The following is a 116,467-nucleotide window of genomic DNA, read 5'->3' as shown; positions in this document are numbered from 1 at the left end:
GTGTTTTATTTCATAGCAAATAAGCAAATTTTCCATTCATACAGCAATGTGTAAATATATGCTGTACCCTGCTTGGCTAACCAAACACACAGACTGATGCACGAACTTTCATGACATGTTCTGAGTGGGAAAAGTCACCCACCTTGTCTCTTCGAATATTCTTTTTTTATGTGAGATGATTGGGAAAAACATCATTGCTTTGCAGCACACACACAGAAAAGGTGGTAACTCGTGTCTGAAACACCAAGTCATACTTGTACCGTTACCTGATCTACTTGCATTTTAAGAAAAGAAACTACAGCAAGCTTAAAAAAAAGTTTAACACTTACAAATACATTAAAAGGATTTCAGGAAGTGGTTATGCCTTAGCCCATAAAAATACTAATACTAATATTTGGCATTTATATATAGTTTTTTATCTTCAAAGGACTGTAGAAATATTAATCAAAGTGCTATGGTCCTGATTTTCAGAAGCGCTCAGCCACTGATTTCACCTGGGATTGTGAGGTACTCAGCACCTCTGAAAGCCTGGCCCAGATTAATCTCACTTTTTTCAAAGCAGACAATTATGCTGCACTTTGCTTAGATTATTCAAAGGATTAGTGGAACGAAAGCTTTCAAGGTGATGATTTGAAGAAGAAAGAAGATCTGCAGGAAATCAGCCCTCTAAACTGATTTAAGAAACGTCAAAGAATTAAGTTAATCTCAGACTTGTCCAGTGTCGTCAGTGGTATGTACTGAAATAATAATGAACAGGAGACTGGTGTATTGGGTTCCCATAAAAAATTGTTTAGATTTATCACAGGCTGTCACCTCCCAAGAGGAGAGGGCAAGGGAGAGATTAGGTCAGCGAGAGGGAGAAAGTGAGAGCACAGAGAGAGCAGCAGCAGAGCTCTTAGTGATCTAAGCTGCTCTTTGGTATCTGATCTTAGACTGGAAAGGCAACTCTTGCCAGCAGCAGCTTTTACAGCATCCTGGGGAGAAAGGGAATCAAGAAGAAGACAGAACTGTAGGAATAAGACACAATACACAGGTGAGTTCTAAGCACCCAGTGCAGAATGAAGAATGAATTGTGATTGCTTGCATATGGTAGGAACAATTGATCTGGGTTACTCCTAGTTGTCTTGACATTGAATGAAAGATAACTGGTGGTAGCTTCTGCTAACCTCCTCTTCGCACTACGGGAGAAAACTCATGGACTCCTAAATACCCTTTTGTACAGCCACCAAGTTCACAGGGGTTTCTAGGGTGCAAGTCGGGTGCAATGTGGCTGGGAGCGATTTGCTGTCTGGTGATTTATTTGTTTCTAACCTATTCAGTTATTTCTGAGGTGGGTGCTGGGGTAACTTTCTGGCTTTGGATGAGGGCTGCTTTATTCCTCTGTTAGGATGCTGATTAAAGATGGACTTTGCTGGGGAAATACAAATTGTAGGAGTGGGACTTGAAATTCCAGGGACTGGATTCTTCTTGCACTTTTCTGCTCATAGCAAATACTAGCTCTGTTTGGGCCAGGCCAAGTTCAGACCAGGCAGCCCTAGAAAGATGTAGAAAATAAAATTCAATCCAAAATGCAGGGAAAGAGAAAGCAAATGAGACTTCACTGTGGATTAACTGGATTCCAGGTGATTTTCTGCAGCATTTGTTTCAGCCATGGACTCTTAACATGGTGGGGTAGGAAGGTTACAATGCAGCCTTTCAGGCAAGGACTTTATTGCATATTTTGTTGTTGGGAAAGATCCTTAGCTGGAGCTGTTTTTAATGTGCTAAACTTGTGGGGGTGGGTCAGGGAGGTGTGGTGGTAGTTGTAAAGGTTTCCGTTAATGCATTGAAAAATATGGGGAAAAGCCCAGTCCTTGACATCAGGAATTCCTTATTGTACCTGGATTTTATGCCACATTATTTTAATATAAACAGCAGTGTTTTATTAACCTCCTGGGTTCCTGGCAGTAGTGCATGAAGCGTGGTTGGGAATGCCTATTGCCCTGATGCCAATTTTAGCTAGAGTGAGAAGACCTCTGACAAAGAGCAAGGACCATATAGGGCCATACAGGACCAGTGGTGCTGGATGCATTTTCCAAGTCTATTAAGGTGCAAGGCGGGTTAAAATGTCATTTTCTTTACCATGCCTGGGAGAAAGGGGAGGGCGGCCCTGACAGTGAGTCAGGTTTCATTAATTACGTCGCTGATGAGACCAAGTTAAGGAAGGAAATGGTAAGCGGCAGCCAGGAGTGGTCAGGAGCTGGGCGTTAGCAATCACAGGGGTGGGGCAGGAGTGCCAGATTGATAAGCAGCCAGTGCTCCATCAAAATCATGGATTGAGTTGATAAACATCCCCAGTGAATCATGGATGAAAACAAATCAGTGTTGAACGAGGGAATAACAGGGATTCTGTACATCGTGGAAAGGGCAGGGGCTAATTTACAGCAGAACTGGGTGCTGCTACTCCTTGCAGTCACTAGGCCTGATTCTAACCTTCTCATGCTGAGCAGCACCTTCATCAGTTGATGGCAGTCGGCCTAATCATGGCACTGTGATGAGGTCAGAATCTGGCCCATTGCTGGTGAAAGTGCCAGACTGAGAGTCAAACTTTGGTGTCTTCAATTAGGCCCCTAAATTCATATTCAGACTCCTGAATTTCAGACCTACTATCCAGAGGGGCTGAGCATCCTCCATTGAAATCAACAGGAGCTGCAGGTAGTTGGCACTTCTGCAAATCAGTCTCTTATTTAGGTGTCTAAATATTACGGATGAAGGGGCCTAATCGGGGCGGCTCCAGGCACCAGCGCAGCAAGCACTTGCCTGGGGCGGCAAGCCGCGGGGGGCAGCCTGCCGATTGCTGTGAGGGCGGCAGTCAGGCAGTCTTCAGCGGTGTTTCTGCGGGAGGTCTGCTGGTCCCGCAGTTTCGGCGGTAATTCGGTGGCAGGGATGCCGAAGGCATGGGACCAGCAGATCACCCGCAGAACCGCTGCTGAGTCCGTGTGACCAGTGGACCTCCCATAAAAACGCCACGGAAGGCTGCCTGACTGCCATGCTTGGGGTGGCAAAAAACAGAGAGCCACTCCGGGCCTAATTTTAGGCACCCAGCTTTGAAAATATTGGCCTGAAGTCCTCTGTCCACAATCTGAGTACAGTATAGTATGAAGAGCCTACGGGGTAAGCATCCCTCAAACCTCACACCCTATATGATGTTCTCAAAAGCATCTCTTGTAGGTGAAAGTAAAGTTCAGTCTGTATGGCCAATTCAGTCCTTAGCCTCTCCAAGGAGCCTACTAACAAGGTCACTAATTTACACAAAGCACACTTATCCAGCCAGAATGGGACTAAGATTGAGACACTAGTTAATGACCACAAGGGAAAATGACTTTGTCATTACCCAACCATTGCTGGATTTGAGCTGGGGACACAGAAGAAATCTATCCTAGTCTCAGGGCCCATAGTGCTCTTTAGCCTAGAGTGATATAGTTCTAATATATTTCTCGGTCTCAAAGATATATTAGAAATGGAAAAGGTACAGAGAAGGACAACAAAAATGATTTATGGTATGGAACAGCTTCCCTACGAGGAGAGATTAAAAACACTGGGATTATTCAGTCTGGAAGAGAGACAACTAAAGGGGTTAGTTAGATAGAGGTATACAAAATTATGACTGGTGTGGAGAAAGTGAATAGAGAAGTGTTATTTACCCCTTCACATAACACCTGAAGCAGGGGTCACTCAATTAAATTAATAGGCATCCAATTTAAAAAAAACAAAAGGAAGTACTTCACACAATACTGGCCATACTGGGTCAGACCAAAGGTCCATCTAGCCCAGTATCCTGTCTTCTGTCAGTGGCCAATGCCAGTTGCTTCAGAGGGAATGAACAGAACAGGGAATCATCAAATGATCCATTCCCTGTCACCCATTCTCAGCTTCAGGCAAACAGAGGCTAGAGACACCACCCCTGCCCATCCTGGCTAATAGCCATTGATGGACCTACCCTCCATTAAAGTATCTAGTTCTTTTTTGAACCTTGTTATAGTCTTGGCCTTCACAACATCCTCTGGCAAGGAGTTCCACAGATTGACTGTGCGTTGTATGAAGAAATACTTGCTTTTGTTTGTTTTAAACCTGCTACCTATAAATTTCATTTGGTGACCCCCTACTCACTGTAGTGGAACCCACACTCAGCCTGTAGAAATTGTTACCAGGGAATGTTGTGAAGGCCAAAACTATAACTGTGTTAAAAAAGAATGAGATAATTTCATGGAGGAAAGGTCCATCAATAGCTATAAGCCAAGATAAGCATGGATGCAATCCCATGCTCTGGATGTCACTAAGTCTCTGATAGCCAGATGCTGGGACTGGATGACAGGGGAGGGATCACTTGATAATTGCCCTGTTCTGTTCATTCCCTCTGATGCACCTGGCATTGCCCACTGTCAGAAGACAGGATACTGGGCTACATGGACCATTGGTCTGACCCAGTATGGCCGTTCTTATGATGGAGGGTTCCGTGTAAATAGGAGCATCTAGCAAACATCCACTCCATATAGCCCTTAAACATACATTTCTTTCTTTCATTTTCCATCTGTATTTATGGGGTTCTAATCACTATAGTGTCTGGGTAGATTTTGAGGGTGGGATATTGAAAGTGATCTAGGGGTTTTGGACACCAAGTTCCCATTAATTGTTTGTCCAAATGTCTTAGGTGGCTTTGTAGATCCCACTCTGAATGTTTTTTCAGTCCTCCCTGGCGTAACATTGTCTTCTAGCACAGTAATCCAGAGATGAATATGGCCCTGTCTGTCAGCGGAGAACCACAGCCCGAATGTGTGGTCATATTCAGCCAAGGCTGGGGGCATGAGAGCAGGTTGCCTCGTGTTCAATGGACAGGGCTGTGAGCCTTGCAGAAGTGTCAGTTCCTAAGTTTCTATGTATCACTTCTCGCAACCGTCTCTGGGCAGCCCAGGTCTGCTGTCACAATGTTCTGGAAGGAGTGCGGGCCGGCCCTCATCAGCCAGAGCTGGTGAATTCAAGATAAGCTCTTGAAAGAAAAAGGAGTTACAGGCTAAATAGAGGACCCAGAAGAATCTCACCTCCAGTTAAAATGTTCCATTCAATTTAATCATGAGATGATGCAGGGGATGAGATGCTCTCTTGGGGCAGTTGTTTCCCCTTGTCCTTTCACTCACTTCTCGCTGTGGTGGGGGCACTTGCTCTTATGGAGAATGCATCCTCTCCTCATTTAAACTCCTGACCGCTGCTGAATGCACCAGGCACCACCCTGACATTTTGTGGCATTTCAGTGGCATGCCAGCACCTCAGCCACAAGGGTTAACAAGACTTTAGGGGGTGGAGGTGGAAAACAAGCTGTGAAATGGAAGAAGGTCAGTCTCTTGGAGGATTTTGCTGCATCACAGATGGTTTTAAATTATCAGCCCATCTGCAGAAGGTGTTGTCTCCATTCCTTCCCCCAAAAGAACTCTGGTAAAACCAAGACTGGAAATTGACACCTCTTATGACCAACTGTCTGACTAAACGAAAGAGCCCCCTGGTAGTTCAAGCAGACTCCCTGCCATAACTCGTAATGGGAGTTTGGAATAAATAGCAGCAGGAGGACCCTTTTCAACTGGAATCATACCATTTATGGGGGAAGCATCAACCGGCAAATCAAAAACCTGTTAGGTCTGGGTGCTAGGAACTTCTTAGCTCCACTGGCTCTGCCTATGCTAAATAAAAGTGATTACCCCTACTGGGTAAGGCAGCTGAATTCCAGCAATGGGTAAAAGCCCATTAGAGAGGAAGTATGGGTTGGAGTTAAGGAAAGCTAGCTAAATTCCACAGCTTACATGTACAATCATGGTGTGTGGAAGGGGCTTGTGTGGCATCAGATGTTGTTATTCATGCTAAGGGAAAGGCAGCAGATGAACATAGAAAAGTAGCTAGGCTGCCAATGTCCACTGATACTGAAAGCCAAGAGACGATGACTGGGCAATAAAAAGGTATAGAAAGGGGCCATGGAAGTGGCTGCTGTAACACAGCCTTAATTCCCAAGGGATAAACAGGATACATTTTCCAGCAGCATATACAGGGCCTGATCCTCTTCTCACATACCCTAGTGTAACTCCTCTGTCCTGGGTGGAGTTACTCCTGATTTATACCATTATACATGCAGAGTCTGGTCCATAGAGTCTGAAAACTGGCAGCCTTTTGCCCCGCCAACTGGGAAAATAATGTCCTCATTTTCTTCTTTGTCCCTATTGTTTTCCTATATTGTAAGCCAGGGAAACAGAAATACTGTCAGCAGACACAGCTAATGCTCATGGCCAAATAGAGGGAACGAGGGAAGAATGATGCTAGGATTTCAAGGTCACATTTTCCACTTTAATTTGTCTTTTCAAAATAATTTCGAGAAAGTGCTGATCTCTGGCCCTGGAGGGGGAATGCCTCCATTTACCCCAGAAGAGGTACTGCTGAGGCCCTGGCAGGGCAAACTTCTCTGCCAGGGTGCCTCACTCCTGCCTTGGAGAAAACCCATCTGGGGACTGAAGAAAAGGTTGCTGTTCATGGCCCTTTCAGTCTTTGGTCTCTACAGTGAGTGTCAGCCGACGTGGTGGATTTTTATCATGTGCTCCCTTCCCCACCCACTTGAAACTCAACTGAGATTGACCAAGCTCTTCTAACATAGGTCACCAAAGGGGACCCAGCCACCTAGAGGTAAATGGCTCCTTACCTTACCAACTACCTGAGTGAGCTTCTCCCCCTGAGGACTTTATTTTAAAGGAAGCAGCACAAAAGGAAAAGAAAATTAACATTGCTACCATCCAGAGTTGAATGAATGATGGACCCCCGGCTGGGCTGGCTTGACTCTTTGGTTCTTTGTGCATTGTGCTGCCATGAGGTGGCTTGAGTCCTGTACTGCCCAGCTCCACTTGGGCTGGGAGCCTTGCAGAGGTTCTGTTGCTCCTGAGTGATGCCTTCCTAGCCAGCAGTTGGAGCAGAATTGGCCTTCTCAATGCAAGCTCTTTGGCTGGAGAAAGGGTTGCTAACCAGGCACGAAAGTGGAGTGGGGAGTAAAAGATTGGGAGAGAAAATGGACTGGCCTCCACCCTTTAAAGTAAATCTCAGTCTTGCATTACAATTTAAGCCATAACTGGTGCTTTAGGCCTCATGCCTCATCCCACTGAAATCAATGGGCTTTTTGGCATTGACTCCAGCGGGAGCCAGATCAGACCCTAACTCAGTTTGCTGGAAGTTAAAAGCCCAGAGCGAAGAATGTATTTTTGGTTGTAGAGGTGAGGGTGCCCCATAAAGGATAGTGACTCTTCCTGAATTCCCTTTACCTCTTGCCATCAGTTTATTATTACAGCTTCAGCATAACACAGAGTGGTGAAGGATGCTTTTGTGAAGGTCAAAGCCCAACCTGGATCTCAAATTTTGTTGTTTCACAATAAAATGCAAGCGTTCCCATTATTTTTACTAGCCAAATTAAGCTATTCTTCCCAATGAAGTTATGAGAGGCACTTGGGGATCATAGAAACATAGGGCTGGAAGGGACTTTCAGAGGTCATAGTCCATTCCCTTGCACTGAGGTAGGACCAAGTAAAGCCAGATCATCCCTGGTGACAGGTGTTTGTCTAACTTATTCTTAAAAACTTCCAATGATGAGGATTTCACAACCTCCCTTGATAATCTGTTCCAGTGCTCAAGTATCCTAGAGTTAGGGCTTGTCTACATCAGAAAGTTGCAGCGCTGGTGAGGGAGTTACAGCGCTGCAACTTTGAGAGTGTCCACATCTGCAGGGCATCACCAGCGCTGCAACTCCCTGTTTGCAGCGCTGGCCGTACTCCCGTTTTGTCTCGGGTGTAGAGGATCCAGCGCTGGTGATCCAGCGCTGGTAATGCAATGTAGACACTCACCAGCGCTTTTCTTGACCTCCGTGGAAGGAGGAAGCCTCTGGTAATCAAGCTGGTTTCCTTTCCCGGTTTGCTCTCTCGGTCCCAGAGCCAGCCAGCAAACCGCAGGGAAGGAGACCTGCTTGCTCGGGGTTCCGGGACCGAGAGAGCAAACCGGGAACGCCGCGGTTTGCTCTCTCGGTCCCGGAGCCAGCCAGCAAACTGCGGGGAAGGAGACCTGCTTGCTCGGGGTTCCGGGACCGAGAGAGCAAACCGGGAACGCCGCGGTTTGCTCTCTCGGTCCCGGAGCCAGCCAGCAAACCGCGGGGAAGGAGACCTGCTTGCTCGGGGTTCCGGGACCGAGAGAGCAAACCGGGAACGCCGCGGTTTGCTCTCTCGGTCCCGGAGCCAGCCAGCAAACCGCGGGGAAGGAGACCTGCTTGCTCGGGGTTCCGGGACCGAGAGAGCAAACCGCGGCGAAGCTGGTTTCCTTTCCCGGTTTGCTCTCTCGGTCCCGGAACCCCGAGCAAGCAGGTCTCCTTCCCCGCGGTTTGCTGGCTGGCTCCGGGACCGAGAGAGCAAACCGCGGCATTCCCGGTTTGCTCTCTCGGTCCCGGAACCCCCCTTGAAGCCGCCCAACAGCGCTGCAGTGTGGCCACATCTAACACCACTTGCAGCGCTGGTTGCTGTAAGTGTGGCCACTCTGCAGCGCTGGCCCTATACAGCTGTACTAATACAGCTGTAACAACCAGCGCTGCAAAATTTTAGATGTAGACATGGCCTTAGAAAGTTTTTCCTGATATCTAACTTGAATCTCCCTTGCTGCAAACCAAGCCAATTATTTCTTGCCCTCCACTCGGTGGATATGGAAAGCAATTGAACACTGTCCTCTTTATATCCATTTTTTAAATATTTGAAGACTATTATAAGTTTCCCTGCCAACCTTCTCTCCTTTAGACTAAGGGCTTGTCTACATCACAAAGTTGCAGCGCTGGTGAGGGGGTTACAGAGCTGCAACTTAGGAGGTGTACACATCTGCAGGGCATCACCAGCGCTGCAACTCCCTGTTTGCAGCGCTGGCCGTACTCCCGTTTTGTCTCGGGTGTAGAGGATCCAGCGCTGGTGATCCAGCACTGGTAATCAAGTGTAGACACTTACCAGCGCTTTTCTTGACCTCCGTGGAATAAGCAGGTATCCCAGCATACCTGAGGAAGCCTCTGGTAATCAAGCAGGTCTCCTTCCCCGGTTTGCTCTCGCGTTCCCCGAACCCCCGTGCAAGCAGGTCTCCTTCCCTGCGGTTTGCAGGGGGGTTCGGGGAACGCGAGAGCAAACCGCGGCGAAGCTAGTCTCCTTCCCCAGTTTGCTCTCGCGTTCCCCGAACCCCCGTGCAAGCAGGTCTCCTTCCCTGCGGTTTGCAGGGCGGTTCGGGGAACGCGAGAACAAACCGCGGCGAAGCTGGTCTCCTTCCCCAGTTTGCTCTCGCGTTCCCCGAACCCCCGTGCAAGCAGGTCTCCTTCCCTGCGGTTTGCAGGGGGGTTCGGGGAACGTGAAAGCAAACCGCGGCGAAGCTGGTCTCCTTCCCCGGTTTGCTCTCGCGTTCCCCGAACCCCCCTTGAAGCCGCCCAACAGCGCTGCAGTGTGGCCACATCTAACACCACTTGCAGCGCTGGTTGCTGTAAGTGTGGCCACTCTGCAGCGCTGGCCCTATACAGCTGTACTAATACAGCTGTAACAACCAGGGCTGCAAAATTGTAGATGTAGACATACCCTCAGTGTGCCCAGTTCTTTCAACCTGAGAACACCCAGGCAGCATCTGGGGGAAGGAATCAAGGGAGCATGAAGGCAGAAGATGCAATGGTGGAATGTTGTTATATGTGTAAATTGGCTTGAATAAATAATCAGGTTTAGTCCTGTTAACTGCTTGGTTACTTCAGTCATAACGTACTGATAGTTTATAAGCAATAATGAAAAAAGCAAGGGTGGTGGAGGTGGAATTTGATGCCTGGAGGCGATTCTTTGAGGAATAAGCAGTGGAGGTATGCTAATGAACTAGGCTTTCTCCTCTGGAGTGCCAGGGTCTAGCAACTAAGGATGGGGCAAACTGATGCAGGCAAAATAAGGAAAAGATTTTAAATAGCTTCTGGATATTAGGTCTTTCCACACACCTCATGAGTTACAAACGTCCCCAAGCAATGAAACTATCTTCTATTTTACAGGAGAATCCACTAAGCTGTAGTGATGACCTTCAGAATGACAATGGAAAGCTGTAGAGCAGGTGAGAAAGAACAACAAACCAAGAAACTGTGAACTCAACCTGTGATCTTCCTCAGAAATGAGCCAGTCTTGCCTTCTTGTAGTTTGCGTTTCATATGTGTTGTGTCCTCTGTCAGGGAACTGTATCTTGCCATTGCAATGGGATGGACTCACTAGTCTAGTAGGTTTTGTACATCTCTGCCACAATCCTTTCCTAGATTCAAAACTTCAGCTGATCAGCATGTGGAATTCTGAATAATCACCCCACGATTGGCAGTGTTCAAAAGCTTGAATAACCAGGGCCGCCCAGAGGATTCAGGGGGCCTGAGGTCTTCGGTGGCGGGGCCCCCCTGCTTTGATGGTAATTTGGTGGCAGGGGATCCTTCCGCTCTGGGACCTGCCGCCAAAGTGCCCCGAAGACCCATCGTGGGGGATCCCCGCTGCCGCTGAAGACCCCGGAGCGGAAGAAGTTCTGGGGGCCCAGGCCCCACAAGAGTTTTCTGGGGCCCACGGAGCGAGTAAAGGACCCCGCTCCAGGGGCCCCAAAAACTCTCGTTGGGGCCCCTGTGGGGCCTGGGGCAAATTGCCCCACTTGCCCCCCCACCCCCATCTGGGCAGCCCTGTGAATAGTTCCAAAGGATCAGTAGGCATAATTGCTTTGTCTATGACACACATGCCTGGACAAAAACCTTGTATCTAAACCAGCCGCCTGGCTGCTAATTTACAATGGGTCAAATTAAAATCTCTGATCTGAACACCCAGAACTTAAGGAATGTCCAGATCCACATCTGACTGTTGCTGTTCAGACCTCTATTTCTTATTGTGAATTTGTATTACAGTAGTGCTTATGCTCAGAGATCCCAACTACGAGCTATGCCCCGTTGTACGGGGCATCATATATACACATATTAAGAGATGCTCCCTGCCCTGAAGAGTTCACAGTGTAACTTGAATTCATGTTAATTTTTTTTTTCTCCAGTGAAACCTCGTAAGAAATCTGCCATCCCAGGGGTGACCATCAAGCAGTTTGTTGAAGTTATTCCGAAAGGATGTAGCACACCTGACTTTGAGCGAAAACCCATCACCCTAACATTACAGGAAGGTGAGATGCTCTTAAGAAACAGTTAATCTCACAGAGCCAGATTCTTGATCTCAGGCCTTGCCTGCATGAGAAAACTATTGATTTAATTGTCAGTTTTGAAATAGTTAATTCAATAAAATTTTCTTGTGTGGCTAAAGCCTCAGTCACGTTGGTATAAGTCTGGAGTAACCCCCCTGATGGCAGTGGAGTTGTTATTGCTTCACACCGTGAAAATGAGATCAGAATCTGGCTCATATGGTATAAACGGAGCCATTTGAACTCTACAGCAGGTTGATCTACTTCCATGTGATCAGAGTAAAATGTTTTACAATAGAAACTTCAGCTGGTTTATTTTCATTTTCTGCTGAAGCACTTAAAAAGCTCAGTATTGAGATTAAACCCCCATTAAAATGAGGGGTGGCAGGAGGGCTTGACACCTCCATTTGTCCTCGGCTGGCCCCACTACATCAAGGAGTGGTGTGATTAAGGTTGCAGGAGGGCCGGATTTCTAGCGAGGCACAGTAGACATGTGCCTAGGATCGTTGGTGTTCTGGGGGTTCCTAAAAGTTAAAAGTGGGTTAAAAGTTAAAAAGTTAATACATACAGCTCTCCTGCTGCAACTGGGCTCCTGGCCACCCTGCATGTGGGGCTGGAGTAGGGTGAGCATCCGAGTCAGCCCACCTGGGGACTCTGTGAGCCACTGCTGGGTGGGGCAGCTGCTGAAGATTTTATAGGGACAGTCCCAATATTTTTGGGGCTTTTTCTTATATAAGCTCCTATTACCCCCCACCTCCTGGCCCGATTTTTCACACTTGCTATCTGGTCACCCTACCCTGAACCCCCCATTTCTGGCCCCACACCAGAGCCCGCACCCCCAGCTTGAGACCTCACCCCCATCCTGCACCCCTGCCCCAGCCCAGTTTGAATGAGGGTGGGAGAGAGTGAGCAATGGAGGGAGGGGGGATGGAGCAAGAGGGGGCTGAGGCCTGGGGGAAGGGGCGGGGCCTCGGGGCAGGGGCGGGGCAGGGTGTTCGGTTTTGTGCTATTAGAAAGTTAGCAACCCTACCTGCATGGTGGAGGGTCTCGTGCCTTCACAGGGAGGCTGTGTTTATATTTCTCTGTGTTTAATTTTTTATGGAAAACATGAATGTCAGCTTAGGCAGGGGGAGCGTTGAACATGCTTTGCCTAGGAGCACATCAGGTGTAAATCCATCCCTGGGTTGCAGTGTGTGGTATTTACAGGAAGGCCAATTCATCATCACCAAAGGTCTGATCGAAAGCCCACTGACATCTGTGGAAAGACTCTCATTGATTTCCCTAGAGCAATGTTTCCGATTGTATGTATGGACTCTGCAGAATGTGGCAAAGCCTGTGTAAAGTCCCTAACTCTGCAAGATGGATAGATTTCCAGCACCTGCAGCTTTCAGTTTTCTCCTCTCTCTCCATACAATCATGTCACTTGTCCATAGACTGTTGTGCATTTTATAGAGGGATGCAATGCCCTCCATTGGTGCCCCAGATTTTTACCAGGGCCACCTTGCAATAAATATGGTCCTTTATTATTATGTTTAGTGTATTTGCATAATGCCAGAGGCCCCAGTCATGGACTACAGGACCTTGTTGTGCTAGGCACTGTATGGACACAGAACAAAAAGATGGTCCCTGCTTAGGGCTAGTCAAAATTTTTCAACTGAAACTTTTTTCCAACTGAAAATTGGAGTTTGGACAAAATCAAAACTTCCATGGAGAAGGGGCTGCTTTCTATGAAACAATTGGAAATTGGAAATTGGAAATTGGAAAACAATTTCTAGTTTCTGGCTGTTTGGGGATGAAAACTGGAAAAAAATTGTTTTTTCAATACAAAATCTAACTTTTCTCTGGAAACAAAGACATTTTCTGACCATCTCTATTGTCCTCACATCTACTACGCTAAAGGGACCCTCAGAAACTAACATTCAGTGGTCACAAATTTACTGTCTGTGCTTGGGATAATTTACTGCATGTGTTTTGGGAAGATTGCAAAAGTAACCAATGTGTCTTTCAAGGTGAAAAGAAAAGGAGGAAGCTGGGTGGAGTCAGCAGAAGGCAAATGGACAAGATGCTGAGACGATGCAGGGAATATGGCATAACTCTTGTGCGCTGAGGATAGGGCCTGATTGCTCAGAAAGGATTAATGAACATTTCTGTTAAGAGAATATACATTCCAAATACTGAATAGAGTTTTTATGCTGGATTAGGGAGGGATCTCTCTCTTCTTTAAAATTGTCCTTTCCGTTTATAGCCACTGATGATTGGAATCACTGGTGCTATTTGTTGATGATGGTGCATCTGCCAGACTGGCGGCCAGACATGGCTAAATAGCAGAGCTCTCATCAGTAGTTCTGTGTGTGTATGTGTACAAGGTTTTGAACTGAGATCCTTAAAATTCATGTGCAACATCCTTAATAGATTATGTACCTCCCCTCCAAAAAACTCAAACAAACTTTTTAAACAGAACATTAAGGTTTTTTTAACATTAACATGTGGGAAAAAATCAAGTTGGGCCTGAAGTGGAACTCCAAATCCACTCCTCATCCCCACAAATGTTGGTGTGGTTGACTCCAGATCTGGATCTGAATTTTTAGGATTAAAATCAGTCCTATGAAAAATGCATTTTCTGCCTAGAAATAAAAATTCAGGGATGAAATGGTATCAGTCGGTGGATGAGTCTGAAAGATACCTTTCAAGTCAGCTTTTTGAAAAGCAGGCAGCTCAACTGTTGCTTGGTCCTATTTTATCCAAGCTCCTGCCTCCTCCCCTAAGTAACTAATGTTTTGCCTCTTTTGAAAGGTAAAAATGCCATGTTCAGGGCTGTGGTTAAGGGTGAACCCCCGCCCAAGGTGATATGGAAGCGGAAGAAAGAAGAAATGAACAATCCTGACAAATACCAAATGTCCTTCAATGGCATTACAAATGAGTTCATCCTGCAGGTAAGGGTCAGTTATGGCATATTGGGCCCAGCATAGCAGAAAGAGATAGGAAGAGAGAAACTCAGGCTGGGATAGCAGGGGGGCTGTGGATATCAACAGAGCTGTGTGGGGAACCCAGGACAAGAATAGCAGAAAGTAGTGCAGCTCAGGATTGAAGGGATCAGCAGATCTCTGTACAAGGAACTCAGGACTGGACTAGGAGAGGGTGTTAGAGGTCAAGACTAGGGTGTATTGGAGGAGTTATGTAGAGTCAAGTTGCAGGAACTTCACCCTGGGCTTTGTAAACTGAATTGTCCCAGAGGAGCACAGTTGTCTAGATGGATCATGGATGGAAGTGAGTATGGGTGGCATTGAATCTGCAATAACACACAGCACTAAAGAAAACAAAGCTTTTAGGAATCTCCTGAGAACAGAAAGAGGACCAAGGATGATACTTTGCAGCTACTTCATAAGGAGATTAGCATCTGGGAAGAGGAGAGATTCCTCATTCACCACTGCTGCCAGCTCATACTATCTTCTTCTCTTTAAGATAAACAAACTCACTGCAGAAGATACTGATTTGTACCATTGCTCTGCTGTGAATGAGTATGGGGAAGCTGCATGCACTGCTGGCCTCAAGGTCATTCAAGGTAGGACTGGCTGGGTCCTGTGTGAAAACGTTCTGATTTGACTTTCACAGAGAACTGATGATTGCTGAGACCATTGTCCAGGTTTCCTTTCTCTAGGAAAGGGAGTATTGTACACGCAAGAGATTGGACTTCTTCAGTCGCTCCTCTTACTTTGGTGATGGATAGAAGTCACCTGTTATAACAGACAGACAAAGGTTGGTCGTGTGGTTTTTGTATTGGCCTGCGACTCAAAAGCTCCAAGTTCAGTGTCTGGTTCTACTGCAGTCTTCCTGTGTGATCCTGGGCAAGACTTTTAGTCTTCTTGTGCCTAGGCTCCCCATCTGTAAAATGGTGTGGTAATATTTCCTTTATCAATTTAGATTATAAGATCTTTGGGGCAGGGACAGCCTCTTCCCATGTGTATGTACAGCGAGCTCAAAGGGGTTCTGATCTTGGTTGGAGCTTCTAGGTACTGCTATAATACAAATTTAAAGAAACTGGCACATGAAATTGCAAGCCCATTAGCAAGAATGTTTAATGAATCTGTAAACTCATGGGTTGTATCATATGACTAAAGAATTGCTAACATAGTTCTGTAGAGGGGTTTGTCCAGGGCTCGTCCCCCTCCGGGGTGGCTGGGAACCAGGCCGCCTTGGCCTTAAGTCCGGTGAATCGGGGAATTAGCCTGGCAGGGCAGCTAACAGTCAGGAGCTCAGGCCTTCAAGCAGAGGCTGAGCAAACAAATAGGTTCAGGACACCCAGGTCCTAGCTTCAAAGGACCAGGGAAAGGGGGAGACTGCCACCCGCACTTTGGGTGGCAGGGGGGATGCAGGCCCACCCACTCCACTGCATCCCAGCCCGGGGCCCTAGCAGTGGCCGAAGACCTGCTGCAGTGTCAGTGGGGATCCTGACCGCAACACACTGACATTGGCTCTGGGTGTGATGCAGTCAGACTAGGGTCAGCTGCCCCGGGCTACTTCCTACCTCCCCCTCTAGAGATACTTGCATTCTGATGGTGTCCTCCACAGAATCAAGCACAATGGGCTCCTTGGGGTACTCGGCAAGCGGTAGGCTTGGTAGCTCCTCCACATAGCTTGCCACCAGCAGGCTTAACAGCTTCTGTGGGATCTGGTCGGCATCAGGCCTTGGCTGATCTGGCCAGTCCTCAGGTCGATTGCAGACTGTAGGAGTCTCACCACAGGGAGCTAGGCCACAGGCGTCTGGCTTCTCTGGCGCCCGGGGCCCTAGTGAGCTCTGGGGTTGAGCTTTTGTACTTCCTGTTCTGCACCTTGACTTCTGGGGGCCAGGTGCAAGCTCCACTGGCTCTGCCCACTTTGGCGTGCGGAGGGGCTCGTCCCCTTCTGGGGCAGCTGGGAACCAGGCCTCCTCGCTACAAGTTCCTATTTTTAAGAAAGGGAAAAAAAGTGATCCGGGTAACTACAGGCCTGTCAGTTTGACATCTGTAGTATGTAAGGTCTTGGAAAAAATTTTGAAGGAGAAAGTAGTTAAGGACATTGAGATCAATGGTAATTGGGGCAAAATGCAACATGGTTTTACAAAAGGTAGATCGTGCCAAACCAACCTGATCTCCTTCTTTGAGAAGATAACAGATTTCTTAGACAAAGGAAACGCAGTAGATCTAATTTACCTCAATTTCAGTAAGGCGTTTGATACAGTTCCACATGGGGAATTATTAGCTAAATTGGAAAAGATGGGGATCAATATAAAAATTGCAAGGTGGATAAGGAACTGGTTAAAGGGGAGACTACAATGGGTCATACTGAAAGTTGAACTGTCAAGCTGGAGGGAGGTTACTAGTGGAGTTCCTCAGGGATCGGATTTGGGACCAATCTTATTTAATCTTTTTATTATTGACATTGACACAAAAAGTGAAATGTGCTAATAAAGTTTGAGGATGACGCAAAGCTGGGAGGTATTGCTAACACAGAGAAGGACTGAGATATCATACTGGAAGATCTGGATGACCTTGTAAACTGGAGTAATAGTAATAGGATGAAATTTAATAGTGAAAAGTGCAAGGTCATGCATTTAGGGATTAATAACAAGAATTGTTGTTCTAAGCTGGTGACGTATCAGTTGGAAGTAACAGAGGAGGAGAAGGACCTCAGAGTATTGGTTGATCACAGGATGACTATGAGCCGCCAATGTGATATGGCTGTGAAAAAAGCTAGTGCGGTCTTGGGATGCATCAGGCGGCATATTTCCAGTAGAGATAAGGAGGTGTTAGTACCATTAGTACCACAAGGCACTGGTGAGACCTCATCTGGAATACTGTGTGCAGTTCTGGTCTCCCATGTTTAAGAAGAATGAATTCAAATTGGAAAGTTACAGAGAAGGGCTACTAGGATGATCTGAGGAATGGAAATCCTGTCTTATGACAGCAGACTCAAAGAGCTTGGTTTATTTAGCTTAACCAAAAGAAACCTGAGGAGAGATATGCTTGCTCTCTATAAATATATCAGAGGGATAAATACCAGGGAGGGAGAGGAATTATTTAAGTTCAGTACCCATGTGGACGCAAGAACAAATGGATATAAACTGGCAATCAGGAAGTTTAGACTTGAAACTAGATGAAAGTTTCTAACCATTAGAGGAGTAAAGTTCTGGAATAGCCTTCCAAGGGGAGTAGTGGGGGCAAAAGACACATCTGGCTTCAAGAGTAAGCTTGATAAATTAATGGAGGGGTTGATATGATGGGATAGCCTAATTTTGGCAATTAATTGATCTTTGGCTATTAGCGGTAAATATGCTCAATGGCCTGTGATGGGATGTTAGATGGGGTGGGATATGAGTTACTACAGAGAATTCTTTCCTGGGTGTCTGTCTGGTGAGTCTTGCTCAGATGCTCCGGGTTTAGCTGATCACCATATTTGGGGCTGGGAAGGAATTTTCCTCCAGGGCAGATTGCCAGAGGCCCTGGGTGGGGGGTTGCTTTCCTCTGCAGCATGGGGCACCCGTCACTTGCTGGAGGATTCTCTGCACCTTGAAGTCTTTAAACCACAAGTTGAGGACTTGAATAGCTCAGACATAGGTCAGGGGTTTGTTACAGAAGTGGGTGGGTGAGATTCTGTGGCCTGCGTTGTACAGGAGGTCAGACTAGAAGATCATAATGGTCCCCTCTGACCTTAAAGTCTGTGAGTCTAAATATTTACTAATAACTGGGAATTATTGGGAATCCATGATACCTGGACACACAAATCCAGGCTGGGATTTTTCCCTGTGACTTTCACAGATTAGAGATTCTGGGATGGAAGACACTTGTATAAGTATTAAGGCTTGTTAGTATTATTATTATGGTGACTGTGTTACCTAATGATTTTTTTTCCTTTTCTTTCTTTGCTCTATCTCCTCTCCCAACTCATCAGTTAGTTTCAAGAAAACAACAAAACCATTCCCCACTGAGTCTCAGGAGGGTAAGTGTGGAGAACAGGAGAGCTCTCTGTATTATGTTCTATGAATATCATAGGCACTTCAGTTAACCTGCTTGATATTATCCAGCCTGGCTACAAGAAGCGGAATCAAAGGAGACTGTTAGGGGAAACAAACAAGAAATAGAACAATGGAAAAGAAAAGGTACCATCAGAGAGAAACAGTGGGGAAGCTAATAATAAGAGAATGTCCACCTGTCTGGCTCCAACTCAGCTAGCAAGGTTTATTTTTCTCAGACCCACATCTGGGATCAAAGGAGATATTAAACTATTAAAGTCCCTGGTCTAGAAAGGAAGGGGGATGAGCAGGCAGTAGAGGCTAGAGATGGACCTTCGACAGAGAGAGACAGAGAATGCTTCAGGAGCTGTCTGTCTTTCTCAGGAAAAGGGGTGTCTGAGCTGAGTGGAACTTAGCCAAAACTTACAAGAAAAGAATAAAGTTTAGGTAAGATCCAGGTGTATCGGCCTTTTGTTGTTTTATCCCTTTTCTCTGCTTGTTATGTACCTTTGGGTGAATAAATAATGCTTTGTTTCTGAAGAAGCCGTTTGTGAGTCACTCACAAGCCCCTGGAGAAAAATGGTTTACAGGTGCCAAGCCTAGTTGGACCTGTTGTGTTAATGTGGTTGGGAAATAAGGGGGCTGCCACCCAGAGATCCAGTCCCAGTGGGAAAGGTGAGAGGAAGACAGGCCTGTCACCTAAAGGGTGCACTAGAGGGACTAAAAGGGATCTAAAACACAGCTCGCCATTTAGCCGCAAAAGTGCGTTTTCAGCTAAATTTTCAGAAGTGGCCTAAGATGTCTCAATTTGGACACCTATTAGTGGAGGCATCATGGTGGCCTTTGTTTTTCTAAAGCTCTTTTTGGTTCTGTGTTATGTCCTGTTGAGTGATTCCATTTTCACATCCTGCCATTTCTTTTTCTTACAGACCTGAAGAAAGAGTTGCAGGACTACAGGAAAATGTTAAGGAAGCGGTGAGTGGCCCTGGGGCAGGACCAGTGTCATAAAAGAGGCTTGTTTAGCCTTTGTGGCAGGGGTGACGATCCACCCTTCACATACCATCCAGGCAACACTACCTGCTTCTGCTTGCTTGGAGTCACCACATGGAAGGTGCTCTGCGACTGGCTCTGGGGCTGAGGTGCCAGCACTCTCCAGTAGGAGGCATCTACAAGGTTGTGCTGCTGATACTGTCTTGTATCAAGAAGTTTGCTTTAAGGGATCTGTGTCTCTTCTGCTCCTGCATTTTAGCTTGCACTGAACTTATTGGGGAAATGGCAGAAAAAGGGTACAAAGACATGTGGCATGTATCTCAACAGTAACACTTCTGGCCAATTAAGAAGCAGCATCAATGTGTCTCAGAAAGAGTCCCATCCTGTCTAGTCTTCATCTGCTGGTGGATATGACCTCCAGAAAGGGTGGGGATGAAGAATGAAAGAAGGGTAAATTAAGTTGCGGAGGGCAACAAAAATTATTAGGGGGCTGGAGCACATGACTTATGAGGAGAGGCTGAGGGAACTGGGATTGTTTAGTCAGGTCCGGCTCCAGGCCCCAGCATGCCAAGCACGTGCTTGGGGCGGCATGGCACGGGGGGCGGTCTGCCGGTTGCCGGGAAGGCGGCAGGTGGCTCCTGTGGACCTCCCGCAGGAATGCCTGCGGAGGGTCCGCTGGGCCCGCGGCTCCGGTGGAGCATCCACAGGCACGCCTGTGGGAGGTCCACCAGAGCTGCGGGACTGGCGAGAGGCAGAGCACCCCCCGTGGCGTGCCGCCGTGCTTGGGGCGGCGAAATGGCTAGAGCCGACCCTGTGTTTAGTCTACAGAAGAGAAGAATGATGGGGAATTTGATAGCTGCTTTCAACTACCTGAAAGGGGGTTCCAAAGAGGATGGATCTAGACTGTTCTCAGTGGTACCTGATGACAGAACAAGGAGTAATGATCTCAAGTTGCAGAGCGGGGAGGTTTAGGTTGGATATTAAGTAAAACTTTTTCACTAGAAGGGTGGTGAAGCACTGGAATGGGTTACCTAGGGAGGTGGTGGAATCTCCTTCCTTAGAGGTTTTTAAGGTCAGGCTTGACAAAGCCCTGGCTGGGATGATTTAGTTGGGGATTGGTCCTGCTTTGAGCAGGAGGTGGGACTAGATGACCTCCTGAGGTCCCTTCCATCCCTGATATTCTATGATTCTATAAGAGGAAAGAGGTGCTCCCTGTTGCCTATCTAAACTCCCAGCTTCTCCTCCTGTGACTGTTCCTTAGAACTCCACTACCTGCACAGAAGAAGGAAGTTGACATGGAACAGATCTGGCAGTTGCTGCTGAATGCTGATAGGAAGGATTATGAGAAAATCTGTTTAAAGCATGGGATTGTTGACTTCCGTGGGATGCTGAGGAAGCTTCAGCAGATGAAGAAGGACAGAGAGGACAAGCAACAACAGGTAAGACAAATCTTGAAAACCATTGGATTTCAATGAGACTTAAGCTCCTATGGGCCTAAATTACTTTAGAAAATGGGATTTAAGCTACTAAGTCACTTAGATGCTTTTGAACATTTTACCCAAGGGCAGCAAAACATTAGTGGCAATACAACAAAGAAGGCTCAATTCCAGCCTGACCTGTGTGTAACTCCTGTAATTTCAGTGGTCTTCACTTCGCAAGGTATTGGTGGAATTGGTACCAGGGAGCCCATTTTTTAAAACCTGGGTGCTGAATTTTGTATTTGGGTGCCTGTGATGGATACTTGTGCTCCTAAGTGCTGATTTACACACTCAAATGTAGAATTAGGTCAACCAATACCGACAACCATATTTGAAAATTGGACCAATGGTGTTTGCTTTGTGTATGAGTGACGGTACTATCCAGCTTGCCTAAAGCAGCAAAAAGTGGAGGGCTAGTGCTGTTCCTTTTGCTACACCATTCCACATCATTTTGACAATCTAATGGAAGATCTACTAAAGCCAGCCCTATCATATACCATGTGCTTGTGTCTGTCCTTCACAGTATATCTACAGTGTCACAAACCTCAAACACATCAAGGTCAATAAGGAGGGGAATGCTACATTCCATCTAGAGATGGACCTGAAAAATCCTGAAAGCAGAATTTACCTGTACAAGGTAAGGTGGGAGATGGAGTGGCTAGATCAAGCCATATTGAGATTTCAGTAGTCACTTAGATCTGACTCATAACATGCCCGTTTCACTGTGCAGCACCTGTGTGTGTAAGAATTGCTTTATAATGTGTCTCTCAATAGCAACCCCTTTGGTTGATTAAGGAGCATAATTGAAGTGGGAGTCCCATCCAGTCGTCCTCTGCTGGTGGATGTGGCATGAGACCTGAAGCACAGCAGATGAAGGGGTTACAATAAAGATTCAAGTCCATCAGGGTCCTCCATGGAAATTCAAGAACCCCACAGTCAATAAATTGATGCCTGCAGTCTCAAATCAGCAAATTCAAACTAGTCTCATTCATTTTGATGGGCATTGTGTCCCTGTCGTCTTTCAAAGAGGACTCTCAAGGAAATCAAAAATTAGACCTACTTACAGAAGTTCACAGACATGGTCATTAGATCACTGGTGCTGCAGGTGATTTATGAACAACAGGATGATCACATGGTGCTGAGTCCTCTTCCTCATTTCCTGCTGCTACATTGCATTCAGAAACAGCTAAAAATACATTAAATGTTTTCCTAATATGCCTTTTCTATGTATGCAGTTTTTATAGCTGTTTTAGAGACATTTATGCAGTGCCAAATGAACTCTCCGTGCAATGTGTATCAAAAAGAGAAAACAGGATCTTTGGCTGTATGAACAAGGAGTGATGAGCAGTAGTAGTAAGGTGGGTTTACCTCTGTGTACTGCGCACATTTTTAACAGCGAGCATGATTAACAATTGGAACAAACTGCCAAAGGAAGTGGTGGATTCTCCATTTCTTGAAGTCTTCAGATCAAGACTGCATGTCTTTCTGGAAGATATGCTTTAGCCAAACACAAGTTACTGGACTCGACACAGCGATAACTGTGGGAAATTCTCCAGCCTGTGTTATAGAGGAAGTCAGACTAGATGATCCAATGGTCCCTTCTGCCCTTAAACTATGTGAAGCTATGAAACAAACGGGTGGGGAAGTGGTCCAGGCAGCCACAAGTGGTAGCAGAGATTGTGAGTAAAATCACAAATTGGAGGGCAGTTTGATCACAAGCTATTCCATCCACATTAGGAGAGAGTCTAAGCACCCTGAGCATTTACATCTTCAAAGCTACAATAAGAAACTAATTAATTAAACCTCAAAATGCCATGTGAATCAGGCAAATAAATATTTTTTCCTCATATAAGAGAATTCTGTACAGGGTTCATTGTGAAGTCAGTTTTCATAAGCAATGAGCAGCAACTGCCCATTATCAGCAATAATAGGCTATAGGGCAGGGTTCGGCAACCTTTGGCATGCAGTTTACCAGGGTAAGCACTCTGACAGGCTGGGCTGGTTTGTTTACTTGCCGCGTCCACAGGTTCGGCTGATCGTGGCTCCCACTGGCTGCGGTTCGCCGTCCCAGGCCAATGGGGGCGGCAGGAAGCAGTGCGGGCTGAGGGAGGTGCTGGCCGCCGCTTCCCACCGCCCCCATTGGCTTGGGACGGTGAACTGCGGCCAGTGGGAGCAGCGATCAGCTGAACCTGAGGACGCGGCAGGTAAACAAACTGGCCCAGCCCGCCAGGGTGCTTACGCTGCTGAGCCGCGTGCCAAAGGTTGCTGACTCCTGCTATAGGGCCAACAAACATGTGGAGAAAGGTGATCCAGTGGATATAGTGTACTAGGACTTTCCAAAAAAAACTTTGACAAGGTACCTCACCAAATGCTCTTAAGCAAACCAAGCAGTCCTGGGATAAGACGGGGGGTCCTCTCATAGATCAGTAACTGGTTAAAAGTTGGTGGGGAAGGAAGGGTAGGAATAAATGGTCAGTTTTCAGAATGGAGAGAGGTAAATAGCTGTATTCCCTAGGGATATGTACTAGGAGCAAGTGCTGTTCAACATATTCATAAATGATCTGGAAAAGGGATAAACAGTGAGATGGCAAAATTTGCAGATGATACAAAATTACTCAAAATCGTTAAATCCAAAGCTGACGGTAAAGAGTTACAAAGGAATCTCACTAAACTGGGTGACAAGGCAACAAAATGGCAGATGAAATTCAGTGTTGATAAATGCAAACTTAAAGTAATACGTATTGTAAAACATAATCCCAACTATACATACAAAATGATGAGGGTCTAAATTAGCAATTACCTGTCAAGAAAAAAATCTTGGAGTCATTTCGGATAATTCTCTGAAAATATCCATTCAATGTGCAGAGTCAATTAAAAAAATCTAACAGAATGGTAGAAACTGTTAGGAAAGGGATAGATAATAAGACAGTAAATACTATAAATCCTCTATATAAATCCATGGCACACCCACACCTTGAGTACTGTGTGAAGTTCTGCTTACCCCATCTCAAAAAAGATTGATTAGAAATGGAAAAGATACAGAGAAGAACAGAAAAATGATTAAGGATATGGAACAGCTTCCATAAGAGAAGAGATTAAAAAGATGGGTACTATTCAGTTTGGAAAAGAGACAACTAAGGTGGGATATGATAAAGGTCTATAAAATCATGAATGATGTTGAGACAGTGACTAGGGAAGTGTTATTTACCCCTTCACATAACACAAGAACCAGGGGGTCACCCAATGAAATGAATAGGCAGCCAGTTTAAAATAAACAAAAGGAAGTACTTCTTCACACAATGCACAGTCAACTGGTGGAACTCATTGCCAAGGGATGTGTGAAGGTCAAAACTATAACTGGATTCCATACAAAATTAGATAAGTTCCTGGAAGATAGGTCCATCAGTGGCTATTAGCCAAGATGGTCAGGGATGCAACACCATGTTCTGGATGTTCATAAACCTCTGACTGCGAGATGCTGGAAGTGGACAACGAGATGGATCACTTGATGATTGCTCTCTCCTATTCATTGCCTTTGAAACATTAGCCACTGTTGGAAGACAGGATACTGTGCTAGATGAACCATTGCTCTGACCCAATATGGCCATTCTTATGTTATTAGCCATCCCCGATATAACTCATTGACATCAATGGAGTTGTACCATGGATGAATTTGGTGTAATGTGTTTGAAGGGATTTGGACCTCTGAGGCTTCCATATGCTAGAAATCAAGTTTTCACACTTTACCTGAATTCCTAAATGAAATATGTTGTCTTGAGTTGGTGCTTTAAACCCATTTAATGTCTTTCTATTTAAACAAGTGCATTGCTCTAACTCAGCAAATTGCCTCTTTTCTCCCTTTAGGATGGCCAGCTGATCAATTATGGATTCAACGATGACAAAGTAAAGCATTGTCTGAGGCAGGCAGGGAAAAAGTACAACTTCACCATCAACCACCTGCAGCTGGAAGATGCCGGCGTGTACCAGATCAAAGTGGAGGATGTGGATGTCTTCTCAACTGAGTTAGAAGCTGACTGTAGGGACCTGAGCTTTATAAACATGCACTTTGGCAGGATGTGTAAAGAACCCATTTCAGATGGGAAATCTAATCTAGGAGTAAATTCCAAACTCATCAGTGGAAATCAATAGCCACTGAAGTCTATGTGGGCAAAGGCGCTTACTCTCTAATAATACGCTTGTGATAAAAAGCGAAAGGGTAGGAAAGGTGCTCATGTGGATTGGGCACTGGATTAGGTTTTAGGATGAATGAGTTCAATTCTCGGTTCAGCACAGACTTCTTGAATGACTTCAGGCTTGACACTTAATGTATCCTGTGCCTCAGTTCCCCTTCTGTAAAATGAGGATAATAATCCCTGTCCTCAAAGGGGTGTTGTAAGGCTAAAAGTCCACGAATGATTGTGAACTGCTCAGACACCACTGTGATGAGGTATAGGTACCTAGTTAGATAAAAAAAGCAAATATATTCCTGTACCACTCAGAAGTAGACTAAGGTGCACATCTCAGGGTAGTTGTTCTTTCTGCCTGAGCAAAAGCTCACTGACTTCAAATTCTTTTTCTTTCCTTCTTTCTTCTTTCATCCATCCATGCATCCATCCATCCATGTTTAGTCTTAGTGAGTCAAGCAATCCCTTCACCCACACTTTCCTGACAATGGGTCTCAATTCTAACTTGGAGAGACCACCCATTGGGGGTCCCAACTGAATCCTTATAAGGGAATGGGCACTATCCTACCCTGATAATTGGATGTAGAAGTGGACTGTTCCTTTTTGGTTCTTGTAAGGGAAATGAGCCATCCCATCCAAGACTTGCAGAGGGACTGGAGGTGGCAGCTGTCCCACTGTAACTTTCCATAGTGGCCTCCAATAGGCGGGAAACAACATTATTTTGCTTCAAGATATGTTTTGTATATCTCCTGTATAAAATATAATAGAAGGGAGGGTCATTTTGGGGGGCATGTAACACACTCTTCCCACAGCCTCCCAGAGTATAGGAGACTTCCCTAGGCTCCAGCACAGCTTTTCTCCCTGAAAGACCTGAGCTGTCTGTCATGGAAAATATGTTACATGACTGATAGCCCTTGATTTGCCATTGCAGTCATTCCTGTGGGATTCCGACACTTGCTGAGTGAAGTGCACTGCCATGAGCAAGGAAATGCCATCTTTGAATGCAGCCTATACAGCCCCTGCTATGATGCCGTGTGGCTATATAGAAAACAACCCATTGAGGAGAATGACAAGTACAAAATCTCCATCTCTCCTGATGGCCTGACCCACCAGCTGGTTATTAAAAACACACAGCTCACTGACAAAGGGACTTACACCCTCGATATCAGAATCTGCTCCTCTAGTGCGTGGCTTGAGGTGGAACGTGAGTAACACTCTACTCTTCCCTTAGCTTCGATTTTGCTTTCTTATGGTGGACCTAACTTTGTCACCAGGTGGCCTCCCGTTAGACACGGATTGCTGTTAGGAGTTGATTGTTAGGCTGGGGGCTCTGGAGTGCTATCTGGGAGAGTGGGAAGCAGATCAGAAAGTAACTTCAGCCTTCCTCTTCAGTAGGACTATGGCGATCAGGGAATAACTCCCCTTCTTATGAACACTGACAAAACCTGCAAGCTCTCATTTTCCCTATTGCCATAAGACTCATTTGTTACAATCTAGTGGATTCTCCATCACTTGGAGACTTTAAATCAAGACTGGATCTCTCTTAAAAATACACCCCAACTCCACTGCAAGATAGGAATTTGATGAAGAAATTACAGGGTGAAAATCTCTGGCCTGGGTTACACAATAGATCAGACAAGATGATGACAATTATCCTTTCTGACCTGAAAATCTACTATTCCTATCCAAGTGCTGCTATTTCTAAAGTAGGGTCCTCCTAATTAGGATATCCAAATCAGCTATCTGTTGTCTTCATTAAGTTACTGACCTTCAACCCAACTGGGACCAGATGAGGAAACTTGAACCCCCAGATCTTTGACTTGTAAATCGTATTTACAATTGGTAGTGTACATCCTTATTTAACTCACCTAAGGAACAACTAAAATTTAGGTAAATATGAACCTAGAAATAGGACTGGAGTCTTTACTCCTTAGGTGGGCAACTTAGAGGGGCAGGGCCCCAAACCTGCAGTTCAGCTAGTAGGCCCTGTGCTTTGGAGTATGGTGGGGATTGTTAGCCACTGAGTACATCATCTTTTTGGTGAATGCAGGAGAGGGCTAGGTACAAGAGAGACGTTGCCTTTGAGTCCATGGTATCCCCTCAACCTCTCATGACAGGAACTGTGAGGTTGACTGATCCTTCCTAATCTGGTAGGCTCAGTTACCTAGTTAGAGCCAGGCCTTTTCAAGGTTTAAAGCTACTTCAGGATACCCGGATAGTGTTTTCAGCTATTTTACTTAGACCTTCCTCAGAGCAGCTCATCTTTTGAGTGATGATGGACAAACCCTTCTAGCAGAGGGCCAGGGGTTAGTCTGCAGGGAAGGCTTCCTGTTAAACTTGCCAGAGATACACGTTCAGCCAGAAGTGGCCTTTCACTCTAGCCCCATGGAGCTACTGAGACAGGGCTTCCCTAAAATGTCTTTAGGATCAGTCAGGTTTGCTGTCAACCCCTATGTGGCCTAAGATGGCTGCTAGCTATTGCTGGTATCCTCTGAGTGTCTCTTGGTCAACACTGATCTCTGTGAGTCTGTGCTGGTCCACTATCCTTGGCTGCTGGCTCCATGCAAACTCCTCTAAGAGGTCTCTGATTGTCTTCATTTACTGGTTGTCCCACTGGTGTGTTTAGACCCCTCTGTGTAAGTCCCCCGAGGAGGTCTCTGCTGCTCAGCAGAGGGAAGTTGGGAGGGCTGGGTGTGGAATGTAGGGAGAAGCATTAAATGTTCGTCTCCAACTGCCATAATGGACTTTCTTGTTTACTTCCAGCAGGCTCCTTTTCCTCTCAGCAACAGCTATCTCTGTACTTCTGAAAACCACAGCATCCCCCAGCGGATGAAAAGCTAGATGGGGCTTTGGGTCTGCCCATCCTCAGGCTAAACACCGCTTCACTCCAAAAATAAAATGTTGAGAGACTATTGCTGTCAGGGCCTTCTACTCTTCCCGTGGTGCAAACTAATCTGAATCTGATGAGAATCAGGGCACATATGAAAATGGGAGGGAATTGTGATTGTGAGGGTATGGCATTGTTTGAAGGGGAGGTTATATAAGTTTTATCAGGGGTGCCTAGTGCATATAAGTTAGGCACCCTTTTTATGCATTTAACTAAATGAGTAAATAAAAGCTAAGTGGGTAAAATAATTGAAACAAAACTCTGTAAACTACCATTTCATTTTGAAATTTACAAAATGGAGCTGCAAAAGTTGCACTGTCTCTCATGTCAGCTTTAAGTCCCTTTCTGGAGTAAGAACAAACCCACTTCTACTTAAAATGTTGGTTTTTGACTGAGAAACATAAAATTCTGACTGAAATTCCATTGGAAACATGCAAGAGTTTTATATATTCTGGGTGTGAAAATGTCCTTTATGCAAAAAATTAAATTTTTGTATTGTGAAATGTCCTGGAATGAAATCATAAAAATCGTGGTGCAAAATTGAATGCTCTCATTTTCATCCCTTTCATACATTTCTCACTATAATGGCATATTTCATTTGGTGGCTGCAGCGTCATGTGAGATTTTTATTCACTGTTTTCCTGTTGCTTTTGTCTTTTCTTTCCTGTGAACGGCTTCTTCTCCAATCAACAAACAATGCATCTACAATGCAGCTGCCAGAGGGAAGAGCAGACAAACTGAAGAAGCCAGAACAGATAAAAATGGATGGCAGACTGATAAGTCCATGTTGCCAGATGAAGAAGGTGCCAAGGAACTTCTACAAGGAGAAGGCCTTGGGAATCAAAATCACCTTAAAAGCACTGGAACAGGCAAAGATGGACAGTATGGAAGTAACCAAGATGGTAGTGGAGAACTTTATGGCTCCTCAGTGGATATTGATTGGCGACATGGCTCTTTGGGACAATATAGGCTAACTGGAAGGGTGCGGAAGGATGGAAGGAAGGGGAAAAGCCAGTTTTCTGAAGCAGGGACAGATGGAGTTTCAGTGGCAAATGGGAATAAATTTGGTTTGGCTAGTAATGAAGGTGGACGTGTGGGAAAGATTCATGGCCAGGACTTGAAGTTAGGTGGAGCTGGTATGGGTGGTGCAATAGAAGAATGGGATCTGTGTTCTTTTTATGGTGAGGTTTCTATGCTGAGTGGAGCTGGTTCTGATGGTCGATTAGAGGGAGCAGGAGAGTTGGTTTCTTTCGGTGATAGAGATTCCATGCTTGGTGGTGCTGGGTTAGGAAGCTCAGAAGAGTTGGGATCTCTCCATTGCATGAAAGGTGGTGCTGACACTGGTGGTGCTGGATTAGGAGGAGCAGGGAATATAGGATTCCTCTCTGGCAAGGATGGTACGCTAGGGGGAGCTGGTGGTTCTGACACTGGCCTTGGTGGTACAGGGGTTGCAGGCTCCCTCTATGGCAAGGATGTTATGCTATGTGGAGCCAGTGTTGGTATTGGACTAGATGGTGCTGGAAACATGGTTGCTCTTGGTGACAGAGATGCTATACTAGGTGCATCTGATGTTGGTGGTGCTGGCTTAGGTGGTACAAGGGGCATGGGTTCTCTCTATGGTAAGGATGGCATGCTAGGGGGAGCTGGTGGTTCTGGTGCTGGACTAGGTAGTGCAAGGGTCATGGATTCTCTCTATGGTAAGGATGGCATGCTAGGGGGAGCTGGTGGTTCTGGTGCTGGACTAGGTGGTGCAATGGGCATGGGTTCTCTCTATGGTAAGGATGGCATGCTAGGGGGAGCTGGTGGTTCTGGTGCTGGACTAGGTAGTGCAAGGGTCATGGATTCTCTCTATGGTAAGGATGGCATGCTAGGGGGAGCTGGTGGTTCTGGTGCTGGACTAGGTGGTGCAGGGGGCATGAGTTCTCTCTATGGTAAGGATGGCATGCTAGGGGGAGCTGGTGCTGGTCTCGCTGGTCTAGGTGGTGCAGAAGGTGCAGGCTTCCTCTATGGCAAGGATGTTATGCTAGGTGGAGCTGGTGTTGGTATTGGACTAGATGGTGCTGGAGGCATGAGTGCACCTGGTGGCAGATCTGCTATCCTAGGTGCATTTGATGTTGGTGGTGCTGGCTCAGATGTTGCAGGGAGCATGGGCTCCCTCTGTGGTAAGGATGGTATGAAAGGTGGAACCAGTGCTGGATCAACAGGTGCAGGAGGCATAAGATCTTTGTATGATAAGGATGATATGCTTGCTGGGGCTGGTGCTCGTGATGCTGGTCTAGGTGATGCATGTGGCGTGAAGTCTCTCTATGGTAAGGATGGTATGAGAGGTGCAGTTGGGGCTGTGGCTGGTGGAGATGAGGCTGAGATTGGTGGTGCTAGTGCTGGTTTTGGTGGTACAGGAGGATTTAGGTCCTCCTATGGTAAGGATGATATGCTAGGTGGAGATGGGGCTGGTACTGGTGTTGGTGGTGATGATTTAGGTAGTCCAGGGGCAATGGGGTCTCTCTATGGTATTGATGGTATGGTAGGTGGAGCAGGTGCTGCTGGGGCTGGTAGTGGTTTTGGTAGTGCAGGGGGCATGGTGTCTCTCTATGGTGAGAATAGAATGATAGGTGGAGCTGGCTCCAGGGCTGCTGGTTCTGGTGCTGGTGTAAGTAGCCCTGGGAGGATGGGAACTCTTTCTGGAAAGGATGCTATACCTGATGGAGCTGATGCTGGATTAGGAGGAGCAGGGGGTCTGACAGGTTCTGTCTATGGCAAGAATGATATGCACAGTGCTGGACTAGGTGATTCAAGGGGTGAGGGCTATCTCTGTGGTAAAGATGGTATGCTAGATGGAGCTGGTACTGGTTTAGATAATGTAGGCAAGATGGGCTCTCTCTATGGTAAGGATCCTATTTTAGGTGGACATGGTGTTGGTCATGCAGGTGCTGGATTAGCAGGGACAGGAAACATGGGTTCTCTCTCTGGCACGGATGCTATGCTAGATAGAGCTGGTGCTGGATGTGGACTAGATGGTGCTAGGGTCAGATATGCTATGCTAGAGGGAGCTGGCACTGGGAGTGCTGGGACTGGTGCTGGCTTGGGTTGTGCAGGTTCTTGCTATGGCAAAGATGGTATGTTAGGTGGAGCTGGTGCTGGTGTTGCAGGTGGAATGGGTGTTCTTGACGGCAAGGACTCTATGCTAAGTGTAGCAGCAGGTGCAGGAGGCACAGGGTCTGTCTATGGTAAGGATGGTAAGGTAAGTGGAGCAGGACCTGGTGCTAGTCTAAGTGGTCTAAATGGTGCAGAAGGCATGGAGTCTTTCTATGATAAGGATGGTATGTTTGGTGGCACCAGTCCTGGTACTGGAGTAGGTGGGGCAGGTGTGTTGGATTCCATACATAGCAAAGGTTTAGTGCTAGGTGGGGCAGGACCTGGTACTGGTGGTGAATTCATAGGAGCTTGGGGCACGGGTTCACTTGACAGCAGAGATTCTGTCTTAGATGGAGCAGTTGCCAGTGGTGGTAATAGTGGTTTAGGACATTTAGGTTCCCCTTATGGCAGGGATGCTGCCCTTGGTGGAGCAGCTGTTGGTGCAGGAGGCAAATTACAGGATGGCTCCATTGATGGGAGAATGCCAGGTGTTCATGGTGAAGGGTCACTGGGTTATGATCAGATGTCAGGCCATCATGGTGGAGTCCAGGCTGATGCCAGAAGAGGACAGATGCCAGGCCTTAATGCCAGGGGACTAAGTGCAGAAGAAACCTTGAAAAACAGAGACTGGAAAAGAAGAGGAGGTTTTCTCCAAGGTGAAGCAAGAGGTATTCACTTTTCATTGAGGCTTTTATGGTGCTATTGCTCTAGTATTTTAGAGAAGAAGGATAATCTTGTGGTTGAGACCTAGGCCTGAGAACTTGGAGGCTTTCTGTTCTATCTGTAAAAAGCGACAAAGAGTCCTGTGGCACCTTATAAACTAACAGATGTATTGGAGCATAAGCATTTGTGAGTGAATACACACTTTGTCAGATGAATTGGGTATTCACCCACAAAAGCTTATGCTCCAATACGTCTGTTAGTCTATCAGGTGCCACAGGACTCTTTGTCGCTTTTTACAGATTCAGACTAACATAGCTACCCCTCCGATACTTGTTCTATCTGTGACTGTGCCACAAATTTCCTTTGTGATCTTAAGTAAATCACAGGCCCAGATTTTTAAAAGTGGTCACTGATTTTGGGTTTCTCCTGTTTTGGGTGCCTAACTTGAATCTGATTTACAGAAGTACTGATGCTCCCAACTTGGAGCTGAAGTCAATGGAGCTCCATGTGCTCAACACCTCTGGAAGGGGAGACTTGAAAATGTTTGTCTCAGCTTCCATATCTTTAAATGGAGATAGTAACTTCACTGCTTCCAGAAGGTTGGGAAGAGATTTATAATTGTTTGTTAAAGTGCCTTGAGATCCTTGTGATAGAACTGGTATATATTAATGATAGCTGTTAGAATTATTGTGAGATCTCTCTGGAACCCACTCTAAGCCCTTCTAACTCCTTCCTATGAAATAAACAGGCTAAAAGCACACAAGGAATAGACATTATCCAGTTCACAAAAAAATTAGTTTCCATATCTTTTCAAGTACGGTGTCCATATTTCTTTGCCATCTCCCAGTAGTTCAAAACAGACTCTTTTACTTTATTGCTTCTAATAATGTCCAGTGCAAATATCTCCATTTTTCCACAGCCCTGAGACCCATTCAGTGCCAAATTTTCTGTTATATGAAAATGCACATAAAATCCAACACAGAAAACTCTAACTCATGTTAGTTGGCCTTATCTGACTAACACCACTGAAGTCAATGAGGCTGCTCATGAGAATAAAGACTATTTAACTGAATATGGATCAGGCCTATAATGCCAGATATTTCTGGGTTTGTGCTGAGTTTCTTATGGGAATGAGGGATTGGGATACGTGTGCCCACTTAAATACAACACACTTGAAATCAGGCTTGTAGTGTGTCTATTTGTCCATTATATTGACTTGACTTGCATGCAGAATGTTGGCTGATCCTCAGTTGATGTATATCAGCATGACCTCAATTAAGTCAGTGTCAGTTTACACCATCTGAGGATCCGGCCCAATAGTATTTTGGGATTATTACTGTAGAACTTCTTTTTATAAGAATGTTGCCTGTTCTTCCCATCTGCACAGGCATTTTTGTGCTCAGATGTTACTTCCCCAGTATGTTGTCTTGTGTAACAAATGGTCAGTGCATTTCCAATGTGGGATCTTTTCCTCTCTGTATGTTCAGAATCACATTGCCATTTCAACAAAGGTTTGTCTGATGTCAGTGCCCAGAAAGGGAAACCCACTGTGCTGTCTTGCAGCCTCAATAATGATCAGGTGGAGGAAACCTCATTTAAAGATGAATTCAAGGTAAGGGTGCAATAGCTCACTGTTTTTCTGGGACACCAAGGACTTATTTCACTCACTGGCTACAACTTTCATGCAATATTATGGCAAAGTGTTTCCTCACTCTGCCCCACTTTTTTGTGGCTGAGAATCAGGGTCCTGTGCAGTGGTGCCCCAGTTTCCACTGTAAGAAAAGGCACCAGACTAGTCTCCCTGGCCACTGAGTCTGACCTTTGTGGGACTGCACCCGAGCCTGTTTGGCTCAAGCCTCCCATGGGGAATTGGGCAGGATTCCTCCCCAATCCCACTGCAGGGTCATTTGCATTCTCACATCTACACTAGGAGGATACTGTGAGGTTTTTTTCCATCTCATTTTCCTTGACATGGGCATGAAAGGGAAGATCCTCCTCTCTTCTTCCCACTACTGATTATTTAGAATGTATATACATACTAGGTGCATTCAGAAACACAAAGAAAACCAAGGTGCCTTCTCCAAGGAACTTCAGGTGTGGTGTGGACCATCCACAGTGCTCATTGAAATCAATGCTCAGCACCACTTAAGATCAGACAAATTAGATGCAAAGTCTCAATACAATGCAGGAGAATGGTTTGGGTCACAAGGCCACTGAGAATGAGATTGCAGTAGTCCAGATGAGAAATGAACCAGGCATGGAACCAGGTTTTAGGAGTAGGGATGGAGAGGAATGGAGACAGCTTAGATATATTAGGGCCTGATCCAAAGCCCATTGAGGTCAATGGAAAGACGCACATTGACTTTAATGGACTTCGGATCAGGCCCTTAGTAGCGTGTATATTGGTCCATCAGTGCTTACATGAAGGGTTACTAGTTAAATAGTCAAAGAATATCATAGTAATTAAGCTATAGTGACCAAGACATAGGCTCTTACCTGGAGATTAATGATGAGCTATGGTGGACACAGCTGAGGAAATGCCCTGTTCTGAGCTGCTTGTTGCTACAGAGGATCTGTGCTATACCTCAGCTTTTAGACAATCTTTTAGGGTAACCCAGTCAGTGTGGCAGTGTGGCAGACCTTCAAGGAGTCCCACTTGTCCTTCAGGGTAGGCCCTGCTGCCTCACCGCCTCCTAGATTGGAGCCTCTGAGTTTCAGCACTCCTGTGAGCTCTCCTCAGCGAGTCCCACTGAAGTGCACTTGTACACACTTCAGGAACTAATGCACCCGAGCACGTATTTGAGGTGACACTCAAGCAGAGTTTTCAAAACAGAGCAGGATATATTAGTCAACTGGAACACAGCACTGGAAGTCCTTAGGTTAGCATAGAGAAACGAAGGTTAAAGCATAGTCCATTCTAATAAAGCCAGAGTAATTCACTAGCCAAGTTATAGTTAACTCCCTTTTCAGGTTCTGTTGACTTCCTTAGTCAGTCCCAGTAGAGATCTTTCAGCCTCTTCCAGAAACCAACTCTTTATTCACTTTCAGTCATCTCCCAGTCCTTTGTTTTCCAGGTAGGTCCATGCTGAGTTCAAACCCAGGGGTGAGAGGTGGGGGAAAACTATTTCCTCTGGGTTGTTGATTGCTAGGTGTCAGTGGTATCGTCTTTGGGGTTTTCTATGTTCTTCTCATATTTTTGATAAAGGTTGACCTTGACCAGTCCTCCTGATGACCCATTCAGTCCACTCAGACAGCTAAGTGGCATACCCTGCCTTGCCCCTCCCCACATATCTCTTTGCCTACACCAATAGCAAACTTAATCATTTTTCTCCCACTGGGTAGAAAAACTATGTAGGGGGGAAAGTGAGGCACACACAGGCATCATAAAAATACTACAGAAAATTCCCACTTTGTCACACCTGGATTTTGTATTCAGTTTCATCTGACACATCAAACATTCTTATTTCCCAAGTCCAATTCCCAAGTTAAAAAATCAAATGTTTCCCTGTATCTTTTGTTAGTATTTTGAACTGCACTTGATCATCCAAATACTTTGAAATTTTGCACTTTCATTGTATTTGGCCGCTACGTTTGGTGTGCTACCTGGCTTCCAGGAGAAAAGATTGCAAGCAAGCTAAGAAGACCACAATATTTGCTTTGGCCAGGCAGAAAAATCAGCAGGTTTGTGATATCATAGAATATCAGGGTTGGAAGGGACCACAGGAGGTCATCTAGTCCCACCCCCTGCTCAAAGCAGGACCAGTCCCCAACTAAATCATCCCAGCCAGGGCTTTGTCAAGCCTGACCTTAAAAACCTCTAAGGAAAGAGATTCCACCACCTCCCTAGGTAACCCATTCCAGTGCTTCACCACCCTCCTAATGAAATTTTTTTTCCTAATATCCAACCTAATCCTCCCCCACTGCAACTTGAGACCACTACTCCTTGTTCTGTCATCAGGTACCACTGAGAACAGTCTAGATCCATCCTCTTTGGAACTCCTTTTTAGGTAGTTGAAAGCTGCTATCAAATTCCCCATCATTCTTCTCTTCTGCAGACTAAACAATCTCAGTTCTCTCAGTCTCTCCTCATAAGTCATGTGCTCCAGTCCCCAATCATTTTTGTTGCCCTCCACTGGACTCTTTCCAATCTTTCCACATCCTTCCTATAGTGTAGGGCCCAAAACTGGACACAGTACTCCAGATGAGGCCTCACCAATGCCGAATAGAGGGGAATGATCACATCCCTCGATCTGCTGGCAATGCCCCTACTTATATAGCCCAAAATGCCATTAGTCTTCTTGGCAACAAGGGCACACTGTTGACTCATATCCAACTTCTTGTCCACTGTAACCTCTAGATCCTTTTCTGCAGAACTGCTGCCTAGCCGCTTGGTCCCTAGTCTGTAGCAGTGCATGGGATTCTTCCATCCTAAGTGCAGGACTCTGCACTTGTCCTTATTGAACCTCATCAGGTTTCTTTTGGGCCAATCCTCTAATTTGTCTAGGTCCCTCTATATCCTATCCCTACCCTCCAGTGTATCTACCACTCCTCCCAGTTTAGTGTCATCTGCAAACTTGCTGAGAGTGCAATCCACACCATCCGCCAGTTCATTAATGAAGATATTGAACAAAACTGGCCCCAGGACCAACCCTTGGGGCACTCCACTTGATACCAGCTGCCAACTAGACATGGAGCCATTGATCACTACTTGTTGAGCCAGCTTTCTATCCACCTTATAGTCCATTCATCCAGCCCATACTTCAACTTGCTGGCAAGAATACCGTGGGGGACTATATCAAAAGGTTTGCTAAAGTCGAGGAATAACACATCCACTGCTTTTCCTTCATCCACAGACCCAGTTATCTCCTTATAGAAGGCAATTAGGTTAGTCAGGCATGACTTGCCCTTCGTGAATCCATGCTGACTGTTCCTGATCACTTTCCTCTCCTCTAAGTGCTTCAGAATTGATTCCTTGAGGACCTGCTTCATGATTTTTCCAGGGACTGAGGTGAGGCTGACTGGCCTGTAGTTCCCCTGATCCTCCTCCTTCCCTTTTTTAAAGATAGGCAATACATTAGCCTTTTTCCAGTCATCTGGGACCTCCCCTGTTTGCCATGAGCTGTTAGAGATAGTGGCCAATGGCTTTGCAATCACATTCACCAACTCCTTTAGCACCCTTGGATGCAGTGCATCTGGCCCCATGGACTTGTGCTTGTCCAGCTTTTCTAAATAGTCCCAAATATCTGTGGGGGTGTTTTATAGAGATGATCAAAAATTTTCCATTCAGGTTTTTTTTTGATGGAAAATGACAGTTCAACTGAAGGGAAATTTTCACCAAAAACAAAAAAACAAACAAAACAAAACAAAAACAAAAAAATCAATTTTCATCAAAAATGTTTGGATTTTCAGTTTTCTGAAGAAAATGTGTTCAACATTTTTAATGGAAAATGATTTTTTTTATTAAAAATGTTGACCAAATTTTCTTTCTCCCCTCTGCAAAAAAAATCCCAGATTTTTTTGATGAAAAGGGGTGTGTGTGTGTGTGTGTGTGTGTGTGTGTGTGTGTGTGTGTGTGTGTGTGTGTGTGTGTGTGTGTTAAACAGTCATTTTCCAAACAGCTCTAGTGTGTTATCTTCTTGGTTTGCCAGTCTTTCTTTTGAATAGCCATATTAATAAACCAGAAAGTCCCATCTGACATTCGTCCTGCCAAACTATTTGATAGTTCCTGTAAAGAAAAAATGTCTCTCTGTCCTTTACACAGCCACTAACAGGCCTGGATGAAGTCTCTTCTGAAAAATATGGCCTGGTCCACAAACTGATAGACACAGTAGAAGATAGTCATGCTGGAAAATACAAGTTTGAAGCTGAAGGTGTCAAAACTGAAGTATCTATTTTGGTTGAAGGCAAGTATGTTCAAACTGCTTCATTGCCTAGATGTTAAAAAGGCAGTATGTATGCTCTTGTTCCTAATGCAACGTATTAGTCTGCATGTGCTTGACATGTAGTGCAGAGTTTCTCAAACTGGGGTCCACGGACCCTTGGGGGGCCACAAGGGTACTCTGGGGGGCAGAGCTGTCCTTAAGATTTATGGTGCCCTATGTAGTAGTATTAAACTGGTGCCCCTATGCCCGAAGGCAGCCCGGGTTCGCAGCCTAGAGGGGCGGGGCAGGGGGAGTGAGGGAGCAAAGGATAGTGAGACGTGGTCTGCCTCGTGGTGGTTACAGTTTCCTGCAGAGACCCACGTATCCGCTCCCTCATGCAGAATGGACATGCAGAAGGTACCTAATTAAAAGCACTAAACTTGGGAATAAAAAATGTCAGTCAGAGGTTTTTTGATATGCCCTGAAGTTTGTCAGAGATTTATTTGCAAAAACTTTGTAGCAAGGGTGAGTCAGCTGTCCTGCTGAATACAACATTAAATATAATGCAATACATGATGCAGCTCTTCTCTGTTTTACATTTTCTTAATCAGTATTTCTAAGCTGATTTTATATTTTAAATGTACCCTTAAGCCTTCGTAAAGTAATCATTCCAGATTACTATATATTTAACTCACTGAAACAAAGACATTATTTTGAATGATCAGTCACAGAGGTTTAGTGAGGTTTTAGAAAAAGGGAACACTAATTTACTTTGTGTGATTGCCATAACAATAGATATGTTTATGAAATTTCAGCAACTTTTTATAAAATATGTTTCCAAAGATTTTAGGCATAACAAAGGATTTTATATCTTACTACGGTACTGATTTTGCTGGAAAGTTCTCTTAAAACTAGTTCTTCAGATAGTAAGAAGCAGTGTTTTCCCCAGGAATTGAAATTAGGGGGGGTGTTTGAATTTATAGAGGTGTGTGTGTCAGGGCCGATGAGGAGTGAGACCATGAGGGTGAAGGTAGGCTGTATGGCACCATAGTAAAAGCTATGATCATTTCATGTTTCATGATCATTTTACTAGATTTAACTCTTGTTTTAAAATCACACAAATTAAAGTTGGCTACTCAAGCATTCTATGAAGCACTATGTCTACATCCTTCTTGGTTTCTGGTTATAATTTTGCATAGCTCTGTTAATGAACTTCTCGAATGCAGTGCATTCATCTTCGGTGGCTTCTCATGTGTCCGGTACTTCCATTCCTTCAACTGATATGTTCATTAGTTCATTCACATGACAGGCAGAAGGCGATTTCTTTTTCATCATTGAATAGAATATTGTGTTCTGAAAGAACGCTCAACTGTAGCTGTCGTGACTGGGAGTAGCAAGAGATGAATTCCTACTTCTTTCATCCCAGGAAACATAGCATAAAGATCTGGTCGAGCCACTAGTGATGATAAAAAAGAAGTTGAAGTCAAATCTTCATTCATTCATCGTATGATATTTCACTCTGTTCAAATTCTCTATTCTATCCTGAGCACATGGCAGCCCCATTGCTGGTAGTGCCTCACTCCACTCAACTGTTGGTGTTTTATAGGACGGGCATCTGTAAAAGCTACTTAGAGGTTGAGTAGAATTGCTGTTGTAGATTTTTAAGAATCAAGTCTGTGTACTTTTTCAGTTGTCTTAACAAACACTTCTTGTCCTCTTCACTTAAGGATTCAATATAAATGCCTTCATTAGTCAACTTCTGGACTGAAATCTTTGCTTCTTCCAGTACTTTTTCAATGGATAGCTCTGATCCAAATGTAGCTTCTATTGCTGGACAAAGATCTACTACTGTTGTAGCAAATGCTTGGATGGCATTGTTTACTGACCCAAGCGCTTTCAACAGTAGATTTATGAGAGAGAGAATAGCAATAGTCTTCTCTGAAGGTAGTAGCAAAAGTAGTTCACCAGCCTCACTACTTAAATCCATCCCATCTTGGTAAATACTTTCCAAAGCCAGTAATAACAGCTGGAGTAATTTTAAGACAACAGCCAAGGATCGCTCATGAGAAAGCCAGTGAGTTTTCCCAGGCTGGATTAATTTGAACGTCAGTCCCAGTGTATCTTCTATATTTTCCAAGATATTCAGTCTTTTTGGATTCTTGCTGAAAAAAGAATATAATGAAGACATTAAATTTATAGCTTTTTTTAATGTCTTTTGAAGATTCTGCAGCTCATACTAGTGCGAGTTTGAAGATTCTGCAGCTCGTACTAGTGCTAGTTGGATTCTGCAGCTAGTACCACTGCAGTGTGTATAGGAGAGATTAGGGTTACACTTTTCTCTGATCATAGCTTGTACTCTATCATGTCTTCCAGAGAAGTTTGAAGCTCCATCAAATGCACAAGCAACCATCTGTTTGGGGTCCAATTGACAAGCATTTAACTTTTCTAAGATGTGGATTGTCACAGATGCAGCTGATGTGTTTTCTGTAACTTGAACATCTAGAAATTCATCTACTGGCTACCACTGACATCAAGATAACCTACACAATGACTTAATACTTGATGCCCATTTGCATCGGTGCATTCATCAGCCATGTATGCAAATTTTTTTAATGTGGTGAGAGAGTTCTTCACTTTTTCAACTGTTGAGTCTTTCACTGTTGCACCACATGCTTCTAGCCCGTCAGTTGAGTTTCTTGCAAAAAGACAGCGAGCATTTGCTGGTCTTGTTCGGAACCAGAGTTCAACTTCAGGATGAACAAGTGACAATGCACTTACCACACATTATGAACTGGAGGCCAATGTTATGTCTTGCTTAAATAGGAAGTATGATGCCACAGCCATGTTTGTTCGCATGAACTGTGTGTCTCCAGCATTCTTAACAGCAACTAAAATGATTAGGAGTATGAAACCAGAGGAGAGATTAAAATGGCTGGGAATTTTCAGTTTAGAAAAGAGATGACTAAGGGGGGATAGGGGGTCTATAAAATCTTGACTGGTGTGAAGAAAATGAATAAGGAAATGTTATTTAATCCTTCACATAACACAAGAACTAGCAGTCATCCAATGAAATTAATAGGCAACAGGTTTTAAAAAAAACAAAAGGAAGTATTTCTTCACACAACATAAAGTCAACCCATGGAACTCTTTGCCAGGGGATGCTGTGAAGACCAAAACTTTAACAGGATTAAAAAAAGAACTAGATAAATTCCTGGCGCATAGGTCCATCAGTGGCTGAGCCAGGATGAGGAGGGATGCAGTATCATGTTCTGAGTGTCCCTAGCCTGTTGCCAGAAACTGGGAATGGGCAACAGGGGATGGATCACTTGATGATTATCTGTTCTGTTCATTCCCTCTGAAGCACCTGGCCTTGACCACTGTCGGAAGACAGGATACCGGGCTAGATGGACCACTGCTCTGACCCAGTAATAACCATTCTTATGTAAAAAATAATTATAATAATAAAAATGTTTAGTACAGAAACTCCCCAACATAATGACCTCTTAAGATAGCAATGATGTGAGATAACAACTGTGACAGACTCAGACCAGTGGGGTACAGGAGTCTGGTAGAAGGCAAATATGCTGGCCACTGGATGAATAGTTTTCTGTTCCCTGAGTGACCAGAGCAGGGGCTGCCCTAGAGCAATCAGGAATCTGCTAGAACCAATTAAGACAGACAAGCTAACTGAGACACCTGGAGCCAATTAAGAACTTACCAGAATCAATTATGGCAGGCAGGCTAATCAGGACACCTGGTTTAAAAAGGACCTCCCATCAGTTAGAGGAGGGCACTCAAGGAGCAGGGAGTGAGAAGCTGCTGGAGGGCTGAGGAGTACAAGCATGATCAGGCTTCAGGAGGAAGATCCTGCAGTGAGGATAAAGAAGGTGCTGGGGAAGGCCATGGGGAAGTAGCCCAGGGAGTTGTAGCTGTCACACAGCTGATGCAGGGGACACTGTAGACAGCTTCTATCCATAGGGCCCTGGGCTGGAACCCAGTGTAGAGGGTGGGCCCAAGTTCCCCCCATCTCCTGATCAGATATAGGAGGAGTTGACCTTGTCTGTGAGAAACACTGGAAGGGAAGGTCTAATTTGGAAAGAGAATCTGGCCTGTCCCTGACCCACTAGGTGGGACACAGAGACTGCTGTGATTGTTCTCCATTTCCCCCATGCTGGCCAGCGAAGAGGTTAGCTGAGCGAACGGCAGGTTTGAGCCTCTAGCAGAAGCAGCCAAACTGAGGGCTGCCGTGAACCTCTGAGATGAGCAAATCCACCAAAAAGCACAGGACTCACCAAGGCAGAGGAGGAACTTTGTCACACAACCTTGGCAAATAATGCATTTTAAAAATCTTGGCCTACTAGGAACACATTTATGTAAGTTTCCATCCCCAGTCATAAATCTAGCATTCTGGAGCAAAGTTATTAAAATATCTTCCAATAAACAAATGTTTGTTTAATGTGCCCCTCATTTTTTCCTCCACCACACCCCACTCGCCAGTGTTGTCCTTGGTCAGTGGAGACTCAGAGTTCAGAGGTGCTTTCATGTGAGTTCACCTCCCAGGTGTGGGGCAAGAAGGCACCTTGCTTGTTCCTCCAGCTGCTCACTGTTTGCTCTGGCCACTTTTGTTCATTGTGCCACTATTCACTCCATCGCTCTGTAGCCAATGGCACTGCTCCGTCACCTGCCGCTGTGACCTCTGCAAATTGGTCTCTTGAGGTTCCACCCAGCTCTCAGTGATTTCAGCTGACTGGACTGTCTCTTACACAAAAACACTGTACCCACAGGAATACTGTCCCCACAGGAGGACTAAGCACTTAGACCTGATTATCAGTGATTTCAGCTGTAGTGGTCACTTAACAAAACAAAAGACTATCAATGGAGCCTAATCAGCTCTGTCTTTAAACAGTGGAGAGGGGCAGGACTCAGACAGACCATCAAGCAAAACACCTGTCCCCACTCTCTGTCCTGATGCCCTCAATCAGTACTGGTTAAGTACAGTTCTACTGCCCTCTACTCATACGATAAGAACAACAACATTCCCCCCGCATTCAAGTGATTTGTAACTCAATCCCAGCCAAAATCTATCACTTGGGCAACACAGCTCTGTTTGCTGGATACCTAGGTAGATTAGGTGTGAATGTAAATACAATCTGGTCCTGAAGCCTTTCCCCCCAGCTCATCACTAGCTGTCAGGGAGAGCTCGTTTAGACCTTGCTTATAAATCATCATTTGAAATTATTACATTGGCCAACATCACTGAAATGAATGCACTGACATTGTCATAAAAAATAACAGCTGTATAAGGAAGCTAATCTATGTTCATACTTTTCAAATCTATTATACTTTTTCAGATACATATATTTTATCATACACTGTATATGCTTTTAAAGTGTGTATTAATATTTCAATTCAGATTTCCAATCAATCACTAAATTGGCATGTAACTAGTTCACAAAACTTGTGGGGGGGGGGAGTGTTGAGGAAATTCATGGTGGAGGTGGGTAAGGAAATCCCTGGTCAGAAGTAAAGAAAGGGGAAACTCTTTGTCCAGCTATCTGGAACGAAAGGGGTGTTGTCTCTTTAAGGGCTCTCTTATTTTAAATCAAAATGGGGGGCTCTCAAGTTGCTGAAGTTTGAGAACCGCTGCTGTAATGCATTATCTTACAATGCAGTATTTTGATTAGAAGGCTGGCATTGTGGTTAAAGAAATGAAGAGGATTGTAAGAGATGTGGGTTTGATTCTTGGCTGTAACACCGATTTCTGTGAAGGAGATTGTGCATTTCCTAGCCAACTGCAAATCTATAGTGGAGCCTTAATCTTGCATGAACAAAGTTTTTATTGCATTTAATATCTCAGGTTTTAGTTTGTAAAGAAATGAGGACGTGGGTGAAGAAAAGGCGGAAACTATAAAGAAAAGCGGGGAAATGGAAAAAAAAAAGTGACAGGCACTCGCAAGCAGTAGATTTAGCCATTGCAAAGTGAATAATTTTATACCCAAAAGGCCTCATAAGAATTGAAGAAAATGTCACTCTTAAACAAGCAAATACAGCTCTATAATATACGCATCTCCAAGTGTGCTGTATCATTATCTCAAAGGTTTGACCAGCTGATTTAATTAAAAACTACCTTAGTTCACATGTATGCTTACTGAATTCCAAATGAATTTATGCATGTTGGATGAAATTCAGCCCAGTGCAGGGGCAAGAAAAAAGTCTAGGCCTCACTTATGTTATGTTTCGAGGGCGTAAGTGGGGCCTGGTGCCTGTTCTGTACACAGCATACACAGCATACGGTAAATATGCAGCTACAATGGAAGATCCAGACCCTGTGAGATCCTGAGCCCCACCTGCCACATGTTAAGATCCAGTGATTTTTGTTGGGATTGAGCCTAATAGTACCAGGTTTAAATAATGTTGAAACTATTCAGGAGCAGTTAATTCAGAGCAGCCCCAGGGCCACCCAGAAGATTCAGGGGGCCTGGGGCAAAGCAATTTCGGGGGCTCCTTCCATAAAAAAAAAAGTTGCAATACTATACAATACTATATTCTTGTGGGGGCCCCTGCAGGGCTGGGGCCTGAGGCAAATTGCTCCACTTGCCCCCCGCCCCGGGCAGCCCTGCCCTCAAAGTAAGCTTTTTCTCTTTCACTTCTATTTATGAATGGCTTAATTTTTATGTTTAGATCCTCCAAATGTTGACAAGGCTCTTCTGGAAAAGCTGATGAAGGAGCCTGTGATAGTCAAGGCAGGGCAGAATGCCATGGTCAAAATCCCGTTCAAGGGCCAGAAGCCAGTCAGAGCAACATGGTTAAGGGATGGAGATGAGCTCCTGAATGATGCCAGGATCCATATCGACAAGGCGGACAGCTTCACCCAGCTTTTGATCTCCAGCACCAACAGGAAGGACTGTGGGGATTACAAAGTGAAGCTGAAGAATGAGAGTGGAACCCTGGAGGCCAGCCTAAAGCTGGAGGTGATAGGTGAGAAACTCATATCATCAGTCCATCTCTTTGGGCACAGAGGGAAGTCCTTGTAAGTTGTTTTTGGTATCTCGCTTCCTGATTCACCAGAGATACCTAGTTTAGAGCCATGGCCCACACAGAAGCAGCTCTTCATTGGTGCTTTTACAGAACACTTTTCATAAGAATATCTGAGAGCTGGCGGGGCTCACTCTTTCCCATCTCATCCACATAAACTAAAAGGAGACAAGGTGCTGAGCAACTCCCAGAAGTGCTGAATGCCTGCCGCTCCCATGGACTTTAATGAGACGTGAGCCACTTGGCACCTTCAGGAGCTGCTCAGTGACTTCCAGGCTCAAATGGCAAAAAGGATCCACATGGTTGTAGATCTGCCAGTCCTATCCTTGTTCCTTTATTGGCTCATCCCAGCCTGTCTCTTGGTTTACCTATTGGGGTCTGAAACCTAAAAATCATGCACAGCAGATCTGCACTGGTTTAGCTTCAACTGGAGTTCTCTGCAGCTGTGAAAAAGGGGCAGGATTTGTTCCCAACTGAGCAACAGTTTGATGAGACCAGAAGTGTGGTCTGCTGGGCAAGGACAATGCTACATCACTTGACTTAACTTTGTAATTCCTAGTAATTAACAGAAGATTAAAGACTTCCAGGTGGAGTAGCCAAATAAAGATAATCTCCTTCATTTTCCAAATTAAACAGTTTACTTGTGCATCCATCTTTTTGCACTGAAACACAGCCCCTTGAGAGCTGCAGGAATTTAAATATAAAAGTCAAATGAAGAACAAACATTTCTCCAAGAAGAAAAACACTAACTAAAGATGCAAACTAGCTGAAGTGCACCTATTAAAGTCCAAATAATTACACTAGTGTAATAAATCAGTAAGATAAATAATCAGTTTCTCTCATATTCCTTCCCTGTCCTTCTCCTCTGGTTTTGTGATTCTGGTTTGTAATGATCACTTGGCTCATTATAGAGTAAATTATTCTGCAAAAGCCATTTCCTTCTGAGCTGCTGGAGCTCAATATCTGACTTATACAACCTGCTCTATTGATCACAAAAGCAATTTTATGTTAAAGTTGTCAGGGGAATCTTGCCATTCTATTCACAATAATAATAGGCCCAAGTTAACTTCCCAGCTGCAATATGGTGCCATATGGCATATCTGTGTAAGGGCGATGTGCACAGAAAGTGGAATAGACTCCCAAACAAAGATGGAGAAACCCAAAATTCAGAATCAGGTTAGTTTATATTTGGATCCCATTTAATCCATACCACCTACATTTAGGGTGGCAGAGAGGACTGTTGAGTACCTGGTTCTGGGTTTCATCCATTTGTATTTGATTAAAAAATGGGACTCAACAAGGGTGTGTTTGGCTTGGTTTGGAAGAGTCTCCGCTGGGTTTTGGTTTTTTGCAAAACAAAAGTGGAAGTAAATCGGGTCCAGGTCTCATCTTGCCTGAACACCTCAGGTTTGGGGTGAGGTTGATAAATGGTTCCAGTATGGAACCATCAGTAGCCCTAAAGGAGATAGTGTAACAGGGTCCTCTGCTCGCCCCTCTTCCTGTGGCCCTCTGTTGCCCCAATAAAGCATAGAGAGGTTTCTCTTGCTGCAGCACCCGTGGCTTTATTTACACAAGTTCCCACACCAGTGATACTATTTACAGAGCTTGCAGGCCTGACAATCTCCTCTCCTACATGGAGTCTGCCCTCAGCCCAGAGACTGACCTTCCCCAGGCAGTTATCCCTTCTTCTGGCTGCCAGCCAGCCTTTATAGCCCTTGAAGCCTCAGGCCCACAGGTGCAGCCAGTTCTAAAGGCCAGGCACCAGACTTCTCCCCAGACCCACTCTATTTCCCCTGATTGGGGCTGGCTGAGCAGGGGCTAATTAGGTACCTTTGCACCAGCACCCTGCTACAGATGGGAAATCAATGAAAGTTGCATCCAGGTCTGACTTTGAATACTGCATTCATGGGAATGATCAACTATAGCAGGCGGTGGCCAAACTAGGGCTTGTGAGCCATATGTGGCTCTTTAAAAGTTAGTGTGCCTCATGGTGCCCCCCATTCCTCCTCCGTTCTCAGCCTACCAGACTGGATGGGGGCAAGAGCTTGGGTTGGTGGAACTAGGGGCTTCTGCCCTGAGAGAAGGGGTGGGTCTCAGGGCTTTAGCCTCAGGGGCTTGCATTGAGGCAAAAGCCCTGCGCTCCAGCAGGAGCCACTCCGTGGGGCAGGTTGTGTGTGTCTTGTGGCTCCAAGAACTTCTGAAGATTATCATATGCAGCTTGGAGGGTCAGTAAGTTCGACCATCCCAGAACTATAGGAAGGGAAGATTGGATGAGCCAAGTGTTTTCCTCTTGCCCCACTCTCATAGATCAGTGGATGAATGGATGTTTACTCAAGCAATCTTGCTAGTGTTAATTCTGCTGCTGTACCCTGTAAGTACTATACCAACGGAGAGTGAGTTGCCTATCTTGAGTAGCGAGAGACAGTGACCCCTCTGATATCAAGAACACATGTGGGACCTTTTGCTCCCTGTTTTTCTCCTCTGTTCAGACAAGCCACAGAAATCCATCGGACCCATAGAGGTGGTGGATAGTTCCACAACTGGCATAACCATTCAATGGAAGCCCCCAAAGGATGATGGGGGCACACCAGTGCAGAACTACATCATAGAGAAGCAGCAGGTGGGCAGAAAAACCTGGGTAACATTGGGAGAAACTAGCAAAAACAACAGCACTTTCACGACCAACAAAGTGAGGCAAGACAAAAGCTATCGCTTCAGGGTGCAAGCAGTGAACGCTGAGGGAAAGAGCAAGGCACTGGAATCAGATGAGGTGATGGCTGCAACCAAAGGTAATAGGAAGAGCTTTGTGTAAACACATCTTGTAGACATGTGAGATTTCTATTGTGAAAGCTGAAATCAAGTAAAACTCTCATTTTGTGTTTTGTTACAAATCTGTACTTTTGTCCAGTTTGAACAGAAGGTTTGCAAGCCTGACTCAATTGTCAAGCGAATGTGAACATGGTGTCATATGAATCTGGGGCCAATTTAAGGTTTCAGGTCGAGACCACAAGTTTCTTGTGAGTTTGGTGATTCCGAGTAAGATCTGCTTTGAATTTTTTGGGGTACAATCCAGTCTAAACCTCGAAGTAACATCCACAGTGGAAACCATGCATGGACTGAAGCCAAAGAAAAGGTTCCCACGTGTCATTGCAAAGAGAACCTGCTAAGCTTTTACCTTAATTTACTCCAGAGGTAAATGAGTCTCCCAAGGGGACATTCATTGATTGGGTCTATTCAGTAGTATCCTTTCATTTCCTTAAGTACAGAGCAGCTATTCTACTCTATAGCCCTGCTGGTGGACCTAAGTACTAGAGTGCTTTTGGCACAAACATGAAAGTACAACCAGAGAAAACTTTTAATTCATTTTGCCATAGAATCATAGAATATCAGGGTTAGAAGGAACCTCAGGAGGTCTAGTTCAACCTCCTGCTCAAAGCAGGACCAATCCCCAGTTAGATTTTTGCCCCAGATCCCTAAATGGCCCCCTCAAGGGTTGAACTCACAACCCTGGGTATAGCAGCCCAATGCTCAAACCACTGAGCTATCCTTCCCTCCACCTCCTGCCTTCTTTCCTCACATTCACCCCTGTGCCCCTCTCTCTATCCTTCCTTTTTATTCACCCTTTTAATCGTATTTTGTGCCAAGATACTTTTAAAACATTTTTTTGTATTAATGACAGATTGTTTTGCCCTCTGTCATGGGGTGGTCCCCTGAGAGTCTTTTCTCCTGTAGTAGCTGATCACCGTACCTCCCAGCAGTCTCAAGCACCACAGTGCTTTATTATATCCCTTCAGCAAATCACAGCCTGGAATGTTATTTATAGTGTACAGTCAATAGTCCGCTTCTCCCACTTGCTTCTCAGGAACAGACAGGGTATTAGTAGCACCCAGTCCTGCTTTTCTTTAGGCTCTCTACTCTTCTTCTTAGCACTTCCTTCCTGTCTGCTTATATAGGCCCAGCTGCTGGGGTTACTGCCACCCAATTAGCCCTTCAGTTGTGTCTCTACTCAATAAATTGGCACCCCTTCTGAACGGCCTGACTTTCAATCAGGTCCCAGTTAATGTACTGATGGGGATTGGACGGACAGGGTGTTGAGTCAGCTCCTGACTCAGCACACACCTGGTTACACCCTCCAATAATGGGTGGAGCAGAGGGAAGTGGAAGGCAATCAAGACTCCTGTTTCAACCCTCAGGAACAGTAGAAGGAACAGTGGCTTTCCCTCCCTGTAAGAAGTTTTGGCACATGCCTCCCTTTGCAGACTGTCAACGTCATTCTCAGCATTGGCAAGAGGGGCTTATTCATGAAAGACACATAATATTGACCCTTAGTGTGGACATGCTCCCCCTCTAGGCTCCCAGCATGTAGCTGTCCTGGAGAGTAAAAGACTGAGTCATAGATCTCACATCTACCTTCAAAAGGTGTCTTATCTGAACACACATTTGGGGAATCCTGGAAGAAATGACCCTTGAGAACCCATTCTTGTCACATGATGGAAAAGAAATACCTGTTAATAACGAAGGGTTAATCTTTTCCTAGCTTTCCCTGGCCCTCCTGTGCCTCCTCAGATTGTCAGTGCCAACAAAGAGTCCATAACACTCTCCTGGAAAGCACCTCCCAAAACGGGCAATTCCAGAATCCTGGGGTATATTGTTGAGAAACGCAAGAAAGGCAGCAACATCTGGACATCTATCACTGACCTGCCAATAACCGGTAAGCAGCTGAAAGCTTGGAACAGGCTGAAAGACTCTAAGAAGGCAAGAAGACTAGATGGCTCAAGGCATAACGAGATGCTGACTTTCATCTCTAGGTCACTGCTTCAAATATGGTTTAGATTGGTAGTGACCAAAAGTTTATACTGTCTGATGGATGTTGGGTGACTTCTGTGTGGTGACACAAATCAGTGATCTCAGTCCAGCTCCCTAGTTGCTAGTACAAAAATCACAATTGGCACCATTGTTGGGTATCTCAGCAGAATGCCAAAATATTGAATAAACCACTGGGGTGGGACTTTCTTCTTACTTCCAGAGGTGGTTCCTTTCCAGGTTGTAAATAAAAATCTGCTGCAGAAGAATGGAGAAATTTGCATTGTTGCTGCCTGGCTGTGCTATTCTGTGTATAAACTGAGGGCCAGCAACCTGGCACCTTTCACTTCAGTTGTGGAACTGCTTTCTTAGCTTATGGAGCTGGGAACTGGGCATACAGGGGGACATTCCAGGGAAAAGGAAGGTAAGGAGATGGAACTGATATCTCTGAGGGCTTCAAAATCGTGTTCACCTATAGAGGTCAATGATCTTTTCAGATCTACCCAAGATCTTCTTATCTTCTGTATCAGAAGGGCTGCCATTGCGAGGAAAGCATTATTTACTCTTTCTTTGACTTCCTCAGTATCTCAGATAGCATTTAATTTGAAAGGGAGGAAGGAATACAATAGGAGAGACTTGTGCTAATGGTGGGGAAAGACAGGAGAAAAAGAGACAGCATTTGGGTACTCCATATGTGTTCCTCTAGGCAAATATACTGTGCAATTCCATGTGGTATAATTAATGTACCAAACTATTGCCCCAACATATCCTACTGAGGGGACTGCAGATCTGAGCCTGAGCTGACCGAGGAGCCTTATCTTTTCCTTCCACAGACAGGAAGTGGATGGTGACAGATCTGAAGGAGGGACTGCAGTACGAATTCCGTGTGGCTGCTGTCAGTGCCACAGGGGTGGGCGAGGCCAGTGCACCGTCAGATGCTGTCTTTGCTCGAGATCCCATGAGTAAGTGGGTTGTCCACTTGTCCCATTAGGTGTGGGTTGCAGAGAGAGCGGTAACTGGACAAGAAGCTGAATCTGGGGAAGAATGTGAATCCAGGAAGCAATGTGTATACAAGACGCTCCTCGACTTACGCAAGCGTTCCATTCCGGAACACCTTGCGTAACTCAAATTTTCCATAAGTCAGAAACGTATCTCCGACCATTACGCAAAAACCCCCAACTCTTCTATTTCTAGCTTACGGAACTTTTTCCGTAAACTCGGATTTGCATACGTCGGGTCTACGTAACTCAGGGAGCATCTGTAAAGTATGTGTGGGAGAATAAAATACTTGAATAATATTAAAAATTCAGGAATTCACTGCAGGGAGTGCGATGGTACTCTCAATATGCTGGGGAGAGGGATATGGGGCAGGCATCTCAACGTGCTGCGAGGGCTGGGGACGAGATTCCCCTGCACTGCATGGAACATGAAGTGGGCTTCCTAGTGTGTTGCAGAAGGGATGGGAGCAGGATTCCCAGTACAATTCAGAGGGATGGGGACAGCTGCAGCAGCACAGGAGCCAGTAAACAGAGCTGTAAACAGGGGCGTTTGAGTGGGAGTTTGAAGGGGGAGTTTGGGGGAAGACAAAGAGAGGCAGTCAGAGGAACAGACAGGCCACTGAAGGGAGTGTGTGGTGTTCTAGCAGTGTCTTAGTGCTTGTTGGGGAGTTGTTTTGCTGTGGGTGGTGGTGGTTTGGGTTGGTTTGTGTTTCCCAGATTTACAGGATTTAGGTGGGAAGCCTATGACAGATACAGAGGCAGCAGTTGTAGTGACCCAAGCAGTGGAAGACACAATGAAGATGACTAGATGTGGAAGCTGTGGCATGTACATGATCCTGGAGAGGGTACCTGAAAAGAGTTTCGTCTGCATGAAGTGCCGCCTGATAGAGCTGACGGAAGAAAAGATCCGAGGACTGGAGATTCAGGTGGAAACTCTGGTTGAGTTTAGAAGGGGGTTTGAGCGGATGATGGAGCAAAGACATGAGGAGGCTGAAGGGAGAAGCTCTGACTTGCAGATGGAAGCAGGACCAAAGAACTCTGAGGGGAGACTGCTGGGTGAGGAAAGTGGACGGTGGAAGCATGTGACTAAGAGAACCAGGTGGAGGAAAAGACGGGTTAGTGAAGGAGCAATAGAGCTCAGGAACATGTTTGCAGAGTTGGAAAATGAAGAAGGGGCACAGCAGGTGGTTACTGAAGGTGAAAGGACAAGGGAGAAGAGAAGAGCAGCTAGTCCTACAGGAAGAGGGGAAGAGTCAATGGAGACAACACCAAGTATGAGCCCGAGGATACAGGATGGGTTGCGAAGGATTGCAAGGGTGAATAGGAATCGAGAGGACTTGCAGCCAGAGGGAACAGGGAATAGACCAGAGAATCGCACTGTCACCAGGAAAAGGCAGGTCTATGTGACTGGGAACTCCTTATTGAGAAGAATAGACAGGCCTATAACCAGAGCTGATCCAGAGAACAGAAGGGTGTGCCGTCTGCCAGATGCTAAGATATGGGATGTGGACCTGAGGCTGAAGAGGATCCTAATGGGAGCAGGAAAGAATCCGCTGATTGTCCTTCATGTGGGAATGAATGATACGGCTAGATTCTGGCTGGAACGTATCAAGGGAGACTATGCCAGGCTGGGGAAGACTCTTAAGGAAATCGAGGCTCGGGTGATCTTCAGTGGGATTCTGCCTGTTCCTAGAGAAGGACAACAAAGTTGTGACAAGATTATGGCGATCAACAGATGGCTCAGGGAGTGGTGCTATAAGGAGGGCTTTGGGATGTATGGCCACTGGGAGGCATTCATGGACAGAGGACTGTTCTTTTGGGATAGACTTCACCTGAGTAGGGAAGGAAATAGACTTCTAGGATGGAGGCTGGCATAACTGATTAAGAGAGCTTTAAACTAGGAATTGGGGGGGAGATGGATGGGATATGTCCAGGTAATCTCCACACTGGATTTTAACATTGAGAGGGAAGAAAGCAAAGTAAGAAAGGATACAGCCGTGGGTAGGAGAATGGACATAAGGAGGAAGGGTAGTGTAGCGGTCTAATAGGTGATACTGGTGGTGGAATATCTGGGCCTAATTGGGTAAAGAATGTGAGTGAAGCCAAACAGCAAGAATTAAGATGTTTGTACACCAATGCAAGGAGCCTAGGTAACAAAATGGAGGAACTAGAGTTACTGGTGCAGGAAGTGAAACCAGATATTATAGGGATAACGGAAACATGGTGGAATAGTAGTCATGACTGGAGTACAGGTATTGAAGGCTATGTGCTGTTTAGGAAAGACAGAAATAAAGGCAAAGGTGGTGGAGTAGCATTGTACATCAATGATGAGGTAAACTGTAAAGAAATAAGAAGGGATGGAATGGATAAGACAGAGTCTGTCTGGGCAAAAATCACATTGGGAAAGAAAGCTACTAGAGGCTCCCCTGGGATAGTGCTTGAGGTTTGCTACAGACCACCAGGATCCGATTTGGATGTGTATAGAGACCTTTTTAATGTTTTTTAATTAAGTAAATACTAATGAGAATTGTGTGTTCATGGGAGACTTTAACTTCCCAGATATAGACTGGAGGACAGGTGCTAGTAATAATAATAGGGCTCAGGTTTTCCTAGATGCGATAGCTGATGGATTCCTTCACCGAGTGGTTGCTGAACCAACAAGAGGGGATGCCATTTTAGATTTGGTTTTGGTGAATAGTGAGGACCTCATAGAAGAAATGGTTGTAGGGGACAACCTTGGTTCGAGCGATAATGAACTAATTCAGTTTAAACTAAATGGAAAGATAAACAAAAATAGATTTGTGACTAGGGTTTTTTATTTCAAAAGGGCTAACTTAAAAAAAAAGAAATTAGTTAGGGAAGTGGATTGGACTGAAGAACTTGTGGATCTAAAGGTGGAGGAATCCTGGAATTACTTCAAGTCAAAGTTGCAGAAACTATCAGAAGCCTGCATCCCAAGAAAGGGGAAAAAGTTCATAGACAGGAGTTGTAGACCAAGCTGGATGAGCAAGCATCTCAGAGAGGTGATTAAGAAAAAGCAGAAAGCCTACATGGAGTGGAAGATGGGTGGGATTAGCAAGGAAAGCTACCTTATTGAGGTCAGAACATGTAGGGATAAAGCGAGAAAGGCCAAAAGCCATGTAGAGTTGGACCTTGCAAAGGGAATTAAAACCAATAATAAAAGGTTCTATAGCCATACAAATAAGAAGAAAACAAAGAAAGAAGAAGTGGGACCGCTAAACACTGAGGATAGAGTGGAGGTTAAGGATAATCTAGGCTTGGCCCAATATCTAAACAAATACTTTGCCTCAGTCTTTAATGAGGCTAAAGAGGAGCTTAGGGATAATGGTAGGATGACAAATAGGAATGAGGATATGGAGGTAGATATTACCACATCTGAGGTAGAAGCCAAACTCGAACAGCTTAATGGGACTAAATTGGGGGGCCCAGATAATCTTCATCCAAGAATATTAAAGGAACTGGCACGTGAAATTGTAAGCCCATTAGCAAGAATTTTTATTGAATTTGTAAACTCAGGGGTTGTACCGTGTGACTGGAGAATTGCTAACATAGTTCCTATCTTTAAGAAAGGGGGAAAGGGTGATCTGGGCAACTACGGGCCTGTCACTTTGAAATCTGTAGTAGGCAAGGTCTTGGGAAAAAATTTGAAGGAGAAAGTAGTCAAGGACATTGAGATCAATGGTAATTGGGACAAAATACAACATTGTTTTACAAAAGGTAGATCATGCCAAACCAACCTGATCTCCTTCTTTGAGAAGGTAACAGATTTTTTAGATAAAGGAAATGCAGTGGATCTAATTTACCTTGATTTCAGTAAGGCATTTGATATGGTTCCACATGGGGAATTATAATTAAATTGGAAAAGATGGGGATCAATATGAAAATTGAAATGTGGATAAGGAACTGGTTAAAGGGGAGACTACAATGGGTCGTACTGAAAGGTAAATTGTCAGGTTGGAGGGAGGTTATTAGTGGAGTTCCTCAGGGATTGTTTTGGGATCAATCTTATTTAATCTTTTTATTACTGACCTTGGCACAAAAAGTGGAAATGTGCTAATAAAGTTTGAGGATGACACAAAGCTGGGAGGTATTGCCAACATAGAGAAGGACCAGGATATCTTGCAGGAAGATCTTGATGACCTTGTAAACTGGAGTAATAGTAATAGGATGAAATTTAATAGTGAAAAGTGCAAGGTCATGCATTTAGGGATTAATAACAAGAACTATTGTTATAAGCTGGGGAGGCATCAGTTGGAAGTAACGAAGGAGGAGAAGGACATTGGAGTATTAGTTGATTACAGGATGACTATGAGCCGCCAATGTGATATGGCCGTGAAAAAAGCTAATGTGGTCTTGGGATGTGTCAGGTGACGTATTTCCAGTAGAGATAAGGAGGTGTTAATACCATTATAAAAGGCACTGGTGAGACCTCATCTGGAATACTGTGTGCAGTTCTGGTCTCCCATGTTTAAGAAGAATTAATTCAAATGGGAACAGGTACAGAGAAGGGCTACTAGGATAATCCAAGGATGGAATGGAAAAACTGTCCTATGAAAGGAGACTCAAAGAGCTTGGCTTGTTTAGCCTAATCAAAAGAAGGCTGAGGGGAGATATGATTGCTCCCTATAAATATATCAGAGGGATAAATACCAGGGAGGGAGAGGAATTATTTAAGTTCAGTACCAATGTGGACACAAGAACAAATCGATATAAACTGGCTATCTGGAAGTTTAAACTCGAAATTTAGATGAAGGTTTCTAACTATCCGAGGAGTGAAGTTCTGGAACAGCCTTCCAAGGGGAGTAGTGGGGGCAAAAGACATATCTGGCTTCAAGACTAAGCTTGATAAGTTTATGGAGGGGATGGTATGATTGGATAGCCTAATTTTGGTAATTAATTGATCTTTGACTATTAGTGGTAAATATGCCCAATGGCCTGTGATAGGACGTTAGATGGGGTGGGATCTGAGTTACTACAGAGAATTCTTTCCTGGGTGTCTGGCTGGTGAGTCTTGCCCACATGTTCAGGGTTTAGTTGATCGCCATATTTGAGGTCAAGAAGGAATTTTCCTCCAGGACAGATTGGCAGAAGCCCTGGGGGCAGGGGTTCGCCTTCCTCTGCAGCGTGGGCATGAGTCACAGCATGGGGCATGGATTCTCTGCATCTTGAAGTCTTTAAACCATGATTTGAGGACTTCCATGGCTCGGACACAGGTTTGTTACAGGAGTGGGTGGATGAGATTCTGTGGCCTGCGTTGTGCAGGTCAGACTAGGTGATCATAATGGTCCCTTCTGACTTTTTAAAGTCTATTATTCTATGATTCTACACTGCAGGGAGCCTGACTGAATGGATACCCAATGCAAGCATGTTGGAGATGAATTATCCAGTGCACTGAATAAGGGATGGGGATAGGAATGCTAGGACAATGAAATCTAAATAAACTTTCCCTTTCCAGAGCCTCCTGGTAGAGTGAGGGACCTTAAAGTGACCAATACTGACTACACCAGCATCGCTCTGGCATGGATGAAACCCAGTTCAAAGGAAGGGGGGTCTGCCAAGGGCTACAGGGTGGAGAAGCGATCCTCTGACAGCCTCCAGTGGACCCATTGTAACACTGTCCCCATAGGCTTGACAACCTGTACAGTTAAAGGTCTGCAAGCCAGGGAAATGTACTTCCTCTGCGTGAAGGCCATCAATGAAGGAGGCCTAGGGGAAGCCTTAGCACTGGACACTTGCATCCAAGCCACACCTTCCATTGGTGAGTCAAAATGTGCTGCTTCTGAAAATATGTCATTGTCCTGCAGGTACAAATCATGGGCTCTCCATCCAAAGGCACCTTTGACTGTTGGAGATTCAAACTGAACCTTGAGCTGGGGCCAGTCAATCTATGGACTGTGGGGCACAGGAGCCTGTTGTAGATAATTATCTCAGGCTGTAGGCGGCGGACACAGATCATTTTACTCCTATATTCCTTATTGAATCAGGAAAATTGAGGGTTCCATTTGAGATGACCACAGCTTATGTTGGAGGCTCACTGGGATTCTAGCATCTCAAATGTTATCCCTTTTCAGATACTTAAGGTACATCTGTAGTAGAAATTCTACAGCAGCACAGATGCAGCATTACAGCATCACCACTGTAGTGTAGATGACAGGGATGGAAGGGGTTCTCCCAATGCTGTAGTTAACTAATCTCTCTGAGAGGCTGACAGAAGAATTCTCCCATTGACCAAGCAGTGTCTACACCGGGGCTTAGGTTGGCTTAATTACATTGCACAGGCTGTGACATTTTTCACCTTGTGTTCAGCATTGGTCAAACATATTACAGAGGTTTTTCACCTTTATCTAAGGCATCAACCATTGCCTCCCCCACCCCACCCCAAAGCAGGGATACCAGATCAAATGGACCGGTGACATGATCTCATATGCCAGATCCCATGTTCATTCCAGTTTTTAGCCTGGCGCTGGGAAACTTTCAATAAAAGAGTCACATTTTTTGTAATGTCCTTGCCAGTCAGTCAATTATAGGTGGCACTTTCAGTTGTCTGTCATTAAGAGGCTGGATCTGCCATTCACTCGGAGCCTTTAAAAGAAAAAAAACCAGACAAATGGAAAAGTTTTTATATATATTTTTAATGAGGGAGTGTGATCCGGTCCAGGACACTGAGCTGGGAGCCAAAAGACCTGGGCTTTTTTTCCATCTGTGCCATTGACCTGTTGTAAATCATTTCAGTTTTTTATGTCTCTCTTTCCCCTCCTACTCTTTGTCTGAATTATCTAAACAGCAAGCTCTTAGAGGCATGATCTATGTGTATGTGCAGCACCTAGCACAATGAAGGCCCAGTCTCGGTTGTACCTCTACAATATAAACAAAAAAGGGAAAATAATGAGCCAGATAAAAGGGGAGGCAAGGAGTTTCACTCCTGACATAATGGACTAAAGCTCTTCAAAATGATTCGGTGACTCAGCCCCTGTGCCACATACTAGGAGATGGGGGGAAAAGGGGGTCTATACTTGAATAGCTATTTCTCTCCCTCCTATTGCAGAGATAGCACTGGGGTTTCATGCTCAGGAGGGCAGCAAACAATATAAACAGTGAATTTCACTCAGTTTCTGTTCATAAATTATCGGCAAACTGGCTTTGATTTTGTATGAACTTGTTTGTTGTTTGAAATGATTCAACGATGGTTTCTGAGAACATGCTTCAGCTCATGGGTCACTCAGAACTTGGTTGCTGTGGCTGTTGCTTTGACTATTCACTGTTTCTAATGCACTATTTGCAGTGTGTTGTTGGATGTCCAGGTTGCAAGATATTGTTTTAGCCAACTAGATGACTCCCAAGCCCTCAAAGAGCTGTCCAGATGAATTCTGAAGTCAATGCTCTTGTGAACAGACATAGGAACAAGTGTGCACAACACTTTCCTTTTCCACAAACATTACTGTGAACAAAAGTTAATTTGCATGATTGTGAAAAGTGAGTCAGAGGGGTCACAGAGGCTGTAGAGGAGATTTCATAGTTTCTATTCAAGCAAACATTTGTGAATACCTTTTTTTTGCAGCATTTCCCTCTCAAGTCATGAACACTATATAAATACAGAAAGATGATGCTCAGCAAGTGCTCTGGCACTTTTTCACTCAGTGAAAGAGCTCCATTGACATCATGCTGCCAGAGATATGTCAGGCAGCCAGCAGGAGGAGAGAACTTTAGAACACAGGACATGCTATTTTGAATATATGTGATTTAAAATCTGTCAGCGACCTTGTAACAAGATGCGGCTTTTAATTGTGTTCACTATTTTTTGCATTCCAGTTAATCCCAAGTTCCTAAGAGATGACACTATGAAAAACCTTATGATTATAAAAGCGGGAAATTGTATCCGAGTGCACATGCCCTTTGAAGTAAGCATTGAAGCATGTTTGTAAGATGTCCTCCATATGATTCTATGTTGTAAAAATAACTACAATAACTGAGGTTCTGTTGTTCATTCTGATGCAGAATTTTCACATGACCTTGGGCAAGTCCTCTAATTGGTTTGCATCTTCTATACATTCCTCATTTGTACAATCAGGATAGTAATGGTTCCCTTCATGGGAAAGGAGTTGTGAAGTTCAGATAATCCATTAAGGTGTGTAAAGTAAAACACTTTAGATCCTTGATGATGGAAGGCACCAAGAAGTGTAAAATATTAGCACCAACTTCTCAGATTTTGATGTGTCAACTAATCACTCTCCCCGCCCATCCCTTGCTTTCCTTGTGAGGACTGAAAGTAGGAGAATTGACAAGGCCCTGCTGAGTATGTTCATCCAACTGAACAGCAAGAGGAGTGGTGCAGCTTGGTTGTATCAAGTGAAAGGCACAGGTTTGATTCCAAGATCTAGCCTCTGACTCTTACAGGTTGGCAAAGGCTGGGAGCACTATGGGTGAGATCCGGTGTTTGGTCCCTACTGAAGAGAAGGGGAGCAAACCTTCTGGCTGATCTCAAGGTGGCATTGATGAGCTCTACAGGGAGCTGCATCCAGCTCACCTATGCTGAAAGTCACTGCAATGTGACATCAGGAGGGCGGGGGACCAGAAGGAAAAATGGAACAATCATCCAGACAGGAGTCGTCTTCCCTCCAAAAAGCAGCAGATGCTTTTAATAGGGCTACTCTTTCCTATCTGTCAACTACAACTTGTGAGTTAATAATTATTTTCTGACTTAGTTACACTGAAACAGCTTAGGGCAACACACCCTTTGTTGGCCATGGTTCCAGGGGCAAAGAAACAAGTTAGAGCTAAGGAAACATTTGAGGACAAAGCAAGGAAGCTATCACAGGATACAAATACAAAGGCAAAGCAAATTGATTTATAACTGGTGTTTATCTTTAATAGGCATCTCCAACTCCAGAAGTGATTTGGCAAAAAGATGGGCTTCCTCTACCCAGCAGGGCCATAGTGAGCACCAGAGATGGCCTCAGCCAACTCTTGATTCCATCAGCTGAGTTTTCTGACAGTGGGCTCTATACCATCATACTTCAAAACGAGTGGGGAAAAAAAGAATCCTTCAGCTTCCAAGTCCAAGTCACAGGTAACATGCATAGCAGGTTTGGTGGAGAATAAAGTGCTAAGGGAGAGGATTCAGTCCATGACTGAGTAGAGGAGTGTAAGTTTTGATGGTGTTAAGCACTGTGGACAAGGAAAGGGCTAGGTAATACAGTCTTTCATGAGATGACAGTCCAAAGACCAGGTGGTATAGTTTAGGGCAGATCTACAGAATACTGTCATCCATTGATTAAATTACAATTCAAGACCCAGCCAGGTAGCACCAACAGAGACACAGCCATATTCTCTGAGAGGACTAGGGTAGTACAAGCTATCGGAGGGCCAACTTATACAGTCCATAAGACAGCCAGGTGTCTCAGGCCATGACAGGGCTCTGTGAAAGTCAGTTAGCAAATGGAACAAAGTACCCCTGTCTGACCATAAGAACTCTATAGCCCTTTCAGCTCCTTCACTAACAGTTTATAAAAACACAGCTGTATCAGCTATCCAATAGAAGGGAAAAAGATGTGTCACTAATACCAGTCCAGTTAATGCTGAATTTCCCTTAATCCAAATGGGAAGACCTGTGTATTTGGAGCAAAGGGATCAGTGTTCATTTCTCACTAAAGATCATCAAATTTAGCTGTCCACAATGCTCAAAATATCTGACCTCCATGAAGTTTATGGAGTTTCAGAACTGTTGTAACATCTTAAACTTACCACTTTCTCTACTCCCTCCATACTATTTGTCTTCAATTTGCAGATATCCCACAGTCTCCCGGCCCCATTCTTCTGCAGGAGAAAATCCTTAATACGGTGACAGTGATCTGGGAGCCCTCACCGACAGAGAAGTGGGAAAGTAACCTGTACTATGTGGTCATGAAACGTGACTCCAACAAGGGCTCATGGCAAGTGGTGGGTGACCTGATCTACACCAACAAGTTTACCATCACCAAACTTATCCCTGGCCGGGGGTATTACTTTAGGGTTGTGGCCAAAAATTACATGGGAACCAGTGATCCATCTGAAACGGTGCAGCCCTGGATCATGCAAAAGGAAAAGGGTAAAAAGGCCTTTTAAAAAAATCTATCAGTGCACCTGTGTTGTTGGGTCTCAGTCAAACTATCCCATTAATAAATCCTTGTCAGTGTGTCCCAGTCCCCATATGTAAGCTGTCTGCCCAAATGAGAGCCCACTGAGATATCCCCAAGAAATACTGTTGGGCAAGGAAAGATGTCCCCTCCTGGACATGAATGTTTACAGATCATTGGGAACAGTGAAGCTGGGCTTCTCCATTCCCACCAGTATACCGGTTCATATTACTCATATGGGTAAGAGCTTCCAAGAGAATTAATTCCTAGCAAACTCTGAAATTTGATGAGTTCTACAGAAGCCAAGGGGCTATGACCTCAATGGTGGGGACTTGGTAATTTTAAGAAGGAGCCACAGAATCCAACCTCTAGGAGTTGAGGACTCCACGCCATTTGGGAAGGACAGGTGACATGCAGGAGCTAGACTGGTACTGTGTAATCCTCATGATCTGTAGAAGGAGCCATGGCCTTGTCCATATGCCAAAGACCTAATGATTCCCTCCAGATTCCTGAATGGGACTTTGGAAAACTTAAGAGAATACAGAGAATACAGCTCAGGCTTTATATTGAGCCTATTGCATTCTAGGAGAGGACTTTTGGGTGCAACATGCAGCACAGACTGGATCAACAAAGCTTTTAGTTCTGTCTCCTTTTATTGAGTCTCAGTGCTTGGATTAAAGGAACTCTCAGTAACAGTAACTGGGGTCATAATACAGCAGAGAGAGCCAGGGCACTACACATATGGCCACTGCATGGCAACTCACAGAAGGAGCCATGAACCCTGACCTAGGGAGCCAGGTCCTGCCAGTTTTGAAGGGTGGATGCCAAATGCAATTATTAAGTGCAATGGTTTAAGGCTGCTTCTGCATCCAGCCTTTAGTCCCCTGGAGCAGTAATTGAGTGTGTATTTGTCTCTTATAGATGAGTTTAAAGTCAGACTACCCAAATACAGGAGGGTGAATCAAAATATGCCCCCAAGATTCCTCGTCCAATTGAAGCCCCATGTGGTGACCACAGCATTTGATTGTCACATGAGCTGTGCAGTGAGTGGCTACCCCAAACCTAAGATCACCTGGTACAAGGATGGCAGGAATCTCTCAGAAGACCCCACCTTCTTCAGCACAAATGACTTTGGTGTCTGTTGCCTGGTGATCCCAGGTGTCACGAAGAGAGATGAAGGAGAATACAAGGTGGAAGCCACCAATGAATTGGGCCATGCGGTCAGCAAAGCCATGCTTATCATAAAAGGTAAAGTGAAGTCTCTTAGTCTCTCTGCCTCAGTCTGCATCTATCAAATTGGAGATAACGCCTCACAGAGAGGTTGTGAGGATAAACATGCTACAGATTGGGAAGAGCTCCAATACCGTGGTGTTGGGGCAAATTTGGAATCTATTGAAGGATGGTCCGTATTCAAATGGGAGATGCCAAGAAAAAACAAGGTGCCACAGGGAGCAGAGTGGTGGGCTCATTAGGGTGCACACTGAGTCTGTGCTGATCCTAATGCCCCAGTGCTGTGCTAGAGGGCCTGTGATGCTGGAGATGCAGCCATAAGATGAGAGAAAAAAACAAGGTCCTGACTGCTCATGGTTATTATAGAACTCAGAGCACTTATTGGGTCTAATGTGTGGGTGCTGGTAGCAGGCTGTAATATGCCAGAGTTCAGACTAGATGATCTGGTGGTCCCTTCTGACGCTATGGATGGCTCCTGGCACATCATCTTCTGTGCATCACTCATGTGTGTGTGGTGTAAGATAGCATTTCATTGCCACCAGGGCATCTTGCAACCAGCTACCATGGGGCATTATTTGCCACTTCAATGCAACTTTATATTGAGTAGTGTTTACCCAGAGTGCTTTACCGAGTTCAATAATACATCTACAAAGACCAAGAGAGACAGAGAGAAATAGAAATTCCAAGAGAGACAGAGAGAAATAGAAATTAAGAAGCAAAGGAGAGGAGAGAGGCTTTCAGCTGAGACTGGAAAACAGATGGAGATTCATAGATTTCAAGGCTAGAAATGGCCATCACGATTAGCTAATCTGATCTCCCACATAGCACAGGTCATTACACAGCTACTGTTGCCTGTATCGAGCCCATAACTCCTGGCTGGGCTAGAGTATATCTTTTTAGAAAGAGACATCTAGTGTTGGTCTAATGAGGTTGAGTCACAGAGAAGCTCCGCCACATGGCGGAAGCTGCAGGAGAGAAGACTCTTGCACCAGCCATAGTGAGATTGGCTGAAGCAATAGGGAGAAAGCTGAGGCTAGATGGACAAAGCAGCTGAGAAGGTGAGCACAGAGAGGGAAGGACATGAGCTAGGCTGGAGTAAGTTCCTCAAGGGGATAATTCAGGACCCAGATCAGAAATGAAAGAAAGCCAGTGGAGTTGTTTGAGAATGGGTATGATGGGGCAGGGATTATGTATGGGTAGGAAAAGGAAGGCACTAGCATTCAGCACACATTACTCCGTTTCTAACTCAGTGTGCATTCAGGCAGAGCTCTTACTGAAATCAGTGACTAAAGAATGAATGAATAGACAGACCTCAGGATCTGGCCTGCTGTGAATAATAGCTCATGGTACCATGACATGATTCAACAACTCACAACAGGTATGAAATTAATCCAAGTCATTCTTGCAGATTGGAAGAGCCATACATAAATTTAGGCCAGGTGCCCTGGTCACAGAACAGTTGAGTCTCTCAAGAGACTTTATCTCCAGAAATCTCTAGAGAGACACTTTTGTTTTACTTCTGCAAAGCATATTCAGCATCTCAGCCATGATATTTGTACTCCACAAAATAAAATAGTGGAAACTTTTGAGGCTAGAATGATCCTGGGGGAAATCATTGGATTTTCTACCTGCTTCTAACACTTACACAGCCTTTAGGTTACTTGCATCAGTCACAGAGAAATCCTGGGCTGGGATTTCAAAGGCTGTGTAAGCATACTGATGCAAGTAACCTGGCCTAAGTTCCAATCTTGTCTGTATGGACAGACTGACTAATTCCTCTCTGGTGCAACTCCACTGATTCAGCGGAGATGAAGTTGGCCTGTTGTTACTTTTCACTCAGCCACAGGTTTAAAGTACTAAAGTTGAATGAAGATCTAATGTCAAGCGAGCCCTTGAGCATACTCTACCTTTATTCCTAGAACGTAGTTTGGTTCTCACAGGACTGAAGAACTGGAGATGAGAAGATCAGTTAGGTCACAACTAGGCCATGCCCCTAGGCCATGCATGGTTGTTCTCTACAGTATATTCTCCAGGTAATTATAAATGCCCCAAGTAGATCTCCCACCACTTCCATTGGGAGGCTGTGGCACAGCTTGGCACAGCTCACTCATATTCAGCCTATATGTTCCCTTTGTTGATTTCATCCTGTTACTTCTATTTACACTCTTTTGTGACACCCTAAGTAATGCCTCTTCCTCTTTGGGTATGTCTCCACTGGGCTAGCTTTGATGGAGCTGGCTCACAAAAAACAGCAGTGAAGTGATGGTGGCACTCAGAGAAGCACAGGCTGGCTGCCCAAGTACAAACCTATCCCAGAGTCTGGGTCTGTACATGAGTAGCTGGCCTGTGCCAGCAGCCAGGCTGTTGCAACTACACTGCGATTTTCAGCGAGCTGGCTTGATCCCAGTTGAGAGGTACCAGAAAGAAGGCTGGAGACAACCAAAGCTAGCTCGGGTATGCCTACGTGTGATTCAGTCACACTTCCTGCTTGTAGTGTAGACATACACTGAGGAGCTTGTACCTTCTAATCATCATGTTTCCCCTTAGTCATCGTTTAGCCAATCTATATATACTAGGTTAAATTCATGCCTAGTGCAGTTCAACACATCTCAGTGAGATTACACCAGGAAAGAATTGAGCTCATTTGATGATGTAATCTTTCCTCATAAATCACTCCTTCCAGCCCCTTAACACTTTCGGTTGTTCTTCTCTGTATGCCTTCCAAACGGTCTCCATTCTAATATTGACAAACCTCATGTTCTCTCTCTCTCACTTTTAGATCCCTCCTTCTAATGTGATCTGCCTGAGGACAGCTCTGCACAGCCATCCGAATGACAAAGCTTTTATGTAGAACTGACACAGTACCAAAAAGTTACAAATCTAGTTTTATAACCAGCTGACAGTCTCAGGTTGTCTCTTGTTTTCTGACCCGTTAGCTGTATCTTGAGCATTGTGCTGCATGTGTGTGAGAGAAAACAAAAGCTTTTAGAACAGCAAAATCTTTTCAGAATGGACGCATGATTCTGTACAACAGCCCTCCAAAGGGGGGAAAGATGGCCTTCCAAAGCAAGGAGAAACTTAAAGGACACAGAAGGTGAATGTGGAGGGAGAACTGTAGGTAGGTAGAGGTGGCCATGAGTGAACTTTCCATGGACACCACAGGCATGAGACATCATCCTGCAATGCCAAGAGGCTAATTCCACCTACTCATGAACCATGACTGAGAAATCTCTTGGAAGCAGAAACTTTGCTGGAGAAGCTCATTGAAGCCGACCGGTTTGGATCAGATTTCTGATTGCCTGTCTCACATGGTTTGGCATTGTTCTGTTCCCTATGTTTTAAAATCTTCGAAGAACTGGGGAGCATGACTTTAAAGGTTGTGGTGGGGAGAAAAGGTGGCACGGTCTCCTCAGAGGAAGGGCTTCCTGGCTGGTGGGAGTTGCCCAGTGAGTTCTGTTCCTCCCTGAGGGGTCACATTGGTCTCACATTTGGCCTCTGGAGGGTCAAGGTATGAGAAAGAAGGCTGCAGGAGATCAGCAGATGCTTTCAATGCAAAGCAGCAAGGTTGGGACAGATTTCAAATTAGATTAACCCCAGTCATCCCCTCCAGCGTGGAAAAGAAGTCATTTAAACTAGGAGAAATATTGAGATTTTAATGCAATCCTTTGCTTCCTGACAAACATCTAAGATGTAGATAGATATTTGTTTTTAGCCTGGTGTGTAACAAGCTACACCAGGCTTCCAAAAGTCCCCATTCAGCTAACAGCAGTTCTGCATTTATCTCATTGTTAATAGAAGTTATGTGTATTATGCTCTTTACCCTCCAGGCCAAAACCAGTATCTCTCTCTATAAAAACAAAACAGCCACGAAGTTGGCAGTCTCTCCAGGGGGTCTCTCCAGGGGGTGCTGTATGTCAGCATTAAGGTGCACTGGCAGAGGTAAGTGGGAGACCAAGACTGGAGTAGCAAGGATCAAGGTACATGGGTAGAGCCATGCTGCACTTCTCTGCACTATGCTCCTGTCCTCAGTGCTACTACCCAACAAATTAATGCTGAAAATATAATTTCTCCCTGGCTCCCACCAACTTTACACTACCTTTGATACAGTGCAGTTAGAGGGCTAAAACCTTGCATGAGAATCCACCTGAGTCCATTGAGTCTGCACTGGTTGAATGGTTTGGTCATTGAAAGGGGGATGAAGGACTGAAAGCAGCAGTTTCTGATGAAAGCACAGAGAGAAAGCATCATAGACTCTGTGCTAGAGCTGTTGCTGGGTAATGGATTCATAGGAAGCAGGGCCAAGCCAAGAATCGGAAACTGGTGGCCATTGGATCCTCAGACAGCCAATCAAATGCTTGCATGGAAGCTCATATTATTGATATGTCCCCCCCCACACACCCCTTAAGGGCTTTCCTTGATAATGTTTTGTGCTAACGATGTACAGAAATGGCAACAAAGGGTCAAGATGAAATTAAATAATAAAAACCACATTGAGTAAGTGGGATTCTGTCTTCAAAATAAAAATAGCAGCTAGCTCCTGAATGTTGATTTCACATACTCTACAACCACTTTTTTGTGTATGAATTGCTACCTCCTCATTCTACCATACCTGCTGAGATTCTTGCCAAACCTTCATGGAAGAACAGATCCATCTAGGTTTCTGTAAGGTTGCCTATAACTGTAGTATCTGAGCACCTATGAGGCATTGGCAGAATGATGGATTGGAAAGTCTAATTTACATTATACAAATTAGATACAGAAAAAATATAAGGGTGTGACGTTATTGATATAATCTAGAACCATATAGAACATGGTTGCAACCAAGGTCCTGTAGTTGCACCAAATCTTATGTAAAGGGGGTCATATAAGGTGTCTAAGACCAGGTTATGGGTTGCTGGTTATGATTGTGCTGTCTATATGCATGTGTCATTTTGTAGTTGAAGTTATGCGTATTGGCTCTATACTGTCTGTATTTCAAACTTCTATGCTTCTGGGAGACACCCCAGACAAGCTGGTGTTAGCTCTGCCTACTCTGCTTGATGGCCCATTAAGGACCATCAGCTATACAATTAACCCATTGAGAGAAGGCAGATAAGCCTTGTAACTCAGCAAAGTATGCAGGAACTTGCTCATGTGACTCCAGACTCCATTTTGCAGTAATTTTCCACAGTAAGAACAAAGAGGTTCTTACACCTGGAAAAAAAAAACTATAAAAGGCTGATGCCTCATGTCCATCTTGTCTTCAATCCTGCTTCTTACCTCTGGAGGAACGTTGCTACAAACTGAAGCTCTGAACAAAGGACTGAATGACCCATCCCAGAGAGGGATGTACTCCAGAGACTTGATTTGAGCCTGCAGTTTACTCCATCACTGCTACAAGCCTAAACTAAGAACTTTGCCATTATTGTATGTAATTGATTCCATTTAACCAATTATAACTCTAATCTATATCTTTTTCCTTTTATGAATAAACCTTTAGATTTTAGATTCTAAAGGATTGGCAACAGCGTGATTTGTGGGTAAGATCTGATTTGTATATTGACCTGGGTCTGGGGCTTGATTCTTTGGAATTGAGAGAACCGTTTTCTTTTATTGGGGTGTTGGTTTTCATAACCATTCATTCCAAGGACTAGTGGCACTGGTGGTGATACTGGAAAACTAGAGTGTCTAAGGGAATTGCTTGTGTGACTTGTGGTTAGTCAGTGGAGTGAGACCGAAGTTCTCTTTGTCTGGCTGGTTTGGTTTGCCGTAGAGGTGGAAAAACTCCAGCCTTGGGCTGTAACTGCCCTGTTTAAGTGATTTGTCCTGAATTGGCACTCTCAGTTGAGTCCCACCAGAACCACATCGTCACAAAGGGATACATACCGTCATGCTTCAAGGCATAAACCCAACACCAGGTGATGCACTCAGGAAGAAATGTCCCCTATAGGCATGTTATTTCATACTTCTCCACTATGGAAATTATTGTACCTTTCTTTGAAGTGGCTGGTACTAGCCACTGTTAGAGACAAAATATTGGATTAGGAGGGCCAAGGCCGGCTTTAGCCTATTCCACCAATTCCCCCAGACTGGGCCCTGCGCCTAAGAGGGCCCCGTGCCCAGTGAAAATTCCTTCCCTGGCTAAAGGCACCTTTTTAATTTTTACTCACCTGGCGGCGCTCTAGGTCTTCGGTGGCACTTCGGTGGCGGGTTCTTCGCTCGCTCTAGGTCTTCGGCAGCACTTCAGCAGTGGGTCCTTCGCTTGCTCTGGGTCTTCGGTGGCGGGTCCTTCGGTGCCGCCGAGGACCTGGAGCGAGTGAAGGACCTGTTGCCGCAGTGCCGCTGAAGACTCGGAGCACTGTCCAGTGAGTACAAGCCCCACATGTTTTTTACTTTTTTTTAATTTTTTTTTTAAAGAATGAGGAGTACGTGTGGCACTTTAGAGACTAACACATTTATTTCAGCATAAGCTTTCTGGGCTGAAATATGCTGAAGTATGCTGAAATAAATGTGTTAGTCTCTAAGGTGCCACAAGTACTCTTGTTCTTTTTGCGGATACAGACTAACACCACTACTACTCTGAAACCATTTTTTTTCTTAGTCATCCCTGCCAGGGGCTGGTTGAAACTGTTCGAATTGGGCTCTGCACTTCCTAAAGCCTGCCCTGGCTACAGGGAATACATCACATCTCTCTATGTGAGACAGATGCATGTATATCTATCATTCTCTACAGAGATAGAAAGATAGTCATATACCTTTATTTGCTATTTTTCCAACTGTCTCTGATACTATGGGATAGTATTAAAATGGAAAAAAGTCAACGATGGTTATGAAGGAGATTGGAGAGATACAATGGCAGATAGGAAACAGTCAGTAGGAAAGTTTTAGAGTTCACTTAAATAGCTGAAATCTAAGAAATAAAAATGATGACACAAGATGACAAAGCGCCAGCAAATTTAAAGCAAATTTTACTGAACATTTTCTACTGCTGCCCAGGCAAATTTCCCTCTACGCAGAGCCCTTCACTTCTATGGTGACAATGAACACAGGATGTCAAGTAACACACAGACTGAAACAATGTTAATGTCTGCTTTTGCCCTTTGGCCTGGTTCCCCCCGCCGGAGCCCCGCAACCCTGCGGTCTTGCAGCCCAGCTCTCCCGGCTGGATCCCTGCAATTCCGTAGCCCCGCTCTCCCAGCCAGAGCCCCGCAACCTCGCGGTCCTGCTCCCCAGCCGAGCGCGGCAAGTCCCGAGGCCCCACTGCCCCGGCCAGAGCCCCGCAACCCCGCAGTCTAGCTCTCCCGGCAGGACCCAAGTGACCCGCTACCCTGGCCAGAGCCTCGCAACCCCACAGCCCCGCTCTCCCGGCTGGAGCCCCACAACCCCGTAGCCCCCCTCTCCCAGTCAGAGCTCCGCAGCCCCGCTCTCCCGGACGGAGCCATGCGGCCCCGCTACCCCGGCCAGATCCCCGCAACCCTGCCGTTTTGCTCCCCTGGCTGGAGCCCCGCAACCCCGCGATCCCGCTCCCCCTGCCGATCGCCGCAAGTCCTTCAGTCCTGCTACCCCGTCCAGAGCCCCGCAGTCCTGCACCCCAGTTCGAGCATGTCATAAACAGATAGTTAAGGGTTAATGTCTCTTTTACCTGTAAAGGGTTAACAAACAGGGAACCAAAAACACCTGACCAGAGGACCAATCAGGAAACAAAATACTTTTCAAATCTCGGTGGAGGGAAGCCTTTGTTTGTGTTTTTTGGGTTTTGCTTTGTTCTCTCTGGGTCCTGAAAGGGACTAGACGTGCAGCCAGGTTTCTTGCCAATCTCCCTGCTACAGTCTCTTATATATTCAGAATAGTGAGTATTAAGTAGGAAAGGCGGTTATAGTCTTTTGATTGTTTTCTGTATTTGCAAATGTGTATTTTGCTGGAAGTATTTTAAATTGTATTTTTGCTGGGGGGAAGCTTCTCTTTAGTGTCTATAAGCTGAAAGACCCTGTAACTTTTACCATCTAAATTACAGAGACAACTTTCACTTTTTCTTTCTTTTTTTTTTATTAAAAGTTTTGCTTTTTAAGACCTGTTTGATTTTTTCCCCTTGTTGAGGCTCAAGGGAATTGAGTCTGTACTTACCGGGAAAGTGGTTGGAGACAGGGAAGGGGAAAGGGGGAATTCCTTTGTTTAGATTCATGGAGCTTGAATCTGTCTATCTCTCCAGGATAGCCCAGGGAGGGAATGCCTGGGAGGGGGAGAGAAGGGGGGGGAAAAACCTGATTTCTCTGTGTTGTGATTCAAGGAGTTTGAATCACGGTGATCTCCTAGTGTACCCAGGGCGGAAAAGATCTAGGAGGAAGAAAGGAGAAGGGGGGAAATGGTTTATTCCCCTTTGTTGTAAGACTCAAGGAATTTGGGTCTTGGGGTCCCCAGGGAAGGTTTTTGGGGGGACCAGAATGCCCCAAAACACTTTATATTTTTGGGTGGTGGCAGCTTATCAGATCTAAGCTGGTAATTAAGCTTAGAGGAATTCATGCTGGTACCCCATTTTTTGAACTCTAAGGTTCAGATTGGGGATAGAATACCATGACAGAGCGCAGCAAGTCCCGCAGCCCCGCTATCCCGACCAGAGCCCCGCAGCCCCGCTCTCCTGGCCAGAGTCCTGCAATCCTGCAGCCCCGCTACCCCGGCTGGAGCCCCGCAAACTCGCATCCGTGCTACTTCGGCCGGAGCCCCGCAACGCCGTGGCCCTGGTCCCCTGGCCCGAGAGTGGCAAGTGCTGCTGCCTAGGTCCCACGGCCGGAGCCCCGCAACCCCGCTAGCACCACCGGAGCGTGTAAATTCAAAGTGCCGCCCGGAGAGTACATGCCCCACGAATCAGGCCCCGCACTGGCTAAAGCCGGCCCTGTACAAGTGCTGTTGCATAAATTCTGTGGCTGCTTGACTGACATACACCAAGCCCAAGCAGATTTTCCTTCCCACGGCAAAGAAGAAACCATGACGGCAATTGGGCGACCATTACAATGGTCTCTCAGTTCTCTGTGAGAAGGACAAACAGGAATTTAGGGACTGGCTGACTGGATCAGATATGAGGCCCTCCTCAGGGCCGGCTTTAACCAGTGCAGTGCCTGATTCATGGGGCATGTACTCTCTGGGCTGCACTTTGGATTTACACACTCCGGTGGTGCTAGCGGGGTTGCAGGGCCCCGGCGGAAGGAGCGGGGCTGCGGGGTTGTGGGGATCTGGCAGGGAGAGCAGGACCGTGGGGTTGCGGTGCTCCGGCCAGGGGAGCGGGATCGCGGGGTTGCAGGGCTCCGGCCGGGAGAGCGGGTCTGCTGGTTTGCGGGGCTCTGGCCGGGGTAGCAGAGCCGTGGGACTTGCCGTGCTGCGACCGGGGGAGCGGGACCGCGACATTGCGGGGCTCTGGCCAAGGTAGAGGGGCCGTGTGGCTCCGGCCAGGAGAGTGGGGCTGTGGGACTTGCCCGCTGCTACCGGGGGAGCGAGACCGCAGGGTTGCGGGGTTCCAGCTGGGACAGCGGGGCTGCGGGGCTCTGACTGTGAGAGCAGGGCTACGGGGTTGTGGGGCTCTGGCCAGGAGAGCGAGGCTACGGGGTTCCGGCCGGGAGAGTGAGGCTATGAAGTTGCTGGGTTCTGGCCAGGAGAGCGGGGCTGCTGGGTTGAGGGGCTCTGGCTGGGGGAGCATGACTGTGGAGTTGCGGGGCTCCGGCCAGGGCAGAGGAGTTGCTGGGCTCTGGCCCGTGGGACTTGCCGTGCTGCGACCGGGGGAGCGGGACTGCGGGGTTGCGGGGCTCTGGCCAGGGTAGCAGGGCTGTGCAGCTCCGGCCGAGAGAGCGGGGCTGCAGGACTTGCCGCGCTGCTACTGCGGGAGCAGGACCGTGGGGTTGCGAGTTCCGGTTGGAAGAGCGGGGCTTCGGGGCTCTGACCAGGAGAGCAGGGCTACGGGGTTGCGGGGCTCTGGCCGGGACAGCGGGGCTACAGGGTTCCGGCTGGGAGAGCGGGGCTAGGGACAGGGCCGGCTTTAGGAAATGTGGGGCCCAATTTGAACATTTTTGGTGGGGGCGGGCAGGGATGATTAAAAAAAAAAGTAAAAAAAAAAGCCTTTCATTTCTTAGCAATCAGTTTCCTATAAAAAGTTCTGATTTAAGGGATGTGCCACAGTATGCATTTTTTGTACCAATAGGGTTACCATACCTCCCTATTTTCCCAGGAGGAATTGCCCAGACGGCAATTAAGAACCAAAAAGCCTGACATGTCCTGGAAAATACAGATGGATATTAACCCTACCTAAAGTTCTTTTTCAAAAAGATGGGTCTGAACTAGAAATGAGCTCCGTTTTACAAGTTTGGGACCCTGCCACTCCCTGGGAGTGTGCTAGGGTGACCAGATGTCCTGATTTTATAGGGACAGTCCCAATTTTTGGGTCTTTTTCTTATATAGGATTCTATTACACCCCCCACCCCTGTCCCAATTTTTCACACTTGCTGTCTGGTCATTGTGTGCACATGTGTGGGTCCCAGCTGCTCCCTGCCCCCCTCATTGAAGCAGGTGTGCAGGATTACTGCCCTGGGAACTGCAGAGCACCAGTGGACATGGGGCTGACTGGAGGTAGGGTCTTGCTGCAGGCAGAGCAAGGGGTGCGGGTGCTGGCTGGAGACAGGGGTGTGTGGGGTGGGCTCGCTGGCTTCAGGCAGGGCCGCAGGGGGGTGCGGCATGTGTTGGCAGGGCTGGAGACAGGAGTGTGGGACAGCCTGGCTTCAGGCAGGGGGGTGCGGCAGGAGCTGGCTGGAGACAGGGCAGGGGGTGCAGGGCTGGTGCGGGCAGGACTGGGGGCGCTGGCTGGAGACAGGCTGGCTGGAGACAGGAGCTGGTGCGGGCAGGGCAGGGGGTGCAGGGCTGGCTGGAGAAGGGCAGGGGATGCAGGGCTTGTGTGGGCAAGGGGTGCAGCAGGGGCTGGCTGCAGGCAGGGGGTGCAGGTACAGCCCACCTGTATGGTGAGTGCCCCCTCGTCCTCCCTCCCCCACCGGGGTAGCAGCAGCAGCCCGGGGGCTGTTTAAAGGGCCCGGGGCTCCCCTGCTTCCACCGCCCTGGCCCTTTAAATAGCCGTGGGGGCCCTGGGGAAGTGGCGGGGCTCCTGCGGCTATTTAAAGGACCGGGGAAGCAGAGGCAGCTGGAGGCCTGGCCCTTTAAATAGCCCCCAGAGCCTCCCGCTACCCCAGGACTCTGGGGGCTATTTAAAGGGCCCGGGTCTCCCCTGCTTCTAGTGCCCCAGCCCTTTAAATAGCCATGGGAACTGTTAGGAAGCTGCAGGGCTCCAGCGGCTATTTAAAGGGCCGGGGTGGGAGAAGCAACGGGAGCCCCAGACTTCTTAAATAGCCCCCAGAGCCCCACAGGCCTACCCCAGAGCTCCAGCAGTGGGGCTCTGGTGGCAATTTAAAGGGCCTGGGGCTCCAGCCCCTGATGGGAGCCCTAGGCCCTTTAAATTGCCCCCGGGGAAGCTGGGCCACCCCAGTACAGCGCACCGGCTCTTTCTGGTACGCCATACCAGGACTTGGGTGCGGGGCCCTCTTAGGCACGGGGCTTGATTCAGGGGAATTGGTTGAATTGGCCTAAAGCCGGCCCTGGCTATGGAGTTGCGAGGCTCTGGCCGAGGTGGTGGGGCCGCGTGGGTCCTGCCGAGAGAGCTGGACTGCCGGGTTGTGGGGCTCTGGCCGGGGTAGCGGGGCCGCGGGACTTGCCGCGCTAGACTGGGGGAGTGGGACCGCAGCGTTGCGGGGTTCCGGCCGGGAGAGCAGGGCTGCGGGACTTGCCGCCCTCCGGCCTGGGGAGCAGGACTGCGGGGCTCCAGCCGAGGGAGTGGGGCTCCAGCCATGGGAGCCGGGCCAAAAGGAAAAAGCTGACATTAACATTGTTTCAGTCCGTGTGTTACTTGACATCGTGTGTTCATTGTTATCATAGAAGGGAAGGGCTCTGCATAGATGGAAATTTGCCTGGACAGCAGTAGAAAATGTTCAGTAAAATTTGCTTTAAAAATTAAACCTGGCGCTTTGTCATCTTGTGTCATCATTTTTATTTCTTAGATTTCAGCTATTTAAGTGAACTCTAAAACTTTCCTACTGACTGTTTTCTATCTGCCATTGTATCTCTCCAATCTCCTTCATAACCCTCATTGACTTTTTTCCATTTTAATACTATCCCATAGTATCAGAGACAGTGAGAAAAATAGCAAATAAAGGTACATGACTTTCTATCTCTATAGAGAATGATACATATACATGCATCTGTCTCACATAGAGACATGTGATGTATTCCCTGCATTGTAAAAGTACTGATGGTTGAGGTATCCTGGTGAAATAAGGGTGGCTTAGAGGAGACCCTGTGAGATTCTAGCAGGTCTGACATCAAACAAAGTAAAGAACAACAACAAAGAACCAGGTTGCAGTTGTTATACTGCATGAAAAAGATTAGGCTGGAAATGTCTTTTAGCTCCATTAGCATTGAATCAGAAAATGCATTTAAACACCCTAATATAAACACCAACGAGGTGCCCCTTCTCTCTTCAGGCATAATCATCGCAACTGATACCTAGTGACCAGAGAGAGAAAGGTCTCTCCTCTCTCACACAATCTTTAATATAATTAACCACAAAACATCCCTGTGAGGCAGGGCAATTATCCCCTTTATACAGGTGAGAAACTGAGGCACAGAGACACTAAGTGACTTGCTGGTGGTCACACTGGAAGTCTGTGGCAGAATTGGGACTTGAACCCAGGTCTCCAGCTAGTGTTCCAGTCACTGGGCCATCCTTGCTCTTTGGGACTGAGGTTTCCAAACTACCCTCCATCCTACTAAAATCTCAAAATTTTAGAGGATATGTTTGTACATATCTATGGATCCAGGTATTAGATACAGCAGGATCCACATGCACATTCTTCATAAAGTAATCATTGGCCTCTGCCTCCTCCAGCATGAGCAGCACCTTCAGTGCTTCATTTCTTACATGAACAGACCAGATGGGAGGAAAGCTTGGGCATGACCCTTTCCACACCAGTCAACTGTAACCAGAGAAGCTTTTACATGCCCCTGAAGGATACTGAACTGTGTAATGCTAATACTCTGCACTTACATAGCACCGTTTATCTCACCTGAACTTCAGAACATTTTGGAAAGGTGGGTATTAGTCTCCTCTCCATTTCACAGAGGATGAAACTGAGAAGCCACTGGCCTAAACTCACACATTGAGTCAGTAGCACAAATAGGACAGGAACCTGGAATCCTGACATTCAGACCTCTAATCTATTTCCTGGAACCACAATGTAATGCTCAGAAGAAGTAATAATAATAAACACACTATTTCTGTCATTATCCAGTAGGAGTCTATAAAAGTGGGATAAGAAAATACGGAACTTTCTTATTGAAACAAGTATCAGAGGGGTAGCTGTGTTAGTCTGGATCTCTAAAAGCAGCAAAGAGTCCTGTGGCACCTTATAGACTAACGGATGTTTTGGAGCATGAGCTTTTGTGGGTGAATACCCACTTCATCGGATGCATCTTAATGAAACAGTCTCAGAGTGATGCATTATAAAGGTCTAATTAAAGGGCTAAGTAATATTGCAGGTTAACTTTAAGGCAGCTTTTGAAGATGATCCATGAAGGGAAAAATTGGCCTTGTTCCCATTTTTTGTCACTTTATGGTGTGCAAAGAAGGCCTGAAAGGGGTGGGGTTTTTGTTTCCTGTTCATTTTTACATAAGAAATTCACATGCTGGCGAGGCTGGAAAGCTCTATGAATGTAAAAACAAAAAAAACCCATACCTGGTAAGAAGATGAAAAGAGAAAGTTGAGGTGTTAAGAAGCAAGAGGATTTTTAATCAGACTATTTAAAACTTTTTGGTTATTTGTGTTATTTAACTTCCTACTTGCATTCATTGACCAATTAACATTCTGGATAAAGGAAGCCTTTGATAAAAATCATCTCCATCTCCCTTCAATTAAAGTGTTAAGAGCTCATAATGAGCATCCTTTAGATCAAAACCAGATTTGAATTACATGAGGGCTTATCTACATTAATTTTTTTTGTCTAAATTAAGGTGTGATTTAAAAGGATTAGTTAAACTGGTTCAAACCCCTCACTGGGTGCTCTTATTTTTGTCTAAGAGCAGCTTATTTTGGTTTAGCTTGTTGCTTGGGAAGAGATTTAAATGAAACTGAAAAAAGTCAAAACTAATTTAAATTAAAATGGTGCAACTTCCCCAGGTACACAAGGCCTAATATTTCTAAACTAAAACAACAAATTGGGAAAATATAAAACAAACTAAAGATTTTAGGCTTGGCTGCTGGTGGGTGCTATGCACCTGCTAATTTTTTTCCATTGACACTTGTGATTAGTGGAAATTGAGTTAGCTGATCTTGTGTTAGAGAACTCAAGGCTTGAACATCTACACTGATTGTCAATCCTAGGTAAAGAATTTTCAGACGTGGGCCTGATATCCCAGATTTCCTAGTGCCCTCCTGAAATGCACCCGCTTTATCCCTTAGTTCATGGCATAGTGTGGGAAAACTTGACTATTCACTAGACTAGACTGTCCAGAGGACACAGACCATTGGCCCAGTGGATACTTTTGGTTAACTGCCACAGCACAAGTCCAACAGGGTTGCAACTACACTGCAAAGCAATAAATAGACCTTGCACCTTGGATTCTAGCTTGACTTGAGTTCTGCCCCTCTAACCTCACAGGTTCCTGGAGCCCTGGGTTCAGGCCTTAGGTTAGTGTGATTTGTGAGTAGACTGGAAGGGGTAAAAGAAGGGTTAGACCTGAGCCTGAGTTTGAATCCCAGGCTGACACTGCAGTGTAGACATACCCTTAGAGTACAGAGTTAAGCCCCTGGGGCTCTCACTTGCAGGACTGGGGGACCAGGTTTGCACAGCGTTGGAATTTGTACTGTAACCCAACCAGCCGTTGAAAATCTCGCTCGTCCTCGGGAGTATTTTTTGAAGTCGCTCATCAGTTTTGCCAACCGCCCCCACCCTCCTGCACCCTCTAATTGCTATACTTCCCCCTCCCGCCCCTTATCTGTGTGGCCCTGTGCTATTGGCTGCTCTCAGTTTACCCCCCTCCCCCCGCTCCGTGGCTGGACTTTCCATTTTTCTCATTGGTTCAGGGCTCTACCTTGGAACCAATCACAATCCCTTTCACCTGCCCTAGTTTTCTGCCTGCTCTTTGGCGGAGGAGGGAAAAAGTTTAGCTTTCGGCTTCAACTTTTTAGTCAGCTTCGAGGAGGCCATGGAATTGGGCAAAGCGGCTGTTTGGGGACTCCGTTAAGCCCCCCCAAAGGTTCGAGGAATTTATTTCAATGCAGTATTGCGCTTATTGCAACAGCTGGAGGCAATGCACCGATTGCATCAACTGCATTCTCTGCATGCCTTGCTGCTGTTGCAGTAGTTGCAAGCATGGCAGCCAGCAGTGGTTGCATTAGCCAGGGGCAGTGAATGCTTTGCATTAGCTGCATTCTCATGCATTGCACTGCTTGGACAACTTGCTCGCTTTGCAACCACTATTGCATTTGTCGTGTGCCTCGCACCAGCTGCATTCAGTGCACCAGTTGCGTGCCCTGCCCGGCTGCATTAATCTCAGCTGCAGTTGGGTTAATTGTACGGGGGCAGCATGACTGCCAAGCAGCGCAAAGCAGGCAGAGGACGGACTGAGAACAATGCTGGGGCTCTCGTTGCTCCGGGCCGGACGGAAGAGAGGGCGGCCGGCGGTCCCAGACACGGGGAAGTCTGGGCTTGGAGGTGCCGAGCCGTGCTGGGGCTGCTGCTGCTCTGGATAGCCGCCGCCGGGGTGGCCGTGCTGGGCTGGCTGCTCGTGCACCAGCTGGAGACGCTGGAGCAGCTGGGAGAGACCGTGGAGAAGCTGCGGGGCCGCCTGGAGGAGCTGGAGGTGCTGAAGGAGCAAGTGCAGATGACGAGAGAGCAGGTAGCGGGGTGCTCGGGGGCGCAGCTTAGGAGGTGGGAGTTCGCTCTCCCTAGCTGTAGTTCGTATTCTTCACCTCTGAGCCCTTGTGTGTCCTCCTGGCCTGCTCTAAATCAATGTCCTCTTCCATCTCTGGGTATCCTTTTTACATCCTATGGTCAGAGAAACGAGGAAAGCCGCTCCAGAGGCTCCCCCAGCTGTGTGCAAGGTAAGGGAGGGAGGCTTGTGAAAGAAAGTAGAGCTGTTATTTTTGGTCCAAAATCAGGAACATACTTGAGAATGACGGTGGAAGTGACACAGATAGAATCCCCAAACTCCCCCCCCCCCTCCGAAATTCGCAGCTATGGTTTCCCAAATTGTAACTATCTCATGGATTAGTGGGACAGGAGCGCATATTGTGTTAGCTGAGACACTAGGATGGTTTCTTCTCTTGACCTGCCTGCAGCAGGACACGATGGGTTAATAGAGCTGACTTCCATATTAGGGTGGAAATGTGCTCAGTTTGTGTATCAAGCACTCTGTGGGTGAATTTAGTGGCATGAACAAAGGAACTCTGGCCTGGTTGTCAGTTTCTTTATTAGGAGTCATAGGCTGGACTGCTAGGTCCAGCGTGAGATGCACTGGGGAGTAGGACTGGAATGGTGTTGGGCTATGGGGAGCTGGCATTACTGTATGGAGGAAGCTTCTTGGCATGTACCTGCACTGTTAGTGGGTTTATCCAATTCTTGCTATTGCAGGCATTGAAATTAATTTGTGGCTGTGTGGTAACAACGCCCTGAAGGAGTGTGCCTCTTGGGACAGAGCTTCTACCCATCTGGGACACATTCTTCCCCTGGTTCTCTGGGGCAGTGCAGCTCCCCACAGTCCCTTGTTCTGGGCTCTGTAATTGTGGTCCAGCCCTACGTTCCTTCACTGAAGTTACTGAGACGGTCATGTGTTTGAGGGCAGCAGAATCTATTGCTGTTTATCATCAAGTGCTTGGGCTGCATGTAAGGACGGGTGATGTCTCTACATGACAGAAGCTTTAGACACATTTGGCGTATGCACCACAAATTATTTCAAGTGCAGTGACTCAGGTCAGTGGTTCTCCACCAAGGGTAAGTGTACCTCTGGGGGTGCTTGCAAGTTTTTCCAGGAGTACATCAACTCGTCTAGTTATTGGCCTAGTTTTACAATAGACTACCCAAAAAGCACTAGCAAAGTCAGTACAGACTAAAATTTCGTAGACAATGATGTGTTTATTAGGGTTACCGTATTTGAACATTCAAAAAAGAGGACACTGTTGGGGGAATGTTGGCCCCACCCACAGTCCACCCCCACTGCTCCAGGTCCCGCCCGCTGCCTGCTCGGCCCTGCCACTGCACCCCTCCTCACTCCCTGGCCTGCCGCTGGCTTGCTGCGTCCTTCCTCAGTTCCCCACCCACTGCTCGCCTTCTCCCACCTGCTACTCACTTCCTCACTCCCCTGCTAGAAACCCCCATGCCAACCCCAAGAACCCCTGCCTGCTGTTGGCTTGCTGCTTCTTGCCTTCTCATCCCTTCCCACCTGCTGCAGGCTCGCTCGCCTCTTCAATGCCTGCTGCTGGCCTTTTCACGTCACCCCTTACCTACATAGGGTGACCAGATGTCCCAATTTTATAGAGACAGTCCCACTATTTGGGGTTTTTTTCTTACATGCGTGTCTGTTACCCCCCACCCTCTGTCCCGATTTTTCACACTTGCTATCTGGTCACCCTACACCTACTCAACCCCCGTTGCTCACTGCACACCTCTTCACCCTCCCTGCTTGCCAACTCATCCCTCCTGCCGCAGGTCCCTCTCACTCCTAGGATCAAGGGCAGCCGAGAGGTCTCCACGTGCTGCACCCGCCACAAGCGCCTACTCCACAGCTCCCATTGGCCGGGAAAAGCACCAATGGGAGCTGCTGGAGCCACAGAGCGGGGCTTGCAGGTGTCTGCAGTGTGCAGAGAGCCCTCTGCTCCCACCCTCCCAACCCAACCCTAAGAGCCAGAGAACCTGCCGGGGGGCGAGGTGGGGAGTCCCTGCGGTGCTTACCTGGGGTGGCTCCCGGGAAGCATCCGACAGGTCCCTCTAGTTCCTAGGGTCGGGTTGGGTGCAGGGGGCGCGGAGGCTCGCTGCTGGTGCTTGCAAGCCCCGCCCCCACTGCTCTGATTGGGCAGGAGGGAGCTGGTGCAGCACGTGGAGACCCCCTCCGTCTCTGTGCCTGGAGGCCTCCCACACTGCAGTTTCCTGTGGGCGGGTGCTGGGAGCTGCCCCTGGAAGCGTCGTCAGGCCCAGGACTTTTGACTTAGGGTTACCATATGTCCGTATTTTCCAGGACGTTTTTTGATATTTTAAAAATTCCAGATGGTGATTTAAGAACTAAAAAGCCGGACATGTCTGGGAGAATATGGACGTATGGTAACCCTATGTTTATACTGCTCTGTGTACTATACAATGTAAATACAGTATATACCAATTGATTTATTTCATAATTACTGAAAAAATTCTTACTTTCTCATTTTTATCATATAACAGTGTGCTGTGACACTTGTATTTTTATGTTTGATTTTGTAAGGTTTTTTTTTTAAGTGAGGTGAAACTTAGGGGGGTAGATAAGACAAGTCAGACTCTTGATGGGGTACAGTAGTCTGGAAAGGTTGAGAACCACTGTCCTTGGTATTTATCTGTGGTGAATGCAGAGGTCTTTAAAATAGCCCTCAAAAGAGGGCTTACGTGTGTGATGGGTTGGATCACAGAAACCACCTGGGAGCTGCTATCCGATATGCCAAGACTACTTCTACTCCTGCTTTCGCTGCCAGCTCAGGACTCCAGCACCCTGAGCCAGACACTCCCGTCTGCTCCAACACACACTCAGGGTCTGAATTACTTGCCTCAAAGCTGCAGGTTTACCTGAAAACAGCTCACAGAAGTGTGCTTGTCTTTAACACTCAGATGCCCAACTCCCAATGGGGTCTAAACCCAAATAAATCCGTTTACCCTGTATAAAGCTTATGCAGGGTAAACTCATAAATTGTTCTCCCTCTATAACACTGATAGAGAGAGATGCACAGTTGTTTCCTCCCCCAGGTATTAGTACATACTGAGTTAATAAGTAAAAAGTGATTTTTATTAAATACAGGAAGTAGGGTTTAAGTGGTTCCAAGTAGTAACAGACAGAACAAAGTAAGTCACCAAGCAAAATTAAAAAATGTGCAAATCTATCTCTAATCAAACTGAATACAGATAAGATCCTCATCGGTTCCAGAATGCTCCCTTTTACAGACTAATCTCCTTTTAGCCTGAGTCCCGCAATCACTCGCACTCCTTTCAGTCACTGTCCTTTGTTCCAGTTTTTTTCAGGTATCTTGTGGGGATGGAGAGGCTCTCTCTTTAGCCAGATGAAGACAAAATGGAGGGGTCTCCCAGGGGTTTCAATAGACTTTCTCTTGTGGATGGAGACCCACTCTCACTCCTAGACAAAGTCCAGCTCCAAGATGGAGTTCTGGAGTCACCTGGGCAAGTCACATGTCCATGCATGACTCACAGTTTTTACAGGTAGCATGCATTGTTTACATGCTACCTTGAACATCCTCAGGTAGACTTCTTATGTGGATTGGAGCATTCCAGGATCCATTGTCCTTAAGTGTTTCTTGATTAGGTACTTAATTTCAACATTCCTTTCTCCAGGAACTGACCAAATGCTTTACTAAGGTTATTTAGAAATTAAGCCAGTACACAGCCAACATTTATAACTTTGAATACAAAAAGATACATGCATACAAATAGGATTAATACATTCATTAGATCATAACCTTTGTGGAGATATGTTACATGGCAGATATCAGAGGGTAGCCGTGTTAGTCTGGATCTGTAAAAGCAGCAAAGAGTCTTGTGGCACCTTTATAGACCAGGCCTGCACAACTCGTAAAGCGGCGAGGACCACATTACTCCAAAGAAAACAGCTGAGGGCCGAAACCCCCCGGCCCCGCGGAAACACCCCTCTCCCCCCCCCCACCCCCAGGACCTCCCGGCCAGGTGGAAACACCCCTCCCCAGCACCACCCAGCCCTGCAGAAACAAACCCTCCTTCCCCAGCGCTACCCCACCAAAACAGCTGTGGGCCAAAAAGGAAGGTTGGAGGTGGGGAGGTGATACTTGATTTTAAATCAACCAGGGGCTCCAGCTGAAGAGGTGGCTGGGAGCCCTCAAGGTCAAATTAAAGGGCCCGGGGCTCTGGTGGCTGGGGGAACCCAGAGCTTTGCGGGGCTGAGGCAGGGATTTAAAGGGCCCAGAGCTCCTGCTGCTGAGGGGAGCCCGAGCCCTTTAAATCCTAGCCCCAGTCCATCTGCTGGAGCCGTGGCTGGGATTCAAAGGGCTCTGGGCGCTGCCTGCAGCTGCAGGGAGCCCTGAGCCCTTTAAATCTCAGCCATGGCCGGGAATCTCTGTGGGCAGCCCAGAGCCCTTTGATTCCCGGCTGCGGCTGACAGGGCCGGCTTTAGGAAATGCGGGGCCCAATTCGAACATTTTCGGCGGGGCCCCGACAGGGGTTACTGAAACAAAACAAAACAAAAAAACGCCCTTCATTTCTTAGCAGCCAGTTCCCTATAAAAATTCTGCCACCATATGTATTTTTTGTACCAATAGGGTTACCATACATCCGTATTTTCCTCCCAGATGACAATTTAAGAACCAAAAAGCCTGACATGTCTGGGAAAATACAGATGTATGTTAACCCTACCTAAAGTTCTTTTTTAAAAAGATGAGTCTGAACTAGAAATGAGCTCTGCCACTCCTTGAGGGTGTGCTAGGGTGCACATGTGTGGGTCCCAGCTGCTCCCTGCCCACCTCATTGAAGCAGGTGTGCAGGGTTACTTCCTTGGGAACTGCAGGGCACCAGTGGACATGGGGCTGGCTGGAGGTGGTGGGAGGGGTTGGCAGTAGGGTCTGGCTGCAGGCTGGGCAAGGGATGTGGGGCAGACTGGAGATAGGGGGCATGGGGTGGGCTGGCTGGCTTCAGGCAGGGCCACAGGTGGGGTGTGGCATGGATTGGCAGGGCTGGAGACAAAGGAGTGTGGGACAGGCTGACTTCAGGCAGGGGGGTGCGGCAGGAGTTGGCTGGAGACAGGGCAGGGAGTGCAGGGCTGGTGTGGGCAGGGCAGGTGGTGCTGCAGGGGCTGCCTGGAGACAGGGCAGGGGGTGCAGGGCTGGAGGCAAGGCAGGGGATGCGGGGCTGGCTGCGGGCAGGAGCGTGTGCAGGCAGGACAGGAGGTGCAGCAGGGGTTGGCTGCAGGCAGCTGGTGCAGATACAGGGGGTACAGACGATCCTGTATGGTGAGTGCCCCCTCCTTTGCCCTCCCCACCAGGGTAGCAGCAGCAGCCTGGGGCTCAGGGGCTATTTAAAGGGCCTGGGGCTCCCCTGCTTCCACTGCCCCAGCCCTTTAAATAGCTGAGGGAGCCCTGGGGAAGCAGTGTGGCTTCAGTGGTTATTTAAAGGACCGGGGCAGCAGAGGCAGCTGGAGCCCCGGGCCTTTAAATAGCCCCTGGAGCCGCCCGCTATCCCAGGGCTCTGGGGGCTATTTAAAGAGCCTAGGGCTCCCCTTCTTCTACCTACCCAGCCCTTTAAATAGCCACGGGAACCCTGGGGAAGCGGTGGGGCTCCAACGGCTATTTAAAGGGATGGGCCGGTAGAAGCAGCAGGAGCCCTGGACTTTTTAAATAGCCCCTAGAGCCCCACAGCCCTATCCCAGGGCTCCAGCAGTGGTGCTCTGGTAGCAATTTAAAGGGAGTCCCAGGCCTTTTAAATTGCCCCCTTGGGAAGCTAGGCCACCCCGGTACAGCACACTGGCTTTTGCCGGTACACTGTAGTGGGGCTTGGGTGTGGGGCCCTCTTAGGGGCAGGGCCAATTCAGGGGAATTGGTTGAACTGGCCTAAAGCCAGCCCTGGCGGCTGGGATTTAAAGGGCTCTGGGCTCCCCTGCTGCGGGCAGCCTAGACCCCTATGAATCCAGGCTGGGGCTGGGATTTAAAGGGCTCTGGGCTCCCCGCCGCTGCCGGCAGCCCAGAGCCCTATGAATCCTGGCCGCGGCTGGCATTTAAAGGGCTCTAAGCTCCCCGCAGCTGCGGGCAGGTCAGAGCCATCTGATTCCCGGCCGCGGGCCGCACAGTGAGCCTCCGCGGGCCGCATGTTGTGCAGGCCTGTTATAGACTAAGGCCATGTCTACATCTAAAATTTTGCAGCGCTGGTTGTTACAGCTGTATTAGTACAGCTGTATAGGGCCAGCGCTGCAGAGTGGCCACACTTACAGCAACCAGCGCTGCAAGTGGTGTTAGATGTGGCCACACTGCAGCGCTGTTGGGCGGCTTCAAGGGGGGTTCCGGGACGAGAGAGCAAACCGGGAAAGGAAACCAGCTTCGCCGCGGTTTGCTCTCTCGGTCCCGGAGCCAGCCAGCAAACCGCAGGGAAGGAGACCTGCTTGCTCGGGGTTCCGGGACCGAGAGAGCAAACCGGGAACGCCGCGGTTTGCTCTCTCGGTCCCGGAGCCAGCCAGCAAACCGCAGGGAAGGAGACCTGCTTGCTCGGGGTTCCGGGACCGAGAGAGCAAACCGGGAACGCCGCGGTTTGCTCTCTCGGTCCCGGAGCCAGCCAGCAAACCGCAGGGAAGGAGACCTGCTTGCTCGGGGTTCCGGGACCGAGAGAGCAAACCGGGAACGCCGCGGTTTGCTCTCTCGGTCCCGGAGCCAGCCAGCAAACCGCAGGGAAGGAGACCTGCTTGCTCGGGGTTCCGGGACCGAGAGAGCAAACCGGGAAAGGAAACCAGCTTCGCCGCGGTTTGCTCTCTCGGTCCCGGAACCCCGAGCAAGCAGGTCTCCTTCCCTGCGGTTTGCTGGCTGGCTCCAGGACCGAGAGAGCAAACCGCGGCGTTCCCGGTTTGCTCTCTCGGTCCCGGAACCCCGAGCAAGCAGGTCTCCTTCCCTGCGGTTTGCTGGCTGGCTCCGGGACCGAGAGAGCAAACCGCGGCGTTCCCGGTTTGCTCTCTCGGTCCCGGAACCCCGAGCAAGCAGGTCTCCTTCCCTGCGGTTTGCTGGCTGGCTCCGGGACCGAGAGAGCAAACCGGGAAAGGAAACCAGCTTGATTACCAGAGGCTTCCTCCTTCCACGGAGGTCAAGAAAAGCGCTGGTAACTGTCTACATTGGATTACCAGCGCTGGATCACCAGCGCTGGATCCTCTACACCCGAGACAAAACGGGAGTACGGCCAGCGCTGCAAACAGGGAGTTGCAGCGCTGGTGGTGCCCTGCAGATGTGTACACCTTCAAAGTTGCAGCGCTGTAACTCCCTCAACAGCGCTGCAACTTTCTGATGTAGACAAGCCCTAACAGACGTTTTGGAGCATGAGCTTTCGTGGGTGAATACCCACTTCGTCAGATGCATGTCATCCGACGAAGTGGGTATTCACCCATCTGAAGAAGTGGGTATTCACCCACGAAAGCTCATGCTCCAAAATGTCTGTTAGTCTGTGAAGGACTCTTTGCTGCTTTTACGTGACAAGTGTAGCATAAAACACATTCTAAGCATATTTCCATAAAGCCTTATGGGAGGTATTATCACAACGTGGTACCTAGGTATTGTCCCCACCCCCCAGCACAGGGATGGGTTTCACTCTTGGTAGGCAGGCATTGACGGGCCAGTGGTCTGACTGAATAAGACCAGTTCTCTGCCCTGCTTTTGGAAGTGTCCAATGCCTTATGCTTCAGAGGAGGGTGCTAGAGAAGCCTGTTACTTGCTTTGTTGGTTGTGTTGGTGTTGAAGCGAGCTTTGTTGGCTACAGAATGAAGATCCAAATTCTCTCTCAACTTCCTGCTTGGATGTAGGCTACTGCTTTATAGTGGTTACGAGCATAACGTACTGGCAGACTTTGCCATTTTGGCTTCTTATCCTAGGAGTGATGTCTTGTCTCTTTTTAAAACCTCACTTTTATGTAATGGGAAGGACTCCAGTAGTGACTCAATAACAGCCATGCAACTCCCTGGCCCCCAGCTATGAAAACTTTACAGGTTACTGGCTAATGTATAAAGCACAAGACACGTTATTTTCTTAATGCTGCACCTTGAGTCCCGTAGGCCTATTTCTCCCCTCCTCTGCACACCTTTAAAAACACAGTATTTAGAGTTTGGCAGAACAAAGGGTGAGATGGGATTAGTTCCCTATCAAATTTTTTTTCCTTTTTAATCCTGCTAGTGTATTGACAGTTGGTGGGAAATGGCGGCTGGGCTAGAGGGTCAGGAAGGAAGTGCTAGCTGTTGATCAGTAATTATTCCCCTTGCTAAACTGTGAGCAGAGTTGCTGATTGAGCCGGGGGTGGAGGGGGTTGCCCCTGCTAGTCCTCCTCTGTCAGAAGGTTGTTATGGCCTGGCCCACAGTTGCCATGGGGAGGAAAATGGGAATGGAGGCTACAGAATGATGTGCTGACTGATACTGTTTCCTTATGCTACCAGGCCCCCCACAGCTTACCTCTGTCTCTCCTTGGGGCAGGGACTGTTTTTTGTTCTGTTTCCTAAAGTGCTTAGTAGGACGGGGTCCCTGTCCATGACTGGGATTCCTACACACTGCAGTAATACAGCTAATCTCTAACAATAGAGGAAGCAACAGATACGCTTCCATTGTGGAGGAGAGAAAAAGGGGTGTGTCTGGAGCTAGTTGCCATATTGGGGGTGTCATTGTGCCAGACCCTCTTCTCCCCCCACCCAGCCCGTATGTGATTAGACTTGTGTGCATGCATGGACCATGCTTGTGAGAAATTTCACATCTAGGCCGTTGTTCACAGCTGTCTATCCAAGTCTCTGAATATGCTGGAAGGAGGGATGCAGCCCTTGAGAGCTGTGTGATGTTGTTTTCTAATAAGGGGCAAGCACCCAAACATGAACCCGTTCTCATTAGCTCTGTGACTGTGCACCTGATGAATCCACAGCAGTGTGAAGGTTTGCTTCCCGTGGAGTGACTGCGTTACTAGGGATCTATGCCTGTGTGGGCAGTGCTCTCCCTCACTGGTAGACCATGTGGCTATAATTTGCAGAAGGGCAGAAGCACCCACAGCTGAGGCCTGTTTTTCAGGTGAGCTTGGCATATTGGGAGCTGAGCTCTCTTGAAAATTTAAACATAAATGTCACAGTGGGAGCTGCTGGGTGCTGAGCTTTCGAAAAGCCCAGCACTGTGCACGTTCCCCAGTGTCTGCAGGGTCTCTTCACTGAATGTAACCATGCTGTTATCTTGCATTTATAGGTCTCCCTTAATCCAAAGCGAACTGCATGCACCTAATGCTGCCAGAATGCAGCGCCACCTGGGGCAGAGGATAGCAATTGACTAGTGGACAGTCAATCACACAGCTGAGACAGTGCAAGAAATATTAATTATCCAGTGAGCAGTGGGGCAAACTCCTGCTTTCAGACAGTTCTTTGGTCTCTACTCAAAGCCCAACGTGCAGGAAACTACCGAGAACTGTATTTATCTATCTTGACTGGTCAGAGTTGGTCCTGCTGGGATGTGAACCTATAGCTCCAGAAGTGAAGATGTTTTACAGCTGAATCAGAGACTTCAGAGCCATCCCTCCTGGCCTGAGAAGGCAATGGGGTATGCTGGCCACAGACTCCAAAATCATAGCATCGGGACAACAGAATGTAACCTCTTCCCCTTCTTCTGAAACTTGTGTGGGAAAGCCCCACTCATGCCTGGGAGAAGTATATTTTCCACCTCCTGCCATTCAGTGGCTGTTGGTTACTACTAATAATATCCATCTGCTTGTTCAGTTTCACCAAAACTGTGGAGTGTAAAGCAATCCAGCAGTGACTGCGCAGTTGTATTTGCGTAACTGCATAACCAGTCAATGCTGCCAGGGTTCCTTCCCCACTCTGAACTCTGGGGTACAGATGTGGGGACCCGCATGAAAGACCCCCTGAGCTTATAGTCTACTGGCTTAAGTTAAAACTTTCCCAAATCACAAGTTCCACCTTGTCCTTGATTGCTGCCACCACCAAGTGATTTAAACATTCAGGGAGGGCCTACCTCCCCCCAAATATTCCCTCCAAGTCCCTATACCCCTTTCCTGGGAAGGCTTGAGAATAATATCCTAACCAATTGGTTACACAGTGAGCACAGATCAACCCCCTTGGGTCTTCAGGACACTGAAAAACAATCAGGTTCTTAAAAGACTTTTTTTTTTTTTTTTAAAATAAACTTATCACCTCTGTAAAATCAGGATGGAAGATAACTTTTTTCACAGGGAACAAAAAGATTCCAAACACAGAGGATTTCCCCTCTAAGCAAAACTTTAAAGTTACAAAAACAGGGTTAAACCTCCCTCTTAGCACAGGGAAAATTCACAAGCTAAAACAAAAGATAATCTAACGCATTTCTTTGCTATTACTTACTATTTCTACAGTACTAGTTGCTTAGTCCAGATATGGCTGAGGGAGATGTATTTACCCTGCCCTGGTTCCTTTGCTGACTTTGAGAGAACAAAACAAAGACACAGACAAGAACCTTCCCCCACAGATTTGAAAGTATCTTCTCCCCTTCTTGGTCCTTTTGGTCAGGTGCCAACCAGGTTATCTGAGCTTCTTAACCCTTTACAGGTAAAAGAGGAATTAACCCTTTACAGGGTAAAGAGGAATTTTTATGCTACCCTTTAGTTATATGTTTATGACAAATGCCTACAGAGAAATAAAGTGAATACAGTTGGCACATAATCAGTTCCAAAGTGGTCAGTCATTTTAAGTAAGCAAGCACCTACAATTCTCCGTTCACATTCACTTTTCCTAGTATCCTACCCCTGTACCACAGCCCAACATGCTTCTGGGCTGCTGTCGTAGCATATTATACCTAGGGAAAGGGCTAGAACAATGTGTTTCCAAGTGGCCACTGATCTTTGGTGCCCAACTTGAGACCTCTGGGATCTGATATCGTTCCCCCGTCAAAATCAGTGGCCCCTTCTCACTCAGGCCAAGGCTAGATGGAGTGCTAGAGCTGGGATTAAAACCCTTCAATCCTGACTTGTGGTCTCCCTAGTTTAACTACTAGAGACTTCTGTATGGTGGTGGGTTGACCCCTCTCTGCAGTTGGAGAATACTGGTAACTTTCCAGCCAGCTGCACTGTTCGGAATGTAACTAAAATGAACTAAATTCTCTGGTCTGGACACTGAAAGCATTTACCTTCAGCTGTTTAGATTTGTTGAAGCCTTTCTTTAAGGGCTAGTGCAGGCTCTCAGAAGAATTTCCTGTCCCTTTATAAGAGTTCCTGTTGATTTATAAACACGCATTGCACAAAAGTGTCCTAAATCAACCCCAGATGTGCTACTTCTGCTGCTGTTCCCTTCCATAACTCTACATTCCATCCCTGCATGCTTATCACAGTCACAGTAACGTGCTGGAGGAGGACCGGGGAACAGATAAGCTTGCTGACTTCTGACCAGTCCATAGGGCTTTCAGTTGCTCTCTGGTTCTTTCTGTCGAAGCAATCTTTTGTCTCAACAGGGCTACTTGCTTCCCTAGCTAGTTAAATATTTAATAAGGCAGTTTATCTTGCTGTGGGTAAGGACTGGGTAATAACCCTTATACATTGATCCTGGTTAGCAGATAACTCATTGGTCACTGACTGAACACTGCTCCAGCAGCCCCCTCTTGAATTCCTTTCTGAGAGGGCTTGAGGCTAAGGAGAAGTGGGCCAGCTGGCAGGATCTGTTAATCTGAAAGCCTGTTCTCTGCGCTGGCACTCTGCAGTGTTACCAGAAGCAGTTTCATAGACTATCGGGGTTGAAAGGCTCTTCAGGAGGTCATCTAGTCCCACCCCCTGCTCAAAGCAGGACCAATTCCCAACTAAATCATCCCAGCCAAGGCTTTGTCAAGCCTGACCTTAAAAACCTCTAAGGAAAGAGATTCCACCACCTCCCTAGATAACCCATTCCAGTGCTTCACTGCCCTCCTAGTGAAAAAAGTTTTCCTAATATCCAACCTAGACCTCCCCTTCTGCAACTTGAGACCGTTACTCCTTGTTCTGTCATCTGGTACCACTGAGAACAGTCTAGATCCATCCTGTTTGGAACCCCCTTTCAGGTAGTTGAAAGCAGCTATCAAATCCCCCCCCTCATTCTTCTCTTCTGCAGACTAAATAACCCCAGTTCTCTCAGCCTCTCCTCATAAGTCATGTACCCCACCTAAACAAGAGGGAGATGCTGTGCAGCTGATAGCACTTTATCTATAGCTGAAGTCAGCCCACTGAAAGCTAGAGTGCTCCTGGCTGTTTGTACTGATAGCAAGTTAAAAATAGTTTAGGTTTTTGGGGGTGTTATTTGATGTCCCTTCAATTTCCCCCATTAATGCTGAATGTTTGCATGTGTTTCCTGCAGCTTCTTCCCTGAGAATAGCATCGGCTTGCACATGAGGATCTTGAAACAGAAGCAAAGAGCAGCAAGCATCCTGGGGGCTGGCTAACCCCAAACAGAAATTGCTTCTCAGGGAGACTTTCTAAAAATCTGTTGATTTCCTGACAGGTTTGCTTTTAATGAGCGTTCAGCCCTGCAAGATGGTAATATAGATGTCTGTGCTAAGGTGGGACAGCTCTATTTTAGGAAAAAATTGACTCTTGGTGCTGTGGTGCCTGCTATTACTCCTCTTCCTCTCAGGACTTGGCTGCCGTAGGAGGGGTGGGGGTCTCCTCTCTTCCTGTCCCTGTGCGCGTGCGCTCGCTTGCACTCTCTCAACCCATTCTTCCCACAGAGGAAGATGTGGCAGGCTTTACCCCGTGCCTTTCCTGTTGGTGGCCAGTGGCAGGTGTCCCAGGCCCAGCCTCATCTCTCTGGCTGTCCCCGGGTCCTAGAACACCCTCCTCACACTCTCTCTCTTTCCTTCCAAGCTGCCTGTCACGGCGGAGCTGGAGCAGCGACTCTCTGACCTGGAGCTGGCCCAGATGCTGTCTAGGCAGAAACTGGAGCGAGCCTCTGCCGCTGCTGAGCGCATCGTGGCCTCTGACCCTATCGGCAAGCTTGCCGCCTTCCAGGCGGAAGTGAAGCTGGCCATCAGCGAGCTGAGAGGAGAGCTCCCCTCCGGGACCGAGCTGGCTGAGCTGCAGAGCCAGCTGGAGCAGCTGAGAACCACCGAGCTGGAGAAGCTGAGGCAAGAGATGGCCGGGTTCTTGTCATTGGGTTCCAGGCTGGAGCGGAGCGTGGCCTCATTGACCGGCTCCCTCACCAGTGCCCAGAGGAGCCTGGAAGAGAAGGCTCATAGCCTGCAAGCCATGCAGCAGGAAGCGGAGCACACAAAGGTGGCTGGTGAGAGATTGGAGAACAACATTGGCTCCCTGTCAGCCCGGACCTTCATCCTAGAGGGAAGCCTCAAACGCACCACACTGCTGGCACGCGCCCTGCAGCTGCAACTGGAGCAGAACAGCAAGGCTCTGGCTGGGCTGCAGGAAGTGGCAGCAAATCAGAGCGGGAGTGATAGCTCTGAACCTCAGCAGCTGGAGAACCTTTGGTATGATGGCCACTTGAGGCTGATATTTGTTACGTATATTGCGGTAGCATTGAGAGGCCAGGCCCCATTGTGCTAGATGCAGTACAAATGGTCCCTGCCCTGGAGCATGGGATTTGAAAATCTCTGGCCAAGTGGAGCCCTGCCGAGCCCTCGTCACAGAGGGTAGAGCCACGTGCCAGATCTGAAGGGCTTTACAGCAAAGCAGGGGTGACGTTATTGAGGGGACATGGCTAAAATCAAGGGGATGCAGTTCAGAGCAGAAGCATTTGTCCTGAATACAAAGGAGGCTTCCTGACAGAGAGTCCTGCCTGGAGAAGTCTCTGGAGAGAGGTGGCATTCACGCCATCGCTTGGGACACACGCTGATAAACTGGGTAGCTATGCTGACGCTTGCTTAATCTAGTTAGCATGGGTAACAGCAGCGAAGATCCAGTGATAGGCTTCAGCACAGCCTAGCAATCAGACTACAAGTCACTGGGGCTCTGTCTGCTAGCCCGCTCTGAAGCCTGTGCAGCTGAATGAAGAGCTGGAGTGAACTGTAGCCTTTTTTAGAGGCCATTAGAAAGCAGTCTGCCTCCTCCTCTGGCTTTGTGGCATCACCTCTCTGTACTCACTGCAGGCTTGTATCTGACTGCCGCTCAGCGTTCGAACGCCCAGTGGCATGTGAGCCAGCTCCATGGGGACCCGTAGGTCTTGACTCTGCTCTCTGGGCCTTCCAGGGTGCAGATCCAGCAGCTGAAGATGGAGAGATCGGCCACACAGGAGCAGGCGAATGAGGCGCTGCACAGCATTGCTGACCAGAGGAGAGAGTTGAAGGGCAGGATCTCAGAGCTGGAAACAGTTATTCATGCTCTTCAGGGCCACGTGACTCAGGTGAGGACTCCGGGCCACCATGCTATGGTCATTCCACTGTTGCCTAGGGAAAGGAACAAGCAGTACAGTAGAATCTCAGAGGTACTAACACCTTGGGAATGGAGGTTGTTCTTTCAAAAGTTTACAACTTAACACTGACTTAATACAGCTTTGGAACTTTACTGTGCAGCAGAAAAATGCTGCTTTTTACCATCATAATTTAAATGAAACAAGCACAGAAACAGTTTCCTTACCTTGCCAAATCTTTTTTTTTTAAAACTTTCCCTTCATTTTTTAGTAGTTTATATTTAACACAGTACTCTGCTGTATAGTCTGATTGTGTACTAGTGGTTCCAAATGAGTGTGGTTGACTGGTTGGTTCGTAACTCTCTGGTGTTCTACTGTCCTGTTAGAGCCAGGGGGAGATGCTGGCCAGGTGTCATAAGAGCTCAAAGATGAGATACAAAGCTGTCTAAGGGGTTGGAGGAACAAGCGTGATTCGTATTACATGATGAAGGGTGAGAGGAAACAGAGCTGCCCATGAGAACAGGCCAGGCCTGGCTATCGATCTCAGAAAGGCTGGAGGATGAGGGCGAGACACATAGGTGCTGGCTTTCTCCAGGCCCAGGGGGTACTCAACCCCCTGCTGTGCCCCAGGATCTGCTCCCAAGTCCCCATCCCCACCCCATCTTTTCCTTCCCTTCCATCCCCATATCCCCGTTCCTCTCCCTTTCTCCCAGAGCCTCCCTCACACTGCAGAGCAGCAGGTGGTAGGCACTGGGAAGGAGCTGATTGGCAGGGGTGGCAGGAGGCCCTGAAGAGGAGGAAGGGGGAGCTGCCTGCTGGTGGATGCTCCCAGGCTGGAGCACCCATGGAGTCGTTGCCTATGAGGGGGACAGACATGGAATTGCAGGTTTAAAAACAAATGCAACTGACGTGCTGTGATCACTGTAAAATGCTGTTACTTCAGGTGGTGTAGGGCAGGCTGCATCCACGGAGGTGGGTCTTGATGATACATGTCCTGCAGAATGCACAAGTGAGGGCTTCAGCATCACAGTTCTGCACTGGGCTCTGGAGGTTTATTGGCTTGTAGCGAGCTGGCTGGGCTCATGGAACGTGACGTTATTTTGGTAGCAGAATCCCCTGGTTTTACTTCCCAGCAGAATTTCTCAGCTCTTGGGTGTGGAGATGCGGGGGACTTTACAGCTCAGTACCTGGATATCCTTTGGGGAGAGAGATCTTCAGTACAGTTAGTCACATGAGTTTCTGGGTTGGGCCTAAACCCACCAAAGCAAATATTTGCAGTGAGGAGGAATGCCAGAACTGGGCTTTAGGAGCCCTAAGAGTGCAGGTGTGGGCAGTGCTGCTCCCTGCAGTGCAGGAGGATGTGCAGGTCTCGGAACCAAAAGCGGATGATTTCAGTCTCCAGTGCCTCTCGCGTGCTCGCTTTGCTAGAAAGCCCTTCACCTGGCACCTCCCTGGACCCTGCGGAAAGTGGAACTCTCCAGCGGTGCCATCTGCAAGCAGGCAATATCCATGTATGTGGTGGCCTGGGTGTGCAAGAGCCCCTTGCAGGGCGAGAGGCGCGTGTCCTTGGCTAGGAAGCTGGGGTAGCTCCCAGCCCCACAGGGAGGTCACAGCATGTGGCTGTGACCATGCCTCTCACCATGCACTGTTCTGAGGAAGTCTGTGCCTGGAGCAAAGAGTCTGTCCCATGCCCTGGATTTCCTCTCTTTCTTCAGGTGGAGCTGGGCATGGTCAATCTGAACACACAGCTCTCTGATGCAGTGGAGCAGCAGCTGCAGGGTCTAAAGCTTGGGATGGCCAATCTGGAGAGCAGCTGGGGCACCAGCCTGCAGCAGTGTAAGAGCAAAATCCCTTCCTCGAGCATTGGGGTGGGCTGGGAGGGACCCACAGACTGAACGACTGAGTGTGGCGTTGAGAGCCACCCCTGCCGTGTGTTCTGCTTGCTCATCAGATGGGCATGTGCATGCACCTCTCTGCATGCTGCTTGGGAACCAGAGATGGAAGCCAAGTGGGTCTCTTCTCTTCCAGTGCTCGGTGGCTCAACCTTATGCAGACTTCAATGGTTGGGGGATGTTTGCCCCCGGGCAGGGGAGGGGAAGCAAGTCCATAGACTATCGAGCGCACTGTTATTGCAGCAATCGTGTTGTCCGTGAGCTTTGACACCAGCCCAACACGCCCCTCTGGCTGTCCCTGCACAGGCTCTGTTTAACCCACCCCCTGCCCTCAAAACACCCAATTGGAGTGATTTCTGACTAGCACAGAAGATGCTGAGATCTGTCTTAAGTCCTCGCTGGGTCCCAGTGCCTGCTCCGGTCACTGTCTGTCTAACAGGGTGTTTGTGGAGCAGGTCCCCATTGCATGTGTCCATTGTTACCAGATTTGTCTCTTACTTTTGGGTACGCTCATTTATTAAGAGCAGCAAAGAGTCCTGTGGCACCTTATAGACTAACAGACGTATTGGAGCATGAGCTTTTGTGGGTGAATATGAAACCTCATTTATTCAGGTTACTCTTCTGGGGCGAGGGGGGTTTCTGTAATTCCATCAGTGGGTTGCTTGTGTCACTTGTGTTTTCACACGGAGCTCTGCTTCTCCCTGCTGCAAGTTCCCTCCCAATGGAGCTATCCTGCAGGACCTTGGTTCCCCAGGGCTAGGTTCGTACTCACATTCACACACACTCACTCACTCTCTCGACTGGGTTAAGCAGCACTTCCGAGCTGACCCCTTCTATGCCCCTGGACTCAGCAGGCTGGGTCGCACAGCACTTTCAAGCTGCCACCCTCATATGTCCCAGGTAGGAACTCATGTGATGAGCAAACCAAAGGATTTTTGGGCACTGCAGGGATCTGTAGCTTAGGTACGAGGAGCTTTGCTGCAGAGCGAATGGCGAAGCCAAAAAATACCCACAAGGGTGGGGGAGAGAGAGAAGCAACCGGCTTAATCATGGAAGTTATTTATTGCCAGGTAATAACCATACAAGGGGAGCCAAACAAAACAGTGATAATATTAGATCTAACTTACATTTGATTATAAAAGTCAGGTTTAGAAAACTGTAACTGATCACACAAGTCCGGGTCAGAAGGCTACACCTAGAGAGAGAGCTGGGTTCTCACCACTCCATGAAGCTTGAATCGATTGCGGGTCCCAGGTGGTAGTGGTACCTAGGGTCTGGAGTACTGGAGACAGGCAGAGCCCCCAGCATGATCAGTGAGGAGACGATGAAGTCCCAGTGGAACTTATGCAGATTTTGGATCCAGGGTTCAGAGCACTTGAGCATGGCTAGGGTTTTTTTTGTAGAGATACAACAATGGTTCAAGGGGGAACACTAGATTTGTTTATGGGTAAACTGATGGCTGAGGGGAATAAACTAAAGTTGTTCTGTTCAGGCTAGACAATGGGAACTGATCATTCCTGGCTATGGGCGGTGTTCCTTGGCGGGAGCTCACTATGCAATTAGGGAGTTTCACTATTTTGGATACCAATAAAGGATATGAGGAAAGTGGTGGATGTGATATAGCTTGATTTTAGCAAAGCTTTCGATATGGTCTCCCACAGTGTTCTTGCCAGCAAGTTAAAGTAGTATGGATTGGATGAATGGACTATAAGGTAGATAGAAAGCTGGCTAGATCATCAGGCTCAACGGGTAGCGATCAACGGCTCGCTGTCTAGTTGGCAGCCAGTATCAAGTGGAGTGCCCCAAAGGTCGGTCCTGGGATAGGTTTTGTTCATGATCTTCATTTAATGATGAGGGTGCAGTCCACGCCATACTCCAGATCAAGTTTGCAGATCACACTAAACTGGGAGGAGTGGTAGATATGTTGGAAGGTAGGGATCGGATACAGAGGGACTTAGACAAATTAGAGGATTGGTCCAAAAGAAACCTGATGAGGTTCAACAAGGACAAGTGCAGAGTCCTGCACTTAGGAAGGAAGAATCCCATGCACTGCTACAGGCTGGGGACCGACTGGCTAAGCAGCAGTTCTGCGAAAAGGACGTAGGGATTACAGTGAACGAGAAGCTGGATATGAGACAGCAGTGCGCCCTTTGTGCCAAGAAGGCCAACAGCATATTGGGCTGCATTAGTAGTAGCATTGACATCAGATCAAAGGAAGTGATTATTCCCCTCTATTCGGCAGTGGTGAGACCACACCTGGAGTATTGTGTCCAGTTTTGGTCCCCCACTACAGAAAGGATGTGGACAAATTGGAGAGAGTCCTGCAGAGGGCAATGAAAATGAGTAGGGGGCTGGAGCACATGACTTATGAGGAGAGGCTGTGGGAATTGGGGTTATCTAGTCTGCAGAAGAGAAGAGTGAGGTGGGGATTTGATAGCTGCCTTCAACTACCTAAAGAGGGGTTCCAAAGAGGATGGAGCTGGACTGTTCTCAGTGGTACCAGATGACAGAACAAGGAACAATGGTCTCAAGTTGCAGTGAGGGAGGTCTAGGTTGGATATTAGGAAACACTATTTCACTAAGTTGGATATTAAGAAATACTATTTCATTAGGAGGGTGGTGAAGCACTGGAATGGGTTCCCTAGGGAGATGGTGGAATCTCCATCCTTAGACATTTTTAAGGCCCGGCTTGACAAATCCCTGACTGGGATGATTTCAGCCCTATGATTTATTACTAGAATTGATCTGATAACTGCCGAGCTGGGTGTGTGCAGGTGTGGGTTTATTAACATCTGGAGCAGAGATCCCCCATCGTGCAGTGCTTCCCTGCTTTTCTGGTCCCAGAGTTCCGTGGGGTGTTTGCCTTGGAATCTCTGTTCTCCATTCTGTATGCTAATGGAGATGCCCCCCTGTCCCATCCTCAATGCAAATGAGGCTAGGGGAGTTTCCTTAATCCTGTCCCCCTTGTCTGGGGGTGGGGTGGGGGTGTTAGGTGTGTCTCCGATGGCCTTTTCATTGCTTTTTGTAAGTCTTTCTTCTGATTGGCTTTGGTTCAAGCAGAGGCTGGAGTGTGGGGCCTTTCGTGAGTCAGGCTGGGTACTGCGCCCTGGTTCCCCAAGAACACACAGCTGATAGGTAACTCCCTCAGTAGCTTTGAGTGTGAGGAAGGACTGGGCTGGCCGCTGCTGCGTCAGCCCTCATCAGGGTGCCAGGCGCACCTCAACGTGGTGGCTGGGGTGGCAGGAGGAAGCTTAGTAGACCTCTCACCCAATGTGGGGTGAAAGGCCCCTGTGTGGGACTAGCATGAAGGGTAACAAAGTAACTGGAAGCCTGGTGTGTGTTTGCACAGAGGCTTTGGAGACCAAAGGGCAGCGTGGCCTGGTGTAAGTCCATGGAGGTCAGTGGGGTCACTCCTGGGATGCCTCTGTCCCTAGCAATGTTTCCTTTGGGACGGAGAATTGATCATAGAATCACAGAAGATTAGGATTGGAAGAGACCTCAGGAGGTCATCTAGTCCAATCCCCTGCTCAAAACAGGATCAACCCAAACTAAATCATCCCAGCCAGGGCTTTATCAAGCTAGGCCTTAAAAACCTCTCAAGATGGAGAGTCCACCACCTCCCTAGGTAACCCATTCCAGTGCTTCACCACCCTCCTAGTGAAATAGTTTTTTCTAATATCCAACCTAGACCTCCTCTAATGCAACTTGAGACCATTGCTCCTTGTTCCGGCATCTGCCACCACTGAGAACAGCTGAGCTCCATCTTCTTTGGAAACCCCCTTTAGGTAGTTGAAGGCAGCTATCAAATCCCCCCTCTTATCTTTTGCAGACTAAATAAACCCGGTTCCCTCAGCCTTTCCTCATAAGTCATGTGCACCAGCCCCCTACTCATTTTCATTGTCCTCCACTGGACTCTCTCCAATTTGTCCACATCCTTTTTGTAGTGGGGGCCCAAAACTGGATAGAATACTGTAGATGTGGCCTCACCAGTTCTGAATAGAGGGGAATAATCACTTCCCTCAATTTGCTGACAATGCTGATAGAGGTACATAAATAATAATTGAACAGGAATGTCCATCAGCCTCCTAGTTACCTGGTAGCATGCTAAGAGAACAAGGGGACTCCCCAGTGAATTTCAGAAGCAGCGCACGTTAAAATCGCTAACAAGGAATTTTCATGGAGTGTGTAACTGATCCTTGGAACCCACTGCTGCAGGACAGCACTGGCTGAATGCACTTCCCTCAAAGGATTAGACACTGGCACCAATAGAGCAGCAGCTGCAGTTAGACAACTGGGATAAAAATGTTTCAGGCTATGAGCCAATGAGCAGCTGTGGTGAGCGAGACATGGCCAAGCCTGCAGGGACAGTGTGCTTGTGTGGGGCGGGGCATGGTAAGAGTCTCTGAACCCTCTGATACAGGTGACATTTGATATTCTTAATCCAAATTTGCAGCTAAATTTTATTACCCAGTAATATCCACAGGGGGGCGCTGTGGGACTGCGAGTGCCCAAAGCTCTTTGCACAGAAAGGCAGCACGGAGGTTTCTTTACAAAATCAAATCTGATCTCAGTCCCTGGAAATCCTGATGAGGGGAGGAAGGGTCTTGACTGAATGAGTCCTTAGGGGCTTCTCCAGACACCTGGCAGGGGTAAGGGGTTCTCTGTGGAGGGGATGTGCCCCGTTCTGTACCACAGAGCCTCTGGGAACGGCCATGCAAGTGGTTTTTCCTCTTGCCTCCCGAGTCCAGGGCTTCTTTGCCCTACAGAGTCCTTTCACCTGAGGAGAGCTGGACGTTGCTCCCTGTGGAGCTGCCATTTGCCTGCCTTCCCGCCCTGCTGAATGTTTCTTTCCCAGGTACCTAGCCAGGGAATGAGATGAGACCCTAACCGCAGGCTCGCTGGGTCTCCCCATCACACTAGAGCAGTGTGGACTGGCTGTGGTGCCTATGGTTACTGCTCTGGGTTTGGCTTCATTCAATCCAGCCAGAGCTTGCGACTCCAGAACCCTCGGGTTATAGCAGATTTGAATTGCTTTGGGCTCCTGACACCTCTCCCTGAGTTGTTTGGGGTTTTTTTTGGGCGGGGGATCCCAGCCCCGTCCTATCCTGTCTCCACTCTGGGCTTAGTTTACTAATAATAAATAATAATTGGAGATATACCTGTCCCCCAGAACTGGAAGAGACCTTGAAAGGTCATTGAGTCCAGCCCCATGCCTTTACTAGCAGAACCAAGTACTGATTTTTGTCCCAGATCCCTAAGTGGCCCTCTCAAGGATTGAACTCAGAACCCTGGGTTTAGCAGACCAATGCTCAAACCACTAAGCTATCCCTCCGCGTGGTGCTGTGGTTCCCATTCCCCATGGAACAGTAATTAGTGAGAATGTGCCACATGTCACTGCCTTAATGAGGAGCCCCACAGCACTGATTGCTTTTCCTGGAGGAGCGGGTGTTCATCTCTAGTGATGGCATGTTCCTTGCCCTGTGGTGTGCCAAGTAGTCCCTTGATCTTGTGCTGTGATACCAGATCTCTGCTCAGGGCTGTCACCTTCCAGCCCCTTGTGGTGCTTCTCCAGGCTAAATGACTCCTGTCTCTGCAGTCTCATGGTAGATCTCTGCTCGCCGAGACTCACTGGAGGGCACTGAAATTGATCATGATCTGTGCAGTGGCCATCTCCAGTCCCTGTAAAAATGAGATGTCCCCTGAGGGTGGAGCGCACTGGACTTTGCAATGCTTATGCCCCGTACCAGAGGGCACGATACAGTCCTGCTGCCCTAAAGTTTCTCTTCCCCTTTGCACAGGAATGCCATTGACTAATATGGTGGACTGGTGGGAATGTAAAGCTGCAGGACTGTGTATCCCAGATACACCTTCCTTCAGAGCATCGGACAGCTGCGATGGTGTAAATAGCTCGGTCCCTGAGCTACCTAACTCTGGCTCTGCAGTTATGGGTTACCGCTCATGGTGACGAAGGATATACAGAAATGGAGCGTGTAATGGGACAGTGTGTTGGGTCAGTGGGAAGACTGGCTTGATGCCCTCAACAGAAGGGGAAGGAAACTAACCTCTTGCTTCATCTCTTTCTCCCTCGCCCCTGCCAGGTCTCTCAGGAGAAGTACAGACCCGCTGTGAGATTGAGGATGGCTGTGGGTGGCCGCGTGTGCGCGAGGTCAGCTTCCCACACCGTGTCCTGACCCAGCCCGTGATTATGCTGGGGCTGGTGGGGCTGAGCACTCGCGGCTCTGTGGGCATCTCGGTGAGAGCTGTGGACGTCACGGATTCTGGCTTCAAAATACACATCGCCAGCGTGGGCAACCAGACCCTGACCAGTGCCAGGGTCTCTTGGATGCTGTGTGCCTAAACAGAAAGATGTGATGTGGCCCCTGGAGCAAGCAGCTGGGGCAAGGGGAGCCAAGGATTACTGAGCTGGTGCCATCTGCTTTCCTTGCACACAGCTGTGGTTTGCTTTGGTTTTCTTTAAAGTAATTACAGCTTACAAGGAGTCTGTGTAGATGGGATCCCAATTAATAGCCCTTCTCTTGGGAGCTGTGTACCCCGATGTAATGACAGGCTGAGCAGCCCCAGGCCTTGTTGAAGGCTCCTGGAAAGTGCAGCTGACAAGATCTGTCTTAAACTTCCAAACCTAAGTGCCTAAACTGAGCCCACCAGCTATATGCACATGTGCAGCTGTTTGTGTGTGCATTCAGCCACTCTGCATGTGCAGATGTGCGGCGCACTCGCACGAAAAGATGCACCACATGGCTAATTGTGAGGGAAGTTGAGCACCTGGGTCTGGAAAGTTGGCCTGTAAGCCTTTCTTTAGGGTTTTTTTGGTTTTATTATTTTCAGTAACAGCTGGAATATTCTCCTGCTGCCCATTTAAGATTCTACCCAGTGCTTTGCATGTCAGAAGTGTTTAAAACTTTTATGCAGAGAAGATGCTAATGGCGGGATGCAGCCAAACTACCAAAGATGTGGGACTACCTGTGTGTGTGTTTCCAGCTGAAATTTCCTGGCTGAGCCAGTTTCTCCTGGCACAGTGTGAGCTTGCCTATACGTCAGAGGGCATTGATAGTCAGGGCTGCTCGTCCCTCGCAGAGCTATGGCTTCTCGTACTCTGAGCCTTACCCAGGAAAAGATGGATAGTCATGCTAAGCTTTCTTGTGGTGTTGCAAGGTGGACTAAGACTACTAGCCTTCTCTGGACCTCTGATCTCACCAAGTGAAACACTGGAGCGTTCAGACCGCTCCAGGTGTGTTTGCTTGTCTGCCTAATTGTGCAGAAGGAAAGCAGCTGTATTTTAATGTGTACAGCTCTCTTAGAAGAAGGCTTTGGAGGCTGCTAATGGTTTGTCCAGCCTGCTGACCTATGCCCAATACACCTGCTCCCACACCTGCTCTCTTTCTTCTTCCTTCCCCTCTACCCCTATCCCCGGAAGATACACTGGAGCTCTCAACACAACAGGCTCCAGGGTGGGAGAGGGGCCTGCAAAGCAGGTTATGGGTCCACCATGAGACACCTTGCAAAGATGGGACGTGTGTGCAATGCCACCCCTGTAGTCCTAGTTTAGAGGTTGTGTGTCCGGTGGTGGTGGGTACAGAGACTCTCAGCTGGTGCTACATATGTACCCCATGGAGATGCGTGGGTCTCAGATTGGCAGGGTTGGGGTTGAGCATTGTGCCTTCTGTGGCTGAAGATCAGAATATAGAGGCTGCTTCTTGTCAGAAAGAAAATAGGGGAGTGTTCCCCAGATTGCCAGCTGATGTGGGAATGGGGGTTTGGAGTGACTTCAGTTGGGTGCTAGGATAGCTCCACTCTAGAGTCACAGAGGAGACAATCTGCCTAAATTGTCGTCTTCTCCACACGTTCACTCTGCGCTGACTGAAAGGAGGAAGGACAATTTTGTTAAAGCACAGAACTAGGATGTTGGAAATCCATGTTCTGTTCCTATCTCTGCCACACGTTGGCAGGTGGCTTGCCCTCTGCGCCTGGCCTTTGTAAAGTACCAAGCGATGCCTGCTGTCTGCAGACAACCATAGAGATTCCCCCCCCCCCCCCCCCCCGAAAAAGCAAATTCTGTAAACTGAAACACCGTGATTTGGAAATGGTGCTGCCCTGCCTTATGGGAGCTGTAGTTCAGATGTCTGTTCCCATTCTCCTCTATAGACTGCTTGGATGCACTCTGGTAAATCACAGTTTTGTATGGGGAGCACAGCCTATAAAAGAGAGGGAATATGAGGCTGCATTTACCAGACAAAATATTTTGGGGTTTGGGTCTATTTTTGGTGGGAAAAATCAAAACTTTGTGTGCATGAACCTTTTTTCCAACAACCATCTCTAGTGCCAATTACTGTTTCTAAGCTCACTTGGTGCCATCAGCTGGGACACATGGCAGATGCCTTCCCATAATGCCTGAGGTGTCCTGTGGGGATCCAGAACATTCTAGTGTAGTCTCATCATCTGAACAGCGCTGACAAGACTGCTGCTACCCCGGCTCACCAGGACATTGGCTGCAGAAAAGGAGGTGGTGCACTGAAAGCTCGAGCTAGGAGTCGTATGATGTGGAGGAATTGCAAATGGATCTTTAGCTCTTCAGGCTATCGGAGGGCAGAGAGAGATGCCAAAGCAGCATGTTCCGCTCGGAGTGAGTGGGGACATCCAGAACTCCGAGGACAGGCTACAGGACACAACTAAGACTCTGAAGTGACTTCTGGCAATGGGATCTGGGAGCCTGAGCAGTGCCTGATGCTGCTTAGCACCCATGCTGATCATGTGTGTATTCAGCCCTCCTCAGCAGAGGGTGTATTGACAGTGCCTGAGGACCCCAAAGAGAAAGGGAGGGGAGTGGGATTCCGGGCAAAACATGTAATGCCTCCAGTGTCGGACAGAAAATGTTTTTTTTCCAGTTGCTTCCATGTGCCTAACACAGCTGTAGACTTTCCCCTGTCCAGTGGGAAACTGCTGCTCTGCAGGTATCCATAGGTGAAGGAGCTGCTGTTGTTTGTTCGTGCCTGAGCTGCAGGAATCGCGTCTGTGACTCAGCCCCATGGAGGCCTCGAGGTTTGTGGGCCGTGTGCTTCAGCCTCTGGCACGGAGCTGGCTGCCAATTCAGGAGGCCGCAAGTGCTGAATAGCCAAAGTTGTTTTAGAAACCGAGCAAATGGGCACAAACCAAAACCTCCCTCGGGTGGATCTCTGTTGGCAGTGCGATATTTGGCCTCATTCGCAGCGTGCCTTGCTCTAAACCGGTTTTCTGCTCAGGTGTGGGCTCGCATGGCTTCATGCGAAATGGAAGCGCTTTCCCTGAAATGGAGTGCTGCTTTGTGGGTGGAGTGGGGAACAAAAATGGTGGGTCAGAACAGAGAGCGCTGTATGCAAACCATCAATCCTTTTCTGGGCTTGAGAGCCTCTGGGGCCACGGCCACCCTCCTTGGCATCATGCTCAGCCTTAGGCAAGGGAACCCTATGGCAGGATGAAGTATTTTGGGCCTGTAACAAAGCAAGCCTCCCATTCAGCTGATGAAGTTTTCTTGTTTGTAAGGAACATGGACTCTGGCTTAATGTTAATTCCGAGTTGCTCTACAATGTCCACGTATGTAGCCTGGCTCTGATCAGACTCCTGGCTCCTCTTGTGCTGGCAAGGCCAGCAAAGCCCTTCGCTGAAGCTTTTCTGCAAGTACTGAATAAAAAGCAGGGTAAGTCTGGTGTAGCTTTAAAACCCTCTCCTAGGGCCCAGCTGGCACCCAAGGAACTAACTGGGTGGTGGTTCTTGTGCCAGGCTGGGTGTGGAGACCCTCTGGTTATTGGATTGTGTCCCATTTCCATTTAGTCTAGGTCAGTAAAAACTAACTTGCAGGTGTAAGCAGAACCCTTATAAGCCAGATATAAACTGATGTCAGTGCCTATGCTCCCACCCCACGCAGTCTTCCAGTTTAACCATAATGAACCAGTGCAACGGCTGGGTGTAGGCAAATGCCAAGTTGCTTTTGGTGCAAGGCTTGTCCATGCACAGATCCTTCGAGGCAGCATCTAACCCAAAAGTTAAATGTCTCTGCATTTGCTATATCTAATGGATATGGGTCTGTTTCCATTTCACATTTAAGAGAAAACTACAGTCAGTAGCTGAATGAATGTAGCGGAGCTGGCTGTATTCAAGTCCTGTGCTGTGGGAGCTGCTGCTGCATGTACATCAAATTCCTCTTTCCTTCTGAGCCAGTTTTTTAGCTTGTGCTTCCCATTGGCTTTGTCTCGACTTATATGGCTGCATACTGGGCCTGAGAGAGGTTAAGGGCTGAAGCCAGCCAGCCAAACATCTTACAATTGCCCAGCCAAGTGAAGGGCTGGGCTGCTTAGGGTGGGCCTGATTCTGATCTCGTACGGCTATATGCCAGGAACTCGGCTGTCCTCAGTGAGGATGCTCCTGATGTAAAGGGGTGAGAGGAGAATTGACGCACACCTAGGTTCTCATCATGGCAGGATTGCTGTAAGGGCCAAGTACCTAGACATTTCTATATTGAATCAGGCCTTGTATAGTTGGGGTACAGGAGCAGGCTGAATGTGGCTGTCTTGCTGAGTGCGTAAAGAGGTTGCTGTCCTACTGCTGTGTACCCGTAGTGCAAAGCTGAGCTCAGCATTGATAACACCAGTTGTATGGCCAGCAAACTGCTTCTCTTCTCAAATAACTGCCTGCATCGCCCTGAGTCCCCTTTGAGCCCTGTGCCAATTCAGAATTGGTATCCGCATCCAATCCACAAAAATGATCTGTGGATACCTGCATCTGCTGCTATAAAGCGGATATTTGCAGGGCTTCAGATACCACATTTGGATCTGCATCCATGTGCAATCGGCAAAAAGGGTCCGTGGATATCTGCGGATGTAAAGTGGATATCTGCCGATTTGCAGGGCTCTAGTCACCTTCAGCTCATATTGCTCCATCTCCCTCAAAAGGCTGCCGGTTGCTATTGCTGCGCAATAACAGTACTAGCCTGCATCTTCGTTCACACTCTGCAAACTGGATCCCTTCCCACCATGTGTGATTCAGGTTGCAGGTGAACTTTTAGCTTTTCAGAATAAGCCCTGCTGAATTCAGAAATGCAGGAACGGCACCACTTCTTCCAAGAGGAGGAGACACCTCCACAAATCAACCTTCCAGCTGTTCCTTTCACCTGGAAAGGATTTGCACATGGCCCTTGGCTGGCTCAGTGATGTTTCCTAGGTGACTAGAGCTATGCACGCCATTCCTGTGCCACAGATGTTAAGTAGCACTTCTCTGATCTGTGCCCACATGTGAGCAGGCTGTGTGCCTGCTTTTCAGCAGAGCTGGGGGTGAGATCTGTTGTCATGCTGTCATCTTTAAAATAAGAGGTGGCTAGACACTGTGCTAGTAAGAAGGGAAGCTAGATGCCAGCTGTCAAGTGGAACTGGCAAAGGGCATCTTGTGCTGTGTTTTTTATTGATTTGCATCCATGCTACAGGGGCGCACACATTAACCTGTGATGGCACACCTAGCTCTTGGGCCAAATAACTGGTGGTCTGTTTTTATTTGTTTGGCGGTGTAGTCTAGGGACTAGTTTTCTTCTCACTGTGAGGAATGAGGGAAGGAACCATAGATCGTGTGTGTGTTGGGGGGTGCTCTGCTGAGGTTACAACCCCTCTTTCAGCTGGGGAAGCTGGTGTTGCTCATTGTCTCCTGAGTCCTCTCTTAGACAACAGGGTGATGGGTGCATTATCAGTGTCTGAAAACAGGAGCAAAAGCCTGTGTTACTTATCCCAGGGTTACCTGTATGAGGAATTCATGGTCAGGTAGCTGCTTCCTGGACATGAGCTGTGCCAGTTCTGGTAGCTCCAGACTCTGGTCTTTTCCAGGGAGAAGAGGGGATGGTGCTGAGGTGATAAACAATTAGCCAGCTACAGCCCGGCCTGCCCCTCAAGCAGGAAATTACAGTGTGGCCTCAATGGGAGAAGTAGAAATGCAGATTAGTGTCCCTATATATTCCCTTCACCCCCACAGCTGGCTTAGAGTGCTGACAGGCACTAGGTTTTTATTGGTGGAAGCTGGAAGTGTGATGGGTCCCCTTGAGCCTCCTGTGCTGAGAGTTAGATGCTATTAGTGTTCAAAGCGGCTGCCCAGCTCCTGCTGTCCAAGCTTTCCCCTGAGAAAACCCAAACACCCCTCCTCCTAGCCATATGCCCGTCCCGTACCCAGAGGATTAGTGTTGCCTCTTGGTTTTGGTGGCTCTGGGACATGATGGGAAGGTTATATTGTAAATGAATAGATCTCAACTAGCACCTCCCCCCTCCAAACCTGGGTCACCATGTCTGGGAGAGGAGAGCAGCTCTGCTAGAAGGCCCCAGAGATAGTTCTGTTCCTGGAATTCACACCTTCCATTAAGGACTCCTGGGACCTGGTGGTCACCTCCCCCATTGGATTGCTGGGTTCTCTGGGACATCATGGAGTCCTGGCTCACCCCTACTCCTAGAGCCTGTGCACCAGCCTAGGGCACTCCCCATCCTTCCTTTCAGTTGACAGAAGGAAGCAATAAGACCACACTGGTGCCCCACATGGGAGCAGGGGCTGCTCTGCAGGCAGATCTACCCATCTCCTCTCTTTTACTCTCCTGCCTCCCTACTGAATCACAGGCTCTGTGGGAGATGGGCAGAGGGCCCAGAACCATCTCCCCAAATGCTCTAGGAGTAGGGGTGTCAAAGTCCAACCCACCATTTTTGGCAAACATTGGTAGTTTGGGTTTTGCAATCTCCCCTCAATCCCCTTCTGCTCTTCCAGGCTCCATCCCTTGTGGTGCAGATGCTCCCTCTGTTGCCCTCTCCAGGCATTTACCTACCAAAATTCCTGTGCTTCCTGGCATGACTGATCCCTTCATCTTCCTGCTCTGGGAGCTGGCAGGATTAGCCCTTCTGAGATGCTCCCTATGGGCACCTCTCCACTGAACTTGCTGCCAAACAGCGTGGCCATCTTGCTAGGCTGATCTGGCCACCTGTCGGAGAACCTGGTGCCACTTCATTCCAGCCTACCTTGGCTTGGTGATTAGTGGCCTTTGTTTCTGCGGACGGGAACCAAAGTTTACAGTGAAGCCTAATTTACAGGCAGCTCAGCACACAGCTAGGGCAGAACAAAATGTGTTGGCATAGATGGGGCAATGCTCAGGGAGCTGCTTTCACACGGCTTATCTAGTGACGCCTGGAAGCTGCAGCAACTCACTGGCTTAATAACATCAGCACGGGCTGAAGCTGCCTGTAATCTAGGAGTACATGTTTGTGGGCAGGGAGCTTTCCTATTAATTCTGCAGCAAACAAAGCAAATCACAGAGCTGGGTACCTAGGTTCAGAAATGAGGAGGGGTGTGGATGAGGCAGTGCTTCGGTTCCCATGCCAGGGCACCTGGGAAAGGAGGGTGGGGTGTGACCTCTCCAGGAATGCTAGCAGAGAGCATGACACAGGAGGCACAGAGGCTACTACACTGGCACATGTTCATTCTTCTGTGTTGCTTTGCTGCATGTTCAGTGGTTTAAGACAGCTTTCATCATACAGATTGCATGGTTATGTCTAGACACGAGGGAAACTTGGCTGTCACTAAGGTGCAGGATAGCCTGAGATTGATCCCGCAGCAACATCCAGCCACCACAAAAACCCTGCTCTCACAAATGTCCAGTGTCTCCTAGACCTAGTGCACGGTGAACTTCAGGCACTACAGAAGCAACACGGAGCTGATTGCACAACTCCATGCAGAATGCAAGGTCAGCATGATGGCCTGTGCTGATCAAACCACAGCATGCAGGCACCACACAAACTCAGCTCTGCTGAATGGGGGGAGTGTCCCGAAAAGCAATTGCATTCACTGACTCTAGCTCAGCTCTGGCTAACACACCAAGTGCCCCTGTGCTGAATGCATAACCTCTAGGGGATGAGCAAAGCAGGAACAGTGATACCTCTCATGGAAAAGTCCTTCCCCTTCCCTGTACTCAGTGGGAAGAGAGGTCAGGTAGTGGGTTGCCTTCTGCTGTCCTAGGGGGAGACCTGAGTTGGCCAAGTCTATGTTGAGACCCCCAAGAAGTTGCTCCCATTTCCTGTGCAGTGGAGGCAGGATGGCACCACAGATGGCTGTTCCAGTAGATTGGTTGCAGATGGTCAGACTCTTCTGAATGCAGGGGAGGGTTGTTAGGAAACTTGTGAGTGACCCATGCTGGAGCCTCCACCTATCAAGCCACATCCCCACCATGTGAGCTGCTCAGGGACCAGGTGGTTTGGTTATCTTAGCTGCCATGCTGGTGACTAGTCATGGAAGTCCCTCAGAAGGCTCAGACAGTGGAGTGGGTTCCCTTTAGCCAGAAATTCTGTGGCCCTGAAATCTCACCTGATACCTCCCAGTGTTCAGAAAATAGTCCAGTAACATGGCTTTGGCCACCTTTTAAGTATATTCCCCCACCTCTCATGAAGTGCTGTATAGGCTAAGCCAGTGCTCTATCTCACAGCAAGCTGGGTTGAATTCCCACAGGTGGACTCTCACCACCCCTTCTCTCTGGCCTTACAACTGTGGCTAATGCACTGCAGGGAACTCTGGGAAAGGGAAGCTAATAGGCTTTTTTCCATTGCTTGTTTCTGTGATTCAGGCCTTCACAGCTGCAAGTCCTCAGGAGATGAGGTAAGGAGTGTACATGGGACTAACTTGCCCATCCCACTCAGGCTTTTTGCAATGAAGGCAACAGGTTGAAGAAAATTCAACAGTTTTAATTGTTTCCTTAACTTATTCCTAACCCTGAACCCTAGCTGAGTTCTGGTGTCAGCAGAACCAGCTGTCACCAGTACTCACTGAACACCTAAGGTCAGGTTCAGGAGAGTCTTTTCACATTCCCAAGACTGCATTCAGTTTTTTTATTTTGGAGGATTTTCATAGAATATCAGGGTTGGAAGGGACTTCAGGAGGTCATCTAATCCCACCCCCTGCTCAAAGCAGGACCAATGCCCAACTAAATCATCCCAGCCAGGGCTTTGTCAAAACTGACCTTAAAAACCTCTAAGGAAGAAGATTCCACTACCTCCCTAGGTAACCCATTCCAGTGCTTCACCACCCTCCTACTGAAATAGTGTTTCCTAATATCCAACCTGAACCTCCCCCACTGCAACTTGAGACTTACTCCTTATTCTGTCATCTGCGACCACTGAGAACAGTCTCGATCCATCCTCTTTGGAACCCTCCTTCAGGTAGTTGAAAGCAGCTATCAAATCCCCTCTCATTATTCTCTTCTGCAGACAACAATCCCAGTTCCCTCAGCCTCTCCTCATAAGTCATGTGCTCCAGCCCCTTAATGATTTTTGTTGCCTTCTGCTGGACTTACTAATTTTTCCACATCCTCCTTGTAGTGTGGGGCCCAAAACTGGACACAGTACTCCAAATGAGGCCTCACCAATGCCAAATAGAGGGGAACGATCACATCCCTCAATCTGTGGGCAGTGCTTCTACTTATACAGCTGTAGTGGGGTGGACTCCCCCCTCCCCCAGCTCCTGCCCTTGGAGGGGGCTGTGGCTGGAGAAAGCAGCTTTTAGGCTGGGCTGATTTGGGGAAGTGGCTGCAGCTGGGGTCATGCCCTAAACAGACTCAGCTGGCCATATAAAGACAGAGCAGCCAGAGAGTCTCTTTGTTTGTAAAGGGAGATGGGCCTGACTGCAGGGAGCTAGACATAGGCTACCTGAGTGGAGCAGGGCTGGGGAAAGGCCAGAGGCGCTGGGGAGCTCCACCCTGGAAAGCCCCAGGCTGCGGGCTACCGTTGGGCCGACGGGTACTAGAGGTTGCAGAGGGCAGCCCAGGGGTAGGCCAAGGCGGCTGGTCCAAGTCCTCCTTGCCAGTGATGAGTAGGCTGATATTGCAGTCTGCCCTAGGGCATGGGGCTAGACAATGACTGGCAGTAGCCTTGTACTGAGGCAAGGTGGGAATAGTGGGTGGGGTTTTCCTGGGGAGGGGAGACCCTGGGAGAAAGGGGTTACTGCAAGGGGGAAGCACCTCAGGTAAAAGGGCACTGGGTCCAGGGCTGGAACCAAGCTAATTCCCAGAAGTCACCAGCAGGAGGTGCCGCAGGGGTGAGTCTGCCCCTCTAGAACAGCCCAAAATGCCGTTAGCCTCCTTGGCAACAAGGGCACGCTGTTGACTCATATCCAGCTTTTCATCCACTGTAACCGCTAGGTTCTCTTCAGCAGAACTGCTGCCTAGGCATTCGGTCCCTAGTCTGTAGCAGTGCATGGGATTCTTCCATCCTAAGTGCAGGACTCTGCACTTGTCCTTGTTGAACCTCATCAGTTTTCTTTTGGCCTAGTCCTCTAATTTGTCTAATTTTGCTGTGTATGACTGGGTGAAGCTCTTGTAAAGGATTCTGGGTAGGGAAGCCCTCTATAAAACTCCCTGGCTTTCAACTGGTAATCAGAGTTGTTGAAGAAAGGAACTGAGGAAAGTTTGAGCCTGCTGGTGTTGTGTTGTGGAAGGTAAATTTTATTTTTTTTAAATGCCTCTGAACTGGGTCTTGTGGCTTTACTTGCCACATTGAGTGTCCTTGCCACTTAGCCCTTGCATCAGCTGTGCCAAGGGAAGAAACATTCTTTGCATGTTACATTTCAGTGAGGCCTGCAGCCTCTCCAGTTAGCTGTAACTGGATGCCATTGAAGACATCTCATTTGTCCTCACTATAACTTGGTGTTGGAAACTTGGGCTACCAGATTTCCTCTGGAAGCACAGAACATTTCTGCCACCACCTTAACTGTGACCCCAAATATTTTCTTGCTCCTAATCTTAAAATATAGAGACAACACATCTGGAAAGAAAATATGAACTATAAAGATAACATGATAATGGCACAGATCGGTCAGTGTCAAATGCCAAGTCCACCTAAATCCATTATTTTACTATAGAGCAACAATATTAAACTGCAGTGGTATTCTCAAGAAACAAAAGTATAATACCAAAACCAGCAAAAATACATATTGTCAGTCAATTAAACGTATTAACTAATATTTTAAAAGGATCATGTTTAAGAGAAGATATTTAGAGATCAAGATAACAAAGATAATGCAATATAAAACCCTTACCGTTCCGTGTGTCAGAGTTAAGGTTGTTGTATTGAAATAGGCATCTCCTTATGCTTAGAAAGTAAAATGTGTTATTAAGTGACTAGTGTAAGTATTCATTTCCTTGATATAAGTGCTGCTTGGGATTTGTAAATGATGGGATAGGCAAAAACAAACTGTTGTTTAGCAACTTAACTGGTGTGTGGAACAGGGCCACGTTTGCAGATGGTGCAAATCACCATGAATCCATTGGCTGCAATAAATCTGCACCTGTTTATGCTAGCTGAGGATCTAGCTCCAAGATCTTGGTTTAGAGATGGGAACGATCACAGATTGTCTGGTGCATTCTCTGAGTCAGGGATTCTCAGACTTGTCCATGGCCTAACCTACAATATAGTGAACAGTTTGGACCCTTCCTCTCCATTACCAACCACGCTTCCCTCCTAATCGCATGGCCCTCTCCCTTCCCACCTCCAGTCCCATACTGTCCCTCTGGCAATGGCAGCAATTGCTGACATGGATGAGTAAATCCTCTCCAAGCTTCAATGTATCTGAAGGGTCTTTGATGCAATGAAAGCAGCTGGAGGTGAGGCAGAGACAGATCTGTGGGACTAGCCAGCTCTCTGCAGACCACCAGCAAGGGTTCCATGGACTGGTTAGTGTATGACTGCCCTTGGGGCCCGTGCAAGGAGGTTTCCGACAGCATATTCTACACGTTCACTGGATCAGTTATAAGTGACTGAAGCAATGGACCTTCCAGCACATCACGTGGGAGTCTGTTCCTTGCTCTGTAGATCTCGCTGCTACAACAGGAAACGTTTCCTTTGCTCAGTTTCATTTCAGCTAGAGAGACCTCGCTCCATCCACCTCCTCTGGACCATCTGAAACCATTCCTCTCCTTCATTGGCAAGGGCTGGCCCTAAAAGTCTGAATGCCCCAAGAGAAGCATGGTTATTGTGTCCTGTTGGATCAGGGGAGAGGGGTTCTCATGGGAAGGGAAAATGTAGGGTCTGATTGCACTTCAGTGGAAAGCTGCCAATACCTCACCTGCCCTTGAGCATCGGAAAGCCAAGACATTGTACTGGCATGTTGGTGTGGGGGAGCTGGGGCTTGAGGCTCTGTCCCTGGGCATTGTACACAGTTATAGAAGCACGACCAGTGGGTGAAGCAAGTAGAGACTTTCTGTAGGCGGTCTGTACTGGTACATGTTCAGTGGGCTGTGTTCAGTGTTAATTCATGTCCAGCTGACACCAGAGAGGAGGGCTGTCAGGGAGCCAGGTACAGCTGTCTGAGCCTCAGAGCTCTGACCTATGCCCACTGGCTCTGGTCCTTGGGGGTGTATCTACACTGCAAGGCCTGCGAGAGCGAAGATTCTCCGAGCCCAAATGGCTACACTGCAGATTTTTAGCTCTGCAGGCCAAGTCAACTGACCTGGGCTCTGAGACTTGGTTCTGTGGGTTTCTTATCGAAGTGTAGGTTCACCCTAAGGGACTGCCCACCAGCTGGTAATAGCTGGAGCACATTCTGCTTCGGCCATTGCCCTTCTCTGCCCATTCCTGCCCCCATCATGTCTCAGTCACGAAGCGCTGGGACAGGAAGCAGAGCAGGATGAAGAGAGTGGAGCAGGGCTGAGAATCTGCCCCCATGTGTTTGAAGAGCTCATGGAACATTGCTAGCAAGGAGATTTTATTTTTCTCTGTACTGCGTGTTTCACGGTCGCTCTGCATGTGGATGTTAGTGCTCATGGAAAACAGAAGCCTTTTGAGACTGAGACCTTCTATTTATCCAGTAAACACTATGGCATGAGCAGGGGCAGGGAGTGCTCCCCCCACACCGAAGGAAACTCTCAAGGTGGAAGAGAAGTGGAGACCTTAAGCCCATTCATATTTTGGACTCTGCTGAGACTGTTCATGAGATGGTCGATTAGTGCCAGCAGTTGGAGGATGTAGAGGCTTATCTACAGGGAACTAGACAGAAACCCACCAAAATCACTTGCTGTCAGACAATGACTTCTGATTAGCTCTGAGCTGGGCTGAATTAGACCCAGCAATCCGGAGGGGAAAGCATTAGAGCCCATCCTCAAGCCTCTCAGCCTCACGCTGTCCTATAAATGGAGAAAGAGACAACCAAAGCAGGTCCGTACAGGTTTCATTGGCTTATTTTGTAATAGATAATCCCCAAGCCTAGTAATGAATTCATTGGCAAAAGCCTGCTAACAATACTCTATTTCTGCTGCAGGGATCCTGCCCTCTAGAAACCCAGACTGACGCTGAATACCGGCTAGCCCCTACTTACTGACGGTATGACTCTTAAAGGTATTTAGCTGCCTAACTCCTGTTAATTTCAGTGGAGAGTGAGATACGATCTTGCCCTAAGTGCCTACCAGCAAAGTCAATGGGAATTTTGCTACTGATGGTGGGGTGAGGACTGGCACCCAGGTACCCACCAAGGGCCAGATCAATGGGACTCTTTGCATTGACTTCAAGGGGCTTTGGATCTAGCCTGTAATTAAACTGGTGAATACATCATTAGTGGTGGCATTGTAAGATCCAGTCAGGCTAGTGGAAAATTCCCATTGGCCATCAGTAGGCTTAGTATGCATGGCTCTTATAGGACCACCAACTGCTAAACGGTGATGTAAATACCTGGCCAAATCTGATTCTGTCCTATAGTGAGCAGTGGCCCTCACAGTAGCCAGTATATTGCACTGCTCTGGGGTGTTTGCTGGGCATGTAGATGTGTCTGTGCTAGATTCTGGGGTGAGGCCGTGATAGAGCTCCAGTGGTGCAGGTTTAGAGAGGAATGGATCTAAGTCCTGTGTGATGATTGGGCCTAAAAATTTACCCTCAACTGTGTTGGGCTTTTTTCATGGCTTTTCATTTAAGTTCATAAAATGTCACCAAAACCTTTCATGTTGATCAGGAACAGGTACAAAAAAGAGACAGAAAACCCTAACTTAGTCTAAACAAAAGGGAGACTTTCTTGTGTGGCTCAAGGACTGTGTTGAAATTATGCATGTTAAAAACAGAAAATGTGCAACTGAAAATTCATGAACCAAATTTCCTGTCTCCGATATTAGGCCTAATTAGAGGATAAAATAATGAGGGGATCGGCTATTCCACCCAGTGCTCCTTTTAAGGACCCCAAAAATAAGAGGCTTGGGAAGGAGAATATGGAAGAACAGAAGGAGGCTACAGGAGCAAGCTACTTTTCTCCAAAATGGACAGTTATTGCCATCTAAGAGACTGTCACCCCAGGGATTTTCCTTCGTAAATACTCTCCAGCTGTTTACATGAAAGCCTTACTTAAAGCATTTGAAATGTAAAGTATTAAGTTTTTTTCTTTTATGTATCTTTTTAATAAAAGGTAAGAGAATTTTTGATGGTCTGTTTGCCATGGTACTAAGCAGACTGCGGTCTCTGTATGCGGAACCCCACACTTTAACACTGTTTAATGTTAACACCTTTGGTCCATCTAAATTAATACAACAGTCATCGACTCATAGAATATCAGGGTTGGAAGGGACCTCGGGAGGTCATCTAGTCCAAGCCCCTACTCAAAGCAGGACCAACCCCAACTAAATCATCCCAGCCAGGGCTTTGTCAAGCCTGACCTTAAAAACCTCTAAGGAAGGAGATTCCACCACCTCCCTTAGGGATCCCATTCCAGTGCTTCACCACCCTCCTACTGAAAAAGTTTTTCCTAATACCCAACCTAAACCTCCCCCACTGTAACTTGAGACCATTGCTCCTCATTCTGTCTTCTGCTACCACTGAGAACAGTCTAGATCCATCCTCTTTGGAACCCCCTTTCAGGTAATTGAAAGCAGCTATCAAATCCCCCATCATTCTTCTCTTCTGCAGACTAAATAATCCCAGTTCCCTCAGCCTCCCCTCAGAAGTTATGTGCTCCAGCCCCCTAATAATTTTCGTTGCCCTTTGCTGGGATCTTTCCAATTTGTCCACATCCTTCCTGTAGTGGGGGCCCAAAACTGGACACAGTATCCAGATGAGGCCTCACCAATGCCGAATAGAGGGGAATGATCACATCCCTTGATCAGCTGACAATGCTCCTACTTATACAGCCCAAAACACCTTTAGCCTTCTTGGCACCAAGGGTGCGCTGCTGTCTCATATACAGCTTCTCATCCACTGTAACCCCTAGGTCCTTTTCTGCAGAACTGTTGCCTAGCCGCTCGGTCCCTAGTCTGTAGCAGTGCACGGGATTCTTCTGTCCTAAGTGCGAGATTCTGCTTTTTTCCTTGTTGAACCTCATCAGATTTCTTTTGGCCCAATCCTCTAATTTGTCTCTGTCCCTCTGCATCCGATCCCTACCCTCCAGTATATCTACTACTCCTCCCAGTTTAGTGTCATCTGAAAACTTGCAATCCATGCCATCCTCCAGATCGTTAAAGAACAAAACCAGCCCCAGGACCGACTCTTGCGGCACTCGGCTTGATCCCAGCTGCCAGCTGTACATGGAGCCATTGATCACTACCCGTTGAGCCTGATGATCTAGCCAGCTTTCTGTCCACCTTATAGTTCATTCATCCAGCCCATACTACTTTAACTTGCCAGAAAGAATACTGTGGAAGACTGTATCAAAAGCTTTGCTAAAGTCAAGGAATAACACATCACCAGATCACCATGAGTTTTCAAAGATAGAGGCCAATGGCTCTGCAATCACATCTGCCAACTCCTTTAGCACCCTCGGATGCAGCACATCTGACCCCATAGACTTGTGCTCATCTAGCTTTTCTAAATAGTCCTAAACCACTTCTTTCTCCCCAGAGGGATGGTCTCCTCCCCATACTGTGCTGCCCAGTGCAGTAGTCTGGGAGCTGACATTGTTCGTGAAGACAGAGGCAAAAAAAGCATTGAGTACATTAGCCTTCTCATATTCTCTGTCACTAGGTTGCCTCCTGCATTCAGTAAGGGGCCCACACTTTCCTTGAATTTCTTCTTGTTGCTAACATACCTGAAGAAACCCTTCTTGTTACTCTTAACATCCTTTGCTAGCTGTAACTCCAAGTGTGATTTGGCCTTCCCGATTTCGCTCCTGCATGCTTGAGCAATATTTTTATAGTCCTCCCTGGTCATTTGTCCAATCTTCCACTTCTTGGATTGTCTGTGCAGTCCCTAGGCACCAAATGAAAATTCCACAGGGAGAGTTCTAAGGGGAGTGACTCCTCCATGTGGAAGGAGGTGTGAGATCTTTCCAGTGCCTAGACTACATAGTTACCAGGTTGGCATGACTAGGCATGTACCTGCACGAGCTATCACCAGTATCCAAATGACCTACATGTGATCTGGACCCCCAGCAAGGATCATCACACAAAAACCTACACTCATGAGTTGAGCACAATGTGCACCTGGAGCTCTCGGCCTCACTCCTGATTAGGTTATTGCTCCATAACTCTCACCCCCTGGTGTATCACTTTGTCAAGTTGTGTCATACTGGGGTATATGTTGCTAAACCATTACATAACATCTCCCCCAAGTTTCCCCGTCCCTCTCTGCAT

At 47.3% G+C, this 116,467-nt stretch overlaps 2 protein-coding genes across 2 annotated transcripts; both read left to right on the top strand.

The window, feature by feature from the left end:
• Positions 1 to 10,133: 10,133 nt before the first annotated feature.
• IGFN1 (immunoglobulin like and fibronectin type III domain containing 1) lies at positions 10,134 to 64,425 on the top strand. Its single transcript, XM_030562203.1, has 21 exons — positions 10,134 to 10,152; positions 11,110 to 11,232; positions 14,041 to 14,180; positions 14,710 to 14,809; positions 19,165 to 19,210; positions 20,487 to 20,664; positions 21,227 to 21,340; positions 24,568 to 24,739; positions 25,819 to 26,091; positions 33,060 to 33,184; positions 37,334 to 37,475; positions 44,115 to 44,411; positions 46,958 to 47,257; positions 49,006 to 49,179; positions 50,105 to 50,233; positions 55,746 to 56,048; positions 58,100 to 58,188; positions 59,162 to 59,357; positions 60,075 to 60,374; positions 61,324 to 61,650; positions 64,412 to 64,425. The coding sequence occupies exons 1-21, from the start codon at positions 10,134 to 10,136 to the stop codon at positions 64,423 to 64,425; spliced, it is 3,561 nt and encodes a 1,186-aa protein (XP_030418063.1).
• Positions 64,426 to 77,266: 12,841 nt separating this feature from the next.
• Positions 77,267 to 93,574, top strand: LOC115651264 (myosin-11-like). Its single transcript, XM_030562202.1, has 4 exons — positions 77,267 to 77,590; positions 90,493 to 91,109; positions 91,828 to 91,981; positions 93,416 to 93,574. The coding sequence occupies exons 1-4, from the start codon at positions 77,279 to 77,281 to the stop codon at positions 93,572 to 93,574; spliced, it is 1,242 nt and encodes a 413-aa protein (XP_030418062.1). The 5' UTR covers positions 77,267 to 77,278.
• The last annotated feature ends 22,893 nt before the right edge of the window (positions 93,575 to 116,467 follow it).

The sequence above is a fragment of the Gopherus evgoodei genome, chromosome 4 (assembly GCF_007399415.2).
Source record: "Gopherus evgoodei ecotype Sinaloan lineage chromosome 4, rGopEvg1_v1.p, whole genome shotgun sequence".
Lineage (NCBI taxonomy): Eukaryota > Metazoa > Chordata > Testudines > Testudinidae > Gopherus > Gopherus evgoodei.
Note: the sequence above shows the minus strand (reverse complement) of the source record. Positions and strands in the feature narration are given on the sequence as shown.

Bases quoted from the DNA above. Each gene is read 5' to 3' on its own strand.
- IGFN1 (XM_030562203.1), top strand. The intron at 26,092-33,059 runs GTGAGTAACACT...CTGTATGTTCAG, and splicing joins TGCGTGGCTTGAGGTGGAAC to AATCACATTGCCATTTCAAC. The intron at 60,375-61,323 runs GTAAAAAGGCCT...TGTCTCTTATAG, and splicing joins GATCATGCAAAAGGAAAAGG to ATGAGTTTAAAGTCAGACTA.
- LOC115651264 (XM_030562202.1), top strand. From the start codon at position 77,279: ATGACTGCCAAGCAGCGCAAAGCAGGCAGAGGACGGACTGAGAACAAT. The intron at 91,110-91,827 runs GTATGATGGCCA...TGGGCCTTCCAG, and splicing joins CAGCAGCTGGAGAACCTTTG to GGTGCAGATCCAGCAGCTGA. The intron at 91,982-93,415 runs GTGAGGACTCCG...TCGCTTTGCTAG, and splicing joins TTCAGGGCCACGTGACTCAG to AAAGCCCTTCACCTGGCACC.